We start from the raw sequence: 114,258 nt of genomic DNA, 5'->3' as shown, positions 1-114,258 counted from the left end.
TTTAATTCACAAATTCACATTTACCCATAAAATATAACATTAGACACAGAGAAGAGATAATATACTCATACCTAAATACTCATACCTATATGCGGTAACTAGATGTGTGATTGTCTGTCTATATATGGAGATACTGTTGTTAGTTTGCATGACTTTAGATTTTTTACAAGTATCTGTGTACAGTATATATTTCCCTACTGAGGTGTACAGTGTGTGTGTGTTTCTGTGATGTTGGTGCTTTTATGAAGCAGTGTTTGAGCAGTGACAGCCTGTTGAGCACCACAGACTGTGGAAGCTCTTGTGAGAAAGAGATAAGGGATGTGAAGAAAGACCAGAAAAAATGCAATGAGGGGAATAAACCACAGAACAGAAGAGTTTGCGAGAGAAAGAGAAGGAAAGCTTTATTTCAACTTCTTTTACTTCAGCTTTACAACTGCGGTTGATCTTCAGAGAAGTTTTGTGGCTCTGAGACGGGGTTGATTGGGAATCTGCCTCCATGTGTTAGCAGAATCGACATTCTGTGGAATTATGGGTGGAAGGGGGTAAAAGAGATGCTTCATCGTCCCAAAACATCATAAAGGATGAAAACATGTGCTCCTACAGTTTCAAGTATATCTAACAGAAATGATTGGGTTTGTGATGAAACATTGTCACTGTAAATAATTATTTAACATTTATGCTTTTGGCAGATCCTTTTATCCAAAGCAACTTACTCAAGATGTACATTGTATTAGTTCATGTACATATACCTGACAATAAGATAATAATAAAAGTAATAAAAAAAAGGAAATAACCAAAAATTGAACTAAAATATGATGATTCAACCTGCAATCAGCCTTTTGCTGTTGTGTTGTTATGCTAGTGTTCACAATGGACAGATCTTTAAAATTAATTTTCAACCAGTATATGTCATTGTGGTTTGCCATGACTAAATAAATAGATAAATACACACATATTTTTTAAACTCTTCAAAGTGCTCATTCCTAGCATGTTTTTCGTTTAAACAGCTCCTTGAGATGCTTTTCCAGCCCTTATACTTAACTTTTGCCACACTTATTGACAGCTTTTTTTTTTTTTTGAGGTTTTGTAAACATTCATACAAAAATATCTTTGTTAACATTTTTAATTTAGCATTTCTTAGCATATACATATAAAAACATACATTCAGTCAAACACAAAAGTGTTTAGTCTCTCAGCCATTTCTTCCTAGTGTCCCAATGTTGTGATCACAAAGCATCCGATCGCTTCCGAGCCTATAAAAGTTCACTTCCACGAACTAACATCCACGACATCCAGCAGAAACAGTGGGAGATCAGGGGAGTATCAGGAGTTAATGGACTGTGCGCTAGTCGAACAGCACCTTACTATTCTACCAGTGCTAGATTGTCAAAACAGTGAATGTGTCTGAAGGGATAAACTCCTCTATGCACATTAATCATGCAGGCACCACGAAGCTCAGATTTGACACAAATTACCCTCAGGATAAAGTCAGTTGAATTAAGTTCAGTCTTACTCATTGTTGAAGGTTTTACAGGTTTTGCTTTTATCCCACACAAATAAACATCTGATAGGGTTTGAGTCATCCGCCATGTATGAAATAAATAAATAAAATAACACAGTTGATTTACAAAGTATTGTTTTATTTTTAAACCATAAGGATTCTTGATTGTTATGGATATGAATTTATATCATTCTGCCTCTGGCTATGTACATTAAACAGACTCATTATAAAGTCAGTAAGAGTGAAATCGTGAAGTCTCTTATCACTGTGAAGACGTACAAAGGTGTGTCAGGTGTATATTTTAGAACAGAAGACACATGTTCCTCTCTTCTCTTTTGTTTGTGTGCGAGTGTGTGTGTGTGTGTGTGTGTGTGTGTGTGTGTGTGTGTGTGTGTGTGCGAGTGTGTGTGTGTGTGTGTTAGAGAGAGAGTGAAGATGAGAATCATCATCTGGCTTTGACTGGCATAATTGGCTCTTTTCTTCCCCGCCGCTACTTAGCGCTGATAGCCCAATTTAGCCGCCACATGCTAAAGACACTTTCTGAGTGTAATCAGAATTAAAGAGAATGGGTTTTACTCACTTTAAAGGCCCTTTGAGTCATTCTCTGTCCCTTTAGTTGTCAGAAGAGATGGGGACACATACGGTTGGCAGGGTCTGAGGAGGATAACAAGCCTGTGGCATCCTCAGGTAACATGCAAAGATTGACCCCTTCCCAAAAGATGGGCGGACATGATGCACCGACTCTATGGTAATAATGGCGAAGATCTGTAAATTGGTCTCGAGATACCATCAAAAGACTATTTAAGACCACAGAATGAAGATATCAGCGGTTCGGTGACAGAAAGAATGTGTGGATTTTTCCCATTACGGATGATGGCTTGCGACTACATTGGAAAAATGGACAGTAGTGTTGAGATTATCTCTCATTTCCTTTCCGTCAGCCTGTCTGTGTTCTTTTTCACGTCTTTTATTCTCTTGTTCTCCCTCTCTTTCTTTCTTTCTTATGTGCATAGTGGATAGAGTTTTCTCGCTGCGGGCTACTTCTTTTGCTAAGCTGAGTAAAATGCAAATGCCGCACATGAGAAATAAAAGAGGAGAGGAAAATTCTGTGATTTTTGCTCTAGCTGGTTTGAGCTTTACCCAGAGAAAACCTCGAACGTAGCCGAATAACACCTTTGCTGGAGCCTTTCAGAGGTGCTGTAGTGTTCTTTCTAGAAGGAAATTATTAAAATCTCTCAATTAGTCAGACAATTGCTTTTGACGACTGAGAAGAGTACATAACATGTGGTCATATCTAGAATATAATGTAAACATCTGTCAAAAACAACTCTCTAAACATTGCTAGAATACTGGAGAGAGACTCACGAGAGAGAGAGAGAGAGACGAGGACAGAAGGAAAGCTAATCCTAGCCATCCTGCCCCTCTAAAGGAGCTTTCACTGAAAGAAGGCCTTGTGTGTCTTGTGTTTATCAGAGGGACTTGCTCTTACCTGCAGGGGAAAAGAGATTTGAATTGCACTCACTTGCAGAAGAAAGCTTTGTACATTTGAAACTTTCCTCAGACTGAACAGTCTCACCGCTGCAGAGCTGGAAATGTCCACAACATCTCTGCGATGTCATTTCAGTGAGGCAGTGAGGCATCTGTAACGGTTTAACATTTCTAATCATGCACCTCAACAAAATATAAGCACCAATTTCACTTTAGTCTACAGAGCATCATAAGGTAGAAATTCTGTTGCTCCTTTAAAGGAGAAACATGAGTTTAGTTACAACGCTGCCAATGCCTTGTCTTGCCCATTTATTGCAGCTTATTTAGTAGTGAATGTCAATAGGTGTAAATATTTCCCATGTTTTCTCTCACAAGAAATCATAAAAAAATATGTATGGAAAATAACGACCGGGCTGCAGAGTTAGGCCTCTGTGTGATTCAATTTCACTAGTATTTACTGTGATGCATGTGTGGATTCCCTTGAGAAATATGTGATTTGATTAATGTAATACAGGGACTGGGGGAAATAGGTGTGTGTGTGCATGTATGTGTGTGTGTGTGTGTGTGCGTGCATGCATGTGTGTGTGTGTGCATGGGGTAAGTGATAGATTAATTTGGGGGAAACTTATTCTCATCATTTAAACAACTTTTTATTTGGACCTCTATTAATCAGAATATGATTGATGTGGATATAAACCGATTAGGTATTTCATTATTCATATATTTCTTTAAACAAGTTAAATACTGCATCAAATTTAAGAAACTATGGGAATATAGTCTACAAAGTTCTAATTTTAGATGTCAATAAGATTTAGCTTTTTAATTTCTTACAAAAATTTCTATTAGGTCCCTTGCATTCGTCTAACTTGGTGTTGGCAGTGAGTATATTACAATATTAACAATTTAAACAGCATACATCAGGAGACAGCATAATGTAATCCTGCTTATTAAAAATTACTAGTTATTAAATCCCTTATTGGACAAGTTATGTTTGTATAATATAGTTAAAAGTGCAAAATTCTTGCATATATATATATATATATATATATATATATAATTTTTTTAAAGGTTAATTAATTATATGTCATGGCATTGTAAAGGGTACTCAATTTTGAATTGCTACTTTCATTCAAAACTCGACTTTAACCCCAAGTAAAACAACCTTTCTATATAACAACTGTCAATTAGTGCGCTAAATAAAGTATCTTAATTTACAAATGACACACTGAGCTTTGGTTAAACATGACTTTATCAGGCAGTGATTGACGGATCGTCCATGAACCCATGTCTGCTGATGGACTGCGTGCTCCCGTTATAAACTTCTGGCATGAGCTGTTACAGGGTCATGTTCAAACTAATTCAGAATGCTGTTACGGCAAATGTCTAACTGCCACTTCACATGGCTTTTTGGATTGATCAATCTTATTTTACATTTTAGAAAACTGAAATCAGAGAGCAGATTAAAGCGAGTGAATCGACGCATAAGCTATTAACACGCGTAGTTTTGTTTTTTTTTCACTTTTAAATACATTTGACTGGGCTCCCCGTTGTCCAGCAGGCAGGCCCGTCGTCAAGGGGGGGCATTTGCTGCCATTATTGTCCCTCGAGCAAAGCTGCGTTTATTTAATATAAATAATGTGATTTTTAGAATGTGTATTCTATTCTATCAGAGTCGGCGCGAGGCCTCGCTGAAGAACTCAGCACAGATATATACTACTTTTACTGACGTGCAATAGCTACAGAATTGCTCTTAAATTCACAACAAACAGTTTTTAGCGATTAAAACAAAATATTGAGATCGAGAGGGAGAGGAATATCTCTTACCGCAGGAATGATTCCAGCGCAGCTCCCTCTCCCTCTCCCTCTCTCTCTCTCTCTCTCTCTCTCTCTCTCTCTCTCGCTCCGTCTCGAGTGAATCCCGCTCTCCTCTCCTCCGCTCCGCTATTATTTTCACTTAAACATATGAAAATTTATGCAAATGAAAATCAGCACTAACTGTTCATCGCTCGCAGAGCACGACTGTCCTTGTACTCGAAACTATACAATAAGGTTATATGCAAGATAAACCAGGGGTGGATCAGTCTCCAGGTAGAACAATAATAACAACATTAATAAATCACAACTCAGGGCTTAATAATATATATATATATATATATATATATATATATATATATATATATATATATATATATATATATATATATATATATATATATATATATATATATATATATATATATATATTTTTTTTTTTTTTTTGCTTGTTCCTTTTTCCATCTGAAAGGCCTGGTTTACATTAGTTGAAGTTACATGTACTAGAGTTTAAACCAACTAAACAATTTGAAATATTTGTTGTTGTTGTTGTTTTGTTTTGTTTTTTTATGACGACTGTGTTTATTTGTGCCTTGTTTTTGTATTTTACCTCGTTTTGTTAGAGAAGTGGAGATAATTCATAGATTGAATAAATAAATCAGTTTAAAAGTTTACACGGCTTGTGCTTTGAAATGGCTCTGCTTTATTCTCAGAATCGATCTGAATAAATTATGAAACATGCTTTCCGTTCAGTTGTCAATCCTTCCATGGATCTAATTTCATAAAATCTCATTTATGTTTACTCATTTGTACCCCTGAGCCAAAGGTGAAAATGCCTGTTGTTTGCATTGTTTTATCTGTATCTTTTCTGATTTCCCTATTTGTTTGTTGCATGCCCACAGGCAAAATATCATACACAATTAAAATATAATTTTAACATTTAGAAACCGGTTGCAGACAAAATGCCAACAGAAAGTAAAATAAAACAAACGCGGAGACGTAAACAAGTCAAACAGTTTCTTCTGTAACAAAAACAAAACATCTGCTGCGTCATTAACAGAAGCCAACAACGCAGTACAGCGCACTGGAATCATATCAAAGCTTCCTGCTCGGATAGAAGGTCTAGACACTTTTATTCGTATGTTGACATCTCCAAATTAGACATAGCGAATTGCAACGCCTTGACGTGATTTCTTAGCTGTGTCCTAAGATCTGTCACTCTCCCGAAGGATATCCAATGAGCATCAATCTCGCAGAAACTTCCTCGCGGTAATTGGGTGAAGGATGTGGATGGTGCGCGCACTCGGGGGCTGAACGTAAACATTCGCGTGCTCTCGCGCTCAGAGAGAGGAACGGAGCGAGCGAGGACAGCGTGCATTTAACAGAGTTGTGTGCAATCGAACGTAACGAAGATTAAAGTTAGATGGACTCTGTGAAAAGAAGAAATATGAGAAGAAAGACTCGGTAAGAAAACGCCTTGTGGGTTGCAGGACAAGAGAGAAGTTTACTAAGGAACATCTCCTAAGAAGCCTCCACAAGTCAAGAGAGCGCGCGATGAAGTCCGGTGTGGGATTTGTATAATCGTGACGTGAAGTTGATGTGAAGAAGAACTTACAAGACTTTTTGGTTTCATAATTGGTCTTTAAGACAATGACATTAAGAATGGAATGCGATTGTAAAAATCACTAACGTGCACAATGTGGATTTCTACACCGAGAGTATTTCTTTCTCCTTTCGTTTATGATAAAAGCAGGTTTTGACGGATATATTTTTTTTGCCATCTTTTGCTGTGCTGTCGGTGGACTTAATCAAAATACCACGCATACTTTTCCGTCTTGAATAATTCATGAAATAGTGCGTGCCTTCCAGGCTTGGAAAAAAAGTTACGACAATACGGGGAGGGGGAATAATAAGTGGAATTGTTGAAAGTGGTGAGGGGGATGGCCACAGCGGCTTCCAATCCTTACCTGGCCAGCAATAGCATTCTCTCATCCGCCTCGATCGTGCACTCGGAGTCCGGAGGTGGTGGCATGCAGCCGGGAAACGGTGCCGTAACATCGGTGTCGGGAGGTTACAGAGGAGACCCCGTGGTCAAGATGGTGCAGAGCGACTTCATGCAAGGAGCCATGACGGCCAGTAACGGGGGGCACATGCTGAGCCATGCCCATCAGTGGGTGACTTCACTGCCACATGCGGCCGCCGCAGCCGCCGCCGCCGCCGCCGCCGCAGCAGAAGCCGGCTCCCCTTGGTCCTCCAGCCCAGTTGGCATGGCCGGGAGCCCACAGCAACAAGACGTGAAGAACAGTTCAAACAGAGATGATTTACACTCGGGCTCCGCGTTGCACCACAGACCCTCGCATTTAGGAGCTCACCAGTCGCACCAAAGCGCATGGGGTGGCACCACAGCCTCCCACATCCCCACCATCACCGGAGGACAGCAGCAGGCCCAGCAGTCTCTCATTTATTCCCAGCCGGGTGGTTTCACAGTCAACGGGATGCTGAACCCTCCCGGGAGTCTAGTCCACCCGGGGCTGATGCGAGGAGACTCTCCAGAAATGGAGCACCATCATCACCACCACCAGCATCAACAGCAGCACCCTCACCACCACCATCACCAGCAGCAGCACCACGCGGGAGTCAACAGCCACGACTCGCACTCAGACGAGGACACGCCGACCTCGGACGACCTGGAGCAGTTTGCCAAACAGTTTAAGCAGCGTCGGATCAAACTGGGTTTTACTCAAGCCGACGTCGGGTTAGCGCTCGGGACGCTTTACGGGAATGTTTTCTCGCAGACCACCATCTGCAGGTTCGAGGCTCTCCAGCTGAGCTTTAAAAACATGTGCAAACTCAAGCCGCTGCTGAACAAGTGGCTGGAGGAGGCCGACTCGACCACGGGCAGTCCCACCAGCATCGACAAAATAGCAGCTCAGGGCAGGAAACGAAAGAAGCGCACCTCCATCGAGGTGGGCGTGAAGGGAGCCTTGGAGAGCCATTTTTTGAAATGCCCCAAACCGTCAGCGCAGGAGATATCCTCTCTGGCGGACAACCTCCAGCTGGAAAAGGAGGTGGTTCGGGTCTGGTTCTGCAACCGAAGGCAGAAGGAGAAGAGGATGACGCCGCCCGGGGTCCCTCAGACGCCCGAGGACGTGTACAGCCATGCCGGCAACGTGAGTGCAGACACACCGCCTCCGTCCATGGACTGCAAACGTATGTTCACTGAGACGTAGAACAAATCATTTTATACACACTTGAAGTCAGCAAGATATCACACATATTTCATGTATATAAAGAGAGAACCCAAAACTGTTTTATTCTCCAATGTCCCTAACGTTTAAATGACTCTGTTTGCTCTGTGTTTCAGGGGAGTTTTGTGGTAGATTACTTAAAAGGTGCAAGTTTGAAAGATGAACCGGACAGCAACCACAACCTGACATCTGCGAGCTCCTATGGCCAGGAGATTCTGGTGCACTGACACCGAAATCCCGAAATCATAACCAGCCCAAAGCCGACTTTTAGACTTTATGGATTGATATTGCAAAAGAGCTCCCAAGGACATGGATCAACGCAGACAAACATTAAATATTAAACAGCGGAAGAATTTACTCCAGGACACGTATACATTTTACGCACAGGAATTATATTACTCATTTTAACAAAACGGAATTGTCTTGTCTACTATTGGAGCATAATGTGCAACAAACTACACCTTTTCTATTGCATAGTATTTTTGTGGACCACACTTCTGTGAATAGCTTTTACACAGAGAAAACTCTTAAGAAAAAAAAGACTCTCAAGCTGCACTTATTTCCAGTTTCAGCCGACCCCTTGTAAACACTTTTTGTTGTTTGGCTGAATAATCGTGGATATTGCCCTCTCTTCACTGCTTTTTCCAGGCATTTTTTTTTTTTTTTTTGTGGGTTTTGATAACAAGTCTGTGTAAATTTGGCAATATGAATTCTCTGTGTTGCTTTCAACGATTTGCTTTATATTTTTCACTAAAATCGATTTCAAATATTCCCAGGAGCAATGACAGATTTGTTGCGCGCTGTGATGACTTTCAGCCTCGTAGCATCTCTTGTAGGCCTTCCCCCCTGGCTTTTCAATATTGATTATATTTTTTACTGTTAGTATTACACTTGTTATATACAGATATTGTACACAAACACATTGACGAAGCTGCAACAAACCGTTTCCCCCGTGGTTGTTATTTAAGTTCAGTACTGACTCAGCGAGAACAATAAATCTGAAGCTTTCAGGTGCATCGGTGCAACTTTCTTTCTTTCACAATTTTGTTTAAATATTAAAATGAGCTACATTCTGAATTAAAACACATTACTAATATTTTTTTATATATATTTAATTTAGACAGTTGCTGAAATGTGTACAAAAGAAATTTATAAATTCTGTTTTCCTTGATCTTCTGGCCCTTGGCCTATAGAAAAGGGAAAACTTCCCAAATGCTTTCACCTTGCATTGTCTTATTTCCTTATTGTCTTTTTCTCCCTCTCTTTCTGTTAGCACGTGTTTCTTTATATGCTTTCTTTTTTCTTTGCAAAACAAAAGAAAAACACTTAACGTACTTTCTCTATCTGCTATATTAACGGCGTATATCAAATAAGGACATAATTCACATCCTTGTCGCAAAAATAAAAATATAATAATAATAAATAATAATAATAATATTAATAATACAATACATTTTACATTGTATTATGAAACGTTTCCCGTCAATGATAAATATTTTCTGAGACTCCAAATAGTCCGGGTTGTGTGGGTATCCCAAACCTGAACAGTTACTGTTTTCGTATTGTACCAATTAGGCTTATATATTATGCATTATCATCTGACACACACTATTATGATTTAGCTTATTTTTTCTCAACTGAATCTAAATGATCAAAATGTTCTGAGGTCTTCTTGCTTCTCAAAATACAAAGAAATGTCATGATAGATGTGTAAATGTGTTGCACTATTCAGATTACTCTTCCTTTTCCAAACTCTTGTCCTCATTAAACCAGAGTAATAATTTGCATATTTTGCTTTACTTGTATGTAGTAACGTCTCACTAAAAATGCATTTTGCTCCAATTGGAAGTTAGCCTAGGCTACTTGTTTTTTTTTTTGTTTTTTTGTTTGTTTTTTTTGTTTTTTAATTGTTTTAATAAGTATTTCATGGTTACCAGCGTGATTATTGCCTCAACAGACAGCCCATTTACCGCTCTCTTTGTAGGATTTCATGCAAACGTGATTTCATGTTTAGTCCCGGTCATTTCAGTAAACAACTGCAAAACATCTGCAATATCCCATAGAACAAACTGCAAAATCGCATTTATTGTAATTCAAATACATCATATTAAACTGGTGTGCCTTCAGCAAACAATTTATTTATTTGGTTCCACGTTGGGAACGTTCATTTCGTAAAATGCTTTTATTTGTATTCGAATTTAAATTTGAAAAAAGCACGAGCGTCCCGCTCAGCGAGTGACGTAATGTGCAATCTATTCCGTGCACGCTCTGAAGCAGGAGTGAATTTGTATGCATGGAAATTCGTATGCTTGCCACGTAGCTCTCTGAGTGCAAAAGGGCCTAGATCCTTCCATCAGATTGCAATGTAAAAGCGTGCAAAAACGACTGAATTGCTGTTTTTCTGTAAACCGACCGTTTTTGCTGGGGAATAGCACAACTGCTGGCCCTTAATTTTCATGAAGACAAGTTTGGCAATTTCTCCCATTTGTATTAATTTCTGCTATGTTTGGAATAGCTGGCTTTGCACTCTTTCAGCTCAGGCGAAACACTAACCTTCCAGCTGAACAACGCTTCTGTTGAGACTCGGGAGTGCAGCTGATTTCTTTTCCTTTTTTTCCTTTTCTCGAGAACTTTTGTGTGGTAGTGACTATTCAGCCGGTCCATCTCTTGAAGATTTAAATTTCGCGGATGATTTACCGTACATCCGTTGCGTGGCAACGAAATTCAACCTGTGGTTATAAGCACGCGCCCCACCCTTCACGCGCTATACTCGATGTTTATAGCATCGCTCGCAACACCCAGAATTACAGAACTGAAAAGCTTTCAGTTTCTGTCTAAAACTGTCTGAAATGCACTTAGAACAAAGTTTATGATAAGCAGTAATAAACTAAATGAAAATAACAAAACTTATTAGGTTAATTATATTACTGTTATCACGTTTTAATTTTGTGCTTCACAATATATACTATATATACATAACTATATTTTTGTAAAAGTATATTTTCTACGGTTTCAAAGCAAACAAACATCAAAAAGAGCATGTCCATTAGGATACCATTCAAAACAATAAAAGAAAGAAAAAAAGAAAAAAAAAATCATCTGCTGTGCGTCCGCAGTGAAACCCATAATGATAATGTCTGTAATGATAATGAGTGATGTGATGAAAATGTGTTCTTCTTCTTCTTCTTCTTCTTCTTCTTCTTCTTCTTCTTCTTCTTCTTCTTCTTCTTCTTCTTCTTCTTCTTCTTCTTCCTTTTGTGTTAAACCCTGAATTGCACTGTGATAATTTCTATCTTTAAATTTGAAAATACATATAGCCTACGTCTATTGATCTTATCTGAGATATATTGTAGCCTACCTAATAAAACATGCTAAAACTAGAAGTATTAGAAATATATGAATAAAAAAAAAAAATAGGCTACTATAGGCTACGCAAACTAATTGTATTTTTATTTCCCCATACCCTATAGGCCTTTTTATTTTATAACTGGTAGTTTTGTTCTGTGTTATCTAGACTATATTATGCAATCAAATAGGCCTTTATATTAATATATCGAATTTGATTATTATTATTATTATTTTTATTATTATTATTATTATTTTTTTATTTTTTTTGATGAATCAAATTTGTGTAACTAAAAGTATAACAATTAAAATGTCAACTAAAAGTCGAATTTAAATATTTTCAGGAATATATATTTTTTTCCATACTGCTTTTTTAGACCATAATATAAACTTTTACCCAAATACATATAGACCATATATGAAATCTTACCCTCTCATATTTCTTTAGCGCCATCTTTTGGAATCCATTTCCGCAAGAACAAAGTATCAATATCAAATTTTTATCGATAAAACAACACTGAATGAAAAAATAAAAACATTGATCATAGTAATAAAAAATCCGTAAAGAAGTAAAACGTTCAAAATAATTTATTACAGTATATATATATATATATCGGCTATATGATTTAAAACGTAGCCTACACAATAATAAAAAAATAATAATAATAAAGGGGTTAAAATTAGGAATGCAAAAAAGTCATTATACCTCAAGCTAACCTTAGACCTTTAAATGCCTCTTATAAAGCAATTCAACTGGATATGTTTACCTAGTGGACACAATTGTTGGATTTAGAGAGATGTGTAGATATAGAGAGATAATCAAAATGTTCCTGCCAATCTATTTCTATCTAATTTCTTAAAAGCTGTATTTTTTGTCCTCTCTCTCTAAACCTGCCAGTGATCTAAGTGTGTCTCAATACACAGCATGTATTGCAATGTCTTCTTTTCTCACAATTCCCATCAGACCTTCGGCCAATAGATGTGGTCGAGCAACGTCTGAGGCTATACAAGACGTCTGGATTAGTGTCCAGGGGACCTTCACTGTCACACACCTGCTGGTGCAGACCCAGGGCACTCTGCCAGCTGAGGTCAGTTAGCCTCGCCAGCCACATTACCCTGGCAGCAGTTCCCAAGGTGACAGCATGTCAAAGCCAGAACCCATTGAGGAGTATGGAGGGCCGACAGCCAACGCATCGCTGCCTCTGACCGGCCCCTGGAACCTGAGGAAGTGGGGGACCGAAGGGACTCCACACGTGGCAAGGGCCAGTGCCTAAATCCTTAGAATCTCCACATTAGCGCTGATATGTGATACTGAGTGAGTCTAACACACTTTCTAGCTCAGACGTCACCAGTTTAGAAGTGCTTTGAATGATTAGAGTTAATTCAATAGACAACAATCTTAAATATGGATATGAGTGTGTGAGAGAGAATGAAAGACCCAAGCAGCGAACAGGAGGTGAAAGGTTCTCCTGCTTTTGTTGTAGCTATCACATTAACTGGAGGATGTGAAGCAGAGAGGAAATAAGCTGTGGGCTCTGTGGTTTAATAGATTACTTACAATTGGACACAGGTATTTGGAGTTAGCCATTATACCCGAGGCCCAGAAAAAGGTAAAGAAACATCACAACTCAACTAAATCCGCCACCACTTCTCGTTCAAACTCCTTTGTGTGTGTGTGTGTGTTGTTTTAAACAAATATTTTCATTGAGCATCCTCATTTTGTGTTTTCCAAATGCACACGACGTGGCTGCGAATATTTGCATTAGCATGTTTTTGCTGTTTCTGAAGAACACTTACACATTATCAAGAGCCCTTTCAAGCATAAGCTCTTTTAAATTCAGCTCATTGTAGTCACGGCACAATTTGTTAAGGTCAAATCTTCGTCTGAATGGACTGAGTCAGAATTGTATTGAGGTCATCAAAAAGCACAAAGCCATGTCTCTTCAAGGGCACATCTGAATTTCAGCTAGGCTCTTAGAGCCTCAATCTCCCTTGGAAAGAATGGAAAAAATGTAGACCTCAACCTATCGAATAAGGTCTGGGCATTAGAAAACAGCCCCAACAGGCCTCTCCTGAAATGCTATTACAGTGTGCACCTCGGCCCGGCGCCAACACTGAACTCAGTTTAACATACACAAGTGGCCTATATGATGGGATTTTTTTTTTTTTTTTTTTTTTTTGATAATTCAGGATTCGGTTGGGATGTCAAATCCAAATTGTCACTTCAGAGAGATTTCTCCTTGGACCACGTCATTATTATTACGGACAAAAAAAAAATGACAGAACAACAAAATCCTGTCATAGACGAGAGGATACTTTTCAATTTCTCTGTGCTCATATTTCACAGTACTTATGGGGGATAAGTGGAGGAATTCCTGTCGTTCAAATCTCTCCAAACATGTCACACACGATGTAGCGGAGAGTTTGGGGGCTGAAATAAAAGTAGCTAATTGATGCAATACACCAAGGACATAATTATCTCTTTGAATAACTGGTGTGGTTTAATTGCTGGTAATTGTTCTCCAAACCTTGTTCAGAAGTGATGAACACAAGACTGTTATTATGCATCATGTGTTAATCCTGCTTTTCTGGCTTAGTCGTTAGGGCTTCTGTATCAAAGCACCATGATAAGGGAGGCAGAGAGGGAAACATATCATGCACACACACACAATGTACACGCATATTAATGACATAATGTGTTATAGTGCCACATTCCTCCTTGCTGACCCCAGCCGCACATAACCTAAATGCAAACAGAAATAAACAGAAACTTTGCCACATCTTTATAGTCGTATTCTTGCTGCTGTCACAAGCTCCGGTACCAGTTTTCTCTCAGGTGTCATATTTATAACAGTGGGGTTTCTGTTATGCTGTGTTTGCTGTTAATTATTGCCACATTGCAACACCAGACTCGGAGCTCTACAGGAAACAAACACTGATTAACGTGACTGGGCCTGCGGAGAATTGCAGTCCGGCTGAAGTGTGTTGATTGCTGAACTGCTCCCACCTTCTCACCCCAGCAGTCTCGACCTCTTGACCTCTGAGCCTTGTGAGACTTCAAAAGATGTCTAGGGTTCGTATAATCTGAACTAATCCAAGATCAAATAAATTGAAATTGAAAAAAGTTTCTTTGAGCTTTCTATCAAAGTATCCTGTAAAAAGTTATGACTTTTTTGAGCAGCAAATGAGCATATTAGAATGATTTCACATTAGAAGGATCATGCGACATCAAGAATAGAGTAATGGCTTCTGAAAATTCAGATTTGCTGTCAATACATTATATTAAAAAATAATAAGAAGAAAGAAAGAAAGAAATAAAAATAAAGAAACAATATTAATGTAGATAGATACTGATACTTGATACTGCTGATTGAGCTAAAATGAAAATAAGCTAATTAGGACAATTAATCAAGAAAGATCAATAAGGAGCGCAGCACCCTTTTTCATTTGTCATTGGTTTGACCTGTTGATCTGAATGCAGATTGCTGTGGAGCGGACTGGCAGTGCTACTGTTTTATATTCAGACTCAGCACTTCGGCTGCATGGGAAGCGGGAGAGGAAGTCTGTGTGGCTCTTTCCTGTCTCATTCCCGAGTCTCACGGGCTCATGTTTCACCTGCTGCATCTGAAGTCGGCCACATGTGTGTATACGAGAGTATTTATCTTCCCCCCTTTTTTTGAGCAATGAATTCCTTACATTTAACCATTTGACTGAACACGACCAGATGGAGGTGATGTTATTGATAGAGCCGGACATTTCGAAATAAGCGGAAGTTCTTGAATTAACAAGGTCATCATATTGATGTGCAAAATAGATCCCTGCTTTGCATTGTTTTCATGTCACTCTGATATCCAGTGATAATTCCACACACTGATCATCACTGCCCCCTGCTGGTTATACAATTGAGACGAATATTGCTAAATAATTGACATGATTTATCAATTCATTTAGTTCAATTATAGGGACAGCAATTGAATGTCTTCCTTCAGTGAGAACATCTCACATGAACTTTTCTACCAATACATGGAAAGGATGTTACAAAGAGCAGGACTACTTATAATTCAATTATTCTTTCAACAGTCTGGATTTGTAGCAACTCGACAAAGAATCCCAGTTTAATCATGGTCTTATAGGCCACAAACTGTAAGAATATCTGTACAGGGATTTATAAAAGAGGCTATGCTGAATAAATTACATTTACACATGGTACTAATATTCAGAGCTCTCCGTCTCAAGCTGTTATAGGGAATATGAGGACAATGCCCATCGAAAAGAATAGATACTCATTTTAAGCCAACGGGCCACAGAGGAGGACCGATACTAAAAGACTGTGAATTGCAGATATTGTTTTTTTTTTTTTTTTTTAATAACCTGTCTATAATAATAATCTATGCTGCAAAAAATGGAAAGAAAGTCAACAGTTTGAAACGACATGAGGGTGAGCAAATGATGACAACATTTTCATCTCTGGGTGAACTAGCCCTTTAAATGCGTTTAAGCTTTAAACTTTCAAAGTCAAGGTTTCACGTGGATGTACACAGTCTTTGTTCCTCTGTTTGAGAGTATGCTAGAGGTTAAGTCATTAATGAGTCTCCAGCTGGGGGCATAGATGTCTGCATGTGTCCTTTAACCGTGAACACAAGCTACAAGACTGCAGGAATGATTAACCCCCGCAGCCACAACAGGCAGGTGTCCCTTCAGTGGGTTGTTAAATGGCGAAATACACTTCCTCGTCCAGCACTCTGTCTCTAATTACATCTGCAATTACAGAGCAGAAATATTGCCCCTAATTGATACAGCCCGCCGATTTGTTTCGATTTCCCATCGCATCAAGTCGTTTTCTCCCTTTACCCGCTTTGCTGCTAATGAATGGACTCGTTAGGAGGGGGCGTGTCTAAGTGAATGTGACTCTATAAGCACAGCTCTGCCAGATGTCTGATGGGGACAGTGTTAAAACAGCAGGAGGTGTAATGGCACCTCAGAGCTGGAGAGACGGAGACGGAGAGGGAGTGAGCACCTGTCCATTAGGCCCCACTGAGGGTGGACGTGTTAAGTGGCTGGGTTGCGGTCAAACTCTTGAGGGACAGCTGTCATAGAGATGCAGCTGTCAGCCAGAAACTGAGTTCGGGAGCTGTGGCTGCGCTGATGAAGATTGCAGATTAGATGGTGCAAAACACTGACTAATACCTGCACCTCTGCTCACTTTCACCCACACCTGAGAGAGACGCTTGTCTTCTGACGAGGCCTGCGAAGAGAACTGATAAATGAGCACCAGATGAGGGACAGATGTAAGCGTAGGCGTTTGGATCCGCTTACTGCTGGATTAATCTTAGATATCTAGCCTCGTCTCAATTTGTCAGTCTTTTTCTCTGCAGTGCTACCCATATTTCATCTTCGTGTAATCATATGAACACAAACGCATGGGCAGGTGTCACAAACAGGTGCAGTGGACTCTGAAAGTCTTTAACTACTTGACCATTTTCAAAGAGAGACAGACGGATATACAGACAGCCAACAAATCAGATGTCAGATCAGATAAATGTGTTCACATTTGCTTTGAACTGTTTTTATTGCAATATCAGTATGGTTATTTTGATGATACCCTTTAGACACTGTAAGTCACTTTGGATAAAAGTATCTGCTAAATGCGTAAATGTTAATGTAAATAAGCAATGTCACGATATCAGATAATCTATTATAAATTAAGTGGATGTTAGAACCACAAATGCGTAAATATTACAATGTATTATAATTGTTGTTATGATTATTCATGAGAAGATACAACATATTATAAGGTGTTTTTTTTTTTATAATGCATTCTGCATTCAATATAATGCATTAAGAATACTCTTATAATGTACTATAAATACGGGCTTCATAGAAAGTGCTACACATTTTCCTTTCAAGGTTGAAAAATATACAAACAAATTCTCATAATCCAAAAAAAATATGTTTGTCCACATGACAGTTTTTTGTGATGTTTTAAGATCTTTTAGCCCCAGTGTATTTTCTTCAGACTTTCACAATTAAATAAACAATTCCCATACTATGATTTAGCATCTTGTTTTTAAATGAAAATAATTACTTTTTCCTACTACTAGGATGAAAAATTCTCAAAAGTCTAAAACATTTTTCTCAATGTCTAAGTAGACTATAAAACTTTTTACAATGAAGTTTAAGACTTTTGTACCTAACTGTATTTCTTTATGGCAAGCAAGATAGCTAGCAAGAAAGAAAGAAAGAAAGAAAGAAAGAAAGAAAGAAAGAAAGAAAGAAAGAAAGAAAGAAAGAAAGAAAGAAAGAAAGAAAGAAAGAAAGAAATCTCTAAGTACACTTCTCAAGCACTTATCAAGTTTATATGCATCTAAACTGTTGAATTGATTTGTTATATTCCTCAATTGTAAATTGCTTTGGATAAAATTATGATTTTTTAATGTTTTTTATTTTTTTATTTTTTTAATATAAACATAAACCCAGATTTACAATGACATTTCTGACTATTGAACCCCAGTTCTTTAAGATAGGGGTCACCAAATGTGGTCCTGCAGGGCAATCAACCAATAAATCAACCAATCAGTCGATCAGTCAATCAATCAACACAGAGATAGATAGTGCACAGTCCTCACACTGTGATTTGGCAACTTAATTTAATGAAAGTGCAAAATTATTCCATTATCCATGTTATAACACTATCCATATATAATAACTCTAATTAAGAGCCCAGCATAATTAATTATATCCCTGTACTTCACTGTTATATTTATGTTAAAATAATATCTCACTCAAAATTAAAATCATTTTCTAATTTCATTGAATCCTCTTCTGTGGAACACAAAGGAAGATGTTTATCAGAATGTCAGAGCTGCTCTTTTCCACAGTGAAAGAGGACGAGGACCAGTGGCGTAGCAAGCTTTTCAAAAGTGTGGGGGATGGATGTGGTTTGTTTATAAACAATATAAAAAAAAGATGAATACAATGATAGAGGGGTACAAAATGCAGGGCTTAAAGTTCTCCAGCACCGTGCCGGATTTCCGGCTTGCAGCGTTTGGCTGGAAAAAAAAATTATCCTACATTAAAAAAAAAAAAATCAGAAAAGGAGAGAGAAAAAAACACGCCCACACAAAGCTTTTTGTCTGGTGGTATAAAAAAAAGTAACAATTTACTGTTTTTAAACATTAAAATAATATACACTTTTCTTTCATAATTCTACAACAGGTACGCAAACAATGTCATCATTTCTCACTTTTTTCTCCTCAACATGTAACATTACAATCAAACACAACAGGTAAGTAAGTATCCACAAAAGTATTCAGCTAATCAACAAACAATGCTCAAAATATCAAAATTAGTTGCACTGGCAATGAACCCATAAATACACTGCTTAACAATGACAGTTTGTCCCCCTCCTCAATTCCCTGCCTTCATCATCACAGTTATGTTATACATTTGCATGGCCACATAACGTTACATAGCCGAATTAAGCTAGCTGCCGAACAATATCCCAATAAAAGCAATTAGCATTAGTCTAAAAAACGAAATATAATACCGAAACACTCGACATGTCAACAAAACGATAACAGAACATCTTCCCAAACTCTTCCCGCTTAAGTTCCCGCCTCCTCAGCACGAGCTGACCAATAACACCCCAAGAGAGGCGGGACTTAAGGCAGAACAGCCAATCATCAGCCAGTCACACTCAAAGCAGGTGTCATGAGAGGGAGGGGGAGGAGGCAGTCGCGGCGAGCGCAGACACAGAGCGGCCAGAGAAACGGAGGAGCGACTGTAGTAAGGCGTTTGTGCAAAACTGCGGAAAAACTGCAGATAATGTGTGGGTGTTGAACCCTCTCACCGGGAAAAGTGTGGGTGTTAAAACACCCACATCCCCCACGGGTGCGACGCCCCTGACGAGGACCACAGACTGCTAAACTCTTCTAACAACAAAAACACCACGAAAGCATCAGAAAAGTATTCAGTATGACTCGTGCAGTATATTGCAAGTCTTCTGAAACCAGTCAGTAGCTTTGTGTGAGGAGCAAATGAAACTTTTAGTTGGCATGCTGGTATAAATAAATCCTTATGTGTTCCACAGAAGAAAGAGAAATTTCATTTTTGAAGTCCCAGTCACATAGTTTTGACATAGAAACCATCTTGGGCAGTCTGGACAAGGGGCCTGCAGATTATGAATGTTTCAAATGTTGTCATAAATCTTGATTAAAGGTTTATTACATTTACAAGTTTCATTATTATTCGGTCTAATTGTCTAAAAGATTATTTGCACATTTACTTGTGTTTAATGATACTTCAGGATACTGATAGTGCAGTAATGATTATTATTCAATGTTTTGCTTATATACTGTGTGTGTAATGTATTGTTCACATTCAGAGGAGAAGCTGCTGTTGAACTTTACAGTTACCTGCTGGACAATGTTGCCATCTTCTGTTCTGACATAGAACTGCATGCATTATGATGAGAGCATAAACAAACAAACAAACAAAACACTAAACAATATTGATAGTACATAACAAGTCTAATATTAGAATTTGAAAAAAGTCATCTTTTATTCAGATCAATTAGTGGAAGTGGTTGGTGCATGAGCTGTTGCTGAGCATTTTACTCAAGCTGTACAGACATTGGTATTTTCAGATTCACAAAGCAACAGTTTAACTCAGCGTGACTAAACTCATGTGGGTTGTTGTGATTTAGTGATGTGATGTCTCAGTGAGCATCAAAGCGTAAGAGCGAGGGTCTATAGAGCTCAGAGTGGTCCATTATTGACATTTCCCTGGTGACAATCACAACTCAATCATCTAAAGATCTCAGAGAGAGGCCAATAGCAGTGTCACTCCGACTCCTGCATCATCCAAGACAGCAGGACGAAACACTGGGATTTGGGTTTTTTCTGTCAGTGGCATCTACATTTCACCACCTTTACATAAAAATCATCACACACTGCTTGTTTGCATGATTTGTACAAGTTTGACTACTTGTGAAGACCCTGTGGATATTGTTAAATATAAGTAAAAATAGTGACATTTAGAAAAATTAAAGGCAGTAGTGATATAGGAGAGCATCAGTGCTCATTTGATATTCTCATAAATCAACAAGTTTTTGTTATTTATTGCACATCTACTATCAACAGGTTTGTGTGTGAATTGGATAAAGTATACCCTCATCTTAGAAATAATATAATTGTGAAATCAATGGGGTCATTCAATAATATATTATATATATATATATTATATTTACACACACACTACCATTTAAAAGTTCGGGATCTGTAAGATTTTTCTTTATGTATTTTTTTTATTTTTATTTAAAAAGTCTTACAAAAAATACAGTAAAACAGTAATACTGTTAAATATTATTAAAATTTTTAAATAACTGATTTTAATTTGAATATATTTTAATAATTTCAATTTATTCCTCTATTGGCAAAGCTGAATTTTCAGCATCTTCACTCCAGTCTTCAGTGTCTCATGATCCTTCAGAAATGATTCGAACATGCTGATTTGCCACCCAAGATCAATAACCATATCAATATCCAACAACATATTTTCAATAATATATAATAATAATAATATTCAACAATATATTTGTTAAAATAAATTGTATATAAATTCAATACGTCCTTGCTAAATAAAATTATTAATTTATTTAAAAATATCTTACATTGAGTGTGTGAAGTGTTTTTCAATTAAATACATTTATTTAGATTACTTTATATAATTATTAAACCTATATAAAAATTAAACCTTATCTCTATTTCAAAAATAAGATTACTTACTGTATATAAAAGCTTGCGACCCAGCTGCCTTTGATCTCACGTTTCTACCGCGATCATTCAGACTCTTAAAAATCAAGGATCAAATTCGAATCAATAAAGGGTTTTATGCCACAGGAGAACATTTCTGCAGCTTATTTCCTGGACCTGCAGTGAATTTAGATGTCCAGTTTGAACACAGAATAGAAAGCTCAAAATCCCTGCGCAGCCAGGGCCGTCCTTAGCTTTATATTTACGTCAGTGACCTCCTGATGCAGTCTGTCATCCTCTGACACCCTCAAGGATGAAGCTCGTGCTACAGTCGTGATTGATCGCCGTTGTCACGCCTCCAGAGCTCCACACACACCCGACGGATGGGTTTGCAGCAAGAAATCGCTTCAGTCGAATCAAAAGCGATTCTCTGAAATCAAACTAAGGCAGCCTCTCCAACATCTCGCCCTTCACCTGGTTTGGATGTTTACGGCTCACCTCCCAACAATCACACAGACTTCAGTGGATAAGAGGTAAAATCAGCGCGCAATCGGGCTGTTTATGACATCACATCTGTCAAGCGCGCGAGTGCACGTGAGAGCTGAAACGCAGCATCAGTTCTATCGTGTTGTGTTCAATGCAAGAGTGCGATAGGTTACTAATACCAATGATCACTCTTTTAGACAAAACATTTCAATTCTAATATATCTGTTTCCTATCGTGTGATAGAAATTGCATTTAAAACATTTAATTCTGAATGTTTTGGTGCAATTATTAAGATTGGCTATCCCTATAACGTCTAATTTTGAGCAAGCAGGTTTTTTTTGGCTGAGCACAGATCCACACCCCAAAGACTGTCCTGCTTTTTGTATTAGGAGCTAGATGAATTTTCTGTGGTTCCCTAAAAATAGCACTCAATATGAACATTAAAGAATAGACTATGTTCAGTAGTGAAACACCTTGGTTACATTTCATAACCACTCTAAGGATTGTCGGCTAAATTAAATGGGTTCAAAAATGCTAGACATAGCATGTAACATTATGTATTGTAACAAGATTGAAGAATTTTAACAGCAATTGTGTGCAATGAATGTAAACAACAGGGCCATCGTCTATACTATGCAACTAAACAGGTTAAACAAAAACAAATATAATAATAATAGGCTAATAATAATTATAATCATAATCAGTTAATATATAGCCTATACATGATTTTATTGCTGATATTATAATTTTTTATCTTATTAATCATAGTGTTAAAAAAATCTTCTCCATATCAGCAACTAAACATACAAATTATTGTTATTGGCTTTGTCCAAAAATCTATGGTCAATCTCGTTTTTATTACACTTAAGCGTATAGCCTAAGAGCGGCATGGGGGCTGTGGACACAATGGGTTAAATTTAATACATCAACATCAACATCTGAAACGACAGGTATTGTTATTGTCAGCTATTTGTGTCATACTCATTCTACAGAATTTACATGAAAGTACATTGTGTTGTACAATGCATTACATATATTTAATTGTACTTAACACATATTGCATTGTATACTCTTATTTTGTTTTTATTTCATTGTTTAACATATTTTATATTTCATTGTACAAAACAGCATGCTGCAGATTTCATAGGATATTTAGATTCTATTACTTGATTCCAAGGGCTTCTTTCTGTCAAATCTCTCTTATGTTGTCACCTGTACCCCAGTGTCTGATCCACACTGTATGCCCCCAAATCATATGCTGATAATGACCTATTTATCCATAACAGATCATATACTGTATTGCTGGCTCTATATACTGGGAATTACATGGGAGTTTTTTTTAATAGATTGACGCCAACATTTATAAAGATGAATGAGAAAAATCCCAGTATCTGCCACCCTGACGTCCATTGTCCCTGTAATATATTTCATTAACCATAAATATCTGATTGGTTAGCCCATTATCACTACTGCCTAGAAATATGCCATAAAATTTGAATGTGTAACTGTTCTGCTGTGTGTTTTGCAGGTGTTCTGGGACAATGGAGGTGTCAAAGGATGACGTGCAGAGATGTGTGATGAAATCTTTGAATTTACATTCCCCTTTATATCTGCACTATCCTCAGCAAAGAGCAGCCCAGTGTAACCATGGCAACAGCAGCATCCTCTGAGTGAGCATCATTCCCTCTTTCATCTGTAAACGAGATGATTGTGGTTTGTGTGTGCTCACCATATTGCTCATATTGTGCTCCGTGCAGATTGCTCTACAGGTGTTTAAGGAAAAAGATGTAATTATATATATATATATAAATCACCATATGTCTTTATTATGCAATTCTCATGTGGTGTCAGAAAAATGTCATTCACTGAAATCCTGTCATAGACAGGACCTCTTTGCTCTTAAAGGGACAGTTCACACAAAAATGAAAATTCTGTCATTATTTACTCGCCTTCAAATCATTTTAAACCTGTATGATTTTCATTCTTCAGCAGAACACAAAAGATGTTTAGAAAACCCTTTCAAATCAAGTCAAATTTATGTGTGTAGCGCTTTTCTCAATTGTTTAAAAGCATCTTTAAAGACAATCATGATATTGATGTGTATAATATCTTCATATCCTCGTGCCTTATAGTTGCATCAAGCAGATTAGAGCTGAGCGTTAATATACTTAACATTTTGTGATTGCCATTGAGAATTGCTCTATAGTACTACATCGCACTACAGAAGTATATTTGATGTTTGCGGACATATAAAACTTTTTATAATGAGCTGGATGATAAAATAATTGCATTTTGGGACTTTTTTATTTTATTTTTTGTAAAACGTGTGATGCCCACCAAGGCTGCATTTATTTGATCAATACAGTAAAAAATATTATTACAATTTAAAATAGCTGTTTTCTATTTCATTATATTATAAAATGCAATTTGTCTGAAGTGTAATTTATTTGATTTATTCCTGTGCTAGCAAAGCTGATTTCAGCAGTCATTACTTTTGTCTTCAGTGCCACGCGATCCTTCAGAAATCATTTTAATATGCTCATATTTCTTATTATTATTATCAGGGTTGAAAACAGTTATTCTGTTTAATATTTTTTTTTTGTGGAAACCGTTTTTTGTCCAAGGATTCTTTGATGAATTTTTTTTTATTATTATTATTTTATCAATTTTTTCCATACTTTTTTCCATACTCACCCAAAACTTTTGAATGGTAGTGTAACTGTATGTATGTATGTTATTAATATCCCACACACTTATGTTCTTCTGTTGCAGGTAATGATTTACAGTATCTTCAGTGTTGAGAAGAACTCAAATAATGGGATCTCACAGGACAGTGGCAAAGATTTAGCGATGACTTTCCAGCCTTGGCTAGATGATCCCTGTTAATAGCTGCCATGTTTACATGTAATGGCAGCTCAATTGAATGGTGTGGCCTTCTTGAAGCAGAAGAAAGTGAGATGCAAGAGTCTGATACTGCCCTTATGCCCACCACTCTCAGGGTGCTCCTGGCTGCCATCATGATCTTCATGATCACCATTGGTTTTCTTGGCAATGCCATTGTGTGTCTGATAGTGTATCAGAAGCCAGCCATGCGTTCAGCCATTAATCTGCTCTTGGCCACACTGGCTTTTTCAGACATCCTGCTGTCGCTGCTATGCATGCCATTCACCGCCGTCACTCTCACAACTACAGACTGGAGCTTCGGAGTGGGATTCTGCCGCATCTCCATCATGCTGTACTGGCTGTTTGTTCTAGAAGGTGTGTCCATCCTTCTGATCATCAGCGTAGACCGGTTCCTCATTATAGTTCAGCGACAGGACAAGCTAACGCCCCATCGGGCGAAAATCCTTATCACCACGTCATGGGCTCTATCGCTTTGCTTGTCCCTACCATCTGTCGTCGGCTGGAGGATAGCTGGAGTCGGGGAGCAAGTACCGCAATGCATTCTGGGATACAGTGAATCCCTGGCAGACAGGGGTTACACGGTTCTGCTTGCGCTCGCTGTGTTTTTCGTGCCATTTGGTGTGATGTTGTATTGCTATCTGTGTATACTCAACACAGTTCGACGCAATGCACTGCGCATCCATAATCACACCAGCGAAGGCAGCGTCGCTGTCAACCATGTCAGCAAGTTGGGGTTAACTGTTCTGCAGCGACCCCAAGTCAATGTGGACATGAGTTTTAAAACCAGGGCCTTCACCACTATCCTCATCCTGTTCATTGGCTTCTCCGTGTGTTGGCTGCCACATACGGTGGTGAGTCTGCTGGCGGTGTTCAGTAGACGCTTCTACCTCAGCCCGGCCTTTTACCCCATCAGCATCGGGGCACTGTGGTTGAGTTACCTCAAAGCGGTCTTCAACCCGGTGATATACTGCTGGAGAATCCGAAAGTTTCGTGAAGCCTGCCTGGAGTTCATGCCCAAGACCTGTCATCTCTGTCCCAAGATTCCTGGGCGAAGTCGCAGGCGTATAAGACCCAGCAACATCTATGTGTGCAGCAGTGAGACCCAGTCTTCTGTCTAGGATTAGCACCAAAGCATGTTTCAAACTGATCGTGAATGGAAGATGATGTTTAAATATGACCAAGAACACTTATGAATTGAATACTTAACAAATAACTCCTCCAGTCATAATCTGCAGTGATGAAGGAAATAGCATCTGCTGTCTGAAAATCATCAAAGCATTTTTCATATGTTCCTGAACAAGGTCATTTCTTTATTTTTTCTGTTGGAAAGATTTGATGTGTTCTGCCATTTTGCAAAAATGAAAATTTGGCAAATAAAGTAACTAAACTGATGATTTAATCATGGTTCATGGTTAATTGAGTTTTATTTTATTTTTTTTTTGCATTCATATTTTATGCATTTAGCAGACGTTTTTAAAGGGATCGTATGACGTTGCAAAAACAAAACAAAACATTATTTTGTGTATTTAGTATAATGAAATGTGTTCATCAGGTTTAAGGTAAAACAAAAAACACATTAATTTCCACATAATATAAATTATTGTGTCTCCTCTATGCCCCGCCTTTCTGAAATGTGTCGATAATTACAAAGCTCATTGTTCTGAAAAGCAAAGTGTGCTCTGATTAGCCAGCTATCCAGTGCATTGTTATTGGCCGAATTCCTCAAGCGTGTGATGGAAATGTCACGCCCTTACCGTAATGTGATGTGTGTCTTGGCACATTGAGAAAAAAACAATACATCCATTATGAATTATGCATTTTTTTGCATCCAGTGGGGACATAATTACTGATTATAATGACTTATACTGTGTTTTTATGCTTTGCTTTGCATATGGTGCTGCGTCTGCATTTGTGTTTGGAGAAATGACAAACACAAGCACTATTCTACACTGCTCAAAACTCATGTTTGAATCATCAGTGGCAAATTCTTTAAATATGAAAACTTACTTACAGACTGTGGGTCAGAAGCACCAGACTGTCCTTGCAAAGTTGGAACTGCCCCACTTTATAGAAACAGACTAATCTTAACTTTTAAAAAGAATATCTCTTTGGATTTGAGACTTTAGTCTTTGCAACTTTACAGATCCTCATGCACCAAGAGCTTGTAACACTCCAAAGAGAAGGGACAATCTTCAAGCAAAGCAACTTAGAGTGCATTCAAGGTGTCTGTGCAGCCCACTAGGTAACAACCCCATGGCATTTTTCCTATTTAATATTGGTTCACATCAATTTCAAAATGATATATTCTCCCACATTTAAGCTATGCTTGTCAATAATCTTAACCACCTAGAGTTTACCTTGAACACGAGTCCCAAAGTGAAACTGCAGGACTGGTGGGAGTTGAACTGCATGCTTGTTGTCCATCAAATTTAACAAATATATGAAAGTGGACAATCATACATTACATTAAATGTATGATTTCTACATGCTGTTTTCATTCATTTTACCAGCTTGACTGAAGTATTTAGTATATGCAATTTGCATAAAATATCATGTGACACCATCAACATTCCTGAAATCTTTGATTTGTAATGTATTATCTTTATAAATATGGCATTGTCAGTAAAGCCACAGTGTCTATTAATTTTATTTTCATTATGTAATAGGTAACTTGGGAACTATACACCTATAAAAATACTGTCAATATAGAAACCTTTCAATACTGACAAATTATCTGACCAATATGTGTTTTCTGTGACCAAAGCTGTCAAGAGAGAGCGGCGGGCCAATTTAATGCCTATGTAATAACATATCCTGTCAGCTAATAAGATATACACAAAATTGATGAAGAGAAATACACAATATGCACAATAAATAAAATGTTAAGCTGATATGGTTATCACCCAGTGCTTATAGCTGTAAATGGCCAAATATTCACCTATGAATTGTCTGTTCATTCAGTCCATCAGTAACATGGATTGAAGTTCTTTTGGGGCTGTACATCCCTGTGCAGAAGCAGGTTTAAATATGAAACTGTGCAGGTTTGCCATATGAGTAAAAGTCTTTTATTCTGATTTATTTTATTCTGACTCAATCTTAGACGATTCTGTTTCATTCTGTCCTAACACAATTTTACTGGAGGTGGCAGTAATGGTCACGTGCTGCTATACGCCTCTCACAAAAGCCCTTCTTGCTGCGCTCTCCGGATCCGGAAGTCGATGAGAAACATGGCTTCCCACAGGACAGCCAGAGCGAAACCCTCCACATCAAATGCTGGAGATATTTCCAAAATCGACCTTCTGCTTCATCCAGAACTTCTTTCTCACGAGTTTATTCATCTTGTGTTACGCGAGGTGAGATTAGGAGCCGCACGACACCTGTGGGGTTATTATAGGCTAATTTACAAAGCAGAACGTGCTTGTTTCTGTAAGTAATCCTGATGTCTGAGGAATTAGGAAATAAACTAACTGAACAGCAGAAACCGCATATATGCCGTGTTGTGTTTCAGAGGAAGATAGCAGTGGGTGACGTAGAGGAGCGCGAGCGGCTCACAGATCTGTACCTGCGGCATGTGCTCCCTCTCCCGCAGAGGATGCGTCCGAGCTCCGCCAGCAGGTGGTGCTCTCTCGCTCTATCATCAAACACTGCTGCAGTGCTGGAAGAAACATTCTCTCAGTTATTCAGTTGAATCTAACTTGATTGACTCCCATCCATCGTGTTTTTTTTAGAAAAAAAAAATACTATTTTTATTCAGGACGGATGAACAAAAGTTTTACAAAGACAAAATTTTATTTTTTAAAAAGCAGTTCTTTTGAACTCTCTGTTCAATAAAGAACCGTGAAAATTTGTATAATTGTTTCCACAACACAACTGTTTCTAACAGGTTTTTTCTTTTTCTTTTTTTTATAGTTGCTGCTAAAAAAATCAGCTTTGCCATCACAGGAATAAATGCTATTTTTACAGAGGACTTTCAAAAACATGTTTAAAAAAAAAAAAAAGTACCCACCCAAACTTTTGAACACTAGTTTATGCAAGTACATACTATATGTGCTATACATGCTAGCACACAAATGTGCAATGGTCATTATTCTGAAATATTTAACTCCACACAGCTTTGTAATAACAATATGCTTTCTTTTTGCTAAAGTTTTGAAATGTTGCTTGTTTGATGAAAAAAAAAAAATGGTTTGCATGTTGCTTAACAGAACTTGATGCACAGCTCAGAATATGCAGAATGAAAAAAAAAATATTCGAGAAGTAATTGTGAGTAATAATATAATATTTAAATTTTTTATGGCTATTACACACACACACATATATATATGTTATATGTTATGCGCATGAATGAAAATGTCCAAAGGTGTTTCTCTTATACTGTAACTCTGTTTGGTTTCAGTTCAAGCAGAGATAGTGGCAGGAAGAGGCCGTTGATTGTGTTTGACGGCAGCTCTACAAACACTGGCAGTGTTAGGATGAAGAAACCTGATCCTTCACCAGCTCCAGTCACCACAGACCGACCAAAGCCCCCAGTTTCCAGCATCAATCTCACAAACTCCATATATAAGCTCTCCGGGACCTCTACAAACTCTTCCTCAAACAAGACCCCAGTGTCATCACCAGGGGCCGGTCCCAAGAGCCCCTGTAATCACTCCAAAACTGCCAACTCCTCAGCACATTCAAACAACACCACGTCGAAACTAAAGCGCACGTCCCCCAGCGATGGAGAACCCCACACTAGTGTGAGTATCGAACTAACACCATGGAACGTGCTTCTTTGATTTAACAGCTGTTGTGTGGTGTAGATAAGAGAGAATCGTTTAGGTTATTAATTGTTGTTGTTGTTGTTGTTTTTGTGGCTGTAGGACATTAAGTCACCTGAAACAAAGAAAAAGATTCAACATATCCCATGGCCATAATCTGAGAAGTCATCTAGGATGGACGGTAAACGCCACTGATGTCGTCCGCTGGGTCTCTGAGGCAAAGAGAGACTCGTGATGAGACATGAATTTGAAAAACGGGTTCTCCTCACTCATCTTTACTCACCAGCGTCTGGGAAAATGACTCTGGTTAATTCCACACTCGGCAACGCATCGGCTTTTGGCTTGATGTGTGATGAAGGAACTGAGACATTCCTAGCAGTTGTATGTTAGACTGATCAGTTTTTCCCTTTTTTAGCAATATGTTTATAGAAATATATTTTTTTGCAATGAAAAAACTTTCTGTTGTGAGTGAATCATGTTGGCGATTCTAAGAGGAGATGGATGGAAAGTGGACCTGTCTGTGTCAGATGTCCGCTGTGTTTTACTGACATAGGAGCATTCAGAGTAACTACTGAGTGGCATTTTGAAGAAATCTCTTATTTTGCCAATAAAATGTTTCCATTTATCAGTATTTTAAATTAGATAGGCATGTCCAAGTGCTTTGGGCGATATCAGGTCAATTCCTTGCCAAAAAAAAAAAGACCAAAATACATTTTGCAAGTTAGAGTTATGCAACATATCAGAGAGATGATTAGACATTTAAAAAAGATAATAAAGGTAATTATCCTCACATTTACAGCTTAATCTTTAGAATCAATTCTCTTCTTCTGTCTCCAAGTTAAAGCAAGCTGAAATGTCTCTCCTGAAATAAAGAAAATCTGCTTCTTGCTGTTCATACACTGTTATAATCTCTGCTTTATCAATGCTTACTGTTTCCACGGAGTACCTAAATGTATTCATTGCTCACACTGTTTCATGCTTTGTCATGCACGCTTGTATTTTTTCCTTGCACGCTTTCACATGTCTTTTCCACACTCGGGACACAGGATGTGGTCTCTCTCCGTGAGGAACCCTCTGCCCACCAGAGACACGGAGCACTTGTTGCAGTTGAAACAGTCGTTGTGCCACTGGCGCTCCTCAAAGGAGATGTACTTGCTTCCTCCGAGTCCTGTGTGACAAACAAGCTCTGAGTGCCAGAAACGTTTTGAAACGGGGTTAAGCAAAATTCAGAATTTGAGTGCCTTTCAGTTTTTGGAATTTGAAGGTCATGGGATGTTGAAAGAGGAAGTTCTGGTGAGGAGTTTCGCAACTTCGGGGGAACATTCTAGTCCATTTAATGAAAATGTATTTATTAAATATAATGAGACAATGTAAAGTGACTTTAAAAGTACTAATAGTGTACATAACAATATATAAATAATTTAGACAAAATTTTAATTCGTCATTAAATATTACATTTTATAAATCTCTTTAAATTTCATTACATTTCAATTCAACATCCTTAAATTTAAATTCAAATTATAATTCTGCATCCTGTTTGCTACATCAGTGTTATTTTATTATTACTTATTTATATGATTTTAGTATATATGAATATTTTTCATTTTAATGTGTTTGTTTTAGAAACTTTAGTATAGTGCTTTTTCATTTGTATGTTTTTAAATAGTCTTATTTAGCTTTTTTTCAGTTTTAGTTTTAGTTCAGCTCAAACTGATTTTATTTCAGTAAGTCGCCAAGGTAGCTCCTGTAGCTCAACTGGTAGAGCACTGCGCTAGCAAGCAACCAAGTGCAAAGTTGTGGGTTCGATTCCCCGGGAATACATGATATGTAAAAGTTGATAGCCTGAATGCACTGTAAGTCGCTTTGGATAAAAGCGTCTGCTAAATGCATAAATTGATATAAGTGTATATTTTTAATCTAATATTTATATTTCAGATGTATTTCAGTAAACAAATAATTATAGTAGTTTTAATGTTAGTTAACAATAACAACACTGTGCCACACCATTTTATATTCAAGGAATTTAAAAGTCATTCACAATTTGGCACACAACCCTGATGTCAAACAACCGTACATGAAGAGTTGTACCATAACTGAGCTATTTTCTGTATAGAAGTTATTTCTATTTCTATTTGTTAGTTTGTACTCACCGCTGATGGGGGTGGTGCAGGAAGCACATTTCTTGGCATACAAGTTGCAGAAGCAGTTAAGGCAGTAGGCAAAGTCATCACGAGAGGTGAAGCGCTGGCCAGAGAGCTGCTGCTTACAGCCGGTGCACAGGAAACAGTCCTTGTGCCACGGCTGCTCATGGTACGTCACACCGCCAGTGGTGATGGGCTACACAGACAAGGAAGGACTATCAAATTAACAGATTTCTTCACTCTTTACACATAGAATTACTGGGTTTTTCAGTAATGCACAGAGCACTATATCACAGTTGACTGGAGTCTTAACAAGTTGAATGTACTTGCAGCCTGTATGTTTAATTCCTGTCGTCTAGCTTGCTGTAGGTTGTAGGTTACTTCAACTGTGCACTCTACCTTCTTGCAGTGAACACACTGCATGGCGAACTGCTTTTCGTAGCAGGGCACGCAATAGTTCTGGTTGTCTTTGGGGATGAAGCTCTTGGTGCCGATCGGCTGCTGGCAGCGCTGGCAAGTAAAGCAGGTCTCATGCCAGCTGTTTCCTTTATGCTCCATTTTCCTGGAGCCTGAGGGAAAGAGGAGAGCCATCTTATTCAAAATACAAGTGAAAGTGACATTGGGGGTTCGGTGCCTTGCTCAAATACTGTACACCTCAGTTGTGGTATCGCCAGCCCGAGACTTGAACCCACAACCTTAGGGTCAAACTCTCTGACCAATAGGGCACGACTTCCCCAAGCAACAGTCTGCTTATGAAGTGAAGCATGTTATAATGATACCGAGATCCATGACATTATAAAATTGTAATGGCGTTATACTGGATAACCTGATATTTACAAATCCCTCATAATTATATCCAGTTCTAATATTTAGCTCGGGTATTTTGTGAAGTACACTACCATTCAAATGTTGGGGGTAAGTACTGTTTTATAATGTTTTTGAAAAAGAAAAAAAAAGTCACTTAATGCTCACCAAGGATGCATTTATTAAATCAGAAACATAGTAAAACAGTAAAGAGTTCAGTTCAGTGAAACAGAATGTCTTCAGAGTCACTTCAGAGTCAAAGAAATAATTCTATAATGATGAATCGATGCATTTCTTCTTATTATTTCTTTCTAATCTTTGATTGCTAGAACGTTTAAAAGAACAGAATTTATTTGAAAGAGATTTATTTGAATTCTTTTCATAATAAAAAACTCTATTGAATTCGTACTTCAATAAAAGTATTATTTATTAATTACTTCCAGTTTTTGAATTGTAGTGAATAGACAAATACAATTTTAAGATTCTGCTAACTCTTTATTTTAAGGTGTCTTTGTTACCCAGGTTACATGTACTTACTATTATAATAACAATTAATTATGCATAATTACATGCAAGTAACCCTAAGCCAAACCCAAATCCTAACCATATAGTAAATATACGTAGTTAATTAACATTATATGCATAATAACACTGTAACAAGGAAACCTTAAAATGAAGTGCAACCCAAATTCTATATAATGAATCATTACAGCATAATATATTGGTCGTATATCAGTTACAGATGATGGATAGTTGTTATCAGGTTTACAGTACTCTCCATCTGAACTGTAATGCAGCAGGAAAGTTTAGCTGTTAAGAAGACAAAGTGTTATTCTTTTTTAACACAAACTGCCAGCAGTGGTGTAAACAGAGATTGTTTTGAAGAGTCTGGCTCATATCTTTTAAGTCCATGTGCTCCGGATTTGAAATATTGTACGTTTAACTCCGTGAGTGCTGGAACATTCCACGGGACTGTGAGCTCAAACCGAATCACATTCATCAACACATATAATAAAACTAACCTTGGTTCCATCTGTTCATTGTTATGATTGTTATTGATCATATAACATGATGAGTTTATAAGAGTGTGTCATTTTTACATGGTCATGAGGACCTGTCTTGGAAGATTTATTGATTAATATTTAACCTATTGCTTTGACGTCACGACAGGCCTGTAATATACAGTATCTGTCTAATGACAGTTATTCTTTCTTCACAAGATCTGGGCAAAGAATGACTCTGTGTGAAAGGAAGCAGTTTTTTTTCAATTTAATGGAAAGAATGTGTCACTGAATGAAGGATTATGTTTTTATTGGAGTGCATGAGTAGATATAAAAGTACACACACATGTACTGATATTTAGGGAATGGTTCCTCCCACAGGGAAGGATCTCTTACCAGGCATGATGGTCTTCTTGCACTCATGGCATTTGGAGGAGTACTCATTAGAATAGCACTCGGTGCACAGCAGCTGCTCGTCTTTGGTGGAGAAAGGCTTGTCCACCAGTGAGCGCTTGCACTGGAAGCAGTGGAAACAGTCCTCGTGCCAGTGACGGTCCTTGTAGGACAGATCCTAAAGCAGCAAAAGACATACTTTGATGACAATAGGACCACCTAAAGTCTGCTTGATGACCATCTGATGCACTTTCCAGATCTGCAAGCTTTAATCCGATTGGCCGGTTTTATGGAACTGCATATTTAAGTGAAGAGTGATGTTACCCTGCTGTTGCAGCCGATGGCTTTCTTGCACTCCTCGCAGGTGTTGGAGTACAGGCTCTCGTAGCACTTCACACAGTAAGGGTTTTCCTCACGAAGAACATACTTCTGCCCAAACAGAGACTCCTTGCAGTAGTGGCAGTCATAACGCTCGGTCATCTTTACTTCTGCCATTCAGTCCTGTGGTGGAGAGGATGAGTGTGAGGGGATACGTGAAAATGCTAGAATCTCTGAGAAGATGATTGCAATCTTTCTTTATTTGGCTCAAATCATAATTAATCGTGTTGTGAGATATTCAGATTTATATTCAGATTTATATTTAAAAAAAAAAAATTAATACCACTGTGTTGTAACCTGTAAACGAACTGAACATTTGTACATTTTTAATACATTTATATAGAAATACATATTCCTCACTATTGTTAGGTCACTTATGCAATGATCGTAAAACTATGTCCAGATGTTCTTGCTTCCACTGAAGCTCAAGATGCTCTGCTCAAATCATCCTGAAGAACATGAGCATCAGGTTGTACTTGTGGAATTCATGCATCATTAAAGCAGTGTTCTTTTATTTTTATTGATATGCTATTTTAGTTTTTATTAATATTTTGAATTAGATTTATTTATATTTTTTCTGTTTTTATTTTCATTTAAAAATTTGTCATTTTTATATACATATTTTTTTAAGTATCTTTAGTTTGAATTAAGACTCACATTTAGTGTTTTTTTTTGGGGTTTTTTTGTAAATTATTTTAGGCAACTTCATCTTAAATTAAACAAAAATGAGAAATATGGCCTGTAATAAAATATGTCTTAATATATATATATATATATATATATATATATATATATATATATATATATACATAATTTTTCTTTTATTATTATTATTTTAATTTTTTTCAAAAAAAAAAATATTTTAACTTCTAATGTTTTAGTTTTGGTTAATTACAATAAATACATTTTCCCATCCATCATCTTATTCCAATTTATTATGATAATAATCCAATTGAGAAAATTCTATGCAATTTTACTAGTGATCTCAGAGTTTGCCCCTTTTTATACACTTTGCAACATTTTTACATTAAACTCTTCCTTAGCTTTTACAGACTTAATATATATGATAATGGTTTTACAAAAATTCAGAGAGAAAGAAATAAAGAAATAAAGAAAGAAAGAAAAAAAGATTTTCAGAAAGTTATCACTGGGACAGTACATATTAGTACCTAAAATGAACATATTAGCATCTAAGAGGTACAAAAGAGTACCTTTTGAGAAGGTACTGCCCCAGTGACAGTGTTTTTTTCTGAGAGTGTATACAGTAAGGAGATACAGGAGATATGAAGCATCAGTCCTTCTGAGTGCTGCAGGGAGCACACTGCGTTCCAGAGAGTAGTAGATCATGGTAAGCAGCCTGTCATCTCACCTCCAGCTGTCAGCCATTATACTGTGTATCAGCATGTGTTACTGTGCATATGTAAATGTGCCTCTTCTGGCATGGATGCAATTACCTAGAAACATCACTTTTGTCTGAGAATATTCCATCTTTCCTGTAATAGGCCACATTATTCTATTGTTAGAACTTTGGTCTGATTTTAAAACGGATCTGAAAGCAAATCATTCAAAGAAGCGTCGGTGTCCAGTGTGTATCGTTTGTGAGTTTCATTGAAAGCGAGATCGTGATTTCTTCTAAATGATTCTAGATACGGCTCATCTACTCACTGGTCTGTCTGAGTCCTTGACGTGTGTATTGTTCCCATGAGCCGGGTGATGCTGTGTGCTGCCGTCTCAAGCGTCCCCAGTGTCCCGCACACGCTCTCTCCCTGCTCCTGTTGTGAGTGTGTCTGACTGAGCCCTCGTCCAGTCCGGGCTTCACTTCTACACCCAATCCCCCTCCACCGTTTTACCATAAAAGGCAGCAGATGGAAACCAGGAGAAGCGGCTCTCTCGCTTAAAATCCTTCTAAGAAAATTCTTTGACTTGCACAGTCAGTCCTTCGCTCCCCCCTCTTCTGCTTCCTGTTTGTCTTGCCCTTTTCTGCTGTCTCACTTCTTCAGGCTTTCTCCCTTTCTCCATCCAACTGGCAAGACATCTCAATTCTTCCCATTAGTTTCCTTCTACGTCTTTCCACGCTATCAAAATAGCACACGGCAGGTTATTCGGACCATATACTCTTGTGGGGAAAGGTTGTCCATGGGTCTAAGCACAGCCCTGACCATGACTGGTCAAGAGATTTATTTTTGTATAATTAGTCTGTTGAATATTGTGTGACTAAATACTAATACTAAATACTTTTTTTTTTTTTTTTTTTTTTTTTTGTCCAAATATTGAAATGCTTTACAAATCACTCTTCTCTGTGATTTCTGTAAACCAGTGGTTTTCCAAAACTATAAGAACCTGCGTGAACTGGTTCTTCAGTACAGTTTGCCTTATTTCAATGTTTTGACGTATTTTAAATCATTTAAAGTCATCTTGAGCCCCTTTTGGTTGAGAACCACTTCTGTAAGCCTCCAAACCCAGAGCTGTTTTTGGAAATGTATAGTACTTACAACTTTGCATTATATACATATCGGACACTGCTGTGCTAAAGTAAGCAAAAGAAAACAATAATTGGACAGAAAGTGTGTTTCACTCATAAAATATCTAATGATACTTGGCTTTACTTGCACAGTTCATTCTTCTGTTTCCTCTTATGTTGTCAAAGGAAATCTTATTATTCTAATCTTATTTGTTTTTATTGCCCTGTTTAAAACAGTCTCCTCTTCAATCCAGTAAATACTCTCTCTCCATGATTGCCTGAAATTACCCTGTAAAATCTGACAAGACTACATTAATTCATCCAAGTTTGGTGGTAGCTGCAATAACTCCTGCATGTCAGTCGAACCATTCTTGACAGTTTGTAAAACCTTATACTCTTTTGTGTTTGAAATCGTGTCGCCAGCACACTTGATCTTCTCTAACACCATCTCTCTTGGGCATGATTTGGTATTTCCCTAATCTCTCTTTTTATGATCCTCAGCTGTGTCTGGAGACATTTGCGGGTGTCACCACACAAACATATCACACAATGCTAATAGGACGTATAGCAGAGGACGGGAAGATAAACAGAAAGCTTTTAGATGACACTAAAAAGAGAATCCAGACAGGTGGATGGAAGACTAACCCTCCTGAGATTCAGAGCTTGTGTTCGCGCCCCACACACAACCTTCACACCCCCATTCCTGCTCCACACGAGTCTGACCACCCATCCTGATAAATGTTTTAAGAGAGATTTATAACTGATAGTCCTTGTGGTGTCACAGACGATGTCTATTGGTACATTACATTTTTTTTAAAGTGACAGTAAAGATATTTATAATGTTGCAAAAGATTTCCAACACTGTTCATTTGAACTTTCTATTCATTGAAGAATCTTGGAAAAGATAGTATCATGTTTCCTCAAAAATACCACGCAGCACAACTGTTTCCACCATTGATAATAATACAAATATTTGTTTTTCTTAACCAATGAATAATCATATTCTGCAGGATAATGTGACACTGAAGAAATTACTATTGGATATGATTTATTTGATAGCTACATGCAACCGTGCAGAACGACAGAAGAACATGAATAAAGAGTAAGCAGCAGACGAGCTCAAATTTGAGCGATCCTAGCAGATAACACAGGTTTAGTGCTGGAATGTATAGTTGTATCATTGCTCACGAGTGTGATCTGGTGTTAGTAATCCACCTGTATAGACACGAGCGCCTGTGCTTCTTACCTCAGGAGAAGAGCTGTCTGTCTGTCTGTGTGTGTGTGAAGAGTCTGGCCAGACTGAGCGTGGAGGCTCGCGGCTGGAGCAGTGTGCTCTCCTGATTCAATTACTCCACCTATGGGGGTGACTAATTGCAGCGGCAGGGTTTGGGCAGGCCTTTTCTATCAAGATGAGCTATAAATACAATAGAGGGACTCAGAAAGCACCAGCACACAAGATAAAGCCCCTGTGCATAAGTACACACACACACACACACACACAGAGAGAGAGAGACACACACACACACACACACACATTCCCTCTCACCTCTTCAGTCCAGTGTCCTTTTAAGGCCTCATTTAGTTTAGTGATATATATATATATACAGAGAGAGAGAGAGAGAGAGAGAGAGAGAGATCTTTGTCTTGTTTTCAAACAAAAAAAATCTATTCCTGAAACATGCTTTGAAAAGAGAAATTGCTGATGATATTAAGACTTATTTTCAGAGAATAAATCTTGAATTTAATGTATTTTTCTTAGTCCACTGTCATTTTTTTTTTCTTGTTTAGCTTAAAAAGAAAAGAAAAAATATGTTTCGTGAGGATGTGGTTTATAACTTATAATGTAAAAATTCTTCAAAATCTTCATCTCCTTCATTTTGATATTAATAACCCTTGTCTTTATCATCTGCATCTTCTTCCCTGGCTTCATGTCTGCTCCTCAAGCGTTTGTGAGAGAAGCGAGCCAGAGCAAACAAACAACTCGGGGAATGTTTACAGACCTCCTCTCTTGTAGCAGGCATTTTTCGCAATCGTTACTGAGACCGTTTTCATCTGACAAAACACATTCTTGTGAGACTTCAGTTGCCTTTAGTTATGATTCTTTCATTCAGATTAAAAGAAGTCTGATTTGATTTATCCACATGGTTAAAGCCCATTTACAGACGTTATTTTACACACAATATGCTTCCAAATGGTCTCTCATGCAAGCAATTTGTGATACTACCATTTAAACTAATTTGTACACTAATGTTTTTTGCTTACAATGAAGCACAAGATGCTCTCTGGGACATTCCCAAATCATATTAGGACATAATGGATCATGAGGCTTCAGCGCACGTGACATTAAACAGAAGGGATATGAGAAATGCTGAAATCCATGTCAATTTTTCATTCAATGTATATTTTCAGTGTAAGGTTGTCAGTGTTTCAAGAAACCTCTCTCTCTCTGTGTCTCCTCTTATTTAATTATTACTATATACTTCGCCCCTAGATCTTCCTCTCTGTCCCTCTCCACTTCTCTGTCGCTTTAGAGGATAGTGTTGAGGATATTTTCCATGCGTCCTGATAACAGACCCTCTGTTTGGTCTCTGGGAATATTGTGGAGCTATTTTCTGCACCTTTCCACCTCTCACTCTTCACCTCTCTCTTTTTCCAACCACACAACACCACCCCTTTATCTTTCTTTCTCAGTTATGGCGTGATCCTGATCCATGCAACTTTGGACCCCTGCCAGATCTGCTGCTGTACACAATTTCCGACGTCTATACGACTGTTTTACCAAACCCTTTCTGTTGTGTTGATGCACCATAGCTGTGATATTGAACACTGATAAAAGCAGTCGGGGATTCCCTCTGTTGTAGACAGAAGGTGATTATGGATGATATTCAACAGGATGCAGGTGTGGAGTTTGGGAAGTCATCTCAGATGGACGAGTGACGGCAAACAGCAAACACATCTGTCATCTTCAAGCTTAAGCTATTAACCAGCCGTCCAGCTTGTGTTTCATGTGCAGTCTGGATATATCCCAAGTACTATGTTTCTTGACACACTTAAGTACAACTTTAAGTGTGTTTTGTAATGATGTCAAAATAATGTTTTACTTTAAAGTACATTTTAAATTTGTGTGTGTGTGTGTGCGTGTGTGTGTGTGCGCATGTGTGTGTGTGTGTGTGAGTGTGTGTGTGTGTGTGTGTGTGCGTGTGTGTGTGTGTGTGTGTGTGTGTGTGTGTGTGTGTGTGTGTGTGTGTGTGTGTGTGTGTGCTTTAAAGAATGCCGGCGTGCTGACTTCATTATCATTTTAAGTTTTGTTATTCAATGTTAAATTTGAAACGTTAAAACATTTATTGGTATCATGTTATGAGCAGACTTGATAGAAAAATTCCAAATTCACATGAAGTGAATCTTATTTGGCATTCTGGAGCGTAGCAAATCAGCCAAAATGAGAGAAATAGTTTTAAGGAAGGGTGCCATCTGAGGAGAGACTCCGTAAGGTAACCAGATCACACTCAACTGTTTGGAAGAGCAGGAAATCTAAGTCAGATGTTTGTCCTGAATACGGCCCTTCACTGAGATGTCTCATCTAATTTATTTTCCCTTTACCCTTTCGTTTTCTTCCCAGCATGCTTAAATCTCCTTCAAAGAAAAAGGAGTATTTTACCCACAAATCATGTTTTATCCTGAAGAAACAATGGGACAGAAGCACTACCACCTTGTTCTTGTAGTTGTGCAGATCTGAGACTTTAAAAAAATAGTCTTGTCCTGGAAAAATCACCTTTTATTTGAGATGGCTAGAAAGACCCTGAGAAAGTAAAATGTGCATGTAAACACTTTTTACTGTGTTCAATCCACAAAGAGTGTGTCTGTACCAAGTACAGATGGCTTATAGGAAAACCATACTGGATTGTTGTTTCTATTCCTAATCATCTCCACCAAAGACTTTCCGACCTCATCCATAAATCTAGAATACCCGAGCCACTGAATCAAGAGGTCATGCTGTAATAACTTTCCATTAGACAAACCCCTTCTACATTTCAGTCCTAACAAACACATTTTCATATACACCTCCTCTGCATAACAAGAGATCAATAACTGAGTCTCCTTCAGACCGGGCAACACTCATCTCCCAATCTTGCCTCCAGCTCTGATGAGTCTATTTATAGCATCTCATTCCAGGACAGGGTTAAGAGAGGCTTACCAGCCTGAAGGTAACATTACAAAAGACTGCTCCTCTCCTCAGTGTGCCAGCACAAACCAACTTAAGAGAGCAAAATCGAGCAAGTTAGACGGCTACACATACTCCGAGTTTAGCTTGAAGCTGTTGCTCACTGGAATTTCAAACACAGTAGTCTTGTATTGAAGCATATCCTTTGTCAATCAAAATGCAAGCATAATATAAGCAAGGCTGTGTTGTGTAGATGTTGACAGGCCTACTTTAATGACTTGAAGCAACATAAAAGTTACGAAAAGGTGCAATGATGCTATTTTGTTTCTTCATTGGACATAGAGGCAAAACGGTCAAATCTAGAGTCTCTTGGCTATGCATTGTGTCGAGGCCTCTAAAGCCCTGTGGGTATTTGCTGAAAGCTTGTGCTGCCTGGTATCCTAGCAGAGATGGCTATTTTAGGGAGTGGGCTATAGGAGAAGCTGCTTTCACTCCTGGCTCTCCGTAGCCCACATCACCCATGGAAACATCCAGGATGTTTTTGTGTCAAATGAGCAATGACCCAGAGATTATTTTAAGATTTAGCCATAAAAGTAAGACATAAACTAGTAAAAAATGGCCAGTTAGCATGATGTCTTAGAAGGCTTCATATTTATGCAATGGACAGAACTGCAGTTCACTAAGTTGTGAAACAGAGCTGTCTTCTTTCCTTGTCTCACCGGAGAGATTTGATCTTCTTTATTAATAGTGCAGGGGTTAGTCTGTCTGTCTAGTGTTTATCCAGCAAATCTAGTAGTGATGAGGTGGAGGCAGCTGGGACTGAGCACTTAAACACAAAGGCACTTGGACCACAGACACGGATCCCTCACAATCCTGCACTGATCAGTGACTGAGAACGGCAGAAGGGTCCTGTCCAGCTCACCCTCCAGCTCTGGACAGCATTCAGAACGCCTGACTTTGTAGAACAAGAATGCATATGATTGTTTTTAATTTGTGCTGATGCAATGATTTTTCAAGTTGTTTACTCTTACTAATGACACCACAGAGATGACTGTGAATATCATTTTTAAGAAGCCGTCAAAATACTCAGAATGCTGATAAAACATTAATGGTGCCTGATTATTATTATTTTTATTATTATTTAATTAGAGTTCCTGTATATATATAAAATTTAATATTGAATTTTAATTTTAATTTTAATGATGACTAAAAAAATATTTAAGAAGCTGTTTTTCACAAATTACTTTATTTACAATGCTGATAAAACACTGATTTTAGTATTGGCACTTGATTATTATTATTGTTATAATAATAATAATAATTATTATTATTATTATTATTATTATTATTATTATTATTATTATTATTATTATTATTATTATTATTATTATTATTATTAATAATAATAATCAATTAAAAACTCATAATTAAATCTCATTTCCATAATTCTTCATTAGAGACTCAGCATACCAGTTTACATTTTTGGAGTTACTCTGAAATAAGCTCTAATTTTGGAGACGTATTTTTGCAGACATAATTACCCTTCATCATTGTCATCATCTTGACATCCATCATATCATCAGAAGCAGCGGCGGCACAAATATCATCATCATAATTACTGTTCCACAATATGAAGCCCCTCTCTCTAAACACAACCCACAGGGAGTATCTAAAGCACCTAGATTCTCTGCATACTTAGACAAACCTCAAAGCAATAATGAAAATCTTTTTATTTTCATTATATATTATGTGACACACACACACAAAAAAAGACTTTCAATAACAAACATAAAATTAATGCATTGTGTGTGTTTACCTGAATAGAAGCTTCACAGTAAACGTATGTTTGGACCATAAGGTGCTACACTTTAAGGTTTAGATTGACTGCATGATCTCATATTTCAGTCTCACAGAAGTTAGATGATAACTGATGGGGATTACCATATTTTTCTAGATCTGCTCTCGCTATTTTAATTACTTTATTCAATGGATACTGAATATGAACACCTTTTTTCCATTTCACAGAAATGAGGGGCAGACATGAAATGTTTTATTTACAATAAAAAATAAATTTAAAAAAGTGCAGAAATATTATAAAGGCTATTTCAGAAAATTGTTCCGCATAAATTAAGCATAAAGCTCTATTATCATAATACTAAAAGCATGCTATTTTGGAAGCCTCTCACGTCCATTCAATTTAATCCAGCATTAATTCATTTTAATCTTATAGCTGAATGTTTTATATTACTTCACTTTTAAGTTACAAAAATACTGTTTTTAAACGGGGTTTTTTTAAACAAAAAAAAAAGCAACAGGTGGATCACAGCAGCAGAGAAATCCCGTCCGTTGTCTGGTAGGTTATGCATGTGGTGTCTTAAGAAATATGTCACACCATTTAGCGTATAATTAAGGTATTCAAAGGGGTATATTTATTTCGTTATTTTTAAATGAAGAATAGACCAAATGACGCCCAAATGAAGAAAATGGGCTCAGGTCTATCAGGAAAAAGAAACTTTGGGATCAATCAGAGTTTTCGACAAAACTTATATCTTATAATTATTAGAATTTGCCAGTCAGTGACTTTACTGTTCAAGTGTTTTTTGATGGGATGGACATGGAAAGTACATTTTATATATATATTAATCAATAATTTTTTAGACCGTTCTCCTACTCCAGAATTAGAAACATTTGCCATTTTGGAATTAAAGTTTTGGTCTTTAATTCTTCATCATTATGTTATAAAATACATAAGTTGGTAATATGGCTTTGTCCAAACTGGTCTTTATCAATGATAACAGTCCATGGCTATTTCTTTCTTCTTTTTTCTTTTTTTTTTTCAGTCCAGTCTTTTTTATGACACTACAGCACAGTTTATCCAAATCCCACAAAACAATATGCACAGACACACAAGATAAAGTATCTATAAGTTATGCATAGCAAATCAAATGAGCCACATATTTGCCCCTCCGAAGCACAAATGAGTAAATAAGATGAAACGTTGCAAATCAGTGTCTGTGGTCAGAACTCAAAGCTCCCTCTGTTGGTGCAAATGCACGCTGTAATACTATTATCAATCACTTGAGGGCGCTAAAGCGTCATGAAAAACCGCCTATGGTTTGTCAATAGATATTATTACATCGATACTTTTCAAAAAGTTGTATCGTATTATTTTCTTACTCATTTAAGCAAATGAAAGATGTATTCATCAACAGCCTGATATCAGATTTAGTCTTATTCTCCCAGTTAATGTTGACTGGGCTCCAATCTCTCCTCCAATATTTTCCTCAATTTCCATAATCCTCTGCTGCCAGCAGCTATAATCAATGCACTCCGAGTCCGTGTGACTAATAATAACTGTTTTATTAATAACCTTTGTTATTATGTTCTTGAACATACTTTTTGCACCTTTCACACATGCGCTCTAAATACCTTTATGGATGCAAATATCGCTCCTGTGTTTACATCAACATGAGAAATAGCCGGGTCCAAATCACACATACTATAAATATGTATAAAAAGGATAATTGATGGCAGAAATTGTTACTGTATTCAGATCTGAGCTCATGCAGGCACAATGAATCATGCAAGTCATGACTGTGTGGTATGACGGGGCCTTTGTTTTCTTGTTTCTTAGCAGTTTATCTGAAAGTCTCAAGGAGTTATTATATCCATCTTGCCATCAGTGTTCTAAGGCTCAGCCATGTTTGCTGAAACAGCATATAGTATAGTGACCTGTTTATGCAGGCTAGTTTAATAAATGTGACGTGCAAGGCTGTTGTAGCTGTGCTCTGCTGATGAAGCAGGGTAATATTCATAGAGCCTGCTGAATACTGCACACTATGCACTGTTTACTGCATGCACTATTTATTTATTTTTTAAATAGTAAGTGAAACAGTAGATATTATGGAACAATAGTTGTTTCCAACAGGCATTGCCACATGGCTTCAAATGACTTGTAAAACTTTATGTAATAGTTTGCATTAATTGACCTTTTAGTGTAATAATTATTTCTGATTCATTAATCAGGTCTTGTTGAGTCAATTTTTTTGCCATAGACTACTGTCTAAATCAAGAATCTGAAATATTGTGAAATAGCATGTGAAATCATAATGTGCCAGGCACAAATCCATGATTGGAACGTGCAATTATCCGTGTTTTCAGTCTGTTTAGAGGATCACAATGTACTAGTGTAGTTACATATAATTACAATGTATAGATAATTATTCAGATGAAAGCACTCTTGGTCATTGCATTGCAGGCACTTATTGAGCCAATAAACTATTGTTCTCAAGCCTGAGAGAAACCTCCTTCAGAATCCAATAAATATGTGTGGGCACCCATTTCCTGAAACCATACAGATCTCATCTGTGAATCAGACTTACTCATTCTTTGGTGTGACAGTGACGGGATGACACTTCACTACAGTGTAGACTAGAGTTCCCGTCAGGTTTTGGCAGAGCAGACGCGATAGTTCCAGAATAAAAATGTTCAGTGCAATGATAGATTACTGAAAACATTTACAGCTTTCACTAAAAATACATACTATTACTCAAGTATCGTTTAATAAAAATATTTGTTATTAATTAAAAACATTAAATTCAATTAAAACTTTAAGTAAATAGGCTACTTTTTTATCAAAATCATACAATTAAAAAAAAATCGAATTATCTAATTCACAATCATAAAACATGCAGCAGTGTTATATTTTTGTAAAATATTTTGCATTATATATTTGGGTAATAGTTTATTTTTGTAGTGAAGATAACGTAAGTCATGACACCACATGATCTAAACCTTCAACTGTATTATTCATATTTTTTTTTTTATTTAACTATAAAATACAAACATTAAGCATGCATCTTACACTTTTAGTTAAAATGCACTGTAATTTATTAGACGAGTGCACGAATTAGTTTCTAAACTTCACCATACTTTATTATTAGTATATTATACACTATTAAAAGTAAAAGTGTTTTAATATTTGAGCAGCCTCACGATCAACACCATTATCGCGCGCGCCTCCCTCCTCGCTCGCGCCCTCGCGCCGCTCCATCGCAGCGGTGACGTCACGCGTGCATTGACTCGCGCTGGCCGAGAGCGAGAGGTTGAACAGACCGAGGGTTAGAGAGAGCAGTAGCCCGGGCCCACGGACAAAAACTCACCGAAAAGGATTTACATTCGCTACGTGTCGTCCAGCAAACACCCAAGTCTGCAAAGAGAGAGTGTTTTTCTGCTTTCCTAAAGCCCGGTCTGTCAGGAGTTACAGCAAGGTAAGAAGAACAACAGAGTAAAATGTCAACTAGAGTAAAAAAAAAGCCTTGCTTAAAGTTGCCTTGGTGTGCTTTCCAGGCAAAAATTGTGATCACTGTCGCGTCTATATGAATTTCGCTTCTGTATCGAAAGGATCTGTGTATATGGTGCAATTCAAAAAGAGAAATAAACCGGGGCACTTTGAGTGATTGTCTCTCTCGCGCTCGGCTTTTGTCTTCAGCAGCTCTGACGCCACAATAGAGATCACAGCCGCCTCCTGAAGTTGCTGGATTTTACACATATTCGTGTAACAGTGAGGAACATTGGTTGATCCATATAGTTTAAAATCCGCTCTTGGTTTGTTTTTGTTTTAAGGCATCTTATTGTAGAAAGAATGGCTGCTGGGAATGTCCATTGTCATTCACTACATGTTTGTGTGCAAGCGCCGTGCATTCAATCCGCACTGTACAACCACTGCTTTCCATCATATATAGCCTATCTAGTGCCTTGAGGATTCATTATATGTGCGTTGCTTATATATAAATGCTATTCACTGTGGTGAGAGCGTTATGAGTGAACGAGCACGGCTAGATGTGCACTTTACTTCACTGGAAGTGAATGAAACCTGACTCTCATGTTGTGTTTTAAAGGATCAAACATACTTCCATTGACTTTTTTTAATCTTATGAGACCTGCAAACAAAATGTAAACTTACTGACAGGCTTCACACATCCTCAATGAAAAGAAATGGACAGTATTTCTGTTTTGGGTCTCGGAAATTCCTGGTTGAGGTAAATTGGTTTACAGTATAACAATGCAGTCTTGTTAGTTCTATTGCATTTCTAATGCTTGTTTTTTACTGGACTCAGAAGAATGTGGAATTAAAGTTCAATAATGTCTGACTTTGGGTTACATATGAGGATCCTTAGTTATAGGAAAGTACGCACAGGCAGTCTCATCAGAACGTGAAGATATTAAAATGATGACACTGCTAAATACAGTAAAAGATCTTTTCCAGAGAAAGGTTTAGTGCATTTAATACATTAAATGTCTGTATTAAGTCTGATTGCTGGAGTTATTTTAAAACGGTTCTTTCGCGCCCAAAATAAACAGTGGCACATCTTATGATTTACAGTTGTTGTGTTTTTTCTGCATTTATGGTCAGGTTCCTGATACTGTTCATCTCCCTTTCACAGACTCTTGGTTCTTGCATACCTCCAAGCATTGAGATAATTGAATTTTACACCAGTCAGGGTTTCGCCCGCTCGGCTTAAGTGGCTCAAAAACTGGAGACAATAATCCTATTTTTATAGTTTCTCATGAAGCATCCTTAAGAGGATTGGAAAAGCTAACCCGCTTATTTTTACTACACAATGCTGGAACTTGTGTTGCATTCCCATCACATTTACAGAACTATCGATCTGCATGTGTTTGAACATGTGTTGGATTTCCTGTATGAGTTATGTATTGATATGAACGCACGATATGTTGATTTGAGTTTCGCTCGGATCACACCCACTACTGACGTTTCTTTCACGGGTCGTGATCCGTAGCGTTTCTGTCTTGCATTGAGAGGAATGTAGAATCTAAAGCATGACGGATGAACACGTTAACAGCTTGCTTGCATTTTCTGTTACAAATCTCGTATGTAAGCGTCACGTAGTATCTGTCATTGTGCAACAAATGACAACATAATTGAGCTTACGTAATGCATCAGGCACATTAGTCCATAAACAGGATTCCAAATGCAAGGAAAAACAATGATGGAAAAAGCTTTTTATTAGCGTAGTCTATAAATTATTTCTAAGGGGACAGTGCACCCAAAAATTACAATTCTGTCATCATCTATTCACCCTCCAGTGATTGACTTATATAGTAGAGGAAAAAATACTATGGAAGTCAATGGCTGCCAGCAACTGTTTGGTTGCCATCATTGTTGAAAATATCAAATCAAATTCCTGCAGTTTTGGCAAATTTGAGGGCTTTAAGCTTCCTTTTCCATTTCATATTTCTGAACAGCTATGCAAGATTTTGACATGAATTACTAATAAAGTAACTTTTCTTAACAGTAACAGTGCGCTCCTCCTTCTATTCCAGTGGCATTAGAAGGGAATCTGAATAGTCATTTAGTCCTGAAATATTCCTGGATTGGTTCAAAATGTCTAGAGTGCTCTTGTTACTGATCTCATTTCCAAATGTGCTGTTTTCTGGACCGAGCCTCTGGAATGTGCTGCACACGCTCCTCTCTCAGTACCAGCCACCAGTCCCCAAACAAAAGACTGTTCAGTCAAACCCTTCTTCTCCATTTGAGCCATTTTGCTATTTCTAGCACATGGCCATAACTTCTCCGATTTATTGAGTCTCATTTATCATTTCTGCTGTTTTTTTTGCATGTTATTAGGTTACGGTTTGTAAAGGCAAGAGATCTAAATCTATTAGTGCTGTCAGCTCTCGTTCAGAAATGTCGTACGTGGTGATTTACAAATGAATCCGTCAGTTAGAGACGTGTGGTTTTGCAGTTCCAGACATGATTTGTTTGAAATTATAGTTTATGTTTGTTGGTAATTGTGTCCAGCTTAGAAATCTTGCAAGTCAGCTGGTTTACGCCAACAGCTCCCTCAGAACTTTGACCTAAATCTACTTGAACTTTTCTATTAAAGTTATATGGATTACAGTGTTTATGGATTTGGCAGGGTCATGCAAATGTTTGTAAATGTATTGATTTATGACGCACTGGTGGTTAAGGATTCCTGATTTCCCTCGCTGGGTGGATGTCCACTAAATGTTGTCAGTTTGTGTAGCAGATATTCACGGTGCACGATATTCATTTTAAACTCTATCTAAAGCTGCAGAATGGATCTGCATGGTATGAACAAAAGTCCCACGTGTCGTCGTCCCATAAATTTAGATTGTGGAAATCATGTTGGGAGAGAGAGGTTCACATCTGCAACATCACGTCACAGTGGAGTTTGTGGCTTGGAACTGGAAATAGCTTTTTTTTATTCTAATTTGTTTTATATGCACGCTGTCCTACAGCAAATATTCATCTTTCCCAAAAATAAGAGAGAGAGAGGAGGCCCAGATTGCTGCCCTGGAGACAGACGCCCCCGTCTAATAGAGCGCACAGATGAGGGTTAAAGGTCAGGATGGAGTTTTGTTATTTTTACCATAATCATCTTGTAATCTGGAGCAGCCATTATGCATGCAGCTGATTTAGCAGTGATGGAACGGAGTTAGTCGAAAGAGGATTTATCCTGCACTGCACACAGCACTCCTGAAATGTGACATTCCTCTGGTTGGAAAAGATTGAGCGGCCAAGCATGAATTTTATTTTTATTATTTTGTCACTTTAGCACTGTTTCTTTGTAGGTCGTATGCGGAGACTGAAGAGATTTGACTACTATGAAAGATGACAGAGTATGAAGATCTCATCAAAGCATGATTTCAACCCCGTGCCACAGAAGAAGATCGCTATTTTAAGCGATGATGATTCTTTCTGTATCAGGTTTTATGATGTATATGGTAAATTTGTTTAAAAGTTTTAGAAACATGTAGGTCAACCTCTAAATATAATAAATATAAGATTGTATCATAACAAATTCATACGAGTTAATCTTATAATCTTCAAAGCATAACATTATTAATATGAACTGAACTGAGATTGTATTCGATTTTAAAGCATCTAGACTGTAGTTGGTGGCTTGAAGGTGGGACAATATTATTATGACAAGATGTTAAATATGGTAAAATTACTCTTTGTCAGGCCTTTTCTCTCTCTCTTTTGCACAAAAGCCTCCTTTAGCTTTGTTTTCCATGCAGACTTTCTTTGTGTGGGTGTTGTGAAAGTTTAACGAGAGCATTGTTTTGTTAATTGTGTTTTCATTAAGTGAACAAGGTTTGTTGGCCATGGGGAATGTTCTCATGAGGAACTATTAGCAGTTAAGGAGATTTTTACTGAGGAGCTCTACAGCGTGTGAAAACTCACTGGGAAATTGAACTAGACGTTGTCCCTTGGCTGAACCTTTCTCTTTCACAAGCTTTCCAGGCACCATCACAGACGTCTGTAGTTGCATAGAGCATCTTTCTCTGTCTTTGCTGGATTGCAGTCCTGGCTGTTTCTTCCATCCATTCTCTGTCTGATCACTGTTTTTAGTGTCAGACCTCCTCTGGCCAGAACTAGGACTTGCCAGCATAAACTTTGGTTTGTATTGGAGTTTATCGTAGCCCCCCCCCCCCCACTGCGCTTAGACAGGAAGACACTATATGACTGACTTATAAGATGGCAAGCAACTTTTTTATGTTTATGTTTAATTTATTAATTCATGACACTAAAACCTGAACTAACCTTGCTGATAAGACTTAAAGACCTTGAGACAAAGTCATGAGGATCAACGGTGCTCTTCTCCATATCCTTTTCTGTATTCTATAAATATTATACAAATATAATTACGTAACATTTGTTTGTTGGTTGCTCCAAATGACTTTAATTTGGCAGATAAAAGCTTTCAAATATTTATAATTACTTAACAAAAAATGTTTAATTGTTTTTGTTTTGATAAATAATGATGATAGAATGTGATGACATACTACTTAATACGTTTTTTTTTTTTTAATTATTTAATTTTTTAGCTTTATTATTTAGCACTGTATTGCCATTTACACTGAAATGATCACTGATTGATTTTCCAGTCATAAACACCCTGTGAAGGGCTTTTGAGCTGTAATTAAGGGTTGTCTGCTCTTAATGGCATGGCTGGTTTTGAATTTCCTCTGTGAAATGGCCATTCTGGACTGGACATGATGGTGCAGGACAGGACTGTGAAATTTAACACCACGTCTAAGTGCTTCATTGCAGATTTGGGCCCTGACGGCCCCTCTCCCCTACTGATTCAGAGCCTGCTCCTGTCCTCCCTCTTGCTCACACAGTCTTCTCATAGCTAGAAGTCATGGGAATTTGAGTTTCTCTGTCTGTCTGAAGAGTGTGCTCGGATAGTCGAACATTCGAATATTCGTTCTGCTCAAATTATTATAAATAAAAATATTCAAATTTCGCAAAAAAAAAAAAAAAATCGGCCTTGATTTTAAAATTTGATTTTGAATTTATGGCCTTGACCACTGGAGAATGCATGTATATGACCAGGAAGTAATTTTTCCAAGCCGCCCCAGGTTGAAAAAATACCAAAGCTCAGTGTTTTGAATCATCATTCCTCAAGATCTTGTTCAGAAACCCACACGCCCCAAAACAATTTTTCGGTTATGTATGGACTAGTCAAAAGACATTTGGAAGTTTATAAAAATTTAAAATGTGTAAAAACGTACATTTTTATGTGACTATATGTGTGTCGCATTTGGTAAGCAGAAGCTCTGCAAGCAGTCGCATTCTTCACACCCACTTGAACATGTTCTGCCAAGAATATGTGTCAGACAAAAAGTAGACAAGTGGTGAAGTGCAGTCATCACAAGTGTTGGTATCGGGGCATTTTCCATTTTTGGCTAAACTACCCCTTTGACATTTCTATTAATGAGTTAATCAGCAGACGACATCATCCTGTCAAGTGTTTTAGGAGCTAGACCATCGACAGTTGTGTTGAAATGGCTGTGTTGACCATATGTTGGAGACCGTGACGTTAATTGTCCGTTTATAGGTAAGCAGGGGCTATGTGTGTATTTGAGTGTGGATATCTGTGACCGCTTCAGAGCTCCACATCCCGAGGCCTGACCACTCACAGTCAGCCTCTGAGATATAAAGGTCATGACCACAGATTTGTGCTGTCAACCACATAGAAGAAGAGACGGGAGATCGAGCTAGAGGGAGGTTGAGTGATACAACGAGGTAGAAAGAGAGGAAGAACGCAAGTGTTCACATAAGAAATTTACACACAAAACAAAGATGTACCAGAGGGACGGAGCGTGAGAGGCAGGAAGTTGAGCTTTATGTGCTGTCACTGTCAAGTTTGATTCTGTTGATGCAGTAAGTGTTTTCTGCTTCGTTTTGTCAGAAGGTTTGTTTGGAGCGGTTTTTCTGTTTGGCCGATGCGTTAGAGGCAGGAATTTTAATTCCACTGTGAACGGCAGCGCCTGAGCAATCTAATAATCCGATAACTGTTAAACAAAGGAATTAAAGTGTATACAAAAATTATTATAACGATTGCTTTTATATTATTAGTAATAGAAAGGCAAACATTATAATAGTTTTTCGTTTGCCTTCAGCAAATACACATAATTTAAATGCATTAAATACATAATTTAAACACATAATTTAAACAAATCTTGAATGGCTAATGAACATAAAAATTCACAAACTTTGGAAACTTCTAAAGTTCAAATTCAGAGATTTTGTCAAGTGTGCGCATATGCAAATTGAATGCTTTAAATATTAAATTAGTGATTTCAAATTATGCTGCACTTTATGCATTTGCCCACGGTCATATTCATGTCATTTTCACTGTGTTCTGTTTGTAAAATGAGTGTTACCTTGGCTTTATTTATAAAAAAAAAAAAAAAAAAAAAAAGATTCTTATTGAACACAAACTTCCCAGAATACTGAGTGCACTTTTGGTTACAGTTTACTTAAATCATTAATTCAAATATAATAAAAAAATATTTATTAGTGGAAAATTCTTTGACATCTAGTATAAATGTTTATTGTACAAATTTATTTTTAAATCCATTTTCACATGATTTCAAATTTCTTAAATAATAATTAAAATGAATACAATTACTGTATATCGGCTTTATATCGCCCATTGGCCACCCTGTTTCCAAGATATCGGCCCCGGCTGTCAAAAACCAATATTGGTCGACCACTACTCTCTATATGTTTCGGTTTTTAAATGATAGAAATTTTTACCAAACAGCCATTGTTGCCCAAGAGATAATTTTTTGTTAACATTATATACATGATATTTACTCATTTGTATGCACCAATATTTACAGTACTACAGTTACTTGTGATCAATTTTGTGTCCTTGCTGAATAAACTAATAATAAAAAAAAAACATCTAACTGACCCGAGATTTGAACGATTGTGTTTTTGCTAAAATATTAGATCAAACTGATTTGTCTACATTAATAAAGTTTCTCAGCTCTATTCGCATTTTTGCTTTATTATTTTATTATTTCTGTTTTAGATGTTTATTATTTCTGTTTTAGCATTTTCATACTTCTGTGAGTTATGAGAAAAGGATTGGGTGAAACTAGTCTATCCATACTAATGGCGAAATAAAAAGCATTATTATTTTACAATATCAGTACATTGAGTACATCATTTTTTTTTTTTTTTTTGAATATGTGAATAATATCTTGCTCAGCCCTGGTCCTTATACAATTAAACACACTCTTGCATATTGAGAAAAACAATAGCAAACTTTCTGAGGATATCCGAATCCCTCCTCGAAAGCCAGAGTAAATGAATGTGATACCCTGGAGTCTTTCGTTATCTCCATTTTTCACTGAGTTCAGAGAATGGATTTACAGTAGAGAATGACTCAGCACAAGTTATCATTAACCTGTGTTTAAATCAAAAGTTATGTAATCCTACCTATTCTCCATCTCCGGACCGGTTCCCTCTCTTAAATGAACTTTGAACGTGGGTGAGGTTGTAATCGCTTCAGCAGTGCCAGAGTTTCCATGCAATTTCTTCTCCAGTAAATTTGTCCTTCCTTTCAGAAGACAGAACAGCTTGAACTACACCCAGTTTCTTAGAAAATGTGACAGAGCCTGATAGACAATCCCATTATCACTTCTTAATTTCGTTTTATCCTCCATAGTTCTTTTTCTTGCCTTCTTTTCTTGCCTCTTTCCTTGTACCTCTTTGCCTTCTGGGATTATTAAATCCAAACCACATTCATGCCATAATCTGCAGGGCCAGACTTATGCTTGGAAACTGTGGGTACGTTTGACTGATTACACAGACACTATTGGAAGAGAGCTGGATTATGACATCACTGAATCATCAATGAACTGACTTTAGCTGGAAAAATGACTCTTTGTTATTGTCTTCTTGCATTATTGGCAAACCTTTTTCCAGTTTGACGCTGTACATGCTCCTTTGACACAATCAGTATTTTATGAGGCACTATAAAAATATAGGTGATTTGACTTGTGCTTTATAAACCTTAACATTGTGACCCAGCAGTAGAATTTAGGTTTTTAGGTTTTAGTGCTTTCATCTCAATAAAATAAACACAGAACACAAATGACATTGGTGAGAAAACAGTAGTTAAGAAAGCATGTGATTCTAATGATGTGGAAATGTTTGGAGCAGATCTGCATTTTAGCATTCCAGTCAAGTCACAATACATTTATTTATGCTATAGCACTTTATGCATTCAATAGGTTGTTTTAAAATAAGCAGTTTTACACTGTAAAACAAAGGCTTAGTGTCCTTTTCAATGCTAATTTTGTTTGAAATGACGTCGCACTAGTTTATTCTTCGATTTTGCTAGGAGTATATTGGGGCTTTTAAAGATGGAACCCGGCAAATGTTGGAATTTTTTTTTTTCCTCAGAAAGACCTGCTAAATGAGAATTAGTTTCCAGATTATTTGCGTCAGTATGCGTCAGTTACTGAACTGCATGTGGTCCATGAGTAAACTATCTGAGAAGGTCTGGAGATTGTGTGTGTCTGGTCTGAGCTAAACTGTTAAGACTTTCCTTTGTCCGTGTCCCAGTGGTAGATCCCATCAGCCCAGCGCTCTCTCTAGTGTGTTCACTGGCCTTGCCCTGGTTGTGCTGCAGTGTGAATTGCATGTCAGCTGAGTGTGCAAAACACTTCTTCATTATTCATGAAAGGAAGGGAGTCCTACAGAGAAAGCGAACACACAGACACACACTTTCCCTCTCACAGCACTCTCTCATGGAAGCACATGAAGGTATTTGCTGATGAAGCTTTGGCTTGTGTTTGTTGGGCCGATGCCACTGCTGTGCTTGGGGCATTGCCTCTAAGCATGGGTCAGGGTAGTCAACTAGTCATCCATCAACCAGTTAACTAAGAGGATAAATAGACTGAAGAGACTTTAGACAGTTAGCATGGTATAAAACCCTCTCTGAAAAGCCATCAATGGACCACTTTTGTGACCGATACAAATAAATGATACAATTTCATTTAATAAAATTACTTTTTAAAAACAATTACTTTATATTTAAGTAATATTTTACAGTATTACAGTCTTGCTGTATATTTTTTCAAATAAATGCAGCCTTGGCGAGCATAAAATACATCTTTCAGAAACATCTTTATTTTTAAATCTGCACTAACATTTAATCAAGATATAAGGGCAATGTGTTATTACATTTTATTTAATGTTACACCACATGCCATTTTCACAGTAATTAATTTACTTTTTTTTCTTTTTTTTATGAGATGCTGTAGAGGTTTTTTAAAAACCATATGAAAACAACATTAATACAAAGATTACATTTCTAAAAACTTGGGCCATGTGTTTGAAGGGAGATGTTTTCCTTGTCTTTATCATGGACACGCTTGTCCTGTATGTCAGTGAACCGTGTAGTTTTACACAGCCGTAATTTCCTCACACTCTGGCCTGGCTTTCTGCCTCAAATGGAGAATCCAGCTTGTGTTGTTGTCGGTGGGAATTTTCCTTGATATTCAGCGAGGGGGAAAAGACATGCATCAGTGCTGTTTATAGATTTATGGTGAGAAGTCCTGTGATGTTTTTAGATGTGTTTTCAGACAGCTCCACATTGCAGTTCTAGCCTTGGAGGTTAAACAGCACAGCATCAAACCTGGAACTCTTCAGCTGTGAATGTGAGTATGAGCCACAGCTTTGATGGATGTAACAGATTGGAAGCCGAGGGGTTAATCTCTGTGCACCTCGGTGCTGTAGGTATAAATGAGAATGGAAAAGATGGGTATGAATGACAGACAGACAAGGGACAGAGTGTGTCCTCGCCACAGTGCAACAATGAAAAGAGATCCCTCTCAGACATGTTCTGGTATTGTGGTATAAAAAAAATTCATTTCATAAAAAAAAAAAAAAAAAATGATATGAACCGGTAAACCGCTCAGCACTAATTTCTACACATGCTTACACATACACAGTCACAAACTTAACCAAAGCTAAACAGAAAGTCAGTCACATGACTTCCTTACATACATTAGCATTGTGTTAATGGAGTGGACAAGCACAGGTTAATCAGTAAAGCTTGTATGGCAGACATGCTGTCATTATTAAGTATTATAGTTAAAATTCCTTAGCTTTTGTGTTAGATTTGATGTGCTTACATCATGTAAATTACGTCACTGTTTCTGAACTATTATTATTATTTTTCTTTTCAGACAGTCAACCTATACAATTAACTCTGATAATGCATTATTCGCTTCATCGGAAGATATTGTTACAACATACATTCATACCATTGCATATTCTTTCAGCAGGTAAAATTATTTCCAAGGCTCCCACACATTTTGTGTTTGTTGAGTGTTGTTGACTAGTCAATAGTCAACCACATAGGCATATTTCCTCATTTGCACCAAAAATCTGAACAACTGATAATTCCATATAGGTTATGCTAGTCTTTCCATAGCTTCAGACATCGGTTATGGCTTTCCAGAAGCTCTTGACGTCAGAATAGGTCCACAATATTTAAAATGTACCGAGAGGCCATTGAAAACAAACCTTGCAATTAAATGAAAAAGATCTGAAGAAAAAAATGTGGTCTCTACTACAAATCAACATGCAGAATCATAATAATTAAATGATGCAGGTTTTTCGAGGCCGGGTAATGTTATCCCACACAATGCACTCATTAATATCACATTGCGTAAGTTCAAGGTTTTACATAAACTGCCAATTAAGAAAGGTTTGTAAGAACATTCCAGTATTTCATCTTATAATTTGGAGACTGCTGGCCTTTTGTTTATTTTGAGTAAAGACTTCATAAAGCAGATGGAGAGCCAGTTTGGTTCCCCAAGGTGAAATATTTTCTTCTGAGACATGGTAGGGTAAAGAAACTAGGCTGATTTTCAGGCTGCATCATTAGATTTGTTTGTAAGAATGAATCCCCTTTGCAATTCACAAACCCTCTTTTTCCAATGGCTTTCCATCACATTCTGTAATCCGTTGCTGAAATGCATCCCTCTGTTTACAGAGGAAATGATGTGCACTCTGACCTGACCGTTTCCTGTACAGAGGTGTGTTTGTCCGTTTGCTTGAGTCACATTCCTATGCTGGATTTGTCAGTGTGAGTGTGTGCTGTTATTATTTCCCCAGGTCTGTAATCACTTTTCTTGCCCTTTTACAGTACATTGTTGTCAGACTCCAAAGTGAACACTCTGCAAATTCAAATAAATAAAAAAAACTTTATTAGAAGGTGCAACATAATTGATACTTTACATGAAACAAACAGAACATCTACCAAAAAAAAAAAAAAAAAAAAATCTGGTGTGAATTGCATATCCTCTAGTAATTTTACCATCAGAACTCCATCTATCTTATTGTTTTTTATTCTCCAGAATTCCATTTGACGACAAATGTGAAATATTCTTTGAATGAAAAATAAATGTGTGTATATATATATATATATATATATATATATATATATATATATATATATATATATATATATATATATGCCGAATAAGAGTAGTAATGTCTTAAAAAAAGAGGTGGTTCTTTCACTTTATCAATAGCACTCTCAAATGAGTGATTTGTGTTACGTTAATAAACTATAATGCATATGTTAAGTTGTAGGCTAACCTAAGCTTTCAAATGCTGAGCGTCACCTGGGTTGGAGACCTCTGCATGCTAACAATGGTGGGCTCTTTACAGATTCCCTGGTGGGCTAATTGGATGACACATTAATTGCCTGGGCCGGTACTCAGTGAAGTGGAATGGTAATTATGGGGTGCTGCTTCTAATAAAAAGACTCCCTCACCCAACACAGACATTTGGTTGGCAGAGGGTTTTTTTATATAGTGATTTTTTGCATTACTAGCTTATTAGGCATTGGGAATAGTGACAGCTGCAATGCACCACCAAGCTGAGCGGGAAATGTTGACCAGGGAGGGGTAGGGGGATTGGGGCACAGCGGACAATCATAGAGCAAGTGTCCTCGCCGCCCCAGAACCTCTCGGGCCAAACCAGATGAGTGTGTAATTGAAGCTCTGTTTCATTGCCTAAGCTTTTACTGTATTGAGTTAATGTCAACAGAAGAGGACATACACTGAACAGAGGGATGTGTGAATACTTGTCAGTGCTGCATGCGCCAAAATCCCACAATCCTGTCCCTTGCCAGCTCTTGTTTAGTTGGCACATGCCATCACAATGACATCATCTGTGGGGAGATAAAGATGGAAATTGAGACCCAGAAGAAGAGTCAGCACAAGTTAAATACATACTTTCAGTAGTACATACTGATAGACTGAGAGAGCGAGGGATAAGTGACGGATGAATATTTTTCCGAGGCTTTAGACTACAATGAAAATGGTTGCATAAGCGCCAAAAGATGGTGACAGCAGTTTGATATTTAGTTGCCACTGATTAGCAATGCATTATATATCAGTATCATAGGATATAAACTGAAACTGGAGATTTTTCATTTGTCAGATGATATTGACTTTTTAATGGTATGCAAATTTCCTCTCATTTTACATTTAGGTTAGTCGTTTAACGCTTACATTCACTTGAAAGATTTAATATATCATATTTTTATTTATTAGTTTTTTAAATTTATTTAGATTAAAACAAATCAGTTATAGGCCAGACCATGGAAATAATAATCAGCTTATTGGTTTGGACCAGAATTTTAGTATCGGTACATCACCACATTTGATGTCTGTTGGGCAAACTTTTTCAGCAGTTGCTAGAAGATATTTAGTTGAGCTATGGTTGATCTTTAGAGTCCCACCTGTGTTTCCAGCACTGCTATTCTGCTGCTTTCATGTAGAAGTGTGAGTCATGTCATTTGCATACAAATGCCTCTTATAAAACATTTTGAGCTGTTTCTGAGTTCTCAACTGTCTGGAACTTTAATATATTATATATTATGTATTATACAACATATAATCTGCTTCAGAAAAAAAGCAATACATGCAACTAATATTTAAGGCAGAAACGAATGATTATTAATTTGGTTAACTAACAAATAACTATAATTTTTGCCATTTACATTTTTTATTAAATAAGAACGAGGCTGTGAGTCCTGAAAATGTACAGGCATCAGTTTAATTGTGAACTGTCACATGTTATAATACAACTGAATGTGGTTCCAATTCACATATGTTCTGTTGTCATACATAAAACAAGTATAAATAATGACTAAACCTGACACATTAATACTACGTTAACAAGGAATCACTCTCAATATACTCCTTAAATCCTGTCTTATGCCGTGCATGGACACACTGCCAGGCTCTGCCCTTCAGGAGCCCAGAACACGATCTGCTCTCAGTGAAACGCTTCCTGTATTTCCTCTGGACCCTAACCTCGCTCCCCAGAACCACCTGCTCTGTCACGATAATGCACAGGGGTAACATAATGAGCCACCACCCCTTTAAGCTTGTCCTCCATCAGTCGGCATGGAAGGCCAGAGTTGAACACAAATGCACTGTTGCATTGTGGGATGTGGCAGTCCCTTGCCAGATCTGTGACTTAGCCTTTTCTCTGCCACCGCGCTAAACACACTGCCAGTGCGCTGACCTTCAAGCATCAGCTAGGCAACACAATTAACTCTCGCCCTCCACCCCCCTCACTTTCCTGACTGCTCTTCTTCAGCTGGCTGAGGGAAGGCAGGCTAATTTACTAAAAATGGCACTTTTGAATCATCAAGCTCTTGTGATCTGAAACCGTAGTGCACTGTAGTGTCAAAATGAATAGTTGGCAACTAGAATGTCAACAATAAAAAAAATATTTATAAATAATAATTTTAGTCGAATAGATATTGGATATGTGCAGTTAGGCTTCAAAAAGACAAAAAGCTCCATAAATGTAGTGTGACTCTTGTGTAGTATTTGTGTTCTAATGTCATGCTATAACTGCTGAGCACGTGGGATAGCGTTAAAGATGAGTTGTTCTAATAATCATTAAAAGATGTTCTTATCAGAATAGTACAATTGTTATTTACAGCCGTAGTCCTTTGTAGATACACTTTATCATAGTGTAGTCTATATATACTTTTGGACAGACACACACATCTGTCTCCGTGAATGCTTCTCACTGATGGCTACAGGGTAAGTGCTGCGGTATTCTCTTAACAGCATCTCTGCTCTGACAAGTGCACATATCAGCTGTGCTTTTTGAAGTCCTATCGTCATTGTCACAGCGGAGCTTAGAAACAGATTTCATTTGACACTGTTTATCTCGGTGATAACATCACAGTACTTCAGTTTCTGAATATACCTCTGCATTCTCTCACTGGTGTCTTTTCGGTTCGTATTTAAATGCATTTTTAAGCGCGCTTTCTCTTGTTTTAGATCTAATTGCCTCATTCCCGTTGCAGCATGCTGTCATCCTAGTTCTTGTAAAAACTAAGTGTTCTATTTTTGGACGAGGGGCGTATTGTAGTGAAGGTAGTGGAGAAGAGATATGCTGGGCAGGTGAGGAGGGGTTCGCTTTTAAAAGGTTTGTGAATGCCAGGCATTTTTTTAGGAGGTGCCGTTTCAATGGGTGAGTGAGTGGGTTTTCAGAGTCTCTGTCTACTTCCCCTGCGATCTGCTCAATCAAGGAAAAATGAAGGGGAAAACTATTCCATTCAGAGTGGAGCTGTCATGTAGCTGATAGCTGTAAATGGAGGACTGTGTGCTTGTATTTTTGTCTGATGACTCTGATTTTAAGAGACTTAAGACTCTTTTATGTGTCAAAACTTAAAAAAATTGCACTGTAAAATAACGGTAACCTACTGTCAGCTGTGGTTGCTAGCACTATACTGTTAATTTACAGCTTTCTACCGTTAATTTAGAGTTCCTAAATTTCACAATATGTTAATATTATTATACCTAGGCATGGGCCGGTATGAGATTTTGATGGTATGATAACCTTAAGCAAAAATATCACGGTTTCACGGTATCACGGTATTGTTGTTACAGCTGGGCAATATATCTAACGATATGATCATGCGCATCTAGTCAGTAAATCTGGTTCCGTGATTACAGCTAAATCGCAAACACCTGCTTTCAAATGGAGCGTCATTTAATAGACAAAGCCTTAGATCACTGACAAGCTATGCAATATCGTTCATTATCGAATGTTATACAGTAAATACTGTTTTTATGACTGGATTTCTGCGATTCCATCAAAGTTTTCTGCATCGTGGAAATCGACCTACTAGTGTAGCTAACAAATATTATAAGCTCATTGTGAGAGTAAAAGATGGGGACATTGTTGTTTATTTACTTAGCATTGAGTCTCTCCAACTATAGGTGACAACGTAGCGGTTAATCACCTGTTCAACAGGCTCAAGCCACCACCGCACTGCCATCTATTGGACTGCAGAAAGATAGTCTACGAACTTCTCAATCTGATACGTTACTAACTGTTAGGGCTGCATGATTAATGGCATGCGATTGTCATGCGTGTCTCGTCAGTAAAGCTGGTTCTGTGATTAGCAATATCACATTCATAACCGCATGCGATTCATCTGCGATATTGCGTAGCTTGTCAGCGAACTAGGGCTCTGTATATTAAAGGGGGGGTGAAATGCTCGTTTTCACTCAATCTCCTGTTAATCTTGAGTAACTATAGAGTAGTACTGCATCCTTCATAACTCCAAAAAGTCTTTAGTTTTATTATATTTATAAGAGAAAGATAGTCTGTACTGATTTTTCCCGGAAAAACACGAGCGGCTGGAGGCGTGACGTGTGGGCGGAGCTAAAGAATCAAGAGCGCGAGTAGGCTTTTGCGTTGAGAGCGTTTGGAAGCTGTGACATTACCGTGAGGACAAAAACAATCCAAAACAAACCATGGCTAACAGTCAGATTCAGCCGTTTATTTATGATCCAGAATCAGATCCTGAGGCTGAAACTGAACGAGAGCAGCAGCAGCAATGACTCGCTCCGAGCGGGGCTCGAACCCGGGTCTCCGGTATGGGAGGGGACGCACTAACAAGGAGGCAGAGATAATTGAAGCAGTTTTACTCACCGCCTGCGGTTCCAACACACGATCGTGACCCTTTTTCATTGGGATTGCATTATCCTTAAGAAATAAACGATGTGCAAATCAAACCGGCGTCAAACTGGGCCTTGTTTGTAAAACAAGCATCTTCAAAATGCAGGGAACAAACACAAACACTTGCACAACTCCGTTGATGCTCTGTAAAAATAAACTCCATCCACTGGTCCCTTAATGCTGTTTCTCTTTTGGTAATCTGTGCAGGGTTGTCTTGCCCTGGCAACCAAAAACACACTTCTTTTGTGACATTTGGCGACGCTCTCGCTCTGATCAGTGAAGTCTGTTGTGCTCTCAGTGCTCTGCTATACGGGAGCGCGCGCTCTTCCGGCAGAAGTGCCTCAGGACCCATATAAGGAAATTCCGCTCCATCTAACGTCACACAGAGCCATACTCGAAAAAAACTTTCCCAAACTTGTGACAAACCGGAAGGGGTATTTTTGGAACAGAAATACTCCTTCAAACATACAACTTAATTTTTGAAACTTTGTCCATGTTTAGCATGGGAATCCAACTCTTTAACAGTGTAAAAAACTCAGTATGCATGAAATAGCATTTCACCCCCCCTTTAAGTGCGGCTCAATTTGAAACCAGCTTTAATGACGAGACACGCGTGACAATTGCATGCGATTAATTGTGCAGCCCTACTAACTGTACTGACAAACTATGCTGGCATCGTGTCTGTGCCACAACAGGACACAACAAAGTGACTGTTGAAAATCATTTCAACTTTGTGCCGGTGCATCAGTTTACTGCATCACTGATTAAAATACATTATATTATAAGAGCGGCGCGACGTGACAAAATACCATAGAATTTTATTATAAATGGGAAAATCCAAAAACATTCATACAAATCTATTCGAAAGAGCCCAGCAAGACTCTTAAGTCACTCTAGCATTTTAGAACTATTATAAACATTTCAAATCACCTGATCGACCATAACCACAACTGTTTTGCTATAGCTAATGCATTCTAAAGACACAGTTATAGCAATTAAACAAAAGTCAAGGGTCAGGAGCTCAACTAAAGAAAACACTGATCTCCACAATGGTAACATCAAACAAAAATAAAACATCATCATCAAAACCTTTGTTCATTGCCCATAAGATGTCTGGCTAGTAATGAGTGAAGCTGGTAAAGCTTTGTTTAGTTGTTGTTTAAATCTTCAGCTGATTTCATCTGTGGCTGAAGTCAGTTGTAGTTCTTGGGATTGTCTTTCTCTTTCCTTCAGTGAATCTGCTCGTTAACAGCAGCTGTTCATCATTGGCTGAATTCACTCATTAGTTATTATTCTCTCTGTCAGGTGGACTGTGTTAGTTGGCATTAATTCTTGCATTATACAGCACAACATCAAGAACTTGTCATGGAAAAAATCACTCATTCATCACACTATTTGCAACTATTTGCATGATGCTTGTGTTGAAAGGTGTGGTAAAGCCCTGATGAAGTCAACTGAAAAGGACTTGATGGGATAGTTCAGACAGGAACAAACATTTGTCGTCGTTAACTTACCCTCATCGTGTTACCCAAACTCATTTGACTTTATTTCTTCCATGTTGCACTAAAGGAAATGTTTAGCACAATGACAGCCTCGTTCACCATTTTCTTTCATTATACTGATAAAAGATGCAATGAAAGTGAAGATGACTGATTCTAACCTTGTTACACAAAGTAATATGATTTTGAAAAAAAAACAACGTGGGTAAATTACTGACAAAAAAAATAAATAAAAATAAAATCAGTAAGTGAATTTGCCAAGAAACCTGCCACTCCTTTATAATAATAATTAAAATGATTGTTGTTATAATCATTATTAAATAATACGATTTTATATATATTTTTAAAAAGATTTTTCCTGAACTTTCACTTCATCTCTCATTGGTCAAATTCTTAAAACATGATTAAAAGATTCACTTTTTTTTCAGATCTTATATATGGCTTATATATTATTTTTAGTGGAATCCCGCACCTCAAACTGGGAGAAAGCATTTTAACGGGGCAGGTTCACACAAAAATGACAACTCATAATTTTACTCACTGTCATTAAATCAATTCTATGCTTAGTTTTTATTGGCAAATACTCAATGACATTTGTGTATGCTAGAGTTTTGATTTATTATGAAGTACTTTATAACATACTTTTACAAAAGTATGTTTTAGAATCCTATCGGCTTGTGAGGTGCCTAAATATTCACACTCTTACCTTTAACATTACAAAAGTTTACTTTAAAGCCATTGGGATTTTCTGGAAGTATTTTCTCAAGACTGACCTAAAAGACACATTGAGATTTGTTTATACCCTTGAAGGCTCGGTAAACATTAATCATGGTCAGGTGATGTGAGCACATGATTCACAGATTCCGTGAAAAGGGAAGAGGGGCCTGTGGCAGGTCTGCACACTCTGTGTATATGGATGCGTGTGTGTTTAGGTGCATCAAAGGGAATAATTCAGCAGTGAACAGAGAGGGAGCTCTATAGTACAAAGGGAAGGTGAAGGACACTCAGTGTGAGTAAACAGCAGTTGTCATCGGACGGCTCATTAAGCTCTGCTCCAGATGCACATCTTTAGAGAATTATGTTTGGATATGAGATCCTTACACTATTAACAGTCTATTGTATCTACAAGAACTGTCCTGTGGTTTTCTAATGTTTTCTTTTTTGATGTGTTGACATCTTCCATCTGTGAAGCTTTTTTTTTAGCATATCAACCTTCTTTATTTAAAGGGATAGTTCACCCAAAAATGAAAATTGTGATTAATTACTCACCCTCATTCCGTTCCAAACTAGGTATGTAAACGATTAACCGATTATCGGTTATTTGTCGATAAGAGATTGATCGATTAAGGCTGTCGATGGTCGGTTAACTGATTTAATGTTGGGCTGTGTGCGGCTCATGCGCAGAACACGTGTGAGCAGCCGGGATGTAGGGATGCATCGATCCGATACTAGGGATCGGTATCGGCTCCGATCCAAGGCATTTTCCGCGGATCGGGTATCGGCCAGACGAGACTGATCAAAATCCGATATTGTGTGCATACTATTGTTATTGTTGAGCCACACGTAAGGCAGAAAAACATTATAAAGCACCAAAACGTTTTCAAGAACATATTTCAAGTGTTCTGAAGCTCTACCATAGTTCAATGTGAGGTACAGATTAATATTAAAGTCATTAAATTAAAGTTTACATAAACTCTTCTTTCGGCTGTGACTGTCTGTCATCCTCCAATCAGTGTTCAATCTGCGTGTAGCGTTCGGTTACTACAGTCAGAACGATGAAACTCTCTTCAGGAGCGCACAGTAACGGAGGTTTAAAACTGTTCAAAGGAAAGGCTCATTAAACTAACGCACAGATTTAATAGACTATGAATCAATATCTCTTCCCTTTGTACAAGCGATGTCTGGTTCGCGAACGAATCGTTTATTTTGACCGGTTCTTCTTAGTGAACCGGTTGAACCAGTTCACCAAATAGGACTGAATCGTTTGAACCGGTTCACGTCTCCAGTAAGCATTATAATTTTCTTTTGCGAAATCAAAGATTATTTATAGTCTTTCTTATTCTGTCCTATCTATGATACGTTGCTTCCTTTTTTGAAAAGAAACGTCTTTTAGATTTCTATATAAATGTATATACTTGTTTTTTCAATAATTTATTTTACAACATGTAACATTTTATCAGATTTTAGACTTATTCACTTTTATTTGTAAATAAAATATTTCAGTAGATTTGATAAAATTGTGTTCCCGTGATTTTTCTAGAATCTAGAGTATCTTTTGCTGCTGAATTGTCTACCAACCTAGTTTATAGTGTAATTTTGTAATCATTTATATATTTTTTCATTTGTTATTTTTCATTAAAATGGAGTTGTGTATATGCAGTAGATTGTGATTAACACAAAAGAATGATTATCAGGTCAACACAGAGAAGTATAGAAAGTCTATGTAAATTGGATTGGATCAGTATCGTCAGATACTCAGAATGTTTTATATCGGTTCGGTACTAAAAAAATTGTATCGTTTCCATCCCTACATCCAAACCTTTGTTCATCTTCTGAACACAAATAAAGATATTTTTGATGAAATCCTAGAGCTTTCTGACTCTGCATAGACAGCAAAGCAACTGACACGTTCAAGGCTCAGAAAGGTAGTGAGGACGTTGTTAAACTAGTCCATGTGACATCAGTGGTTCATCCTTAATTTTATGAAGCTACGAGAATACTTTGTGTATGCAGGAGGTTAAAGCGTAATGTCTCCATAAGCGTAAAATTTCCATATAATGCTAATTTTGATACCACAGAGAGAAATAAAATGACAATAAACCTATATGCTATTACACATACTTAGTAAATTGTATAAAATATTTTAACAAACATGTAGCTATGAAGTATTTCTCAGTTAAGTAAACGTTGCTTTGCATTTTTCAAAATAGTAATCTAGTTAACGGTGATTGAAGTATAGAAATACATTTACAATTGACTTTGAAAGACTAAGGATCTCAGTGCAGCCCCCCCCTCCCCAAAAAAAAACCAATTTTTTTGTGTTTTTAATAATTTTGAATATAAAAAAATTAGTATTATTACTTGTTCTTTTATAGATTTACAAGTCAAAATAAGTATGTTGTTTCATTTTATCATAAATGTATCTCTTATAGACTGAATGATGGTGGAACATTATTTCATTAATATTTTGACATTTTATTTTCACAAAATTTATTTAAAACATTAACGCACACACTTTTTACTTGCATGCTATGAACTTGAACTTGCTTTCTATGTTTATATGATCACCGAGGTGGAAAGTCTCGTCTTTGACCCATAATACTGTATGTTTATAAGTATTCACTTGGTAACAAAGAGGCAGTTTTATCAGCAGAAATATAATTTTATGAGCAGAAAGCCACCAGAGAGTACTTTGCATACATTTTCATGACATGCATTTTCTCTAGCTAATTACCCACCTTAAAATAATCGCATTAATAAATGATAGGTTATTTGATGAATTCTTCACATTCGGTTATTAGGAAAACGTGAATATTCCATCATCCTTGCCATCCTGTGTTTTAGACTCTGCATACTGATGATGTTTGAGGGTTACTGTGGTGGCTCTCTCTGGATTACCCAATGAGACGGAGGGAGGTGTAAAACCCAGGATAACCTATTAAAGAAATTACCCACATGTCTGCTCATACCCTGGGATTATGCCCGACATGCTCCAGCTGGGGTGTCCGGTACATGGAGTAATGAGGAAGATGGAAAGAGGACGTCTCAGAGGGACTGTCAATGAATGAAATTGAGCAGATATGTCCAAACTTTGTCCCTTGAGAGACCTGCGTATGGAGCGAAAGATGAAGGAGAGCCAGCCCCAGTAGTTCAAGGAGGGTTATGGTACCACTGATCATATCACACAGGGGTTTAATTGGGCAGAGGCCAAACCGAGCAGCTGCGTTACTCCACATACGAGTCATCAGAAACCTCACGCCTGAGTGCTTTATCATGGAAATTGTAGCTCTGAAGGGATTCCTCAACGCCTCTGAATTTCACACTGATTCTAGTTAAGCTTTATTTACTCTGAGCTTAATCGCTCTTCAGAGGGGTGGGCGGTACGAACATTTTACAGCATATGCCATAGCTGTGCATATTAAGATAGTTATTTCCTGCTAAACTTTCAATTAAATGTTTTATGTATTTCCTAATTGTGTGTTTATGCCTATTTAAATAATAATAATAATAAAAATAATACTTAATTAAATACAAAAGTTAATATAAAACATTGATTACTGTTGCAAATTTTGGGGTTAGATTTTTTAAAAGTCTCTTATTCTCACCAAGAGTGCATTTATTTGATCAAAATACAGTAAAACGGCAATAGTGTGAAATAGTGTTGCATTGTATAATAACTCTCTTAATATATGTTAAGATGATTTATTCCTGTGATGTTAAAAATACATTTTAAGGAGCCATTACTCCAGTCTTCATGGTCGCATGATCCTTTAGAAACCACAAATCACTTTAGAGTCACATTTATCAATGTTGAAAATTGTTGTGCAGCCTAATCTTTTAGTGGAAACAGTGGTGTGCTCTTTTCAGCATTTCGGAAGAGCAGCGTTTATTTGAAATTGAAATATTTTAAACATTATAAATGTCTACACTGTCACTTTTGGTCAATTTAATGTTTTCTTGCTTTCTTTTGAAAAAAAAAAAAAAAAATCTTTTGACCGATCGTTTATGTTCGGCTAATGTGTTCACGAGTAAGTACAACGAGTAATTAGCTTTAATAACGCTAGGTAGGACTTCCATTCCTAGAGCCTTGTTAAGTGTTGTGGTTTCTTCCATTTTCTCCTTTTTATAATGCCTCTACTCAGTGGTTTGTAGATTTGCAGTATACCCGTGTCTTGCTTCCCAAAGACTAGCAGTGTAGTGTAATATAGCTGTATCTGTGCGTGTGAATCTGTAGCGCGGCTGGTAGATATAGATTGAGATTTATGGCTGTAGGTCTATTACTGTACTGGCTCTGGAAAACATCCTCTCCTCTCTTATTCCTGACAATCCCCTTTCTCACAGCCGGAAGACTCGTGTTCACAAGCCCTTTTTCATTACCTCAGCCAGAGAGAGAGATATGCCTTCAGTCTTGGTGAATTAATTCTTCTCCGGCTCTCGTTCGTCTCCATCCCCAGAGCGTGTGCTTGTAATCTTGTGCTCGATTTGAAGCCCCATGTTTGATCATGACTGTCTGTTTAGTTGCCATCTCCCGCTCGAATCATATGGACACAGAGAATTGAGACGGGATCGGTAGGCATGCGTAGCTTTGGATATTTGTTCCTACTTTGGCTTGAGACTGCAGGTATCCTATTTTCTGTGTACTCGTGTGTATAACAGACCACAGGCTTTTTACTGTGTGTGTGTGGGATGATGTGTCTGTTCTGATTTAGAGCTGTGAGAGATATATGTTTGTTTTAGTGTGTGTGGGAGCATATATTATCTGCGTATCCGTGAGAGCTGGATGTAAGCATGCAGTGGATACACAGAGTGAGTCAATAGTTTCCCAGTGGAAGCAGCTGGATGACACACACACACACACACACACACACACGCACACACACACTGAGAGCCTGAAGTATATTTTCGGGCCAGTCTAGTTAGAGCTGCCATACAGTTAGATTCATTAGCATCTCATTTGTGTCTGTCTAAGTCTTACTTTGGAACTTGTACTTGTAATCCCAAGATCATTGCAGCCTGGGGCCAAAGGTCACAGGGAATTCTGGGATTGGTGGTTTCTAGAGCTTCATAGCTCTGGTCCGTTTCTGATGCTAATTTCCATCACTTATTAGATGTTCAAAAAAAAAAAAAATATTCTGGCTCTCCTCTTTCCAAACTAAATACAATCCTGTACTCCACTGTAGATCTCAAATACAATTTTTTTTGGCAACTCTGAACTGAAATTTCAGTCTGTTCCTCACACAAAGCTGTTGGACAGCTTCAGAATACTTTGAATGACGTGCTATATGGACCATTTTAACGAATAGTTCTCATGATTTGATATACACCAGTGCACGCAGAACACGGGTATAGGGAGATCAAGCGGAGCAGTATAGTGGTCTAATTTGGTGGGCAGGCTTGAGTGTCTCGTAAAAAAACTTCATTGTGCAGCTTGACTGATCTGTCTTTTGGTTTGACTCAGCGGACGTGTGCCGGGCATGTTTGTTTTGACAGGTGCTGAAGCCCTTCTGTAGCACTGCATTTGTGCGCAGTGTAACTGTAACTGAGGGTTGGTGAGCGCTGGTTTGCCTCCGTCGCTGTGGAAGTCACGAGAGAGAGCTCGTCAGAGGTCTGCCCTGTAGCAGAGGTAAGGTCAAACTCCTGCACAAGGGAGTTGAGCCTGTAACGAGACACCACAAAAATGTGACATCCTGCCCTTTCTGTAAATGGCTCTTTGCTTGAAGGGCTTGTTTTGTGATGACGGTAAGAGTGAGTAAATGGTGTGATTTGTACATGCGCTGTTTAACATGTCTGTTTATTATGCATGCCCTGCTGTAGGGCATTGCTGGCATGCTCGGTGCCCCAGATATTCTTTTGATCACAGCAGGTTTACTTTGAGGTTGTATTTTTGCAGAATATTCGATCTGATCTCCTGCAGGCCTATGATGAACTTAAGACCTCTCCTACTGTAACTGCTGAAGGATTTTGTGGTTGTTACCCACTAGAAAAAAAACTCCTGTGGGGCATTTGACTAATAATGAAAGTATAAGCTTTATTTTGATCTGTTGTGGAAAGAGTTGGGAATATTGCATACGGGATGTTGTTAAAGCACAACTGAACCTGCACACAATTCATCAGTGCATGCTTGTATTTTAATGTGGTTTTAAATGTGGCCAATATCAGATTTCCAGTGTGAACAGATCATGGTTCTTAAATGACCCGCATTCGCAAAAGAACAATATGAACAGAGTTGCCAGGTTTTCACAACAAAATCTGTCCAATTGCTTCTCAATACTAGTCCAAAACTAGCCCGGTTGCATTCTGGGGGTTATATATCGCATTAGTGGGGTTGGTTTATAACCCATGGAGTTGAAAAATAATCCGTTAGTGAAAAAATTATGTCTTGCTTGTCTATAGAGTTGTCACTGCAATACTTATGAGTTGTGACACATCACTGTACTTCCACCGACTACCTTACGCTACTGTAATTGATAGCTTTGGGAATGAATCGTGAGGAATGTTGATCTATAGTGACGTAAAAATTGCAGGAATTCCGAAATGACGGTTCACACTGCAGTCACTTTTCAAGACACCTGAACTGAATCGGATTCAGTACCACATGTGGAAGTGGCACAAATCGGAATTGAAAGGCTCCGATTCCATGTGCTTTGTGCTGTTCACACTGTCACGAGAAAAACTGATCTGCGGATTTGCGCCTTCGTACGTGTTTTGAACTAGATTTTTGAAAGATCTGGCCTTGTCTTATGATGGATGGATCAGTTTGTCAATGAGACATAATTCGTTCTTGAAGTTAGACTTGCCTCTTAGCGGTCAATAAACTCTGCATATTGCAGCAAGTTAGGATTCCCTCAAAAATTTCCCTGGAAAACACCCTGGGGCGATGCATCGGCGTGAGATTTGATTAGCGACTTTAAACCACTGAAGAAATAAACACCACAGGGAAGGAAGAATCTCTGAGCTGAATTTGTTATACATGCTGAATGCTGTATTTAAGGCATGTTTAATGTAGCTTGAGCGCAGTTGGTTTTCAAGATCAGCTGAAGCTGACAGTAGCAAATATCCAAACTTTATAATGTTAATTTGTTTTGCAGTTCTCCCACATTTTATAATAGATAAAGACTTAGTTGAAATGCATGTCATTCGCTGAGTTGTAAACCAGGATGGGCGTGTAGATCTTTTACAACATCCGGTCTGTTGTGTGATATGTGACCCCAGTCGTGAAGCTGAAGGAGAAAACGGCCATAGGGCAAGCGTTCCCCCAAATGTGGGCTTTGACTTCTGTGACATTTTCTGTGAATAGCCTATACATACAGATACACGCAACACTGTTTCTTTAGGGAAAACACAGACATCATAAGTGGGTTACACGTCAAAGCTTTTGTTCTCAGTATAACACTCCTTTCCAGATTGTTAGTGCGTGCACTGGGAATATTGCTGAGCGCGCAAACAGGAAACGAAAAGAAATATCCTCACTCTGAGGAGCATCCAACCAAACAAGCAGCGTGAGAAAGAATTATGAGTCGTTTGAAGGAAGTGCAGGAATCTCGGAAGAGCACGACCAAGAGAGCGTAGTTACAAGAGAAGCAGAGTAAGGGAAAGCGAGTCTAAAGCTTTTTTTGTAGCCTGTTTATTTATTTATTTTAAAAAAAATGCTGTTCTTTTGAACTTTCTATTATAATGTATCACTGTTTCCTCAAAAATATAAGCGGCACAACTGTTTTTAACATTGATAATGATTAGAAATGTGTCTTGTGGAGCAAATCAGCATATTAGAATGATTTCTGAAGGATCATGTGACACTGAAGTCTAGAGTAATGGCTGCTGAAAATTCAGCTTTGCATCACAGGAATAAATTATGGTTTAGCATATATTAAAATAGAAAATTGGTTCTTTTACATTGTAATAATATTAGTGTTATATTGTATTATTACAGCCTTGGTGAGCATAAGAGACTTCTTTGTTTTACTGAGCAATGTAGTTAGGGGTGTGCCGGTTTCAGAATTGGTGATGACGGTTATGACGTGAGTCAAATGTGACGGTTCATAACATAACCGTCGGGGGGGGGGGGGGGTGGATAGCGGGTTAACTCCGTGTCAGCGCGCGCTCTGATCGGTAAAGGGGCAGAGATTTCAGACCTCCATTTATTAATGAGATCTGTCACAAAACACATCATCCCCGCCAACGTTTTTTGAGCAAATTTCAAAGCCGCACCCGCCCGCCATTCGCTGATTGTTTTGGGGTCTATGGCGATGCAATGCTTTGCCGATGCGAGCCGCAAAAAAAGCCATTGCCATTTGCCCATTAGCTCCGCCCACTACCGGACACTATGTCTTCTGCTTGTTCGAAAATGAATATGAATATTTCTAAATTTAATCCATTATTTTGACAGGAGAAGACAACAAAGAATAGTTTACATATAGCGTGTTGTTTAAGCGTGGTAAGACTCTTGCTCTCTCTCTCTTTGCATGTGTGAGAAACAGCGCTATCAGTAAAGTGATGGTGAGTCGTGCGCCTTCACAAAGAGTTTACAGAGTGTCAAATACAGGTGCGCTGTGTGTCCATTGAGATGAGCTGAAAAGTTCAGATCGCTTGAAGGAGAGAGAACTCTGAAGCTCAGATGCTGAAATTAATGCAAGCGTCATGCGCTTCAGTCTATGTAGTAAACAAACCTGCACGTCTCTGCCATTCATTAATTCACACAGAGACGCGCAGAACACGGATTTATAGTTTAAACAACTTTTGCGGCTTAACATTTACAGATACTGGTCCATATGGAGATTTGATTTGATTATTTTATGCAAACTTTGGCAAATTCCATGACTGTCCATATTAAAATGCAAGTTTCATTTTCATGACTGGATTTCGAGATTCCGTCCTCGTTTTTTGCTTCATGGAAATCATAGAGCAAATTTCATAGCCGCACCCGCCCGCCATCCGCTGCTTGTTTTGCGGTCTATGGCGATGCAATGCTTTGCTGATGCGAGCCGCAAAAAAAAGCCATTGTCTGTTCTAGATATTTAATGCTAAAGGATGAGGCATAGGCCTACGATGAGATGTGCTCTAGGTCACAGTGCAGTGCAAGTGAACGCGGCGCGCTGGTGCTTCCATGTCACGGTTATCATTGTCTGCTTTACTTGCTTTTTATTTATTAAAATACATGCAATTGGTTGATGAAACATTTATTAAAATTAAGATAAAATTTGTACAAAACGAAATTCGTTTTTAAGAAAGGTTTTCTACAAAGCAAAATTTAATGAAGTGGTAAATATCATGTCTGACGATTTACAAAACTTCATTAAGTGGTAAAAACCATGTCTCCCAATATATTGCGCATCTTATGATCCTATCTAAAAAATGAAAATAATTTTTGATAAAAAATGTTTGTAAAAAATATTTTAATGACACGGTTTTGGCGATTATAGAGTTCTAATGACGGTGTTCAACTATAACCGTCGGTCTCACGGTTATATACGAACCGTCACACCCCTAAATGTAGTGTGTATTTTCAATCACTTATACTGTCATATTTACATTTATGCATTAAGCAGACTCGTTCCAAATTGACTTACAGTGCATTCAGGTTGTACATTTATTTATTTAGTTTTTTTAAGTGTGTGTTCCCTAGGAATTTAACCCACTAACTTTTGGGCTGCCAACACAATGCTCTACCACTGAGCCATTTATTCTTTATTTTTATAGATCGTCATAATCTTCTTTGAAAAGGACTCAAAACTATGCGATTTGCTATTCGGGACCACCTGTGCAGTGCATCTCTGGTGTGGTGGGCATGGCAAACCCTTTTGTTTCGGTGTGTGTAGGCTCGGTCTCCTCTCTCTGTTCAGCTCCAGACACCCGTCTGTCTGTCTGTGCCTTGCAACAGAGAGGGTTTGGCCACTGCAGCCATGGGAACAAGCAAACAATGACCTTTACTCTTAGGAAGGAGAGAAGAAAGTGAGGAAAAGGCTGAGCAAGAATGCCCAGCGCGGGGAAGGAAATCTGTATTGCGTGGTCATCTGTCCTGATGAGCGTTTGAGCTGTCAGACCTATGACATAGATGGGGGTTACCCACATTCCTTTTCAGTATGAGTCATTCCAATAGGAATTCACACAGTTTGGAATTTTGTGTGAGGACAAAATAATTCCCAACACGGGTTCATGTTGGTCATGTGAATCCCTCACACTGACCAACAGAAAGCTGCTTCTGTGAGATCATACTGTTTATTAACAGTGATCAGGTGACACTTTTTGCCCATGAAATTTCACCAAATGAAACCATTCATTCATGCAGCCTTTATATCTTTTTGTATCATAGTCTAAATTTGCCACATGGTCACAAACAAGCATTTGGTATCGTTATATTAGTCTGGTCAATCTTTTTTAAAAATAAATACATAAGGAATGGGTCAGGATGGTGAACTAGTTGTTCAAAAACTGACTAGTCGATATGTGAGGTTGATTAGTTTTAGATTTTTGGGGGAAATTGAGCCTTAATGGGTTAGTTCACCCGAGAATGAAAATTCTTTTAAAAAAAACACTGAAATTTAGATTTTCTTTTGACTGGTGCACATTTGTGTGGGTTTTTTCTTTATACGTCAGGGTTCAGGGGTCATTTCAGGATCAAGGGGTACCTTGTGTCTGAGATGCTTGTTGAACAATGGAAATATTGTTTGCTGAACAGTGCTGAATTCATTTGTGGAAAAGCGCCACGTAGAGGGCTGACATCAAAGACAAACTAACTTTACATGTGTTTTTTTTTTTACTGCACTCAAAGTCTGAATTCAGATTGTTCTCATTATGCAGAGTTATGACAGAAATAGTCATGATTTGGTTGCGACACAAACCTGGTTGTTGTTTGTAAGAAAACTGTAGCATGCAATCACTTCAACTTGGGACACGCTGAAGACATGCACTGTAGCTTTTTAAAGGTTTTGCTCAGTAACCTGGTTCAATCAGACACAGATATCCTTTTTTTTTTTCATTGTGATCAAATGTTTGTAAGGAAAGCGGGACCTCAGTGGAAATCTGTTCACAATTAGCCATATGCTTTAATGCCAGTTGGGTGAAGGTTCTTGATGATGTCACCAAGCAGTCAAACAGTCATTCATTTTCTTTTATGGCTTACTGAAGAGGAGCAACAGCTAACCTCATTAGAGACATTACAGGATGTGTCACCGCAAGCCCAGCCCACTGGACTGCAGTTTGGACTTTAGGACACTGTTGATTGCTTTGGAAATCAGTTGGTACAATAAATGACATAATTGTAACAGAACTGGTGATTCATGGATATTAGTGTGGCACCAACCACCCCAAAAATTTCAGACCTTAAATTGATCAGATCAACAATTTGTAACTATTTTACATTCTGGCAAATTGGATGAGAATATGTACTTTTTTATATAATCTGCTTATGCCCCACTGAGAGTAAGGGTTAGGGCTAGACCTTCATGCTTGATTTTTTCTAAAAGATGTATATTTTGTACAAATTTTATTGTATACATTTATATGAAATCAACAACTTGTAAAATAGTTTTGTTTTCTCGTGAGAGCGGATTGCTAAGAGCCTCCTGCATGCGTCTTTTTGGCATGTTACAGCGAAATGCAGCACACAGTAAAATTGCAGAAAGTAAATATGTAGCATTTGGTAGAACGTTAGAATTGAAATATATTGACAGAAAACTACTTTTGTTACTCACAACAATCACCAAGTGGAAACTAGTCAACAGTATGAGGGTTCAGATCCAATCAAAAACAGGATAAATTTAATAGCTCCAAAAAAAAATTTAATGACAGATCATAACAATGATTGAGTGACTTTCATTCATGCTTGTGACAGACTAGTTTGGTAAGCAACACAAAGAGGGTGGACGCTATACCGGTATTACTATTCGGTATTAAGTTAATACCGGTATTATGTTGTTCCATGATATGGATTTTGCTTTTGGATATTAGTTTTGGAACCACTGGCCAACTCAAACACACAATATTTAATTTAATTTAATTCGTACAAGCCTACCTCATGTTGCACAAACAATGGCACAATAAAAAAAATACTTTTCAAGTCTATGTCCAATCCCTCACTTTTTCTAGTTATATAAGGTTAAAATAATTTGCATGTAATTATTATTCTTATTTATATATATATATATATATATATATATATATATATATACTGAAATATACTATCGATATTATATGGTGGTTTAGGCCCCGTCCACACGGAGAAGGAGCTTACCCCACTCCGATCTTTTTTTTCCTCGTCTCAAGAAATATCCGCGTCCACATGAAACCGCAAAATGATGTAGTATACATGCCAGACCAGTATGTGGCGCTGTAATTCTGCCACAGAGATACACTTAACAGAGAAGAAGACTTGGACTATGCTCATAAACCTTGCGCGTGGTACACAAACGAACATGGAATAATACATTTATTAATCAGTGTTAATGTTAGTTAATAAAAAGACAATCGTTCAGTGTTTGTTCATGTTTTTGTTGCTGTTACGTGACGTAGAGGTGTCTGACTGGGGGGGAGACGTGGGCTGATGACGTCATCGTTTCAGAAAATATACGGATTAGCCGTCCAGACGAAAACGCAAAGACGGCGTTTTCAAATTTATCCACTTTGGGACCCGGTTTCAAGAAATAGCGGTATCACCTTGCGAAAACGCCGGATCCGTGTGGACGAAACGCCTATCCGATAAAAAATTTGTGCGTATTCACAGAAACGCGTCTCCGTGTGGACGGGGCCTTAGGTTATTAGCCCAAATAAAATTAGTGCAATTTGTTTTTTTAGATTTTATTTGATTTCAGTTAATGTTCATTTTATTTCAAGTAATTAAAATGTGTTTTTAGTTTTAGTTAACTTGTAAAGAAGGTCAGCAGATATGTAGTGTTATATTGTGTGTGTGTGTGTGTGTGTGTGTGTGTTTAGAAGGACTGGAACACTGCATTGATCAATCAACATCCATTATTATAGCTATATGTTTTATAGTATATTATTTATGGACTATTCTCATAGCGTACTATGTGAATATGTTCTTGGCGGCATTTACTTAAAATCTCATAAATTTTATAATTTTCATCTTTATTCGTTTACCATTTGAATACAGATTCATGCAGTTGCTTTGTCCATATGTATAATGAGTAAAGCCATCCTTTAGTGTAACTGGTGTTGACAGTCCACCAGCGTTTCATCATCTTCCTAGTCTCTCATTTTCACAAATAACTGGTTTGAAATGTGTCTTGTCACTGTCGAACATGATTCCTTCTTGCCACTTTCTAATTTAAGCTGCCGGTCCATTTCTCACTGTTGCATGATGTAATGTCTCGTGTTTCGTAGATCAGTGCAGCCTGGTCAGTGTTTGTGGGAGAGAAGCACAGAGGAGGTGTACGATGAGTGGACTGCTGGTTCAGACTAATCATTAACACCAGCAATGTGAAAACACGTGTTCCTGCCTATTAAAGGCCCTGACCTGATTTCACTTTGCGGTAAATGTACTCCGTGTCCTGCCCCACACTCCACTACATTAGCTTAAGGCTTGAGCCCATTCGAATGGTTCTGGATGAGTCTGTGCTAGTGCCAGGAGATGTTTTCTGGAAATGAATGTGGCGGTCCTCTGTTGCTACAGACATGACAGAAATCCAAAAGATGAAGCATGACTTCTAGATTTGTTCTGAAGAATTGTTGGGACTTCTATATTATTCTCTCTCTTTCTTTGTTTCTTCCTCTTTTCCCCTCATCCCAGTGTTTTGTGCTCAAGAGAGTCTCTATAAAGTGCTGATGCTGCTGGACAGAAGCCTTTCTTTAATTCCCACACAAAATTCCCACTCGAGGGGGAAGGCCAGGCCAGATGCATTTTGGGAAAGCAAGGGTACATCTTTAAAACCCACATTCTTGACTTATTTTTTGCTTGCTTTCTTCTGTTTGCTCTTGTTAATTCTTCTATGGAAGCTGTAGCAGATTTGTTCGCCTTGTCATCTCATTGCTTTCTAGCACAAACAAATTAAATACATTAAAGAGAATGATTTGACTATGACTTATTTATTTCTAAAGAAACTGTACAAAAAACAGTGAAGCATTCTAAATAGAGATCATAGCACAGGATAATTTACACTATTACTAGTAAATGAATTTGCCATTAATTCAGACTTAATGTCACATGATCCTGCAGAAATAATTCTGTTATTCTTACCCCAAACTTTTGAATGGTAGTGTATCACAGCGTCCACAAAAATATCCAGCAGCACTACTGTTTTTAATTATAAGTTTTGCATCACAAGAATAAATACATCACATTTTAATATTAATATATGCAAATAGGAAACAGTTCTTCTAAATTATAATAAATAAAAAAAAACTCAATTAAGCTTTTGACCAGTAGCATATGAATATATAAAGCGCAATTATAATTAAAAGTGCAGGTCTAAATTACTACAAATTAGACATTGAAATAACATGAATTGTTGTGTAATCTGTGCATTTTAAGATGACATTTGGCAGCTGCATTGCGTGCGAGACATGTTTAGTTGGGTTAAGCGAATGCGAGCTGGACTTTTGCCTAGCAGATGTATTAGTCGTATTAAACGATTTTAGTCTCTTGAGAGCAGGACTCAGAGAGTGCTAAGTGCATCTGGACTATGGGAAAACATCTTGGCTGAGGATAGATCAATTCAAGACCAGAGAGTGGCTTCCTTCGGTTCATGTCTTCACAAACATTATACACTAATCATCATGGCCGCCGGATGCAAGACAGACTCTGTTTGCGAGTCTGAGCCTTTTATAGGTAGTGGAGTACGACGGTTTTTCTGCACTTAGTGAGAAATGTTTATATCCCGGCTAATTGTCTCTTCTCGGTTAAAAGGCCCTCTCTCGTCACATGTGTAAGTGAGCGTAAGCTGACAGTGAGCTGGGTAAGATTGATCATTACCAAGCAGCTTTCAGGCGTCTGAGCGAACGCTGAGTCTTGAGGATTGATCTGCTTTCCCATGGCAGGGCCATCGGTCTTCTTCACAGCCTTGATTAGTTAGGAGGTGGGCTAAGCTGTGTGGATATTACAGGGGGCGGGGCTCAGATTAGAGAAATGAGTGCCGGGACAGAAACCTCCTGTGTTCTCCGAAGAGGACAGAGAGGAAATAGATGGACGGCGACCTTTAACAGCGTCCTCTGACACAATGACCTCAATTCTGTCCTGATCCGCAGAACCAATGAGTGATGACAGTGCTTCATTAGTAGACCTGTTTAGCAGCTCCCTGTTTTCCGTGGCTCTCTTTCCAGCCCTTTACTGAAACACAGCGAGTGAGGTCATGAATGACCCCGAAGCTCGCAGCCAGCAGAGAACGACTGATTTAAAGCACAAGGACATTTCTATCCAGCTGTTGCGCTGTCATGGCCAGCCTCTTTCCTAATTGAACTGTCATTTAATGACTGCATTTAAAGAAAACGAGCTCTGCCTTTGAGCTGCCAAATTAGCATTTATAAAATACAGCCCAGCGTGGATACTCATCTCACCAGAGGTAATGAAATCCTTTATGTAGTGTAATTGTCTGTGGGAGGCATCTCATGAGAGATGTGCTCCGGTGTGATGGGTGTTAATATTAGAATTGTCGCCTCATTAAAGACATAAAACAGGTCAAAGAAGCTGTGTCTGCTCTGTCCTCTATAGATCAATTTACGGTGTGTTTATCTGCATTTGAGTTTAGAGCCCATAATTCAAGGGGTCAGATTAGTCTTGTGTTGCCAGATGTTTGATTTAAACATAAGGTCTGGTCCACACTGCAGCTTACTCTGGCCAAGAAGCTCCCATTCAGTTAGAAGGAGAACATCTTAACCACACTTAGTTTCTGTTTTGATGTGCATTTCAATAGTGCTTGCCGGTTTTATGTGCAATATGCATCAGATTGTAAGTTGGTCAGGCACAGTCTGTTGGTGTGATGCTTGAGGCCGAGTGTAGGTTAATATTGCATTTGAAAGTGTACCAGGAGAATTAACATTTATAGACAAACACTAAAGGAGTGGTAAATCCATTTACGGCATTCAGGAATGAGAAAGCTACTGTATGCTGTATGCATATGGGTTCTGCATCATTTGTTCGTTTTAGGCAAAGCATGAAATGAAAGCTGTTGCTCACGCATACACACCCACATGCACATACACTCTCAGACTCACTAGATCTGCCCTTCTCTACTAATGGCTGTGCATTTGACTTAGTAGCCATGCCTAAAGCCTCTCTCAGCAGGAGCACAGAGCTTTAAGTGCGCTTGCCTGAAACACCATCAATACTTAATCAGTCCATTACTATTCAGTGCATATTTAATCCTTCAGCAGCTCTCTCTCACATCTCAGGCTAGGCGTTTAAAATCGGCTATGCCAATAAACCCGCCTAGTTATTCATTCATGGGTTTAAGAACTACCTACGATCATTTCTGTCATTTTGCTCGGAGGAACAAGAACGCTCAGTGTATTTTGAAACCTCATGCTCAGTCTCAGTCATTTTTAATGGCTTTTTTGTCTGAAGGTCTGGCTGTTTATTTAATAAGACCAGTGGCATGGATTAAGAGACTTAAGAATTGCTACTGTACGCGAAAATACTTTTCTGCCTATATTGCATGCTTTTTGTTACTCATGCTCCTTTTAAATCCACAGATTCTTTGTTTGCTTTGTTTCAGAGGCTTGTTACCCATTTGCAAAGACAATATATTTCCTAATATATGAATGATCAATACATTAAATAATATAACAGTATATTAGAAAATGTACAGAATAATATACTTTGTAAAAAATATGTTACAATATATTGAATAATACATAAGGAATTCCCACTTTCATAAAAAAATATGTCATTATTTTTTAGGGCTGCACGATTAAACAAATATGATTTGTTTTGTTTTTTGTTAGTAAAGCCGGTTCTGTAATCAGCAGTAAATCATTATCACATGCTTTCAGATGGAGCAGCATTTACTACACAGGGTCGTAGTTTTCTAACAAGCTATGCAAAAAAAAAAAAAAACATAGATCATTTTATTGCACGATTATGAAATCGAAGAAATCGTTTGCGATAATGACAGCTGTTTGCGTAGCTTCCCAGTGAACTATGGCTCTGTTTAGTAAATGCCGCTATAGGCATTTCATGGGTTTCTTATTCGGGACCTATTATGATTTTCAGCGTGAGAGCGCCCTCTAGCTTTCTGAATGGAGATTTACTACTGATCGCAGAACCGTGCTTCACTGAAAGATATGCATGGAAATCACAGATTCTGTCGAATCACGATTCCATTTCAATTAATCGTGCAGCCCTATATAGATGTTCATGTGATAAGATATGGTACTGCATGCAGTATATACGTACACACATATATGGAAATAAGTATATCTTATGTATAACAATCATTTACAATATGATTGTTTCATATTTTAAAATACAGCTAGTTTACAATAGCATAAGCTCACTAGTTTATACTAAGCACTTAGCGAACTATCACTGTGCTGAAAAATTGCACAGCCATTACTTTTTAAATATAGTAATATATAGTCTAAATGGTGTTTCCATTAATCATCATCCTAGCCACAGACTCCACTCTTCAGCACAATGGTAACCCCACAAACTTTACACTAGGACTGGGTATTGCCAAGAATCTGGCGATACAATACTTATCACGATATGTTGCGATACTGTAAGCAAGGCTATATATTGGTATATTTCTTATTTTAGAAATAGGATATATTTTTTAGGAAAGCTGTCATTAAGAACACACCACCATATGCAAACCTCAGCAATAAATAAATAAATAAATAAAAATGATTTAACCAAAACACAATGGGATCTGCATTTGCAATAATCAGTCCCTGTAACATTCAATGCTATCCAACCACTTTTTGTGCAGTATGAGTAAAGGAGGTAAATATAAAGTGCTTGAAGGAACATTTAGTTAAATGTATAATGCATCTAAAATGTATTCACAGTTTAAGTTTACAATTGTAATATACAACGTCATAACATTTTGATCTGAATAAATAATAATAATGCAATGAGGAAGTTTATATCAGTTTTAGAGGTCAACTTTTATGATTTTTTAATGGCCAAGACTGCTATCTACAGAACAGGTCGATATAATGTCATATTGTGATATAATGAACACATTAAATGTTTGGAATCAAATAAAAAAATGTCACATTAAAAATTTGTCAAGGGTAGCCAAATATCTTACCAATCTATATATAATCAAATATTGAACTAAGCGATATCTATCTCAGTTTATTAACATATTGATGTAATTAAATCTTAAAATTTAGCACCCAAGGTGAGGTGTCGTGTAATTTATGTGCCACTAGTGCCAATAAATGAAAATGCAAAAATAATATTTTCAAACAAATTTACCCTGTCTGCTATTGGTCAACTCACTACAGCAAACATTTGTTGAGCCACTGTTGGTGTATCAAGCTGGAGTGTGTTTCCTAAGGCACTGTCAGTCAAACATGGTTGTAGTCTCCATCAGTAGCAACAAAATTCGACCACAGTCCCAACAAATATTCTCAAACAGCATTGCACAGTTGTCTGGTGAGTACTAAAGCTTTTAACCAGCAGTTAGAAGTAGTTTCTTGTTCTTGTATGACGTACTGTAGACTAAAATATATCATGCTCTTCAGCGAAATAAGCAAGATAACATTCAGCACAATCTATACGTGTGTCAAAATTGACATACCTATGCCTGTTCGATGCTAATTTATAATATAAATAGTGTGCGCAGTGTGTTCACACAAAAAATACCAGAAAGAAAAAGCACACTTCAAATACCCAGAATAAATGGCATTTTCGATTGGCAAAAATGAAATGTGGAATGTTGGACACTTCATGCACTCAAGTATGACAGCTTTCTTTATGTAACAGAAAGGCTGCCAAACTATGATGTTGGATGACTAAATAACTTCTAGTTTATTCTCTTGACGGTAGAGTACATAATGCAGGGGTTCTCAACTCTAGCTATCAAAGTCCCAGTAGAGTTAAGCTCCAACCTCGATCAACTCACCTGCCTGACTTTCTAGTAAACCTCAAAACATTGAGGAGCTTGTTCGGGTGTGTTTGATTAGGGTTGAAGCTAAATATAGCAGGAAGGTAAACCTGGAGGGCCACTGCGCCAGGGTTGAGAGCCCCTGACATAAGTGTATAATGTAAAGTGCATCATTTGGAATGCAAACTAGAGCTTTCATTCCATACACTGTATGTATACAAATTTCATTGAATGAAAGAAAAAGGAAACAGTTTTGACTAGCTAGTTAATTTCTCCAATGATAAATTATACTTGCGCACATCTTCTCCATCAAACAGAACAGTGTTTTGATAGCACTATAGAGCTGAAGTGTTTACAATTTTCAGGGAAAAGAACCTGTAAATGGCTGACTATTAATCACCATTAAGCTTTTAAATGAAATATTACTCGATACTCTTGTCTCCTTCAGTCTGTCATCTATTCTCCTGCTTATCCTCTTCCTCCTCCTGGTAAATAGGTTGAGTGGAGGGAGTGTGAGGTCACCTGCTGATTAAGATGTGTTAAATAGAGCATATGTAATCATGTCTGGCTCTTGTCTGAGTCATGCATTTGTCATATTTGGCATTTGTTTACTGCAGGAGAAGGTCCAGACCTTTGTTAAATTGATAGTTCACCCAAAAATGAAAATTACCCCACGATTTACTCACCCTCAAGCCATCCTAGGTGTATATGAATTTCTTCTTTCAGAAGAATCCAAACTGATTTAAATAAATAATAGAAAATGAATTTAATAAAAATTCAATAAAGCCCTCTTGAAGCAAATCGATGAAAGAAAAATAACTATGAAAAATATCCATATTTAAAACTTTATAAACTGTAATCTCTATCTTTCGCTAGCGCTATGCAATCAATAGAGCGATGTTCCGGTGAAGGACGTAAGCGTAGCATAAATTCCAGTGAAAATGCGCAAATCTCGTGAGAGCCTAGTTTTTTTTTTTACAGGTGTAAAGGAAGCAAAGTTTCCTTTGTTTAACGAAGGAAACCAGTCTCCTCTTGGCTTACAGTATATCAAAATCTGATATTTTTCTATTCCTCCGGTATTTATCTAGGGATGTGCAAAAAACCGAATGCGATTTTCATGCACATCTCATCAGTAAAGATGCTCCTGTAATTAGAAGTATGTCTCCAGCACGTGTGTTCAGATCAGGGTTGCCAGGTTTTCACAACAAATCCTGCCCAGTTGCTTCTTAAAACTAGTCCAAAACTAGCCCAATCGGTTCCGCGAGGTTTCCCGATAAAAATTGCTTCCCAGTGTTAAAATATACATTTTTTGGAAGGGTTGCCCTGGTGAAATTCGCATTTTAGGGGCTAAATATCACGTTATTGGTATTGGGGTTGCTTCAAACCGCGGACATGAAAAACAACCGCAGACTTGGCAACACTGGTTCAGGTGGAGCGGCAGTTGCTACACAGAGCCTTAGTCTACTGACAACTAACACAAAATCGCTTTCAGTATCGACAAAGAATCGCCTGCGATTTTAACATCGATTTTGTGTAGATCGTCATCGAATTACGGCTCGGTGTAGTAAATGCCAGCCGGTGTTGCCAAGTCTGTGGTTGTTTTTCATGTCCGCGGGTCAAAGCGACCCCGATACAAATAATGTGATATTTAGCTCATAAAAAGCGAATTTTACCAAGGCAACCCTGCTAAAAAATGTATATTTTAACCCCGGGAAGCAATTTTTTATCGGGGAACCTTCTGGAAGCGCGATTGGGCTAGTTTTGGACTCGTTTTTGAGAAGCAACTGGGCAGGATTTGTTGTGAAGATCTGGCAACCTTGATCTGAACGCACGTTCTGGAGATATACTTCTAATCACAGGAGCGTCTTTACTGATGAGATGTGCATGAAAATCGCATTCGATTTTTAGCACAGCCCGATATTTATCTAATTCGTGACCAGTGTTTTTTTTTTTTTTTGCTCTCTCCTCTGCTCTTCATCCTTCATAACTTCTCCCCGGAGCTTATGCTATGCCTATGTCCTACATCATATCCTGGAACAGCGTTCTTTTGTAAATGCAAATATGACACATACGTCTCTAGCGGAAGCTAGAGATTAAGGTTTATAATGTTTTAAATATGGATATTTAAATATTTGACTTTTCAGTCTTTATCTGTACATTTTCCTTGTAATTAATTGATGCTTTAGTTGGTCAGTTTGTCTTTTATTAAACTATTTAGGTTCTTAAAGGGTTTTTTGGAGTTAGCTCTTCTACAATCTTTTATATAATGTTTTTTTCTGACTCTGTTTTGGCAGTGGGACTCGATGAAAGATGACAGAGGAGGTGATTGTTATAGCCAAGTGGGACTACACAGCTCAGCAAGAGCAGGAACTGGACATCCGGAAGAACGAGCGCTTGTGGTTGCTGGATGATTCCAAGACCTGGTGGAGGGTCCGCAACGCATCCAACCGCACCGGCTACGTCCCCTCGAATTATGTGGAGCGCAAAAACAGTCTGAAGAAAACCTCTCTAGTGAAGAACCTGAAAGACACTCTTGGTAAGACGTCTCCCAGCTCAGTGAAACATTTCACCAATCCACAGTCCTGCCAAAGTTTAACGCAAGTCGGTTCATGCAGCCATCTTGGCAACACCCTCAGGAAGTAGAACATCTACTGGGGAGAAAAATGTAATAATCTCCAGAACTTCCAGAACATGCTGTATCATCAAAATCTGATGATTGAAAGACCTTTTTTTTCATTCAATTTTAATTTGACGACAGGCATTTTCGTGGCCTTAGCATTTGCAAAGTAGACCAGTTAAATCTAAGGTTATAATTAAGATTGGCTGGGTCATTAGGTAAATGGTGTTGTTTTGATCTAAATGTCATAGAAAAGAGCTTGCGTAGGTCTAGACCTCATACTCCTTCAGTAGATGACGCGTCCTACTTCCCCCATACGCCTCCGGAGCTCCATGCCTTTAATGCTCAATCTGTCATCTCAAGGCACTAAGGAAGACTCCTGGGACTGTCGTTTTTTGCAGCAAGTTGTGTATAAGCCAACAACACAAAATCAACACTGGGATTTAAGAAGCAGCTGAACCAGTGGAGCTCCTTTGATTGCATGTGTTTATGATTTTTACAAATATGAGTTTATTTTTGAGATGCTTTGATCGAAAATCACCTTGAGGGGCCTTCCTTCATTCATTCCAATGACAAAATATCTAGCACAACACCAAAAGCAAGTGAAGCATCTGAACGCGCTCTTCCTAGTTTTTGATGAGTTTGACATTGCTTTGTTAGGAAAGGATCCCTGGGAATGATTTGATCTGAAAAGGTCACTGTTTAAAAATGTATCTCATGTTTATAAGACTGGTGTGGTCCTAGGGGCCGACTCTGAAAATCAGGTGCCCCCTGCTGTCCCATAGCAAATCCCCCAATATCCTCTTATCCATCCTCAGTTATCTGGAACACTATACAGTTTAGACCTCAAAATAAACATTGATACGCTTTACCTGTTTTTGGGAAATATCTAGAGATGCTTTTTATATTTTATGTGGTTTCTTGCCAAACAGTTATTTAATATATGTATCCTGTTATGTGCAGAAGCATATGTGCCACAACTGGCAAGTATTTTCCACAAGTGCAAGTTATCCGTCAGTTCTCCCATGGGCCGTCTCAAGACCTACATATGGGTGAGACACTACAGGTGTGAGGATTCATGGACTTCTAGCTCCAGTGCATCACAATTAGTTGCCCTTCTCATGAAACGTCTGCGTTCTAGGCCAGAGCCTTTGCATTTCCATGTGCTGCAGATGGAGAAAAATAACTGATGGGTATTGGTTGACAACATATCTTGGAACATAACTTGGAAAACTTCCATATTTCATTGGAATCTCATATCTAAAATTCCATCCACAATCTGACCTATGTTTATTTGTATACTCTTAAATCAGTACAAATCACCAGTAGGCCTACATGAAAGCATGCTTATCCCTATCTATGCTTTTCTTCATCCCATATGTGATTACCATGAGTTAATGAGCTCTGAATAGCATTGTTATTTTGTTAATGAGCTCTGAACAACAGGAAGCAGTGGATCGATAATGCTGTGGAGGGTAGAGACACTGAGAGGTTTAAAAGCTATTGAAGCTGTTAAATGCAATGCATTTTTCCCCAAGCAGGTCAATGAGACAACCTTTGAAACTGAAGTAGGCCATCATTCAGCTTCCGTGAAAATGGTGTTACTTTTAACTTATTTGCTTCCTTTCCATTGTGTTCTATTGTGTGTGAGTGAATGTGTGTGAATTCCAGGTAGGTTAACTGTAGAATTGTTAAAGCAGGTTAGACAAGTGTTGAAATGAAACTCCTCATTCAGATTTAATCTGTCCATTCACAGCAACGCCTTCGGCTTTGGGTTATAAAAGTAGTATTGTATTAATGTAATGAGGTTACACTTTTATTTTATTTGTGAAATAATGGTTACATCAGTTTTCCCAAATAATCTGTGGAACAAAGCAGGAGACCATTTGTGTACCAAGAATAAGGTCATGATTATGCGCCAGTGACCTTCCAAGTTAATTCTGCATTGGGAATTAATTCCCATTGAGAGGCCACAGGAGACCTCTGATTGGTGGTTGTCACGGATACCTGCACCCAAACCCTCCCGCCATCCTGTTGAGCTCAAAACCTGTCACTCTTTGAAGATCAAAGGATCGGGCTAAAGATCTGTCAGTGTACCGTCTCTCTCTTTCACACACACACACACACACACACACACTTCTTCTTGGCACCTCTGAGTTGCAGTACACACGCACAGTTGCATCTCACACAAGTTGTGCTGTGAATTGGCATTCCCTAATAAACCATTCCATCAGGAGAACAAAGATAAAGTGAAAAGAATGTGTCTCTGTGGTGTTAATACAGTAGCTGTTTATTTGGGTATCCCGACCGGACCAACATAACGAAATTAGCTTGACTGAGAAGGTTTGTCCTTTATTGATGGCAGTTACTTTTGAATGGCTGTCAGTGGAAAAAGATGCTTTTGAAAAACATGTAAAACCTATAATGGTGACGGTAGAATATCAAACCTTGACCCCTTAGGTTCAACAATAACAAACATTTCTGGCAGGACAATCTGTTTGTTCAACCAGTGGCAGATATTTGGAAACATAACTTTACTTGATAAAGTGTCTCCCATTACTGACTTCTGCTTTGTCTGCTGTGGAGTTTACAAAAGGAACGCATTACAAAAGGGTGCAAAGTGGCCCCAAACAGGCTCAAGACTAGCTTTATGAATCATAAAATGACAAATGGGACACCGTATAGTCTCATGGATTTAAAATAGTAATTGTTTGGCATTTGAGCAGCCAACTGTGTTTACGTTAAAACCACATTAAGACGTAATTTTGAAGAAATGCATTTGATCGGTTTCACATGCACATTATCTTGCACATCTTGAACATTCACAGTGCACACACACACATGTGATTTGTTAAAGAGCAAAACATTTTTCCTAACTTTTATACTGACTATTAAAGTTTAGCACTACTTCTGACATTAATCTTAAAATTGTTATATTCCTATATTTATTTTAGCTTGTTCCTCTGACTGTTACTGTTGGGGGTTCTGTCAGCTTCTAAAATATCAGCACTTCAGCATGTGGACCTTGAGGTATATGATATCAGTCTCGCTGTCTGAAAACATTCTGATTGTGCAACATTGTATTACACTAATAGAGGCAGACGCAATAAATGGCAAATGGAGCCTGACGCTTTACTGTGGGTTAAGTTCCAAGCTAATTATATAGATGGAGAGTTAATTGAATGAAGTATTTTTTGGGTATTATTGTGATAAGGAGCTTAATGGACAGCATTGTGGTAGGGGAGCACCATTATTGCAGCTTTGATGGTTAGATGACTTTACCTGTTAACAAGTCAGTTTTATATTAGACATGGGTAAACTGTAAGTGTAAAGGTTTAAGAGAAAGAGGTGATTGCTTTACGGAAATGTGAGTTAATGGAAGGTGAGATCGCCAGCTTGTAAATGAAGGAAGGAAAAGAAGAATGAGAGCTTTTGGGTAAGCAGTTGTGCGAGTCCCTTTGTGCAGTTGTGTATGAATACAGCAAGACACTGTAGAGCACTGATGCTAATACTTTGCTAACATGTATATCATCATCTAGATTCACTTAAAGCTTAATTTATGTTCATAACTTTATATCAAGATTGATTATTGGAGTCACTTACGAAGCCCAGCCCTACCTTCCAGACTGCAAAGGGTCGATATCTTAATTTGAGGAATGCTTTCAGGTTAATTCTCACCTCAGCAAGCCTTTGCTAGAGGTATTTCCAGTTTAATGTGCAATGCGGTGTGAGACTGACAATCCCTAGGGGAAGTACCTGTTAAGTGCACTTCAGTAGTCAAGGTCCCTGGAGTTGAGGACTGATGGAAAAACGTTCTCTTTTTTTGTCTTCACACGTATCTGTTAGAGCCTAACAAAGTGGCTCGCGTGCAAGAACGCATGGATGCATGTGAGAAAGCTTTGCCGTTCATATAGATTGGTCACAGTCATCAAATGTTCTCTTGTATTCCCACGGCTCTCTTAATCTGTGTGTCATTACTTGCCAGATAGACTCCTCTTTCTCCTGTCAGCTAATGCCAGATTGAGTTTCTTTTGAGCACCTTCTCGTCCTCCTCTTCCAGCCGTCAGTATGAGGCGGCTCCAGGATACGCTTTCGGGTGCCTGGCAGGCCCACTGTGCCTGAGTTGCTCATAGACAGCTGGGGTCTGGAGTCTGCAAGGAGGTACCAGGCTTCATCTCAATGTCTACACCTCACTACACTTTCTGTGTACTCTGTTCATAATGACTGCACACCAAGCGTGCATATGCACACATAAAGCTTCTGGCCACATGGGATCAGCACAGGAAGCAGAAATATTGGCAGTGGCAGATCTCCTCTGTTACCTGGGAACAAGCGAGAGGGCTTATTTTTGGCTGCCTGTCAAGACACTGAGATGCAAACCGGGGACCTACTTTGGATACTGCAGGGTACCTGTCTGTTTCACTGGCATTTAGAGAATGAATGAAATGCTGATAACTGTCAAAAATCTGCTCATTTTAAATACTCAACAAGATTATGAAATCATGATTTTTCTCTGGTTTTGAATAATTTTTCTACTTGTGGTGAAAGTATATGTCTGTGTGTTTATGAGACAGAAGTTTCTGCACTCAAACTATTGTCTGTTTCTTTGGTTATTTGTTCTTTTGTTAGATAACCAGATCAGAGTAATCCCATCTCTCTTTAAGGCTGAATTTGAAAGTCTTCCATCCTTAATCTTTCTTTCCTTTCACAGTTCCCAGTGCACCCCTAGGACTCAAGTGTTTACTTTCTTGGCCTCGAACACAGTCTGCTCTGTCAGATCGCTAGCCTCGAGTAGATCAGCTTCTATCTGCCCAGAAGTGGTGGCAATTTTCTGTAGTAGGAGTCGAGAAAATGCAATGGTTTAAGACATCTGGGAACACAAGGGAATTTAAAGCAGAAGTCTATGATCACCAGATTTGTCCTTTTTGGCATTTGGAATTAAACCAAAAAAAAGGGGTCATTCTGGTCACACTGTATGTTTGTTGCTTCATGGGTAATCAGTGAGGACATTCCAATGGAAAGGCATGCCATCTGTTTCTTCTCTCTGTATTATTTTGTGGTACCCAATCTCTACTCACATTCATTTCAGACTACAAACTCACAACTCTGTGAAAACCAATGTGTTGTGCTATGGCACTATGGATTCAGTACTGAAAATGTATTCATAATGTATTTTCAAGAAAAGCATGATTTATGACATTTATGAACAATTTCATAAATGTCAATGTCACAATGTCAGCTATAAGCATTGGTAAAAGCTCTTGCTTGGAAATGTCAGACTAATTGATTTAATGATTCATTGGTGTAATGATCTGTCACGACTCTGTTTTGACAGCTTTCTTCCAGATTTCTACTTCCTTAATGTTTTGCGTCTCTCTATTCCTCTTAGGCCTGGGAAAAATGAAAAGGAAGACTAGCGCTCGTGATCCATCTCCCACACCCAGCACAGAGGCAGAGTACCCGTCCAATGGCAGCGCAGGAGGAGGTGGAGTGGGCGGAGCCGAGCGGATCTATGACCTGAACATTCCCGCACTGGTGAAGTTTTCTTACGCAGCGGAGCGTGAAGATGAACTCAACCTCATTAAAGGGGAGAGGGTGGTCGTGATGGAGAAGTGCAGCGACGGCTGGTGGAGGGGTAGCCATGCCGGCCGCGTCGGTTGGTTCCCATCCAATTATGTCCAAGAGGAGGTGGGATACGCAGACCATGATGGGGTCTTTGGGGACTCTTTGGGGGGCTTCCGGTCCTTAAGGGTGGGGCAAGGGGCGGCGATGGCCAATGGCCGGCCGGGAGGCTCCGGGAGCTCCGTTCTGCATGTGGTCCAGACTCTGTACCCCTTCAGCTCTGTCACAGAGGAGGAACTGAACTTTGAGAAGGGGGAGACGATGGAAGTTTTGGAGAAGCCAGAGAATGACCCAGAGTGGTGGAGGTGTAAAAACAGTCGAGGCGTGGTAGGTCTTGTGCCCAAGAACTATGTTGTAGTGCTCGGTGATGGGCCAGTTGCAAAGGGCTTGGGGTCGAGCCATGGCTCTCCTCACATCAGTCACACAGTTCCCTCACGTACAGGCAAATTTGCTGGGAAGGATTGGTACTACGGTAACGTGACACGGCACCAAGCTGAGTGTGCTCTTACTGAAAGAGGAGTGGTAGGGGACTTTCTGATACGGGACAGTGAATCATCGGTAAGTTGAACCGACTTCCCTCACATTATAAATGCATCATTCATTCACATCTGCATGCCAAGCTTCTTGATTGAGTTATGTAATGCACCGTATCGTAAACCAGACTTGGACGAAACTGCACTAGCCAACTGAACTGCACGGTGTGAACCAATTATTTGTGCAACACACTGAATAGTGGATGGGTTTACTTGCACAGCCTACTGAGTCTACCGTGTGACAGAGACCAATTTGGACAGTGTTGAATAAACCATGAAGCTTGCTAAACTTATTTGAATTGCAATGAGAATGTGACTTCCCATAGTCCTGTTTAGAGGTGGGCAGTATAACCAAAACCTTACTTGCGTAACATTTTATCACTAGGCCTGTCGCGATAGTCGATAAAAAAAATTGGCTCGATAAGTTGTTAGGCCGCAATCATTTAAACTGAGCAGCGTTCTTCAGAAAAATCTTTAAGCTCCTGCAGATTCTTCAGTTTTCCAGTATCTTTGCCTATTTGAACCCTTTCCAGCAGTGACTTTATGATTTTGAGATGCACCTTATCACACTGAGGACATTTGAGGGACTCAAACACAACTATTAAAAAAGATTCAAACATTCACTGATGCTCCACTGATTCAAACATTCACTGAAATTATATTTCAACAAAATAAGACAAATTTAGCCATCTTCATTGTGTTCAAAAGTTTTCACCCCCCAGCTCTTAATGCATCTTGTTTCCTTCTGGAGCATCAGTGAATGTTTGAATCTTTTTAAATAGTTGTGTTTGAGTCCCTCAAATGTCCTCGGTGTGATAAGATGTATCTCAAAATCATAAAGTCACTGCTGGAAAGGGTTCAAATATGCAAAGATGCTGGAAAACTGAAGAATCTGCAGGAGCTTAAAGATGTTTCTGAAGAACGCTGCTCAGTTTAACTGCTCAGAACAAACAAGGGACTCATGCACAACCATCACAAAACAGAAAGACAGTCGAGGATCATCAGGTAACAGAACACAGTATTAAGAACCAAGGGTTCCCAAACTTTTGAGTGGGTTATTTTAATAATTTCAGCAACTTTTTGTCTTGTGGACTAAATTTTAATATCTTTTATGTACATTATCTTACTCAGGACAGTACTAAATAATATATAACATGCATTTAGTATGATCTCTCTTATTTTTTGAAAATTACTCATATTTTCACAGATTCTGCAAGGGGTGCCCAAACTTTTGAGCCCCACTGTATGTTCCAAGTTGGTACATATTGCTTGGTAACCATAAATCTACGCAAGATGTGTGTGGCACATAGCAATATGAAAAATTAAATAATTTCAATTATAATTAACCAAGGCAGGTAGAGTAAACTGTGCCTTTCTACAACAATATTTGGCATGTTTTTCTGAATAATGTGGTATTTTTGAGATCATGCAGTGGTATATGGTAAAGCAGAAACTCCACCGGTTGACATTTCTGCTTGTAGTCTTTGTCACGTGTTCTTCCAAATGTGTTTTTGTTGTTGTTCATTTGTAATATGGCTATAAGGCCCCTATGAAGGATCATAGCAAGAAATCAATCTTACAAGGATCGAGAATCAAGATCTTAGAAGGATAAAACCTTGAAATCGCAAAGAACAATGACATATTTTTTCTTTAATTTAATAAGGAAATCTTGGATCAAATTTTACTGCCCAAAAAAAGACGATGTCCTCTCAGTTGCTGGGTGACTTGGTGTCAGGGCTTATTTTATTCAAATCAATGCTGCCATCTGGTGTTCAGATATGAAAAAGGAGTAGCAACAATGTCCCATCAATTTATCTCTCCATGTTTGTCTTTTTTTTCAGCCCAGTGATTTCTCCATTTCTCTGAAGGCTGTTGGGAAGAACAAACACTTCAAGGTGCAGCTGCAGGACGGCGTGTACTGCATCGGTCAGCGGCGTTTTAGCAGTATGGATGAGCTTGTAGAGCACTACAAGAAAGCGCCCATCTTCACCAGTGAGCAAGGAGACAAACTCTATCTTGTCAAGCCCCTTGCCTGAATTCGTCACTTTTTCATCAGACATTACATCTCCCTCTGAGCACCTCACTTCCCTTCTTTTCCTGCACACTACTCTGGCTTTACTACATTCTTGAATGAGGGGAAAAGCTCCTTTCAGAAGCAACTTCAAGGACTGTTTGACATTTCAGAGCCCAATATCGCCTCCACTCCTGTAGGGAGCAATAGAGATGACCGTCCCTGATATAAGTTCCCGCTTTTTTTTTTTTTTTTTTTTTTTTTTTTAATTTTTTTAAAGTTTTGGATGTTTTGGTAAAGGAAATACAGAATGGCATTTCAGGGAGCAACATCTGTAGAACTCTCTCCCAGCCTTTGGGCAGCTGTTCTTTTGCTCTTCCTGTTGCTGGTTGATCCACAACCTCAACCCACGTTATATTGGTTTACATTTCTCTGCCCAAAAGAGCATTACAGTATGTAATTAAGCAGAGGAGTATAGATTCATATGCATGTCTTAACCTTGATCCTTCAGAGCAAGGAGTGTGATTTGGTTCCCAACAGATGATTTGTCTTCATTCGTAGAGTTCATCTGGTGGCCGTGTAACTTCTTTATGTTCACACTGCAGCTGCCTATCGCGTTACACTGACTGAATCTGAATCCAAACTAACTGCTGAGATGACAGTCAGGTTTCACCCTGAAGTAAAGCAGTGCTGTCCCATCCTCTGAGCTGTTAAAAACACAGTTTTTCCATCTGCAGTCCCATCATACATGAAGGCAGAGTTTGGACTTCTCTCCTCCTGCTGTGGAAACATGCATAGCTTTCCAGGAAATTCGCCTGAATCCAAATCACTACAGGGTTTCTTCAGAATCAGGGTACTTCATTAAGGGATATAAATGCTGCCGTTATGACGGGTTAAAAGAGGTGGGTGTAAAGAAAGAGATTGTCGCCTCTAAGAAAGTGGTTTCTGTAGAACAGGAGAGAGTTTGAATGTGTGTCCTTTCAACCAAATGTGCCACCCACTTCCAGTTGTGCTACTATTGATGTCTTACTGCACCTCACCAACAGGCTTCTCTGCTCTCAGTAACACACAAGTGATTGTGAACACTAATTCAAGAGTAATTAACAAGAATATGATTTTATTTCTTTACTTTTGTCAATTACTCGAAGTCTGTTGACCAATAAGTGTGTTGGTCAAAGAGATTTTATTTTGTTGTTTTGGGTTTTTTAAAAATCTTTTTTTCAATTTGTCTGAATGTTATTGAGCAATGTTATTTAATTCTTCTTTCCACTGTATGTACATATACATATATATTACAAAAAGATATGGTGCATATATGAATCGTTTAGATCCTGCATTATGGTACTGTTTTGAGGACAGTGTGGTGAGAATTGAAATACTTTTGTTCAATAAAAGTTTTGCTACATAACTTAAAAGGAACTTCTGTGCTGTTTCCTGTGCTTTCTTTTCTCATTGTCCATCTAAAGAGCAGATTGCTGTTGTGACCTGAATAAATGTATCAGTTAATCACAATAACCTGCTGATTTATATTTTGAAACGAGTCATATTTTTTTTACAAAATATACTTGCCATGTGTGCAGTTTACCAGTGGATGTCACTATCAGACAGCTTTAAAGTTAAACACAAATAACCTTTCCAAACCTTTTAGCCAGTTGACCGCATTTATCCATAGACAGTACTGTCAGCGACGGATAGACATGACAAACGCCATATTTTTATGTTACAGCATCCATTATCTTATTATTTAACTGTAATAAACAAATACAATGTTACATTACCGGGTATTTATTCACAGTTGATTACACTTTTTGTGTCAGAAATATTAAGACGTTTGAATTATTATCGTAATAATGGCTGCTGTTTATCTCCGCTGTAACCATAGACAGTAAAAGAAATGGACACAGCGACCCCATTGGAACTCAATTGAGACAAATGAAGCCCAGTTTTAGCGTTTTTTAGCACTTCCGTTTCTGACGCGCAGACTCAAACGAAGCTTGACGACGTCAGCAACCTGTCTTGCAGATGTAAATATTCTAGTAGCTGTGCGTGCAAACTGCCATCGTTAATCTTGCAGAGACGGCGAGCTTGAGCGGGGAGTTCTTTGTCGTGAGTGAGCAAGAGTAAGTATTCTGATTAATTATTTTGTATAGTGTTTTAAAATATAACGCCAGTACGCCATATTAAGTTAATTGCCTGCGAGCTTCTCCTCCTGTCTGTACGGTAATGCGACAGAGCGCCGAGTGGTTATGACACAATCGTTAGCCTATTTTTTACAAAAACTGTTTATACGGGGCCATAATGTAACATAGAAGGTAATGGAGCCCTTTATACATTGTCGTGTATCTTTAGAAATAAATAATGGACAAACAGAGTCTTTAAACGCCTCAGATGTAAAGTTATTCGCTGTCAAAGTGACGCCAAAATGAATGGGAGTCAATGGGAATGCTAACGCAAGTGAAGTTCTGCTAAAAGATGGCAGCCCCCACCCGACTTCAACTTCCGGTCGAGTTCCTTGCCCCTTGGCTGTAACGTTACCTCATTGTGATGGTGGACTGTGTTTGACCTTTGAACTGCTCGCAGTATGCCGTCTTTGATGTGGTCTTTAAAGATGCAAATGCAGAAAATATATCTTCTCTTTACGATTACCATCTATAATCAAGGTTTTATTTATTTATTTATTTTATTTTTTTGCGAGTGGACGTCTCTTCAGAATCATCAACGGTCATTTGGCGTCATTTGGAGTTATAGACGTCAGACGTCACGTTTGCAAATGCGAGATAAACCACCAATCCTAATTTTATTTCTTCTTTTATTGAAAATTATACACACACACACACACACACACACAATTTTCAGTACATACAAACTCCATTAAAAGAGATTTAAATAAAGTTGTTAGTTACACGTAATCTATGGCCAGTTCATTCCATCTTTTGTATAGGCCTATTCATCAATTTAAAATTCAATTTGCTATCTACTATAAAATCTAAATTATTTTCTGTTTAATCATGTGCTTCTTTACAACAACAATCCAAACGTGTCAATCTTAAAATGATCGGATTAATACCTGTATTGATGATCAGCATCTAATCACAACATTTATGAGATATTTATTATGCTATAGTCATTTAACTACATTCTGTAATTTTGGAAAACAAGATGATGGCATTTAGCTAAGCTATCATGAATAAATAAGACCTTGGAAGTGGAATAATATTGTTGGAATCACTTTCACAACAATCTTTCCCAGCTAATGGACAGTAAAAACACTGTCAGCCAATTCACATCCTACCTTTTTTTTTTTTATGGCTGTCATTTTTTGGTGTGAACAGGCCTTAATATAAGACACCAGTGGCATGCACAGACCTGAGGAGGGGCAGGGGAGAAATTGGGATAAGTGTCCCCCTCGGTAGAAATCGTGGTCCGGGGCAATCAAACTAAAAGGGGATCTTTAGCATGAGCGATTAAAGGGGCAGGGGTTCGAGAACAAATTGTGCTACTAATTACCACTTCGCCTGGTTGCCACTTTCTTTTGTATGCCATGTATTTGGCATAACACCTACAGGACAAAATACCTCCTGTACAGTACAAAACAATTTTTGGGCAATAAAACAGGAACTTTTGTTCTATTCTGTTGTTTTGAGTTTGGATCAACCTTGGGTTCTTTTCAAGGTTGGATCACCATATATATAAATAAAAAACTATCCACAATCCTCATTCACAATGCGCTGTTTGTAGAGATGTGTGATCGGCGGTGTGTTCTCTCAGACAGAACGATCATTGTGCTGATGCAAGGCAATGAGGATGTGAAGTTCAGTCTCTGTCTGTCTGTCTGTCTGCAGACGGCATCTGGTTTTCACTCCCACTCCTGAAATCTGTCATGTCAATACAATCTCGTATAAACATGAATGACACTGTGACATGTAAATGCACCACTGGGCTGCTTTTCTTCTACTTCATTGTCTACCTGGCTGTTTCTTCTGACGGTGCAATCGCGAACAGTCCCTCACCACTGAACGAACACAGACATGTTGAGTCTGGCGTAGAAGAAAATGTGATTGCATCTTTTCTGGCAAAAAGCAAAGCACTCTTCATGTTATTTTGCTGGTCAATAGCAGAGCACGTATTTAAGAAGGACAGACAGAAGCTCAGTCTTCAGAGTTTAGAGACTCACTCTTGCAGACTTTTCCCTGCTTCCAACTTCCAGGTAAGTTTCCTCTCATGGATCTGACAGCAACATTCCTAAAACTCCTAGAATTATAAGTCAGCAAGATTGATTAAGAAATGACGGTAAATATAGTTAACCATTTCTATTTGAAACAAATTGTGTCTTCATTAAATGTGAATATGTTTTCTAGCGGTCACATTCAGATTAGGAAGCAGCTGGTTTTTCTTGGTTTCTGTTGAAGGTCCCTTAGGTGTGATTAGCTTATAACTCAAAACCTCAAAATGATTCAGTCATCCATTAAACTAGCCTCAACAGTCCAGTCTTTGCGTATATGCCCATTCTACAGCTGAAAAGTTCAATGAAGCTCCCTGTTGAATCTCTTAAACTAGATGATTAAATCCATTTTGCTTTCTACTTTCAGAAAAGGACCAAATAGCCTTCACTTGTCAAAAGAACAATAGACTAGAGACCTTAGAAAAAGTAGTATTGAAAAAGTACACTTAGGTTATCTTTGCAGAGCCAATGTAGCTAATATGAGCTCATTCATTGTGTTATTATCATAATTGAATACAGTTTTGCAATAATTCTCTCCCATGATCTGTTCAGCACACACACAGTGCCGTGATGTCTCATATTCGTGTGTCACCTTCCTGCTGATTTGTTTCTGTGAAGCAGGTAAGATCTCACTTCTCCCATCTGCTGATGTGATTAACTGTCCTTAAGTATTTATTTGATTGCTGCTTTAGTGTGTGTGCTGGTCTGTTTCAGCTTAAGCTAGATCCATTAACTCCTTCAGACTAAACATTTGGCAAACAAGTCTGGATCAGTATAGGCACTAATTACACAGGCGTTTTGCCAATGAAGACTTTAAAACTAACTGTGGAACTGATTGAATGTTATGTAAGAGTGCAATAGCAGTCATAACAGCACATACAGTACTTAACTTCGCTGAAATGCTTTCTTCTCTGTCCCATTGTACAGTAGTTGAGAAAGAGGGCAATATCTTCCCTCAGATGAATGATATTCCTGTGCAGTGACTTCATTTGCTTGCCTGGGGTCTTAAATATTTGAGATTCTTTCACAGATGAGAAATGTCTCTTCTCGGCTAATAAAAGAAAAAAATTAAATATTTAAGGTTTTGTTCAATTTTCTTCTGTTACTGGACATTTTGGCCCCGTGGACTTGAAGTAAATAATAAATAAAAATTAATAAATCATTAGCGTTATTTGGGTAAAATTGAAATTAATAATGAAATGATTTATTTAACTCGGTTTAAATTAGCATGTTTAACAATGTACAAAGATGAACTTTCTTAGTGTAGACTGAATGTCTGAGACTTACTTATTACGTTTTGAAAAGTAATATGATAAACATAAAAGTGTCTGTCGTTTAAATGATATTCCTCTGGTTTATCATTTTAAAGTTGAAATACACTTTGCCAAGATTTTTGACCCAATTTACAGTTTTTACAAGTTAATGCAAGTTGTTGAAAGTCAGAGGGAATCTGCAGATTTGAGAAAATAGTGTATGGAGATAGTTTCAGACAGCACAGTCATCAGAGATCAAATATGTTTGATATTTTGTGTTTAGAACAGTCGTTTAGTGTACGATGCCCAGTTTCTTTCTTGTAACCTTTTACAAAGTCTGCAAGTGTATAACAAATAACTGGGGTTGGATGTTCTGTATTGTCAATCTGCAGGTTAAACACTGACATGTTTTTATTATAAATCTGTCCTGGGTTTACCTCCCTCATCTCTTTATACTTACATTTGTAAAAAACACTCTTGTGAAATATATTTTTAATCTTAATGTGCTTCCATTTCTGGTAAAATAAAGGTTATAAATGAATAAATAATATCAGCCCAGTGTTTTTAAATTTGCTCCGATTTGAAAAGTCGTGAAATATATTCCAGCTTTTATATAATCATTTTTACAGATTTTTCTCTCGCTCATTCTTTAATTCTCGCACACTAACTGTCTTCACAAATGATCCATGTGATTCAAAGATGTTTATTGTTAGTGCAACATTAAGCACATTTTGTAAATCAATGAGTTCAGAGTATAGCAAAAAAATACACTTTGTAGTTCAGGAGCTCAAGCGGTTTCGTAATCAAATTACTAATGTACTATGAGGATTTAACAATAGAAGCACACAACAAGCTTCTCTTCTTGTAAATGAGTCTGGTCGATGTCACACTGACATTTTCTACTTATTTTTTATATTGTACAGCTTTCAGATATCTGAAACCAACTGGAATACGTTTACATGTCCACCAAAATATAATCTTAAGTATGTCTCAAGGAAGCACTGAAAGATAAAACGAGCCTGAGTCTGAGCTGAGCTGTGGAGGAGTTAAATGACATTAGTGTTTCATGGTCTGTTTTACTGCTGACTGATTTACTTGTCAGGTTTCTTCTCGTCTTTTCTGGCTTCCTATACTGTATACAGCTGCATGTTTGTAGGTTTATTTCACGTTCTCGTCAGGCTCTGTTATCTGTGCTGTACATCCAGCTCGGAGGGGTTTCAGAGAGTCAGCTTTCAATCATTTTCTCACCATTTAATCATCAACTGTGAAATGTCATCACTATGACACTATTTCCACATTTTAGCAGGTTTGCCTTTACTCTGGTGTTTTGACATGTAACATGAATTTTACATCAACATATCAACTTTTAGCACAATGTTTCCTCCAAAAAATTCATGTTTGTGCCTTTCCCCCCCAAAAATTCAAAATTTAAGTTTAGGCATGAAGTAACATCATGTTTTGCTTCAGTTGCTCAGAAAAAGGGTTTCATTACTATTTAATGAAAGTACAATACCTCATTCTTATTATTATTTTTTTTATATATTTCACAGAAAATGTGGAAAATTCAAAACCATTTCTGCTCGCTTAATACTTTTCCTCTTTCCATCTCACTCAAAAATGTGCTCTGTCATTCTGTATAACGCAGTGGTGTGGTTTCCAAACAGACACAGACACGTTTTGGTATTGGTGAATCTTAAGTCTATTCATCATCTGCTTCACGTTCACTTGGCCCTGGCAGTATTTTCACAAGGTTGTGTTTACACTGGTCATGTTTGGTTCAATTAAAACGAACCCTGGCGCCATAGATCTGTTAGTGTGCTTCGTTTGAGAAAGGGTGCTTTCAACCGAACCTCTCCAGAGTTAGTTTTCAATCGAGCTGAGACCACCTCATTCAGGCGATCACAGACCGATTGTTTTGGCGCAGATCTGAGTGTGATTGCTGTGTTCTACCTAATGATACCGAACCTAAAGGCATAGTGAAACATTCATAACATTATTGGTTGGGGTGAATGACTTATACTCATGAATGGGTACTTTGGTGTCATACACTGACCGGTCTGCACAGCGGTCTGCACCTAATGTCATCTGCTGGACTGTGTGCTCATTGTTGTGTGTATTTATGATTTTATTTTCACCACCTGCGATCTCACTAAGAGCTCATTTAAGGCACTTTACCTCCTCGTTGTTCCACGTTGCCCTCATTTTGTTTTGGACACACCGCTCGTCACATAGCATCGCATCTTGTCATAACTTCCTGTTTTTGGTTAGTTTAGCAGTATTTGGTCCATGTTGTGTTCATATTTGATTCGAACTGCACCAGAGTTTGTTTGGAAGTGGAGCGAGACCCATCTTTTTAGCTTTTAATTGACTATTTTACATCATGCAAAGCCTAACAAGCCTAAACAAATCTCTGGTAAATACTACTGACAACATCATCATGAAATCCAAGGTTTTTACAGAAATGTCAACACTGAACTGATTTTCATCGAGCAGCAAAAACCTTATGCAAAATAAGGCCACATGCACACCAGAAAAAGGCATGATAATGGGATGTTGTCCATGCTGTGAAAAGTGCAGGAAATTCACTTCACACAATTTGTGAAATTAAAATGATCCCTTTTTCTTCTTTTGAGGAGAGTGGTGCTCTCTCTGTCCACACTGAAACAACTGCCCATCCGAAATTTGTGTTTCCTTTTATTGGAGTAATGCGTTTGTGGAAGTCACTAAGCCCTGCATGGACAAGGAGATTTAACATTCACAAGCAAACTTCAGATCTTTCCACGTTGAAAAAGCAGTTTGATGTCAATCTATATCCCTTGCTTCATTATGGAGAATTAGAGCGACAGCTCTGCTCATCTATTTTCAAAAGAAAAGTACAATGCAGTTGGTCGATATAACATTTCTAACATTCATTTTCAAAAGTATAACAATCCTGGAATATTATACACACCACCACACTATTTAATATGAAACACAATCACTGCAAAGTGCAAATAAACTCTCCAACCACACTGAATGTCTGGCCTCAAAACACAGAGGATCACAAAACACAGAGTGCTAGAAGGAAGTAATTTGAAAGCATTATGCAATATCTATGGAAAAAAAGGACAATAATTAAATGGAATCATAGACAACACTGGTGCTGGTGCTACAACTTAAATGGTTCAAAATAACTTCCAAAAATCTGTCCACTGTACTGGATGCAATGCATGAAGGGGTTAAATAAAAAAAGCAGTCTGGGACATGAATCATGACATCCCTCTGCTGTTGCTCCAGCTCATGTAAGATGATGTAATCCTGTAGCTAGAAAAAGGCTCTAATAAACCAGGCTTAGGTCTCCTGGATTACCTGAGACGCAGCTAACAACCGAGAAATCGTGCTGCAAATTAGTGTGTGCTCACAATTCTCCTACTGCACCTCACCCTCTGGGCTGGAAACGTAGCCTCCTGACCAGTAATGAGCATTGTCTGTTTCCAGGCTATGTGTCCCATGAGATCGGCTTGATGAGGAAGATCAAACTTCACCTCCACTGTCTGAAACAGAGCTCCAACAACTCCAGAGGCCGTCCAGTCCAAACACAACACATTCATCTGCTGTAGACACATCACAGTCTGCAGGAGCCAGTACAAAAATCAGCTCACTTCACAAAACCGGTTACTGTTTAAAACACCCACCGATGTCACAGAAAACATCTGGGTCATGTTTGCATGTTCTTCTGTCACTGGACACAATTCTAATTTTGAGATCAGGATTAGGCCTAAAATATTATTATAATTAATGATGGTTTGGAAAATTTTCTGAGAACTTAACAAACTGTTCTAACCTAACTCAGAGGAAGTACTTTATTTTATGGGGATTAAGGCGAAAAAAAAGACCTCTTCACCTTGCAAATGGTTTCCATTTGTTACTAAGAAACAAATATTGGGTTTCATGCAGAAAATATGTTTCAGGGCAGTGCCATTGGAGGACATTTTACAATAAAATATATCTTAAAGTCTTTCTGCTTCAAAATTGTATGTTTAATTTAGTGTGTACCTCCCAGTTCTTTGTAAGTATTTGCACATTTTTTCCAAGTACAGTGAATCACACATCAGGGTCTTGGCAACACTAGAATAAATCAAGATTAGGAGATTTAAAGAACTGTAGGATTATGTTTCGCCATGAAAAGCTGCAACTCCGTTTAATGTGGAAAAATACTAATGCTGCACATGTGTAAGGAGTTAAATATACAAGGAGACTGGGTCTTTCTGTTAGTCGACTTGGTTTACAGTAAACTTGTCATTGAGAGCCGTTTGTGGGCTTCCCTCCTGCTCTCTCCTCTCTGTAAGTTTGCTTGCAGATCAATGCCGTTGACAAAGAAGAAGACAAGAAACCATGCTTTCTGAAAAGTTTTACCTTCGCCTGCTCACTTTTGTGATTCTATTGATTGGGAAGTCATGACCTAGTGGTTAGAGAGTTTGACTCCTGACACTAAGGTTGTGGGTTTGAGTCTTGAGCCAGCAATACCATGACTTAGGTGCCTTTGATCAAGGCATTGAACCCCAATGCATTGAACCGCATAAATGGCTTCCCACTGCTCTGGGTGTGTGTGTGTTCACCGCTGTGTGTGTGCACTTTGGATGGGATAAATGCAGAGCATGAATTCTGAGTAATGGTCACCATACTTGGCTGAATGTCATGTCACTTTACTGGCACTCTCTTTTTCCCCCTTCTCATTCTTTCTTGCACTTTACAGCTAAATACAGATAAATATTAATTTATGTCCTCTATGGGTTTGTGTAAATGTGTAGCGCTGAGAGTTTAATAAAAAAAAAAAAAAACGAATAATGCAGGTGATACAATAGAAAAAACCACGTTGAATCAAAATTAATCAGTGGTTTGCATGTCACCTGCCTGACACTAATATAATGCAATAAACAGTAACCAAAGAACAATTTAAGAAACTGACGTCAATTTAATATCAGTTGCTGGAATACTTCTATTTCCATAAAGATATGAGTGTTTTTGTGTTCTTTATATAAAACTGTCTCTGTATGTTTCACTGTTTTATCACATGCATGTTTTATGATGTTTGTGAAAACTGCTGTCAGTAAATGCAAGGCTTTGTTTCTCCAGCCTGCATTCTGAGCGGCTGATGTTCTGTGTTGTGTACACATCAATAAGGGACGCTGTTCCTCTGTTCCTTTTCTTGGTTCCCTTAATTCTTTACAATTTCTGCAGTCCCCTTAATATAAAATGAACAAAACACAAGGAATACCGAACAGATAACCAGTCATTATTGTAAAATAAACCTTAAAAAGCGATCAGTTGGACTCCCAATGTGAAACCCCATTTTTTACCCAATAAATAAACATATAATGGTCAGGAAAAATTGATTTGTGAGTAAATGATATACAATTCCTCCATGATTTCTCAATGATTTTTAACGGTAACTCTTTTTTTCTAAACTTTTAAAATATGTGAGCTCTGAATTTTTTAATTTTATTCTTTTGTTAAAGGATAAGCATCATTTCGTATTATTTCAACATATCTTTAAAGTACTATTATGTAACAGTGGAATATGCAAAAAAAAAACTATTCACGAGTCACGACGCTATACAGAAACTTTTTAAGCTAATGCCTCTCCCACGAAGCACCATATAATCAAAACGCATCCTATGAACTCAAAATAATTAAATATTAGTGTTTGTCTGTCTGTATGCATATCTTGCAATAAACTATATTGTTTCTATAGACACAATCAACAAAATGTAAATAGTTTTGTGCTTCATGGGATTGTAGTTCTTTCCTTCACTAAATCCGTTTAACAGTCTTGTACCTTTCAAATACTTTTTTTGCTTCAAGTTTGTAATGTTGTGATTCATCTCAGCTGGTCCGTTTGGTTCATGACATCTCTGCATCTCTGTGGGGAAAATGAGTGGAAAAATACTTGCAGAAACATCACCACTGAAACAGCTGGGGCACTAATGCACGCCATGGAGTTAAATCATATCTACAGGATTGCCTTGGTACATATACAGCCAATGTAAGCGGCCAAAGTTGGTGTTGTTTTTTTGTTTTACGTAAATACACATTTTGTGAATTCAGTTTTGACCTCTCAATGTATTTTTGTGTCTTTAAGGGATTGATGGCATTTTCAGATTACAGTATTTCACAATTGCTAAAACACATCTCTTGAAACCTTCACCCATATTCTCAAAACTTTAAACACAAAACCCAGTCTTTAAACTACATTCACAAAACCCCTGACTTTTTTTTTTTTAAATTGCATATAGAAAATAATTTTGCCATAAATAAACGTAAATAACTCACAACTCAGTACAGCAAATATATTGCATACTGTACTGCAAGTAATACAGTATAGAATTACTGTATTTTCAGCATAAAAATAAAGTAAGCTCAAAGAACAAAGACAACTCAAAATGCAAAGTGTATTACACAAAACATTGTGCAAATGCAAAATCAAAGACAATGAGAGACTCATTCTGCCTCAGCATCCCGATGGTGGAGAGCCACGGGAAACGGTAGAAAGGCTGACACTGTTGATAGCGTCAAAGTTTACATTGTCTTCTACAAGTCTTTGCTGTATTTCACGGAGTCGGATGACATTGTTTTGATGGACCATATCAACAATGAGAGCCTCTTGCTGTTGGGAGAACGTTTGGTAGTTTACCTGTTCTCTTCTCTGAATGTCCTGATTATGGTGGACGCAGTTGTCCGTGTACTCTTCCTCCTCGTCCACCAGCTCTTACACAAACTCTTCCTCTCACATTGTTTCCATCCATCGTGGTATGAACACTCACCGTACCTGGGTCACCGTACTGGCTTATATTCTAGACAATTGATTTGGTCACATCATTAGAAACAAGTGTGAACAATTTTGAGTTGTTGTGTGTAAACGATGACACTTTTGCCACATGTATTTACCATTTTGCAACACAGTGCAAAATGTGTCTTAGTGAGTAAGAATGTGTTTAGAGTTTTGCAAAAAGAGTGAATGAGATTTGCAAACAGTGTCTTAACTACCTGAACTTTTGCCTACAAAGTGACTGATTCGACAAATGGGTTTAGGCCACGGAGCATTGGGTTCAGAGAACAGGGTTTAGTGTTTTAGCAGTTGTGAAATACTGTAAAAAACAATGTTGCTGCAAAAACAGCATTAATAGATCTACACTTACCTAAAGGATAATTAGGAACACCATACTAGTACTGTGTTTGACCCCCATTCGCCTTGATTCAACAAGGTGCTGAAAGCATTCTTTAGAAATGTTGGCCCATATTGATAGGATAGCATCTTGCAGTTAATGGAGATTTGTGGGATGCACATCCAGGGCACGAAGCCCCCGTTCCACCACATCCCAAAGATGCTCTATTGGGTTGAGATCTGGTGACTGTGGGGGTCATTTTAGTACAGTGAACTCATCGTCATGTTCAAGAAACCAATTTGAAATGATTTGAGCGTTGTGACATGTTGCATTATCCTGCTGGAAGTAGCCATCAAAGGATGGGTACATGATGGTCATAAAGGGATGGACATGGTCAAAAACAATGTTCAGTTAGGCCGTGTTATTTAAACGATGCTCAATTGGCACTAAGGGGCCTAGAGTGTGCCAAGAAAACATCTCCCACACCATTACACCCCCACCACCAGTCTGTACAGTGGTAACAAGGCATGATGGATCCATGTTCTCCTTCTGTTTACACCAAATTCTGACTCTACCATCTGAACGTCTCAACAGAAATACAGACTCATCAGACCAGGCAACATTTTTCCAGTCTTCAACGGTCCAACTTTGGTGAGCTCTTGCAAATTGTAGCCTCTTTTTGCTATTTGTAGTGGAGATGAGCAGGGGCGGAGGCAGACAATGTAAACATTCGTGGCTTAGCCCAAACCTAAGGGGGTCCAGGGGCAAACTCCCCCGGGGAGATTTTTTCCCCCCATACGTCAGCTAAATGCACTATTTTGGATGCTGTTTGAGATAGTAGAATGCCTAAAAATCTATACACTATCTGAGAAAAAAAAAATCACCCAGTAGACTAGAGCCTACAACCTATTTTGTATTTAATTGTTCTCCAGCTATAGTGAATCCAAAACACCAAAAATGTTAAGGGTGACTCATTTTCACCCATGGCAACTAAAAAGAGGCAACCATTATCTGACTATTTTTTAGTTAGCCTATAAGCCTAAATAGGAAATATTGGAATTTGGTGTAAACATCATTACTAATCTTAAGAGTTCAGTTCTGTTTAGTTTGTGCTTAGCTGACAAATTTGCTACATCAGAATCCATGCCATAATAATTTAGGCTGCTCTACTAGCAAACAGCAAATGCTGCAGTGCCAAGTAAATGTGCTCTTCAATACTCTGAATCGAATATCAGGCCAACAGAATAACATTTACTAAAATGATATGATATTTCTTTGGGAAATAGCACAGTATGATAAACAACATGACCATATATTACTGTGTTACGGAACTTTATTTGTTTGACTAACTTCTCTTAACTTCTGCTTTTCACTTCTTTCTCACTCCCCTCATCATCTCTTCTCCTCGTCCTCCAGCCTCTCCTGCTCCACATGTGTATTCGTGTCCTCGCCTCTTCACTCACTTATTTTTCCTCCTCATCACCAGACCATTATCTTTTTATTTTCTCTCCTTCATTTATGTCCTCCTCCATCCTCCTTTATTTTCTTTGCTTTCTCCCTCACTTATCCCTTTCTTCTCCACTCCTCAAATCCAGACTTCCACTTGTCATCCTCTCTATTTCTCCACTCCTCTTTACACATTTTTCTCCTCTCTCCTTCTCTTAACTTCTGCTTTTCACTTCTTTCTCACTCCCCTCATCATCTCTCCTCCTCGTCCTCCAGCTTCTCCTGCTCCACATGTGTATTCGTGTCCTTGCCTCTTCACTCAATTATTTTTCCTCCTTGCTCATTTTCAGACTTATCTCCTTTCTCCGAACTTACAGTATTGTTCAAAATAATAGCAGTACAATGTGACTAACCAGAATAATCAAGGTTTTTCGTATATTTTTTATTGCTACGTGGCAAACAAGTTACCAGTAGGTTCAGTAGATTGTCAGAAAACAAATGAGACCCAGCATTCATGATATGCATGCTCTTAAGGCTGTGCAATTGGGCAATTAGTTGAAAGGGGTGTGTTCAAAAAAATAGCAGTGTCTACCTTTGACTGAACAAACTCAAAACTATTTTGTACAAACATTTTTTTTTTCTGGGATTTAGCAATCCTGTGAATCACTAAACTAATATTTAGTTGTATGACCACAGTTTTTTAAAACTGCTTGACATCTGTGTGGCATGGAGTCAACCAACTTGTGGCACCTCTCATGATTCTTTAACAACATTCCACAATTCATTCACATTTCTTGGTTTTGCTTCAGAAACAGCATTTTTGATATCACCCCACAAGTTCTCAATTGGATTAAGGTCTGGAGATTGGGCTGGCCACTCCATAACATTAATTTTGTTGGTTTGGAACCAAGACTTTGCCCGTTTACTAGTGTGTTTTGGGTCATTGTCTTGTTGAAACAACCATTTCAAGGGCATGTCCTCTTCAGCATAGGGCAACATGACCTCTTCAAGTATTTTAACATATGCAAACTGATCCATGATCCCTGGTATGCGATAAATAGGCCCAACACCATAGTAGGAGAAACATGCCCATATCATGATGCTTGCACCTCCATGCTTCACTGTCTTCACTGTGTACTGTGGCTTGAATTCAGAGTTTGGGGGTCGTCTCACAAACTGCCTGTGGCCCTTGGACCCAAAAAGAACAATTTTACTCTCATCAGTCCACAAAATGTTCCTCCATTTCTCTTTAGGCCAGTTGATGTGTTCTTTGGCAAATCGTAACCTCTTCTGCACATGCCTTTTTTTTTAACAGAGGGACTTTGCGGGGGATTCTTGAAAATAGATTAGCTTCACACAGACGTCTTCTAACTGTCACAGTACTTACAGGTAACTCCAGACTGTCTTTGATCATCCTGGAGGTGATCATTGGCTGAGCCTTTGCCATTCTGGTTATTCTTCTATCCATTTAGATGGTTGTCTTCCGTTTTCTTCCACGTCTCTCTGGTTTTGCTCTCCATTTTAAGGCATTGGAGATCATTTTAGCTGAACAGCCTATCATTTTTTGCACCTCTTTATAGGTTTTCCCCTCTCTAATCAACTTTTTAATCAAAGTACGCTGTTCTTCTGAACAATGTCTTGAACGACCCATTTTCCTCAGCTTTCAAATGCATGTTAAACAAGTGTTGGCTTCATCCTTAAATAGGGGCCACCTGATTCACACCTGTTTCTTCACAAAATTGATGACCTCAGTGATTGAATGCCACACTGCTATTTTTTTGAACACACCCCTTTCAACTAATTGCCCAATTGCACAGCCTTAAGAGCGTGCATATCATGAATGCTGGGTCTCATTTGTTTTCTGACAATCTACTGAACCTACTGGTAACTTGTTTGCCACGTAGCAATAAAAAAATATACTAAAAACCTTGATTATTCTGGTTAGTCACATTGTACTGCTATTATTTTGAACAAGACTGTATATTAAATATATACATGTAAAAAGCTATTAACCATTCAGAAATTCTGTATATCTAACTTATTTAGTAACTAGCATATTAAGTATCTCCATTCTTTTGCAACTTTTTCACTCTCCATTCTTTTCCTCCTACACACTTTCTTCTATTTCTTTTTTGCATTCCTTTCCAACTGCCGTGCCTCCATTCTTTCTCTCGCAAACCCTTTAAATCTTTGCTCTCCTATTGTTGTCTTGATCAAGAATTTTTTGTCGTCTTCTATTTCTGTTGCGACAACATAAGGCTGTATCGACGTGGCTTTAATTGAGTGAAAAAAAAAGCTGTTGTCTCAATTCATCTGAGGTGGTCAGATTGGAGGTTGACCCACAGGCTGACTCCACCACAAAACCATCATATCTTTTTTGTTTTTGCCTGGGACCAACAGGGAGCTGGATGTCATTTGCCTCACATAAGGCCATGGCCCTCCTGAACACATCTTCACCACCAGAGTCTGTGCGGAGCTCTGTCAAAGTTTGAAGGACTGCCGTCTTGTACTGAACTACTTTGCCCAAGTCCAAACTTTCCCCCTGCAGGTACCGGTGTAGACCTTCAGTTATGCCAAGGAGTTGGAAAACATCACAAGCATGTAGAGTGTCTTTGTCTTGCAAAGCTTTGACTGGATCCCTAGGGCCATGGATGTGTTCATGTTGCGGAGACATGCTAAAATGGCAGAAAGGTTGTTCAAGACAGCATTGACAGACCTGGCACGCCCATCTTGTTGTGGAGAGCTGCACAAGTTCAGATGGCCTTAATCCAAGTTGTTTCTGGATTTCTATGAACTTGTTGTGGTTCACAAGTGAGTTGCTGAAAAATGTGTACACATTCTCCAGCAGTTCAAAGAATGCAGTAGCTTCAGGTATAGCTTTGCATGTGTAGCACAGAACAAGGTTGAGTTCGTGTGCATAGCAGTACACATACACTGCTTCAGGGTGTCGCTCTCTAAAGCGGGCTTGGACACCCCCCACTGCTCCACTCATGACAGATGCCCCATCATAGGATTGTGCAACACACAGTAGGTCACCCAAGTTGTGCGACTGTAACATTGCCTCTATCTCATCTGCAATGGACTTTGCATCAAAGCCCTGTAACTTCCGAAGCCCAAGAAAACACTCTCGCACTATGCCCTTTTGCGTGTCTCTGGCCTCGTCTGCCATCACAGAGTACATCTTTGCAATCTTCATTTCTTGATGATGCTTTCTGTGATTTCTTGTGAAATGCTGGTTATCATTTCATTTTGGGAAAAATGAGAGAGGTAAGTGGTATTGAGAAGGGGGAGTATATTTCTGTAGAAATGGGTCAAATTGTTTAAGGAGCTTCATACATTCAATAAAGTTGCCTTGATTCTGGCTAGATTCCTGCTCATCATGCCCCCGGAATGGGATGCCTTGTTTTCCTAAAAAGGTGGTTGCTGCCACAATACGGTGAAGGTACTGACGCCTCTCTGAGATTTCTGCTGCACTAGCAGTTTTCAGCTGCTCAATTACATCCCCATGAGTTTTATTGCTTTTAAAACTTTGCCAGCATGTCATGGTGGGAATGTGGAGGGCACTTCTTTCATGCTCCCGGAAGGATTCCAAAGCCCTCTTCCAATTTGAAAACCCAGAGCAACTGAGTGCATCTTTATTAGCGCGAATGTTTTGCCTTCCGTATAGGCGACATGAAAAACAAAATGTGCAGTTTCTGGTTACGGAGTACTCCAGCCATTTAAATTGCTCAAACCATGCCTTGTTAAATGCTCTTTGTTGAGCTCCAAACTGGCTGAGGGGGTACTGTGGGAGATGAACCTGCTTTGGGCCACTTTCCGGAGTCCCTAGCACCGGCGGCGCCAGGGGGGGTCTTGGGGGGTCTCAAGACCCTGCCAAAAAATGCCTTGACCCCCCATTTGACCCCCCAGCCTCTTCCTGATTAAAAAATATATATATTCGGGATAAAGATCCAAAAATGTTTCTATTCAAACTACGCAGAACATAATAAATAATAATTATTTCGACATTTATTCATACACTGAACCGAGAACCGTTTCTGTCGGACGCGTCCGATTCGAGAACCGATGAGCTGATGATAACTGCGCATGCGTGATTCAGCGTGAAGCAGACTGACACAGAGCGCATCTGAACCGAACTGATTCTTTTGGTGATTGATTCTGAACTGATTCTGTGCTAATGTTATAAGCGCGGGTAAACCAAAGGCTTGAATGAAGGGCAATCATCGCCAATGACGGCATTACATCGAGCGCAAAAGAACCGGTGAACCATTTTTTTTTTCAGCTGGTTTATTTGATCGAATTGTCCGAAAGAACCGGTTCACTTGAGCACCTGCTCCTTTGCCCCTTAAGTGCCCTTTTGTCAAAGCAAAATTTCCTCAATTTTTTTTTGTAATAACATAAACTTTTGTGAATGCCTGCCCACGCCCAATCATAATATTAGTACAATTTATTAATAATAATTTAGCCGTAAATAAAATGACCAACATGATGACAGTTCACCTGACTACGACCTCATCCAACCGGGAAGATTCCTCATTCTGCACGCGCATTTTTTAATTGCTAATAACATCAGCGTGGTGTTTCATTCTCAGCGAGCTGATTTTGGTGTTTATTTACTTATTATTATTTTACAAGAACGATGTGATGTGAGAACATGCAGATACGTTGTTTATATTGCTGTGTGTAGCCTGTAGTGTAGAAGTAACACTAGCGTGCTGTTTGAGGAAGAAAAGTTTCACAGACATCGAGGGGTCTGGTCTTTTTTATGTTATTTGAATAAACTTTTATTATATTACAGTACTTATTTATTTTTAACACGTAAAAATAATTATCACAACACTGGTAAGGCTTATTCAGATTTTCTCATTCTCTGAATTATCATTATAAAAATAAAAACAATTCAGATTTTAAATGTGATGCAAATATTTTTTCTACAATAGCAACAGTGTTTACAACAGCAAGACCACTTTAGCCTGTAAACTCAATAATATCTATCTGGAAATAAATGTAAAAATATCAATGTCAATAAAAATGCATAATATACCTGACATGAAAGTGCAGTGTGAAGGATATGAATAACAAATGTAGCCTGTCATTTGTTTACATTGCAAATGTGTTTTTGTTGTTTAGTAGCAGAAATATGCAGTTATTAGCCATGTCCACTGTATTTTTTGTTGGTTTTCATGAGACCCCCCTTGAAAAGACCAGGACCCCCCCATTGCCCCCCCAATCAAAATTGTCTGGAGCCGCCACTGGTCCCTAGATCACTAACTGCAGTTAATCCACCTGCTGTCCCTTGCTGTGCTGCCTGTCCTTCCTCTTCCCTAGCTGACTCATCTGTGTGACAAAATAGTCCCTCAAACACAGTCAAATCAGAAAACATTAGCTAGCGAATAGTGATGGGTGAATGAAGCATTATGAAGCTTTGGGGCTTTTTTTTTCTAAGTGCCAAAAAAGAGTGGAAGCTTGGGTGGCTTCAAACTCGACAAACATCTAGTGGCGTGTAAAACTTATAACAGCCCTTTTAGCCCAAAACGCCACCATAACTCGCTGATAATAATTTAAGTCTCATGTGTGCAATAAAAGTTCCAAAAACATGTGTCTTATTATTAAATATGTATACTTTTTGTTCAGAATTTCTGCATTAAATATAGATGATATTGTGTAATATGTTACAGTAAAATAATGATGCGCAGTCCAAAAAGCTTATTCATTTAATTAGCAATACTCTGCTGCTTTATTCATTATTACTTTTCACCATAACAATTCATTGAATTATGTAAATACTAATACATTTATTATATTATTACAGGCACATCTCAATAAATTTTAATATTGTGGAAAAGGTCATTGTGCTGCACCACCAGAACAAGAATGACAGATTAAATTCGCAGAAAACCTTTGCAGTTGTTTTGAGTTGATTAGCTGATTAGAAATCTTGTCAGATCAGAGATCTTGGATAAAAAAAAAAATATTTGTTCTAAAATTCTAATACATTTTGACATAGGTGTACTGGAGTTTTGATTTCCATGATTTATCATCAATATTAAAACAATAAAAGGCTTGAAATATTTTTCTTTTTTATGTAATGAATGTAGAATATATTAAAGCTTTACTTTTTAAATTAAAGTATGGGGGGAAAAAACTTTTCCACGATATTGATGCATCTGTACTAGAAAT

General features: G+C 38.1%; 5 protein-coding genes and 1 long non-coding RNA gene across 9 annotated transcripts; 4 read left to right on the top strand and 2 right to left on the bottom strand.

Annotated features, from left to right (window-relative positions):
- Positions 1–1,911: 1,911 nt before the first annotated feature.
- Positions 1,912–4,904, bottom strand: LOC113053792 (uncharacterized). Its single transcript, XR_003277317.1, has 3 exons — positions 4,814–4,904; positions 3,078–3,141; positions 1,912–2,990 (listed from the first exon to the last, which is right to left on the bottom strand). It is a non-coding gene; the product is annotated as an uncharacterized LOC113053792 (long non-coding RNA).
- A 1,206-nt stretch (positions 4,905–6,110) lies between these two features.
- Positions 6,111–9,063, top strand: LOC113053657 (POU domain, class 3, transcription factor 3-A-like). 2 transcript variants are annotated; one of them, XM_026218834.1, is made up of 2 exons: positions 6,111–7,971; positions 8,166–9,063. In XM_026218834.1, the coding sequence occupies exons 1-2, from the start codon at positions 6,742–6,744 to the stop codon at positions 8,274–8,276; spliced, it is 1,341 nt and encodes a 446-aa protein (XP_026074619.1). In that variant the 5' UTR covers positions 6,111–6,741; the 3' UTR covers positions 8,277–9,063. The 2 variants fall into 2 exon arrangements, with proteins under 2 accessions (XP_026074619.1, XP_026074620.1); XM_026218835.1 differs by having other exon boundaries at positions 6,111–8,011.
- Positions 9,064–21,399: 12,336 nt separating this feature from the next.
- LOC113053791 (high-affinity lysophosphatidic acid receptor-like) lies at positions 21,400–25,926 on the top strand. Its single transcript, XM_026219050.1, has 3 exons — positions 21,400–21,679; positions 23,161–23,302; positions 24,405–25,926. Exon 3 carries the CDS (start codon positions 24,527–24,529, stop codon positions 25,652–25,654), a length of 1,128 nt encoding a protein of 375 aa, XP_026074835.1. The 5' UTR covers positions 21,400–21,679; positions 23,161–23,302; positions 24,405–24,526; the 3' UTR covers positions 25,655–25,926.
- Positions 25,927–27,735: 1,809 nt separating this feature from the next.
- LOC113053655 (ashwin-like) lies at positions 27,736–30,196 on the top strand. Its single transcript, XM_026218833.1, has 4 exons — positions 27,736–27,889; positions 28,045–28,151; positions 28,933–29,275; positions 29,399–30,196. The coding sequence occupies exons 1-4, from the start codon at positions 27,755–27,757 to the stop codon at positions 29,450–29,452; spliced, it is 639 nt and encodes a 212-aa protein (XP_026074618.1). The 5' UTR covers positions 27,736–27,754; the 3' UTR covers positions 29,453–30,196.
- On the bottom strand, positions 30,073–37,875 carry LOC113053654 (four and a half LIM domains protein 2). Of its 2 annotated transcripts, none has more exons than XM_026218832.1 (6): positions 35,679–35,969; positions 33,960–34,136; positions 33,639–33,813; positions 31,837–32,006; positions 31,447–31,633; positions 30,073–30,464 (listed from the first exon to the last, which is right to left on the bottom strand). In XM_026218832.1, exons 2-6 carry the CDS (start codon positions 34,128–34,130, stop codon positions 30,313–30,315), a joined length of 855 nt encoding a protein of 284 aa, XP_026074617.1. In that variant the 5' UTR covers positions 34,131–34,136; positions 35,679–35,969; the 3' UTR covers positions 30,073–30,312. The 2 variants fall into 2 exon arrangements, with proteins under 2 accessions (XP_026074617.1, XP_026074616.1); XM_026218831.1 differs by lacking the exon at positions 35,679–35,969 and adding an exon at positions 37,721–37,875 and having other exon boundaries at positions 30,074–30,464.
- A 7,801-nt stretch (positions 37,876–45,676) lies between these two features.
- On the top strand, positions 45,677–95,431 carry LOC113053653 (cytoplasmic protein NCK2). Of its 2 annotated transcripts, XM_026218830.1 has the most exons (5): positions 45,677–45,906; positions 69,719–69,851; positions 85,524–85,765; positions 91,236–92,026; positions 93,843–95,431. In XM_026218830.1, the coding sequence occupies exons 3-5, from the start codon at positions 85,540–85,542 to the stop codon at positions 94,035–94,037; spliced, it is 1,212 nt and encodes a 403-aa protein (XP_026074615.1). In that variant the 5' UTR covers positions 45,677–45,906; positions 69,719–69,851; positions 85,524–85,539; the 3' UTR covers positions 94,038–95,431. The 2 variants fall into 2 exon arrangements, with proteins under 2 accessions (XP_026074615.1, XP_026074614.1); XM_026218829.1 differs by lacking the exon at positions 69,719–69,851 and having other exon boundaries at positions 45,679–45,906.
- Positions 95,432–114,258: the final 18,827 nt, after the last annotated feature.

The sequence above is a fragment of the Carassius auratus genome, chromosome 34 (genome assembly GCF_003368295.1).
Source record: "Carassius auratus strain Wakin chromosome 34, ASM336829v1, whole genome shotgun sequence".
NCBI lineage: Eukaryota > Metazoa > Chordata > Actinopteri > Cypriniformes > Cyprinidae > Carassius > Carassius auratus.
Note: the sequence above shows the minus strand (reverse complement) of the source record. Positions and strands in the feature narration are given on the sequence as shown.

Coding starts and splice junctions, on each gene's coding strand:
- LOC113053655 (XM_026218833.1), top strand. CDS start 27,755: ATGAGAAACATGGCTTCCCACAGGACAGCCAGAGCGAAACCCTCCACA. Junction 27,890..28,044: donor TTCATCTTGTGTTACGCGAG/GTGAGATTAGGA, acceptor GTTGTGTTTCAG/AGGAAGATAGCAGTGGGTGA. Junction 29,276..29,398: donor ATGGAGAACCCCACACTAGT/GTGAGTATCGAA, acceptor TTGTGGCTGTAG/GACATTAAGTCACCTGAAAC.
- LOC113053653 (XM_026218830.1), top strand. CDS start 85,540: ATGACAGAGGAGGTGATTGTTATAGCCAAGTGGGACTACACAGCTCAG. Junction 85,766..91,235: donor GAACCTGAAAGACACTCTTG/GTAAGACGTCTC, acceptor TATTCCTCTTAG/GCCTGGGAAAAATGAAAAGG. Junction 92,027..93,842: donor TACGGGACAGTGAATCATCG/GTAAGTTGAACC, acceptor CTTTTTTTTCAG/CCCAGTGATTTCTCCATTTC.
- LOC113053654 (XM_026218831.1), bottom strand. CDS start 34,130: ATGGCAGAAGTAAAGATGACCGAGCGTTATGACTGCCACTACTGCAAG. Junction 33,814..33,959: donor CCATCGGCTGCAACAGCAGG/GTAACATCACTC, acceptor TTGCTGCTTTAG/GATCTGTCCTACAAGGACCG. Junction 32,007..33,638: donor CAAGAAGACCATCATGCCTG/GTAAGAGATCCT, acceptor TCTTTCCCTCAG/GCTCCAGGAAAATGGAGCAT.
- LOC113053791 (XM_026219050.1), top strand. CDS start 24,527: ATGTTTACATGTAATGGCAGCTCAATTGAATGGTGTGGCCTTCTTGAA.
- LOC113053657 (XM_026218834.1), top strand. CDS start 6,742: ATGGCCACAGCGGCTTCCAATCCTTACCTGGCCAGCAATAGCATTCTC. Junction 7,972..8,165: donor TGTACAGCCATGCCGGCAAC/GTGAGTGCAGAC, acceptor TCTGTGTTTCAG/GGGAGTTTTGTGGTAGATTA.